This window comes from Rhineura floridana, chromosome 4 (assembly GCF_030035675.1).
Source record: "Rhineura floridana isolate rRhiFlo1 chromosome 4, rRhiFlo1.hap2, whole genome shotgun sequence".
NCBI lineage: Eukaryota > Metazoa > Chordata > Lepidosauria > Squamata > Rhineuridae > Rhineura > Rhineura floridana.
In genome coordinates this window covers 150,524,875-150,669,053 of record NC_084483.1, presented here as the reverse complement: position 1 = coordinate 150,669,053, position 144,179 = coordinate 150,524,875, and the positions used below count along the sequence as shown (strand labels likewise).

Below are 144,179 nucleotides of genomic sequence, written 5' to 3'. Positions count from 1 at the left end.
GTAGCCTCTTGTTCAGAGTATAGGTTGTGCATCAGGACAATCAGATGCTGTGGCACCCCCATTTCTTTTAAAGCATTCCATAGATTTTCATGATCTACACAATCAAAGGCTTTGCTGTAATTTATAAAGCACAGGGTGATTTCCTTCAGAAATTCCTTGGTCCGTTCCATTATCCAACATATGTTTGCGATATGATCTCTGGTACCTCTTCCCTTTCTAAATCCAGCTTGAACGTCTGGCATTTCTCATTCCATATATGGTGAGAGCTTTTGTTGTAGAATACTGAGCATTACTTTACTTGCATGGAATATGAAGGCAATAGTTCGATAATTACTGCATTCCCTGGGATCCCCTTTCTTTGGAATTGGGATGTATATGGAACTCTTCCAGCGATATATGGGAATTACGATTTATGAGTAACATTAGTACAAAAAACATTACTAAGGATTCTGTATGGTTTGGTATGGGAGGAGGTCCATGGGGGTGACACCATGAGTTACCGCACCGGGTGACACCAATCCTAGTGACGCCACTGACTCCGGACTCCTTTTGCATCTGTGTGCATCAGCCTCTGGGCTTCCTTTCGGCTTTGACCCAGCTGCGTCATTAGTCACAGTGCTACTTGTCCTTTGTTCTTCCCCAGTAGCTCGGTGAGTGCCTTCTGACTTGGGGGTCTCATCTTCCAGCACTATCTTGTGTTGCATTTTGGATACTCTGTTCATAGGGTTTTCTTGGTAAGAGGTATTCAGAGGTAGTTTACCATTGCCTTCCTCTGAGTTTGGATGCATCTTAGTCTGGTGTCTCAGCTTGGACCATTCTGCCTTGGGTGCTGTTGAGCCTCGGCTCTCCCTGAAGGAGCAAGGAGGGGAGAGGCATGAGTTTCAGGCGCCTCAGCTGCCAGAAGGTGTGGAAGACCAGGGAGTTGTTGAGTCTGCTCGGGATCTCAAAGGGGTCAGTGAACTTGAATTCCAGCCAGTTCCCATGGGTGATGCGAGCTCTGTAGAGGAGAGGGCGCCGTCTCCAGTTGCTCCCGAGGGCTCGTCGGGGGACCCCCCAGAGGTTGTGCCAGCTCCTCCTTTGCCAAGCAGTTCCCAGGACGTTTCCAGCGTGACGCCGCCTCCTGACCTCGAGGCTGCAGTCCAAGAGCAGGTGTCTTCCGACGAGCCGTTGGAGATGTGCCCCCCCCTCGCCCCGTGCCCGCCGTCGAGAGAAGCGGACAGAGCAGAGACAGGACTTATGAAGGAGTCAGAGATTACGATAGAGGACGTTCCCTACATAAGCTGGCCTCTCACAGAGGGGAGTCGCTGAGTCAACTTCCTTCACACGCCGCAGAGCATGTCTAGAGTGCAGTTAGGGGTTTCTAGTGAGTAAGGCAGGTTCTATATGAAGCGTAATGTTCTTGATGTATCCATTACTTTAATAAAGCAAGATTTAATTGCACCAGCATCTCAGTCTCATGGTTCCAGCTCTGGACAGGACAGGTGACCCTGCTAGGAGTCTAGCCTCTTGGTCTAGACTCCTGACGGCATTGCTCTCAGCTTCTTCAACAAATAATTAGGGTGAGCTCAATATATTTTGTTGCCTGAGGCAAAGAACAAAATGATGCCCCCTCCCCTTTACAAAACCTGACTGGACTAACAGTTGAATCTTACCTCAACAGTGGTGGCAGGATAGAATCCTCCACAATATGTGAAGGCGTTACACTATTTTAGGAGGTGCCAGACAAGACAAGTGGCACATATTGCCCTGTCCGTCAGCACCTCACAATCACTCCCCACACCCTCAGCATCTGCTGCCTGAGGGGATCAACTCACTCCGCCTAATGGCAGGACCTGCTCTGCAAATTATGACATATTAGGAAAGGCCTTTAGGGAGCAAAACCACTTCCAAAAAGAAGTAGGAAAGTTATTTCTATGCTCCCCTACATAGGTATCAACATCATATTGGTCCGGAAGCTGCAGCTGCTGCAAAATGCGGTGGCAAGACTGCTCACTGGGGCAGGGTATCGCCAACATGTCACCCTGCTGCTGAAAGAATTGCACTGGCTGCCCATTTGCTACTGGGCCAAGTTCAAGGTTCTAATTTTGGCGTACAAAGACCTATACAGATCGGGACCAGGATACCTGAAAGACCGTCTTATCCCTTATATGCCCAGTCGATCACTGCACTCTGCAGGTGACGGCCTCCTGCAGATACCATCTTATCTGGAGGTTCGTTCTGCACAATATAGGAAACGGACCTTTAGTGTGGCGGCACCTACCCTGTGGAATTCCCTCCCTTTGAATATTAGACAGGCGCCATCTCTGCTATCTTTTTGGCGCCTTTTGAAGACCTTCCTCTTTCAACAAGCCTTTTAAGTTGAGACCTATCCCAGTCTGCATCTGTGTCAGAATTGTTTAATATGTTTTTTAAATAATGTTTTAAACCCTTTTTTAAGGTTGTTTTTTTAAAATGTTTTTAATGCTGTTTTGTTTTAATATATTTTAAGATCTGTTTTGATGATGTTTTAAAGTTTTTTAGTGCTTTGTTTGCCGCCCTGGGCTCCTGCTGGGAGGAAGGGTGGGATACAAATTAAATAAATAAATAAATATAGAGAAAGGCACCTTCCCCCTAGAGCTCCATGTGGCACTGTTGGGAAGCGAAAGTTCAGCACCCTTTTTCCTGGCTCAGTCATCATGACATACATTTTAAAAAATGGAACTAGGTGGAATCAGTAAGGAGCCTGCACTCTCCTTACTTACAGGAGAGGCCTCCTCTTTTCACAATGATGGTTCTTTTGCACCTGCATAATAAGTACCCATGAAGGCTTACTACCACCATCACAAAACCCAGCTGTCCTCAGCAAGAAGAGGTGTGCTGAGTTTGTGTATTCTTCCAGATCCCTCCCTTACCCACTCCCCCAAGCAGAAGTATTCTTATTTCCATCAGTGACTTTGCAGTTGACATCTGTCCTCCTGAGGCTGATAATGGTGTAACGTGGTGGAGAGATTATCACCCCTTCCCACGGACAACGTCAGGGAACTCTCTCTGTTTTGCTGTCAGATCAGAAAGCTAACTGACCCATTACTCAACCAACAGGCTAATATTTTGTAAGCAGTGAAGGTTTCGACTTCATTCAGGATTATTTAAGAGAGCCAGTGTGGTGTAGTGGTTAGTGTTGGACTTGAACCTGGGAGTTGTGGGTTCAAGCCTCCACTCATCCATGAAGTCACTATCTCTTAGCCTAACCTACCTCACAAGATTCTTGTGTGGATAAAATGGAGGAGGAGAGAGCCACATACACCACTTGAAGTTCCTTGGAGGAAAGGTGGGATATAAAGGCATTGCCTCCCTTACTGACCTGCCCCCACAGTCTTCTCAATTGTGCTGGGAGTCTCACAAGTACAGCCAGCTCCATGCTGTAGATGCGCAGCACCAATTAGGGATTGAAAGAGCTGACAGTTTTGGTTCTCTGAGTTTCTAATCTTTCCAATCTTAAATTCAATTCTCGACATTTCTGCAGCAATTTGTGGATTTTTTTGGGGGGGGGGAAATCCCCATGAAAATTCTCCAGCATTTTAGTGCGAATTTCTCCTAATAAATACATTTTATAGGCAGTTTTGACTAATATATACATTTTTGCATTATCATATAATGCATTTTTATATGTTATGTTCACTCATATATTCACATTTATGTGCACTTTCCCGTAATATATGCATTTTTCTAAACATTGGTTGGTTGGTGAACTACATCACAAAATTCAGGTAAGTGCGAATTTCAAAGGATGGCTGTATTTTGGATCTTATATTGTTTCAGAAGGTGCAAATTTGATACATTCAGATTGAAATGTGAACTGAATTGAATTTCTCCCCCATCCCTACTCCCAATGTATGGGGCGTGATGGGGCCAGGCCATTAGGAATGCAAGTGGTGGGTGCAGGGGAGGGGGCATAGAATGGGAAATGTGCGAGGGGGGGCGCCTGAATAGGACGTTAGAATTGTCATATCATCATCATTGTTATGATTATGATTATTAGCAGCATTTATTGCCCATCCTTCACCCAGAGTTCCCAGAGTAGGTTACAACACAGCTTGGAAGTAATTAGCTACAAAAAATGAATTACTTGTGGAGAGCAAGCCAGTAGTGGAATGGAGAAAACAATTATTAGAACAATAGACGGTGGTGGAGAAGAATGGAGTGGAGGGAGAAAGGAGCTGGAGGGCAAGGATGTGGATGAAGGCAGAGAAGGAGAGAGCAGCTAAATGGACATAAAGAACTGTGGAGGAGAGAGACGATGACGTATGTGTGTGTTAATACTGTGTTTGCACTTGGCACACAAAGTGGCCTCTGCCACCCTCCCTGTCTACTTTGCTGCATTTGCAGTGTTTTAACTTTTTTGCACTCTAAGGGAAAATGTTTGCTTGGGTGGGTGTCCCTTAGTTGGTGGCAGGGCAGGGTCTGGGAGGTGGCTGAGTGAGAGAGATGACATTTGCTGGCTGAGAGTGTGGGGGGGTTGCACTTAGTTTGACGCGCAAAGATCCTAGTGGTGGGCTCTGCCCTCTCCCCACCTCTCTTACCAGCAGAGAGACCAACACTGCAATCTTATGGATAAAAAGAAGTATTATACTACCTCTGTGTGTGTTTATTTTTAATGTTGTTTTAGCTACTTAGGTGTGCAGCAGCCAAGGCCAGCACCTTGTAGGCACAGGGGTTTTTTTTTTTTAGTATTGTTACTGTAATTGTAGTGATTACTTTTAAGTAATGGTAAAGTAATCAATTCCTTTCAGAGCAATTGTAATTGTAATGGTAATTTATTCCTTTTTGGAGCCATGTAACAGTAGCTGTAATTTATTCCTTTTTAAAAGTAATCTTCCAAGCTCTGCATAAATGCAATATTAAAAACAAAAACAACTTTCATAATCCTTGGCCCCTCTGTTAACATTTTTCTTCCTGTTCTTGTGAATATGCACTCTGCTATATCTACTGTATCCACACTCATCTGTTTCTGCTAACTGGAAGCACCTCGTGTCTCTGATGAAAGCATATGCCGCATAAATCTGTTAGCCTTTAAGGTCCTGCAAGACATTTGCTTTTCTATGACTGCCTAATAGAGCAGTCCCTCTGAAAGTTGTAATATAAGAATAGTTATGTTACTGTGCATTCTCCCCTGACAAACATATCTATCTGTAGAGAGAGAGAGAGAGAGAGAGATACAGATATATAGAAAAAAGGTGGACTCAAAATGAGTGGACTCAAAATGTACACTTATGTGGCCATTCGTAAATATGCACATATTTGTACATGAGCATGGGCCATTATGAGCCAAAATGTAATGAAAGAATCAGTCCTCTGAGGGTACAGATAGTGAAGGGATGTGCGCTTGCTGAACCTGAGATGAGGCAGACATGCGCTCCAGAAGATGTTCATATGCCTCCCACAAGCCTTGTAACTATAAACTCGGCTTCCACAAGGCAGTATTTCACAAGGCTACCCATGGAGAAACTGCCTTTCCTCCCATCACAAAATCACTTTGCTGTAGATCACTTGCTTGTTTCACAGCTGGATGAATTTTGAACATAAGGCTGACAGGAACCCTGCAAACATTTACAAAAATTAAAAAATGAAGGATCATAACAGTTATATGATGACAAGCTTTAAAAAAAACTTCATTATTTAAAAAGGAAAGTGAAGAGATTGGAAATGCCAAACTATTGATAAAGTAAGCCAGGAAGTTGTTGAAGAAGCATAAACAGAAGCAGGATCTCCTTCCCCAGGCTGGTCGTTGACATTGCAAAATTACCCTCATTTTCCTCCTCCAACTGGCTGGCTGCTTTGAGTTCAAGGCCCTCAGTTTCCAGAGCAAAAAGAAAAACAGACCCCATCATTAATCCTTACAGAAAAAAACTCCAGAGTCTTTGAACCCAGAATTTTGCTAAGAGAGTTTTGAAAGGATACACGTTTTTCCAAAGTGGATCATTGTAACTACTGAGTGGCTTGGAAAGTGGCCACTGTAATGCAACATGCTCTCTATACAAAGGACAGAGTCAGCCAGTCTACTGATTTCACTGGACTCCATCATATAGTGAGTGAAACTGTAAATTGTGCATCATTCATGACCCAGAAGAGACCTTTAATGGCAAGGAACCAAAGAAGGCTTTGAGTCTGGAGCTGGAGACTTCATGCTTGTCAATAATCTTGCCATTTTTTTCCTCTTTCTTACTGGCCACTCCTCTACTCTTCTGTACTGTTCAGCACATCTGTCAATCACCTCACAAGTCAAGAAATAATAATGTACACCTACAGAACTTGAACTTAGCCCTGATGCTGTCCCCAGCAGTTGGTATTTATCATGAGTTCCCTCCCCCTCCCCAGCTTTCTTTCGCTGAGACAACATGTTTCTGTACTTTGCTGGATGCTTCTGAAATGCACGCTTTGTCCTGAACAAACTTCTGACAGTGTTTCCCTCCTATTCAATGTCCACCATCTTGCTTTGTGGACCAGCCCCCAATTATTCTGTTTCCATAATTGCCTTACTCCAAGCATAGGGAATCTGTGGCCCTCCAGATGTTGTTGGACTAAAATTCCCATCAGTTTCCAACCTTTCCTCAATAATTTGTTAAAACTTATAAACAAAGCAACTGAGCCATTCCTCAGTCTTTTTCCTAAACTCTGGTTGTGTTAAACTCCAGGAGAGATCCTAGTGGAAAGTCTTTCTCAGGGTGAAGGGTCTGCTTTCCTTCAGAGACAAACTTGGGAAGGAAAAAACAACAACCAAAGCCAGTCAATTAGAGTCTGAGGCTTAGGCTACCATTTATCTCATGAAAAAGGGGATTAAAGCCCGCTGATAATTTATAAAGCGCTTAAAAGTTTAAAGGGGAACTGAGCTTTTATCTGAGCTATCAGACAACAGAAAGCATGAAAAGGCCATGCACAAGGCAGCTTGGAATTGTCGAGTATTTCTGCTAATAACCCGAGGCTCCAACCCTGCTCCAAGAAATTCCACTGCAGGGATTCTCGGAATTATCCTGTACCTGGGGTATGCTCAGCTGACACGGTCCAGTAGTCCATCATCTCTGTTGGGCTCCACTTGAACTTTTGGTGACACTTTGAACTGTGTCAGTTAGAAGATTCTTGCTCAGTTAGAGTCCTGGTGAAGAAAACAAGTGGGGAGCTAAGAAGCCCCTGCTTCAAATCTCATGTCAAAAATGAAGCCAACAAGATGGGCCAAGGGACAAACTACACATAACGCTAAGGCTGCATTCCTAAGACTATGTGGGGGGCAGGGTGGCAAAGGCTGTTCACCCACCTCATTCAATACTCTGTTGACTCTTGCCAGCAGGACAGAAATGAGATCAGAGGAGTGCTGTTGCTTTCTGCCATCCTTTTCTAGTTTTTTAAAAAATATATAAACTATTTCCCTCCCATTGGAAACCAGCTCTTAGGCTGGCTTAGTTTAATCCCCACAATTTCTGAGCATGTTGAGGGACTAGCAAGGCATTGAATCTTTCCAATCCAATCCTTCCAGTCCTTCCCAAACCCTTGCTTTGCCCCCTTTTCTGCCCTACCCACCATCATAGTTCCAACATTCATGGGGCAACAGCCACAGACATTTCCACAGCAACAGGAAGGGTGACTTCAGATTTCCTTCTCTGAGATTGGTGGTCTCCCTCTGCCCTTAGAGAGGGAGATCCCATGCTTCCCAGGGACCATAGAATTGCAGGGCCCATGTGTTGTTGGAAACTGTCAGTAGTTTTTAAAACATTATTAATAAGCATGGAGAGAATCAAGTTTTCCTGTCACTCTTCTCCCCCCAGTCATGATCCCAACCAAAAAAATCCCCGTGTTGCCATTATCCTTAGGGAAAAACAGTTGCCATTGGTACCAATCGGAGGAGGGGATTTTCATCAGGGGGGACTTTCATTGGCACTAGTTTCTAACAACACATTTAGCCTCACATTATGTCTGATCCTCAGGCAAACGACTTTCACACAGTCTCTATTCCTATATGGAGACAGATGACAAAGAAAAGGCAGACGCCCTCACTTCCTACTTTGGCTCAGTCTTCTCCCAAAAAAGGGTCTGTGACCCTCACGGGAAACATGAAGTGGATGGAGGCAGGATTGGTGCTTGAGATTGATAGACAATTGTCAAGGAATACCTAATCACTTTGAACAAGTTCAAATTGGCAGGGCCCGATAAACTGCATCCTAAAGTATTGAAGGAACTGGCTGAAGAACTCTCAGAACCGCTGTCTATTATCTTTGCGAAATCATGGAGGACTGGTGAAGTGCCGGATGACTGGAGGAGATCCAATGTTGTCCCTATCTTCAAAAAAGGCAAAACGGAGGTACCAGGGAACTACAGACCAGTCAGCCTAACATCAATCCCTGGAAAACTTCTGGAGCAGATTATAAAGCAGTCAATCTGTAAGCATCTTGAAAACAATGCAGTGATTACTAGGAGCCAACATGGATTTATGAAGAACAAATCCTGCCAAACTAATCTTATCTCATTTTTTGACCACGTAACCTCCCTTGTAGACTGTGAGAATGCTGTGGACATAATATACCTTGACTTCAGCAAAGCTTTTCACAAAGTGCCCCATGATATTCTAATTAGCAAGCTAGCTAAATGTAGGCTGGATGGAACAACTATCAGGTGGATCCACAGTTGGCTCCAGAATCGTACTCAAAGAGTTTCTTCTCAAGAGTTCCTTATCAACGGTTCCTTCTCAAACTGGGTAGAAGTGACAAATGGGGTACCACAGGGCTCAGTCCTGGACCCAGTGCTCTTCAACATTTTTATTAACAACTTGGAGGAGGTACAGAGCATGCTTATCAAATTTGCAGATGATACAAAATTGGGGGGCATAGCTAATACCATGGAAGACAGAAACAAAATTCAAAGGGACCTTGATAGGCTGGAGCATTGGGTTGAAAACAACAGAATGTAATTCAACAGGGATAAATGCAAAGTTCTACATTTAGGAAAAAGAAACCAAATGCACAGTTATAAGATTGGGGATACTTGGCTTAGCAATACGACATGTGAGAAGGATCCTGGAATTGTCGTTGATCACAAGCTGAATATGAGCCAACAGTGCGATGTGGCTGCAAAAAAGGCAAATGCTATATTAGGCTGCATTAAACAGAACTATAGTTCCCAAATTGCATGAAGTATTAGTTCCTCTCTATTCAGCATTGGTTAGGCCTCATCTTGAGTACTGTGTTCAGTTCTGGTCTCCGCACTTCAAGAAGGATGCAGACAAACTGGAACAGGTTCAGAGGAGGGCAACAAGGATGATCAGGGGACTGGAAACAAAGCCCTGTGAGGACAGATTGAAAGAACTGGGCATGTTTACCCTGGAGAAGAGGAGACTGAGGGGAGATATGATAGCACTTTTCAAGTACATGAAAGGTTGTCACATAGAGGAGGGCCGGGATCTCTTCACTATCGTCCCAGAGTGCAGGACACGGAATAATGGGCTCAAGTTGCAGGAAGCCAGATTTCAACTGGACATCAGGAAAAACTTCCTAACTGTTAGAGCCATATGACAATGGAATCAATTACCTAGAGAGGTAATTGGCTCGCCGAAACTGGAGGCATTCAAGAGGCAGCTGGACAGCCATCTGTCAGGAATGCTTTGATTTGGATAGCTGCATTGCGCAGGGGGTTGAACTTGATGGCCTTATAGGCCCCTTCCAACTCTACTATTCTATGATTCTGTAATTCTATGAGACAACCTAATTGACTTTTTGTGTGGAAGACCAAAAAAAGGAAAAAAAACTGTATAAAAGTGCTTTGAGCACTTCGGTGTTGAGGTCATGCCAGGGTGATAGGCAGCAAATCCCAAATCCACCTCAAGAATGTATGCCCCCTATCCAAAAAACAAAACAAAACAAAACAGGGTTTCTGGAATCCATTGCTAGAAGTGGAGCCTGAAGTGGAACAGCTAGAAGAATATAGTGGTCTGTTGACCAGGTACGGGAAAAAGACAAGGCTGCCAGCATTTATACCAGGCCTGACCAATCCAGATATTTCATACTATCTGCCAAACACAGGAGCTGATGTTGCATATACAGTTCTCTTCTGTGTCTGAGTAGGATTCTGAGGCTTGAGCAACTCTGCTTCCTGATTGAAGCCCTGGTTTCTGATATTAGGAACAGTACTACATAGATACTAAGTATTATTTCACTACTAGTGTCTCCATTCATTTACAAGTTTTTGTGTACTCTGGGTAATCACAATAATCATGGGCTTGATACCACATGTCAAGGTCATTATCAGACTTTTCAATATGTGTGTGTGTGTTCTGAATGAGGTAATGAAAAACATCTTGTTCAACCTGTTCTTCTTTGCTTAGTGCCACATTTGGCCAGATTTTTAAGGAGTCTTTAATGCCTCCTTTCCAGGCTAGCTGTCTGTCCGGTAAAGATGGGTCTTAAGTTCAATTCTAAACATTTCCACATCAGTTTGTAATTTAAGGGGGGGGAAAGGCCTCAGGATTTTAGTGCAGATTTCTCCTGATGTTAAGGATGTTGGGCTGGTGACCAGTAGGCATTACTGTCTCTAGTAGTTTTCCATGAAGCCTGCAAGTTTGAAGACGTAACTGTGGTTAAGGGGGAGTTATGTCTATGCCCTGTCTGGGAATAGACTGCCAGGGTCGTTACTATGGTAGCCATCTGATAGCGACTGGGAAAGTTCTAACAGAGTCTATGTGTTCTTTTCTTCTGAATTATGCCTCTGAGCTGAGAGGCTGTCTTTTGCGTTTTATCTATGGAGAGAGATGTACCAGAAGGGGGGTGACTGAAGAATCTCTACATGTATTTACTCTTAAGCCTCTGGCCTTAATGTCTTTCAATAAAAAAAGACTCTTAACATGCTCTGAAGAAGTTTCTTGCTCAACTTAACTCCAACGTAATGTATGCTGTTTCACACAACAACGCACACAAGCCAACAAAGGATATGCTAGAATTCCGCCCAATTCGGATTTGGTATCAAATTTTCCATTATTTTTTTCTGAAAAAAAACACCATGGATCTGTAAAAGCAGTGGCTACCAGATACAGTATGAACTCGAATCGATGACAGCCTGTTTGATTGATGGAATGTTTTTGAACCGGCATCCGCCAACGAATCCCATCCCTACCTGATGTACACATTTTGTATGCATTTTTGCCTAGTATACACATTTTTGCAAAACACATTCCCTCTAATATTTCCATTTTCCTGAACATAATGCATTTTATCGGTTATTTTCACTCATATATGCATTTTTATGCATACATTACCTTAGTGTATACATTTTTGTACACATAACTTGGCTAGAGTCAAAGTGAAGACAAAGGGCCCCTCCAGACATGGTTTCTTTATTTCTTATCTTTTTTTTGGGGGGGGGGTAAATTCTGCTGCATGTTATTGATGCAACAATTGTATATTAGTGGTAGATTTATACTGGACTGTCCACACATCATTTCACTTTATTAGTTGTTCTCCAATGATTCCCCAGTGTTAACATATTTTTGACATCTGGAGAAGCACACTTGCACTATAGAACCACAAAATCAGGACCAAAAAAATTTGGTATGAAAAGTTGCAGGATTTCAGCAGGAAGTTGCAACGAATGCACTGACTGGAAATCAAGCAGTATGTCTGCCCCAAAACTTTTGTAGGCACAAATAGTATTGAAAGTGGAATTGTTCATAACCACCCCATTATCATCAAGAGCACATACGATCAGAAAAGCAGAATAAAAAATGTCTGGGGAGGGGAATCAAGTGCTCATTATGAAACTGGAAGTGATGTTGCTTCGAGAGTACTAACTCCACATCCACACTACATATTTAAAGCACTATTTTATGAGTTATGGTTTCCCACAAAGGATCTTGGGAACTGTAGTTTGTCAAGGGTGCTTAGAGTTGTTAGGAGATCCCCTATGCCCCTCACAGAGCTACAATTCCCAGAGTTCTCTGGGTAGAGGGGTTGACTCTTGAACCACTCTGAGAATTGCAGCTGGGAAGTGGTATAGTAGCACTTTAAGTGTCCAATGTGGATGTGGCCTAAGACAGGGATGTGGAACCTGGAGCACTCCAGTCCAGATATTGTTGGACTGCTACTCCCATAATCTTTGACCATTGGCTGTGGTGGCTGGTGCTGATGGGAACTGGAGTCCAATAATATCTGGAGGGCCACAGATTCCCTATCCCTGGTATAAAAGAAGTGGATAAAATGCTTCATAGATATCAAACAGGATGAGGGTAAGATGATCAACATTAAGGCTTTAGTGCTGTCATTATACTCTGTGGCATCTATAAATATTTGCCATCTACAGTTTGACTTCACTGTGAGGGTACCTGGATTATACATGACCTGTGGCAAACTACATATTGAAAATACTATGCTATGTATCAAAAAAGAAACCATCAGAGATGCAAGCATCCTACTAGATATATAAATGGGGTATTAGTGTTTGTTTGTTTAATGGCACTAGCACCAAGAGCATTGGCTGGGAAGTTTGGAACAGTTATGTAGATCATATATATTCTTGGAAATATGATCACAAAAACAATTTGAAGTATTTAGTCATCTCAATGCCATATGCAAATTGAAAGATATTATATACAAGTTGATTTACTCAGATCTTTGACACTTCAGTTAGGTTGTGAATACCTTTTTTATTTGAGCCATGGTTAATTGCTGGGCATCCAAGTATCTGTAAGCTCTCTGATATGTGTATGAGAGTTCTTACAGGGGTTTTATGATGTGTTGACTGGATATAGAACATAGCTAGCTTTGTGGCATAGTTTCCAGGGTTATTTGGGTTCCAAACATCCTTAGTATTTGCAATGTGTGCATTAAGGCTTAGGATACTGCCAGAGCTGTTTAAAAATAATTCAGTACGACTTCTGTTTCACATGACCTTCATGCAAACATCCTCATTCTTGCTTTGCCTAGCTGTGACTGAAGACTTGTGACTGACTGAATTTCAGCATATCTTGTTCAATAATCATTGATCCAACTCAACCAGAGGGCATGTAAAAGGCTGGATTGGTTCTCATGCATTACCACCTGAAAGATATAAGATAAAACAGGGAATTCAGTTCAACCACATTCACACCCATGTGAAGTATGCCTTCCTGTCTGAAACAACTCTTGGGAATGAACTCCCTACCACTACCAAGTCTACTTATGAAAACATCAAAGGGAGTGCTGGAGCTTATCTGGAAAAAAAATCAGTAGTGACATAAACTGACTTATACCAAGTCAAGCCATGGATCCATCTAGTTCAGTACACTAATTATGCTGACTGGCAGTGACTCTCTAGGGCAGGGATGGGGAACCTGTGGTTCTCCAGATGTTGGTGGACTCCAACTCCCATCAGCCCCAATCAACATGGGCAAATGTTCGGGAATGATGGGAGTTATACCTGAGTATAATTAGCGTCCCTACTCCTACTCTAGGGTTTCAGACCGGGGTCTTTCACAGCCCTAGCTGGAGATGCCAGGGGCAGAATCTAGGACCACTGACATGCACAGCATGTGCTCGACCACTGAACTATGGCCTTTCCCCATTGCATTTTCCCCGTTACTTTACTACATGCTAAACTATGAGCTGAGGAAAGCACAATGGCATCAGGCAACCACTTTGCCACACAACTAACTTCAGTAAGACTTCAATTCACCTACAGTGGTCAGGACATAACAGAGATTGTGTGGATTGGTTCTGAGCCTGTGGCAGCAAAAGACAAAACATGATACAGCACCTTGGAGGCCAGTTGGTTAATTGCGACACAAACTTTTAAATGCAGCATATGATGCCGCCAGATGCATGAAACAGGATGAGAAAGAAAGAGCATATTGACATAGTGGCTTATAGTACTCTTGATGATAAACCAGGTTAACATAGTTGGTGCAATTGACAAGGTTAACATAGCTCAAATTAAGATTAGCAGAAATATAAACCACATCTTTAATACTAGTAGCTTATTAATTTTTAAACATACACATTGAATACAATTTATTTTTTGTGTGTGTCTGAGCTACACTAATGAGAGCCAGTTAGAAGAGGGGTAGCCAACATGATGCCCTTCAACTGGGGCTGGTGGGAGTTGTAGTCCACAACATCTGGAGGACACTGTGGTTAGAGGACTGGACTAGGACTCAGGAAATCCCTGATCAAATCCCCACTTAGCCACAAGGCATTTTGGGTGACCTTGGGCTAATTACTGTCTCTCAGTATCCTACATCACAGGATTGTTGGGAGGATAAAATTGGTGTGGGGGGGTACACTGCTCCAGGTTTCTTGAAGGAAAGTGTGCTAGAAATGTAATAAATAATCTCTATCAGGGACGAGGAACCTGTGTCTCTCTAGAAGTTGCTGATGGTGGTCAGGGATGATGAGAACTGTAGCCCAACATCTTGAAGGTTATAGGTTCTTCATCCTGATCCTTGATGAAGTCCTGATAACTTTGATATGCATTTAGTTAGGAATTGTTCTTTGAAACTGCTTTCGTAAAGTCCAGAGACCTGAACGTAAAAGACAGAATGTGCAATCCAAAGGCCCTTAGGTTCCCATAAAAATCAATAGAGCTCAACTGCACTTTTAAATTCTTAACCCAAACTTAATCTAGACTTCCGTTAGATTGATCCTGGAATGTCTGGAGAGACGAAATCTTTCCCTTACTGGATTCTATAAGTTGCCATTTGTAATGCCAGTATTATAACCATTTATTTGTTTGTTTTCTTGTTTTCTTATATTTATACAGTATTCCAACTTTCTTCCATCATGGAACCCCTGCATGTGGGTACATGTAGTTCCCAGGCTGCCTGTAGGACTAGAATAACATGCACATATTCACATACAATATAGGTTGGGTTACCAACCGGTACTCTTTTAAGAGTGCATGTACTCTTTTTGAGATCGTGCAACAGCATACTCTTACTTTTCACTTATCGAAGCCAAATGTACTCTTTTTGAAATGACAAAATGATGGTAACCCTAAATATAGGGTATATGTCATGGCCCCGTCAGAGGACTCATCAGACGAGGATGACTCGGGAGTAACAGCAGCAGACCCTGAAGGAGAAATGGAGGAAACTCCTGAGAACACAGCTCCTTCTCCCCCTCAGCTGCAGAGCACCCCAGACACAGCTGAAGCCCTTCAGCCAGATGCAGATAGTGAATAGGATACTCCCCCCTCACCTGCAGAACGTAGACAACAGAAGGTCAGGCAGAAGAGGGGCAGGCCTGTCCACTTAAGGCCAAAATGCTGAGGGTTCACACCTGCTGACAAACCTGCTCCTTAAAAGTCAAACCTTGGCTTCAGCTTGTGGCTGACTACAACGTCAGGCATGACCACTGTGTGTCTTCCTATCCCCTGAACCTTGACTTGGACTGATCTCTCAGCAAACTAGACCCGGACCTTCACTGATGTCTCTTCTGGATTTCTGGCTTGGCACGTAAGCTTTGAACGGCCTCTGCCCTTATCTTGCTTCCTCCTTGCTACCCTGGCAGATTTATAGCCAAGCTGCCGGCTGAGGACTTACGGCCTGGCAATTACTAAGGAATCTCCAGCCCTGCCTGCACCCCCACCGACACTGCTGTCTCGGTGAAGAGCTGACAGTATAAAACAAAATCCAGGTTAACACAAAATTATGGCTAGAAGCAACTAGAACACACAAAATTAGCAAAAATGACTTTTAATACCGAAGTGATTATGTTTGGGCAAGATTTTTAAATATAGATTTGATGAACACATGTTCTCAGCATCACATATGCTTATATCAAGATTTTAATTAAAGATGGAAATAAAAATGAGTCCACAGGGTATGCTCGTACTGTGTTTGGAGACCAAATTTGCTTAGAAGAGAAGGGCAAAAAAACTGGGTGAGAGATTGTCACTGTGGAGAAGATAAAAATCTAGGGAGCCAATCAGAAAGAGACATCCCAATTATTATTGTTTATTAATCACTTTCCACATATGTCTCAAGGCAATATACAAAATATAACAATAACTGCTAATTAGAATGATGAATGTGGATAAAATGGTCTAATGGATCAGAGAGCCTGTGGATGGTGTGATGGACCGGAGAGACTGGGGTAGGTGGGAGGGGACCTTTACTCAGGCTGGACTTGGACAATGGAGGTCACCCATGCCAGCTAGTTAAGACACCGTTAGGTGTATGAATGAACCAATATATTTATATTTGTTGATTATCCTTTGTTGTAGTTTTAGTGTAATTAAAACTTTAGAATAGTTTGAACTTGTCTGATCTATCACTGCTTGGTTCAGAAGTTTGGGGGGAGGTGGTCTAGGAGAGACCATTTTCTGTGGCAGCCCCTAAGCTGTAGAATTCCCTCCCCAGAGAGTTGCACCCGGCACCTTAATTATGCAATTTTCATCATATGCTGGAGATGCACTGCTTTACCTTGGCTGGAGGTAGGATCCCTGCTGAAGGATGCTGAGGCCACAATTTAAAATATCTCAGACAAAAATCCTACAAGCCTCCAGTGAGGCACAGACCAGATGCATACCTACTTAGCTTCAGCAAGTTGGTGGCCCCGTGTGTTTCTATAGTGAAGGAATGTTCATTTTGTAATCATATCTGCATAGTCCTACATTTATTTATGTTTCCCTTTCAACATCCCATTTGTGTCCAGGCTCCACCCACTTATTCCTACTCCTTTGGCTCTCTCGCCCAGAGAGAAGTCCTCTTTTGCCCCAACATGTTGATTTGGCAAATCATTTTTAAATGGTGAATACTTTGAAGGGAAAGTGTGAGCACACTCAAAAACAGAGAATGTGTTATCTTTTGGGCATTCACCTGATTCTGATTCTTTGTCTGCCAGCTCACACAGATGGCAGAAATATAACCAAAACTGAGGCGCCTAACAGCACCCTCATTTCTGCATCTTCCCCTTTTGTTTAGCAGTTCTGTAGGGAAGGTGGTTTATAATGGCTTGTTTGTGATGAAACCGCTCAGCTTTAACTCTTGCCAAAATCCCTCTTCGCTCCAGGGGAAAGTATCTTTAATTAGAAGAAAAAAGTGCAGCTTAGTTTGACTTTTTATCTCACGACTGACCTGCACTCCGTGCCATAGCCTATGCTTCTCAGATCAGAATTCTCTTCCCTTGCCTCCCAAAACTGCTACTATCCCTCCCAGGTTAATCACATTCCACAAGGAGTGGAAAATTTTGAGAGGGAATTGAGCTGCAGGGAACTTTTACAGACCTTCAGGACCTTCAAAATCCCCCAGTTGCCTGAGTTACAAGAAAAACATTGCTGGCACAGGGACAGCAGATAAGTTCAGATAACCTGACAGAACTTAAACTTTACCATGCACAGTACACACACTATGACACTTGTTAGCCATTACCACCTTGTTGTTAACATATCCACATCCCTAGGTGCTGCAACAGAATGCCAAATTGAGGGGGATATTATGTTATACCTTTACAATATCCTCTCTTGTCCTTGGTCTAATAATGCACAGGAGGATCTATTGTCCACAAGACATAATAAAAGCCTTGTGCTATGGATGCTGCAATGGATTGTTTAAAATGTAAATAGCAGAGCTTTGCGCAGAGGACAAATGGCTTTATGATGCAACACCAATGGCTACATGCTGCAGGTAGAAAGCCACAAAAGAGATCGAACTGTAATAGGGGAGCTATGCTTAAGATTGCGTTTGGATGTCAAGCTGAACCATGGTTTAGCACAAGTTGAATGAGTCTAGCCCCTTCCCAGGCTCATACACTCCGCTCCTCCTCCCACGTGGCTAGAAGGAGGAGTTTGCTTTCCCATTTTTGTTTCCCACTGCAGTTTGTCATGAGGAAATATAATCAGTAGCAGTCGGCAGGGTGGACTGGCATTGCTCACCTGACTTCCCAATGCAGACGTCACTGCCAGTAACCAAGAGGGAGAGGAGAGAGGCAGCAGGGAGGGCAGTGCAGGGAGGGTGCAGCATCAGGAGCATAGGATTGGCTCCACCTCTGGGCCTGCAACATGCCAGTTTCCCCTCTCCCTCTCGGTTACCAGCAGCGGCCTCCACATTGGGAAGCCAGGAGAGCAACATCAACCCATACCACCCTCCCCTGCCAACTGCTACTGGTTATCAGTCGGTTCCAGCTGGACTTTCCCTTCCCGCCCCCCACAAGGCCAACTTCCATCAACCGTCCTGCGAGAGAGATTCTAGGAGAGACAGGGAGACGGTGAAGACCAGTTTAGAGCCTTCTGCAGCTGAACTATCCTCTCCACCTAAGGCTCATGTACCATTCACTGTCCTGTGGGAAGGATTTCAGGAGAGAAGGGAGATGCCAAAAACTGCCTCAGCGCCTACCCCAACGGGACTACCTTCTCCCTTTGGAGAAGCCACCTTGGAAGAATTTGGATCTTGAAAGGCATGACAGAAATAATTGTAAAAAAGAATAATAAAGAATGTAATCCAAACTGTGGTTAACATTAAATATGGTTCTTTTAAAAAGGGGGCAGCGGACTTCAAAGCATTGTTTCTGAAGCTGGTCTTTTAAAACTAACCATAGTTAGTTTTAAAACTAACCATAAATTCAGCAGTGAAAGTTTCTGAACTCCTCGTTTCGGCTACATGGGAGGAAGAGGGGGGAGGGGAAGCATGTGAGGGGGAGGCCAAGTTAGTTCATGTCATTGGTCAACTATGGTTTAGTGTGATGTCCAAACATGCCAGTTCTGGCTGTGCTAACATCTGAAACATTTAGTATCATAAAAAGGAAACTGTTAAACGGTGCTGAATGGCTGCTACCTGGAGAGATAACCAGGAAATACAGATACAAACAACTCTTCATCCACTAAGGTATTCATGATACCAAATGCGAGTTGAATTTTAGCCATTTGTGAGATTAGGAGCATTTTGTAAACAAATAAATGTTTCACCTCCTTATTTCTTTTATGGGAGTAACTACTCCATATTCTATTCCCAGAATAGCTCCAACATTAACTTCTTTGCTTCTTTTTAAACTTCAGTGGTTATGCAAAAAGTTTAGTGTTCTGTCAGCCATACCATTTACTGCCAACTCTAGACAGAAAAGTCTGTAAATGTAGCAGAAGAGCATAGTGACGTTTTCCGAAATGCTGCACGACATTGCCAAATAAAGAGCCTCAAATTTATCACATTTGCCAAACTGTATGCCACAGTGATGAAGTCAATATGTGTAATATATTACCTTGTGATTGTAATATGTCTTGCAAAATACAATTCCATTAACGTGTCAAGGGTCCTGAAGACTTAAAGTGGGTTCCCTATTTTCTGGGAGGTGGGGATTGGGCTGGGTTAGGTAGGGAATGCTATTTCATTCTTTTTTTTTTTTTTCAATAATTTTTATTCAGGTTTTCATAAAACATACAAGACAAAATCATAAAACATTCAAAGACAAAAAACAAAATCAAAAATAGTTAAACAAAAAGAAAAAAAAGAAAAAAAAAAAAACAAAAATAAAAAATAAAGAGTAAAATATTGACTTCCCATTTGTCAAAGATCAAATCAGTTATAAGTCTATAATATATAACAATCCTGTCTCTTAAGTCATATTATAAAATCACTTTCCTCCAGTAGTTATCTTACTTAATCATCAAATCTCATAAACATTACTTTATTCTTTCCACAAAAAGTCAAAGAGAGGTTTCAATTCTTTAAGAAATATATCTATCAAATTTTTTTTTTCCAGATAAGCATATCGATTAATCCATCTCATTACTAATTATGATAATCTTGTTGTCATAACCATAGTCAAAATAAACATTTCAATTAATCCATCACATCAGAATCTGTTAGGTTCAGTAATTTCAGTAGCCATTGTTCTATTATCCCTATTAGTTCCATTTTCCATCTTCCATCTTCAGTAGTCTTGTTAAGTCCAGTAATTTCAGTATCCAATCTTCCATTATCAGTATTCCATAATAATCTTGCTGTCAAAGCCATAGTCATATAGTAAGAGTCTGATGGGAATTACCTCTATCCCAAATATTTTCTTGCCATCCATTCTGAATAGGTTGCTGAAATACTGCTGTAAAATCATATCTCTGTTCTTTTTTTCAAAATACACTGGGTCATCTCTTGAAAGTTTTTCCATTGTCACATGGCTGCAGTTAATTCCATAGATTTTCTCTATATTGGGCTCCATCACATCATTCCAGTCCAGAAGATTATCCATGCCATTGATAACTTTATCTCTAGAATCTTCATTAATTTCTTCAGAGATAACATTGAGTTCCAAACAGTAGATTTTATTTCTAAAGTCCATAGACTCCAAATCTTGTTCCTGTTCCACGTTTGTTCCAATCTCCGGGATCTCCTCTCTCACAGGGACCCCTGTTCCAGTCTCCAGGGTCTCCTCTCTCACAGGGACCCCTGTTCCAGTCTCCAGGGTCTCCTCTCTCACAAGGACCCCTATGTCTTTAATCTCCTGTGTCTCCAAACAATAAATTTTGTTTCTAAAGTCCATAGACTCCAAATCTTTTTCCTGTTCCACGTTTGTTCCAATCTCCGGGGTCTCCTCTCTCACAGGGACCCCTTCCAGGGTCACCTCTCTCACAGGGACCCCTATATCTTTAATCTCCTGCTTCATTTTACTCAATTCAATTTTCAGCTCCTTACAACCCTGTCGCAGGTTTTGTTTCGTTATCTCAATCTCATCCATTATTTTCTGAAACATAGTTATTTCCAGCTTCTCAGCCACTTTCTTAATTGCCATTTTAAAAGAAAAATATAGGAAAACCACTTCTTATTTCAGCAACAATTGGGTTAATACTCCAAACTTGGTGACATCACAGTATAAACAGAGCAGACAGCCTTATCTCTCCATGTTTAAGTAAACAAAATGCAGTTCCCAGGATCGAAACAATTAATGGCGGTCGTCAGAAAACAGATTCGTCAAAATAAAATAGACCAAAAAGAGAGTAGTCTCAGACAATATAATATTCTTCAAAATAAAAATCTGGAATAGAAATCCCTCTTCTGTGTATATCTTTAGAATGCAAATCCAGGACAGCTTTTTGCAACAAAAACAGAGATAAGCTATTAATTAGTGAGTAGCAGAGAGAAGTTATGGCTCCCCAGTGAGATGTCAAAAACCGATCAATCTGGCAAATCTCTTTTAAACAGCAACAATTTAAGTCAAGTAAAAGAAAAATATAGAAAGAAGGGTGCTTGCCTGTTAGTGCGTTCTCTCTTAAAAGATAAGATGAACGTTCGCTTTTCCAGATAGAGCTTGTTGTTAAAAATCCGTCCCACCTTCGTCGGCTGGACCTCGTCCCATAAATTAATGAGATCTGGTCGTCCCAACAAAAATAGGCTTTGAGGTTAATCTCTTCGTTTCTCCCTACCCGGGAGAAGTTTAATCAGTCAAAAAAAGAAAAAATCTGACTGATATATCTGAATAAGCTTCTTTTGAGGCAGGAGCCCGTCTCAAGAGCAGGCACAGGCTAAGTCACCCTTCCCGGAAGTCCGGAATGCTATTTCATTCTGACATTCAAGAATCAGAAAAGCAAACATGCCTTTAGTATTTCACAAGGAACCACAAACTGGACAAAGCTTGATAATGACTTCAATTACCCTGATATCTGTTGGGAAACAAATTCTGCCAAATTTCTGACTTGTGTTGGAGATAACTTTCTCCTACAGAAAGTGGAGGAAGCAATTAGAGGATCAACTGTCCTTGACTTGAATCTAACCAATAGAGATGACTTGGTGGATGAATTGGTAGTTACAGGAATTCCAAGGGAAAGTGACCATGCTCTACTAGAGTTCTTGATTTTAAAGGAAGCAAAAGCTGAGGGTAGCCATACACGTACCCTGGACTTCAGGAAAGATGGTTTGAATAAACTCAGAACAATGATAAGTAAGGTTCTGTGGAAAGCGACCCGAATGAGAAAAGGAGTCCAAGATGGGTGGGAGCTTCTAAAAGAGGAAACTTTAAGGGCACAATGGCAAATAATTCCATCAAGGAAAAAAGGGGAAGACAGCAGAAGAAGCCAATGCAGCTTCACAGAAAGCTTAGAGATGAGAAAGTGGAAGGAAGGCCAAACAAAGGAAGAGTACAGAAAAGTAGCACGGAATTGCAGGGGTGGCGTCAGGAAGGCTAAAGCTGAGAATCAGCTGAGGTTAGCAAGAGATGTTAAAAGCAACAAAAAAGCTTTCTTCAGGTATATCCATAGTAAAAGACCGAAAAGAAATGGTGGCACAGCTACTCAATAAGGATGGCAAAATGATAACAGATGACAAAGAAAAGGCAGAAGTGCTCAATTCCTAATTTGGCTCAGTCTTCTCCCAACAGAGGGTCTATGACCCTCATGGGAAACATGAAGTTGGGCAGGATTGCAGCTTGAGATTGATAGACGAAAGGTCAAGGAATACCTAATCACTCTGAATGAGTTCAAATCTCCAGGGCCCAATTAACTGCATCCTTGAAGGAACTGGCTGAAGAACTCTTGGAACCACTGTCTATTATCTTTGCAAAATCATGGAGGATGGGTGAAGTGCCAGACAATTGGAAGAGGGCTAATGTTGTCCCAATCTTCAAAAAGGGCAAAAAGGAGGAACCTGGGAGCTACAGACCAGTCACCTTGACATTGATCCCTGGGAAAATTCTGGAGCAGATTATAAAGCATTCAGTCTGTAAGCACCTTGAAAACAATGCAGTCATTACTAAAAGCCAACATGGATTTATCACGAACAAATCCTGCCAAACTAATCTTATTTCATTTTTTGATCGGGTAACCTCCCTTGTAGACTGTGGGAATGCTGTAGACATAATATATCTCGACTTCAGCCAAGCTTTTGACAAAGTGCCCCATGATATTCTGATTAGCAAGCTAGCTAAATGTGGGCTGGATGGAACAACTATCAGGTGGCTCCACAGCTGGCTACAGAATCTTACTCAAAGAGTGCTTATCAATGGTTCCTTCTCAAACTGGAGGAAGGTAACATTTTCATTAATGACTTGAATGAAGGAATGCTTATCAAATTTGCAGATTATACAAAATTGGAAGGGATAGCTAATACCTTGGAAGACAGAAACAAAATTGAAAGTGATATAGGCTGGAGCATTGGGCTGAAAACAACAGTAGCAGATTATTTACTTATTTTTATGAACTAAAGTGACTTGTAGCCCATCTTTCATCTTGAAAGATACCGGGACTTTGTTGTTGTTATGTGCCTTCAAGTCAATTATAACTTATGGCGACCCTATGAATCAGCAACCTCCAAGAGCATCTGTCATGAACCATCCTGTTCAGATCTTGTAAGCTCAGGTCTGTGGCTTCCTTTATGGAATCAATCCATTTCTTGTTTGGCCTTCCTCTTTTTCTATTCCCTGCTGTTTTTCCCAGCATTATTGTCTTTTCTAGTGAATCATGTCTTCTCATGATGTGTCTAAAGTATGATAACCTCAGTTTCATCATTTTAGCTTCTAGTGACAGTTCTGGTTTAATTTGTTCTAACACACAATTATTTGTCTTTTTTGCAGTCCATGGTATGCGCAAAGCTCTCCTCCAACACCACATTTCAAATTAGTTGATTTTTCTCTTATCTGCCTTTTCACTGTCCAACTTTCACATCCATACATAGAGATCAGGAATACCATGGTCTGAATGATTCTGACTTTGGTGTTCAGTGATACATCTTTGCATTTGAGGACCTTTTCTAGTTCTCTCACAGCTGCCCTACCCAGTCCTAGCCTTCTTCCGATTTCTTGACTATTGTCTCCATTTTGGTTAATGACTGTGCCGAGGTATTGATAATCCTTGACAAGTTCAATGTCCTCATTGTCAACTTTAAAGTTACATAAATCTTCTGTTGTCATTACTTTAGTCTTTTTGACATTCAGCTGTAGTCCTGCTTTTGTGCTTTCCTCTTTAATTTTCATCAGCATTCATTTCAAATCATTACTGGTTTCTGCTAAGAGTATGGCATCGTCTGCATTTCTTAAATTACAGACTAAAATGTATACAGTTGTATAAAACATCATAAAACACAAAGGATGATATTCAATGAACATTTTGAGCAAGTGCAAGGATTAGAAAGGGGGAAGGGGAAGAGTGCAGGGGAAGAAGAGGGGGATATTGTTCCATCGTGCAAGAAGAAATCCTTGTGCTGCTGATGGAAACCTAGCCTTAGTGCTACACTGAATACAACCCAAAGTCAACAAAACACATTAAAACCAGAGGAGCAGCTTGACCATTGTTAACATAACAAAGCAGCCTCTTTATTACCACTATATTAACCCCTTATAAATGTCTGGGCACACAGATATGTTTTCATTTGGTGCCAAAATGGCAAAAGCATTTGCACCAAGCGTACCTCTAAGGGAGGGCATTCCGCAATGAGGGTGCCACTGCAGAGAAGGCTTTCTCTTGGATCACCATGCAATGAATCTCCCCCCAAAGATGATACATAGAGAAGAGTCTCCTCCGAAACCTCTAGGGTACGGGTAGGATGATCTGGGAAGAGGCACTCCCTGAGGTATTTGGACCCCAAGACTTTGTTAAGAGCTCCTCTCTAGTCCCACCACCAGCATGTTTCATATTTAACTCCCAAAATATATAGGAGAACTAGATTGCACCAGGCAGGCTGGGCCAGGAAACCACAATGAATTGTGTCCACACCACTGAATGGCTCATCTACATCAATGCTAAAGATAGATTCACGCTTCACAAAATTATAAGTGACCAACTGTACCTAGGAAGTTGCCTTACACCAGGTCAAATTATTTTTCCATATAGCCTAGTATTGTCTACTCCTACACTCAGAAGCAAGGTCTCAGGCACAAGTTTCCCATCACTTACTTCCTGATCATTTCTACCTGGAAATGCCAGGAATTTAACCTGGGGCTCTCTGCATGCAATCCATGTGCTCAGCCTTTGAACTAGGATTTCCCACCACTCCTTTCTCCTGATAGACCATAGGCTAATTTACCCCACAAAGCTATTTCATTTTTGTTCCTTTTATTCTACAGAATTTGAATCATGGTATTGTTAAAATGAAAGTGTTGTCCATAGTTTCCCTAGTAAGAAAAAGGCAATGGGCAGTATCCAACTTGGTTGTTCTCGCAGTGCAAGGATTTCTACTTGCGCATGGAACTTTTCCCCCTCTTCTCCTCCCCTGATGCACCTCATGCCCTCTCCAAATCTGCTCTGGAGGTTCAGGGGAAACCCCAGAATATATTTAGAGGGCACACAGGGGAGGAGAGGGGGAGGTTCCATTGCACAAGTGGAAGACTGTGCACTGTCTGAACAAGGGAGTTAACACTACAGTGGATTCCACCCAATTCTTTCCGAGTGTGTGTTTGAGAGAGACAGACAGAGAGACAGAGAGACAGAGAGACAGACAGAGATCACTTGTTTATGTATTTATGAATGTATTAGTTGTTTTGACATATAAAAATTATGTCCTAAAAGTGACTTGAATGTAACATCTCTATTTGGATTTTGTGTGCAATGCTCCAACGATACACTGTAAACATGAAACCCTTGTTGTTAGGTGACATTGACTTTATCATATAGGGATGGAGAAACTGTGGTCCTTCGGATGTTGCTGGATTCCAGCTCCCACCATCCCTGACCTTGGGCTGATGAAAATGGAATCCAACAGCATCTAAAGGGCTACAGGTTTCCCATCCCTGACATAGAGCCTGGACAGACACTGGTGAAGAGGGTCAGGTTGTGGCCACCTCTGCCACAGGTCAGCATCACACTGCATCACTAGCTCTGTCTTGTGTAACAATTATCAGAATGAATTAAGTATGGATAATGATATAAATGATGCTGGCTTGAGAGGGAACCATGTCACTCACTCAGTCCATGCAGTTCCTATTTACAAAGGTGGCTGGAGCAACGTGAGGTCCAGCGGGTTTCACACTACTCAGCTAAGGCAAGAAATGCACATCCTCCCACTCACATATTGGCCTCCATTTTAATTTCTCTGCCTTCTGGCATGCCTCAAACATCCATCCCCCTTCCCACCTCTGTTCATCAAATACCTCCTAACCTCCTGAATGCTGGTCTTGCAGTTGCTTGCTTTCTGTTCTTGTAGGACATGTTGCCCCTTAATGTCCAACACCATTTCTGTTTGGTTTTACAGGCCCCTTTGGGCAATGCAGGCATTGGGTTACCATTCAAATATGTGCATATTAATAACACAGCGTTTCCAAGCAGCCGTGTCCAGAGGGGGAAATAAACTCTGCGTGAGTCCTCTTATTCTCTCTTGTTCTTGACACAGAAATCAGAGGGCACAACAGCTGGCATATGGAGTAGACTGACTCTAGCGTTACTTTCTAACAACCAGAACGAACCAGTCTGGAAACCTGGGCAGCGGGGCAGGGAGAGGTACCACTGCAGGTGTCTTCCTGTCTGCAAGCAAAGAGAGCAGAGAGCCAGTTCTTTGAGGCAATGTTTGCATCACATGACTCTTGGGAAGGAAAACCACTAGAGTCATCCCCAAGCCAAAACAAGAGCCAAGAGAAGGAATTCATTACAATGGGGGCAGGATGGGGGGACACACAGAGTTGTTTGTATAAGATCAGAGCCTGCAGCAGACTGTCACTTAGTGAGAGGAACTGCAGAGGGCTTGGCCTGGAAGCTTGCCTGCTGCTTTCCTTTGCTTTCCTTTGCTCTGGTTGTCTCCCTCGGTGCCTGTTTGGCTTCATCCGAATGCAAGCCCTGTTTTCTCTTTTCTTCCTGACTAAAGGACTGAGGCAAGGCTTAATTTGAGCAAAAACATCCAGAGGGGATTTGCAAAAATAAGGAAGCAAGTATCCATGGGGCATGTGCAAAGTGCCTGATTGTGATGATCAAAACCGATATACCTGGGATTGACAGGGTGGGGAGGTTGTTTTTAAGTCAAAGGGCACCTCTCACTGTAGACACTAAGCACCAGCCTGAGAGCCTCTGTATATTCCTTTGTGCATTATCACTCAGTATATCAGCCCATGCAGCTTGGATTATCTAACCACTGGCTTTTAGCCTTCCAGTTCAAGCCCTTAAATGTCACTTTCCTGCTGGAGCCACAGTCCAAGCACCCTTCTTGGCAGATGAACTCTTGAATTGCCACAGCTGGCGCCCTGCTGTGGGACTCTTTCCTTGTACAGCTGTGTTTATCACCCTCCCCACTAACCGCAGGCACTAAAGAAGACCCACTTATTTATCCAGGGTGAATGTGGCCAATGACCTGTTATTCTTTGGCTGCTGTGCTGGGAATTCTGTACGCCACCAATTCTGTACGCCACCAATTATGCCGCCCCACAAGATCAGCCACACAGGGCCTTCTCTCAGTCCCGCCAACTAAAACAGCTAAGTTGGTGGGGACGAGAGAGAGGGCATTCTCAGTGGTGGCCCCCACTCTCTGGAACTCCCTCCCATATGATCTTCGGCATGCCCCTTCCCTGAATGTATTCTGCCAGGCCTTGAAGACCTGGCTTTTCAGACAGGCCTTCGGGACTTCCGGGGAGGGTTAATCTCTATGACAAATTGCCTATTACTCTTAACTGTCATTGTTTATAGTTTTATCATTGTATTGTATTATTATGATGTATTTTATTGTAACAGAGATGTATGTCGCCTAGAGTGGCCATTGGCCAGATAGGCGACACATAAATTAAATTATTATTATTATTATTATTATTATATTAGATTGTTTTACATATTATTTTGATTGTTTCCAGGGTGTTACTTTGTGTTTGTACCCTTTATTGGTATGCCACCGTGGGTTCCTAAGGGAGGAAGGGTGGGGTAGAAATATTTAGTAGTAGCAATAGTAGTAGTAGTAGTAGTAGTAGTAGTAGTAGTAGTATTTCCAAGAGCTGGAACTGACTTCAAAAGGATTGAAAGGGAGTAACCTTTTTATCTCTTGATCTTCTTAGCCATACACAGGATTAAGAGAGGACTGAAGCTTAGAGGTCTTAGCTGCACACAGTATGGGGGGGGGTCACTCCCAATGGGACAAACGTATATGAAGCAATGAGCAAAATGTGGATCATACCAATGGCTGCCTCTCCAAATGCTGCCTCCCTCATGTTTAGCAATCCAGGTTATGCACATCCTATCTGTACAAGGACATCCCACTTTTTACAAGTTTTAAATGCAATAAACACAGAGATCTAAATGCTTTATAAAGGTGACTCAGCCATCTTGTGATCTTATGATCAGCCATCTCTTTATGTGCAGTTTTACCCACCTTTTCTTTGTACTAAGGCATGCTGTCATTCTAGACAAAATAAAATGAATACTTTGTCAGGGTAACCAGTAATACCACTGAATGTTGCATATCACTGAGTGAGATTGTGTGATCTATATAGAACATAAAGGATATTGTTGATTTTTATAACTCTACCAACTCTTTTATCTTGAAGAATGTTGTTTAACGTGCTACTTACTAAGCCTTTAGTTCATTCTTGTCTAGTGGCCCTAGCCTATGAATATTCTGTTACAACAGAGGATCTCAACTACTCCTGCCCTTGTTCTGATGCTACAACTATGCTACATAAGCTTCTGTCACCTACATAAAAGCTATGTTGGTCTGTAGGGAATATCATGTGGGTGGGGTGTGTAGGAAGGTTTCTGCCCAGTTCCTGATATGGCAAAACCCTGTAGCATATGCATGGGTCAGCATCAATACATGCTAACCCTTCATTGGAGTCATGCAGGGATTGCATAGATGTCACCCGAAATGCTGATCTGGCCCTTCCCATATTAGTTACTCATGATATAACCCAAGACACTGGTTGGACTGCTACTGCTAAAGCCACTCCATAGGACTGGGCTGCCTGCCAGCCTGCCGTTCTCGAATACTGTGACTCATTGCTTGCAATCAGGGAAATCTTCTGCACCTCAGTTTACCACTACATACAATGCGGAAAGTGAAAAGTGAATGACCCAATTCATTTGGATGGCATTAAGTTATCAAGGCACTTGGGGTGCTCCCAGATGGGGACATAATATTTAAATAGTTGTTGAAATATTGCAAATGGGTCACTGGCAACAGGAGAGGATTTTTTTTTTTTTACTTATCAGATTTTCCTTGGAGATGGTAAATCTGAATCAGATGGAGAAAAATATGGGCTGTCATTTTGATGACCACATTTTGATGTGGATGCTGCAAAAAACTTGCATGCATGAGGAGTATTGATCTCACAATAAACACCTGTTTGGAAGCACTCCCAGAGAGTCTGTTATTCAAGGGGGGGGGACATAATCAGTAATCAAGAGGAGAGACAGATTTATGGAAAAAGACTTTTTAAAAAAAAAGTGTATGTGTTTTGAATGGTCTATGTGGCTTTCTGAATCAGGGACAGTGTAAATACTCAACAAGAACATAGAGATCAATTGCCCTTATCTTTTGTAAAACATCAGCCTATGCACTCAATTGCTGATTATGTTTTCTGTGTCATGTAGATCAAGGTGTGAGACTATAATTAAAGGGAAAAGAAGAATAGACTCCGAGAGGCTAGGGGGAGCAGGCAGGGGGAGCATTTTCTGGTAGAACACAGATGAATAAGGGTTTAAAGGGTTCAGGACCAGCCGTACGTTTCCAGAAGTGCTGCTGCTATTGGCGCAGAGAGATTCCCTGGCACGGTTACTGCCACTGCGTCACTGACTGTGTATGTTTGTGTTTTACTTAATCCCCACCAGGCAGCATCTCTGTCATGATTAAGATGATAAAACGTTGCTGTCACAAGCATGTAATTATGGGTTTCCTGTGTCACTCCCTGATGGGAGGTCAGTGACTCTCCCTCCTTCTGTCAGCAGAAGGGGAGTGGGGGAAGGATCTGACAGGTTCTCCCTCTAACCTCTATGCCAGCCCTTAAGCCTTCAGTGCTGGATGCAGGAGATGGAAGGGCCAATTGTTCAGATATGAAAGGAGAAAGGCAACCAAAGTTGGAAAAGTTTTATTTAACAGTGAGAGGAGGGAAACCAGTAAATGAAAGGGGAAAGGGGGAGTCAAATAAGTGAGTCAAGGAGAGAGGGGAAGGTGAAGAACAAGGCACCATTGTGGTTCATTTGCTTGAGGACTGTGCCTATGAATGACACCGTAGCTTGGGTTATTGACTAGAGGGGCCCTGTCTAAAAATCCTGGCCAGCAGAAGCAAGGTAATGCCTGCTCTTGTAAGGCTGAATACTGCAGACCTAATGCTGCAAAATTAGGTGGTAGAATGGACTGAATGATTTCAGACTGTAGATGGTGGGGGATGTTATCCCAAATGTTCCTCAAATTAAAAACTCCCTGTAAACTTCCTTTCCTTCATCTTTTTTCGTCCCCCCTTTTTTTCTTCCTGCTTTTTTCTTTTTTTATTCTTTCTTCCATGCCAAATCATCCCATTGGTTTGTTAATTTTGCTAGTCGTGCCTTATGTGATTTGGGCATCTTGAGTTTGGGATATTAAGAAGAATAATCGAGGGGGCTATAGTTATTTTAGAAGGGTTGGATGGGTTGGGAAAGGGAAGGGTTAAATTTAATATAGACCAGGTGTTTTTGACTAAAGTTATTTTAGTGTACTGTTACACTTCAAAATAAGAAGTTGTTTGTTGTTGTTGTTAATAACAACAACAACAATAATACTTTCCTGGCAAATGCCAGGTTGTTTGCAATACTAGCAGCCCTACTTTGTGAATGGACACTGTGCTTCTTTTACGTACATCTAGCTTTAATATAATTGCTACACTCTATATTTGTTTGCATTTCATTTCTCTTTGACCTCACTGTTTACATATGAACACTGCTTGCATTGTTTTAATTGTTTTAAATTGGTCTTCTAGGAGTAGTCGGCTGGTCTTCTAGGAGTACTAGGCTGGTCTTTACAGCTGTTTTAGTTTCCTGCTGTAATGAAATATTCTTCATTTTTTATGTTTTCTGTTTTTGTGTGTAAGCTGCCTTGGGAGGACTTTGTTCTGCAAGGCGGAAAAGAAATACCTGAGATAAAGAAAATGAAAAATCTGATGAAGGGGACTCATGTCCAGGAAATCTTATGCCATAAGAAATCCTGTCTTTCAAGGTATCACAAGATCCTTTGTTGTTTTAGCTGCAACAGACACCACACAGCGACAGCTACTCCTGAGGAAATCCCTGCAACCAAAAGTCAGAATAGCAGGTAAAAAGCTAGGCTAGAACCTTCCTCAACGATTAACTAGGTTTCTAAAACCTTTTTGGCTTTTTTGTGTATTTGTTTGATTTAAATTTTATTTACAAATACATTTTACAAATAGAAACTGTCACATTTGTGTTTCATTCTCGATTACAACATTAATATAGAAACATATGAAAACAAATAAGCAAACAAAACAACAAAAATTAGTTAAACAAATGATGATATAGTCTCATATTTTGATAAGCGTTCCAGTAATTAATAAAAAGAAGCCAGCATTTTCTCCTCCAAACCAAATTGGTTAATTTATCCACTGCAGCTATATCTAAACATTTCAAGGAACATGGGTGATGCCACCCCAATTTCAGTGATCACAGGTAGAGGGAAATGTAGCCATGGGGATGTGGTGAATTGCCATAGAAGACGAGGGCAAGGCTATTTGCACCTTGTTCCTTGCTGCCACTCTTCTCATGGATGGGTTCCTTGTTGCTCATCTGCTGTGCCCACTGGCCTGTGTGTGTTGCTGTTTAATGCCAGTTCAGTACACAATAAGACCACTGTCATCCATTATTTGATTGTGGATGAAGGTGCTGATTTGTTGTGCATTACTGAGACCTGGGTGGGTGAGCTGGGAGGAGTTGATCTGACCCAGCTTTGCCCACCTGGATACTCGGTACAATACCAGCACAGGATGCAGGGACAGGGGAGAGGAGTTGCTGTGGTCTGCAGAACTTCCATCTCTGTCACCAGGAAACCACTCTGTCTTGGAGCTGGCTGTGAGGGCCTGCACCTGGTGTCTGGCCAAGGAGACAGTAAACTAGGGTTGCTGCTGGTGTACCATCCATCCTGCTGCCCAGCAGCTTCTCTGACCGAGCTGGCGGAGGCCATCTCAGCTGTGGTGTTGGAAGAGCCCAGAACGATAGTGCTGGGTGATTTCAATGTCCATGCGGAGACTGCCTCTAGTGTTCCGGCTCAGGACTTCATGACCTCCATGACAACCATGGGGCTGTCTCAAGTTGTCACTGGCTCAACACATAGGGCAGGGCACACCCTCGATTTGGTTTTTCCTCCAGATGGAGGAAGGGGTGGTCTGGAGATAGGGGAGGTGGATGTCACCCCATTGTCATGGTCAGATCACTTCCTCGTGAAGTTTAGACTTATGGCAGGGTGGTGGACAAATTAATGGAATCCACAGGATTCCTGAATGCCCTGGCGGAGTTCCCAGTAGATAGAGCAGGTGACCCTGTTGAAGCCCTTGTCACGCTGTGGAACACGGCTGCCCCTGAGTGCCCTCCAGCATTGTGGAGCCCAGTTTGCACCTTGGTACACCAGTGAGCTAAGAGCAATGAAACAGGGTGGACGACGGCTAGAGCGCAAGTGGCGAAAGACGTGCTGTGAGGCTGATCCGGCATGAGTAAAACATCAAAACCATGCCTACAGTGTGGTGGTGAGGGTGGCAAAGAAGGCCCACTTCTCTGCCTCCATCGTATCCTCAAGTAGTTGTCCAGCTGAGCTTTTCTGTATTGTCAGGGGTCCGTTGATATCATCTCCAGGAAATGGAGTTTTAGACCCTTCGGAGGCCCACTGTGAATTGTTTGCAAGGCACTTTAAGGGTAAAATTGCTCGCCTCCGTAGCAGTCTTGATGCCCCATCTACATCTACTGTAGTCCCCAATGAGGTGTCCAGTGCAACGTCTACTGCAACTTCTTGGGAACGGTTTCAGTTGGTGCAGCCTAATGGCGTTAACAAGGTGCTTGCGATGATGCGGCCAGCAACATGTCCTCTCCATCATTGCCCTTCTTGGCTGATTAAAGCTTGCCGAGGGGGTTTGACCAAGTGGATCCAGGGTGTGGTCAACGCGTCATTGCAGGAGGGAGTGGTCCCAGTTGCCTTGAAAGAGGTGGTGATCCGACCACTCCTGAAAAAGCCCACCCTGGACCCATTGGTTTGTGACAACTACCAACCGGTTGCAAATACCCCCTTTTTAGGGAAGGTGATTGAGAGGGTTGTGGTGCAGCAGTTGCAAGTACTCTTGGATGAAACAGATTATCTTGACCCATCCCAGTCTGGGTTCAGGCTGGTTAGGGGACTGAATCGGCCTTGGTCGCCCTGATGGATGATGTTTATCAGGAGAAGGACAGGGGATATGTGACCCTGTTATTCTTACTTGATCTCTCAGCGGCTTTTGATATCATTGACCATGGTATCCTTCTGGGCCGACTTGGTGAGATGGATATTGGAGGCACTGTTTTACAGTGGTTCCAAGCCTATCTCCAGGGTCGCTCTCAGAGAATAGCATTGGGTGACTGTCTTTCGGCCCCCTCGCAGTTGTGCTGTGGGGTGCCGCAGGGTACCATCTTGTCCCCCATGCTGTTGAACATCTACATGAAGCCCTTGGGAGCAGCCATCAGGAGCTTTGGGGTGAGGTGTCAGCAGTATGCTGATGATACCCAGCTCTATTTCTCCCTAACATCTGAATCAGGAGAGGCCATCACTTGACCGCTGCCTGGACTCAGTGGTGGGCTGGATGAGGGCCAATAAACTGAGTCTGAATCCTAGCAAGACGGAGATGCTGTGGGTTGGTGGTTTCCGAGTTCTGATAATTGGTCAGTTGCCTACTTTGGATGGGGCCGTACTCCCTCTGAAAGAGCAGGTCCATAGTCTGGGGGTGCTCCTGGATCCATCTTTGTCGCTAGAGACCCAGGTGACCTCAGTGGCTTGGACTGCCTTTTACCAGCTTTGGCTGGTAAGACAGCTGCAGCTGTTTCTGGAGCGGGATAACCTGACCACTGTTGTCCATGCACTGGTAACCTCCAGGCTGGATTACTGTAATGCGCTGTATGTGGGGCTGCCCTTGAGGTTGGTCTGGAAGCTGCAGCTGGTTGAAAAATGTGGCAGTGAAACTGCTTACTGGGGCAGGGTATCGCCAACATGTCACCCCGCTGCTGAAAGAATTGCACTAGCTGCCCATTTGCTACCCAGCTAAGTTCAAGGTTGTAGTTTTGGTGTACAAAGCCCTATACAGTTTGGGACCAGGATACCTGAAAGACCGTCTTATCCCTTAAATACCCAGTCGATCACTGTGCTCTGCAGGTGAGGGCCTCCTGCAGATACCATCTTATCAGGAGGTCCGTTCTGCACAACATAGGAAACAGACCTTTAGTGTGGCAGCACCTACACTGTGGAATTCTCTCCCCTTAAATATTAGTCTGTTATCTTTTTGGCGCCTTTTGAAGACTTTCCTCTTTCAACAATCCTTTTAAGTTGAGACCTATCCCAGTCTGTGTCTGTGTTGGAATTGCTTTTAATATATATATTTTATTTTAAACAATATGCTTTTAATCCTTGTTTAAAGATGTTTTTAAAGCTTTTTTAAAAAAATATTTTTAAAGTTGTTTTGTTTTAATGTATTTTAAGGTCTGTTTTTATGATGTTTAGATGTGTTTTTAGTGCTTTTGTTTTCCACCCTGGGCTCCTGCTGGGAGGAAGGGCGGGATATAAATCAAATAATAAATAAATAAATTTCCATCCCCATATAGTGGGCCCATTTGGATGTTTCCATCTCCTTACCCAGATGATCTTTGCAGTGAGAAGGTTGCATATTAATAGCTTCAGGTTATCAATTAGATCCAAATGTGTGTTGTTATGTTCCTTCAAGTCGATTTTGACTTATGGCGACCCTATGAATCAGCGAGTTCCAATAGCATCTGTTATAAACCACCCTGTTCAGATCTTGTAAGTTCAGGTCTGTTTAAGAGGACTAATAATGGGGTTGGCCTTATTACCCTACCACATAGTACAGATACACAATAAAAGACCTGGGGCCAGAATGCTTTGGCAAAGGTACAATTCCACCACATATGTAGCAAGCTGGCATTCAATTCTTTACATTTCCAACATGTATGATAATTCTGAATACATTGTATTCAGTCTGGCTGGTGTAAGATACCATTTCAGTGATATTTATATTGTGCTTCCCTGTTATTTCCAAACACATTTCTCTTTCCCAGTGTTGTTTAGATCTTAAATTGGCTGGTTTCATCTCTAGCAATAATTTATTACTAATAGATAACAGCCCTTTAGTTTTTAAAAGAGTTGATTTTTCCCATGAAGTGTCCAGTTGTAGCTGAAATCTGCGACCTAATTGTGTTGACAAAGGCTTCTTTCACACTGCACTTTATTCCGTTGTTCCGATGATTTCTTATCTGGTAATTTGCATGTTAAATTTGACCTTTCCATGACGTAAAAGCTAGTTCCAGAAATCTGGTGGAATATAGTTGAAGTTTAGCGTTAATTTCATGATAAATAATACCAAAATAATTAGTTTGCAAGCCTGGAAACCCGGAAGTTCACAGGAGCTTTCCACTAGTTGCAGCCGTTCATGTGACAGGCATCCTGGCATGCAATGCATTCCTGCCCTTTAGGCATGCACCAATTTTTTTTTGCCCAACAAAAATTGTACCAGTATTCCGGCATAGGTGCAGGTAGTAGCATTCCCTTCCTCCTTTTCCCACACACACCCTTGTGTCCAGACACTAACTCAAGCAGTGAATTATGGGGGAACTACAGTGAGCATGCATATAATGAGTGAGGGACAGAAACAAGGAACTGCTTGTTGCAGCAGTGTGAAAGACAGTTGCGCGAAATGCCGGTATATCAGCCAAAAAAAGCTACAGTTCCTTAATGCAACAGATACTGCAGTGTGAAAGGAATTTCAAAATTGGGACAGAAGTGCTACCATTTTAATCTCTGAAACTAATCCAATAAGCCCCATGTCTGAATGCAGCAAAAAGTGCCTGATCTAAAACATCTGATACCATGGAGGGTGCCATCCATTGGCAGATCTTGCTATGTCTTCATAAGAGATCATTTGACTATTTTGGACCAATTGACTAAATTTACATACTCCCTTCCTCTCCAAGTACATATAGTCCATCAATTGTCTTCCCCTCTGAAAGTCCCTATGCCTTGTAACATATGAAAATTTAGAAATATTTGGGCTTAGTTTTTGTTTGTATTTATCCCATGTTTCAAGTAAACTATAAGGCACAATGCCGTTGGACAAAGATTGATCTCTCTCATTTTTTGTTGACCATAACATATTAGCCAATGGGTAAGATATATCCCATTGTTCCAATGCATATAGATCTTCAAAGTTCTTCTGATCAAGCCAAAGGGCATGCCATAGCAGTTGGGCTGCCTCATAATATAGTTGTAGGTTTAGAAGAGCTAATCCACCATACTTCCTAGTAGTCTGCATAGTGGAAAAATCTATTGTGGGCCTTTTATCCAATTAGACAAAATCATTCAACAGCTTTTGCCAGCTTTTTGTCTCTCTGGTGTCAATCATTAGAGACAGCGATATAAACAAAACCAAAAGCCTAGGCAGAATCACAATTTTTATTGCATTAATTCTAGCCAGCCAAGAGAGTTTAATCTTTCAACACCTGTTTAGATCTTGTTTTACCTGCGCTATCAAGACTTCATAATTAACTTTAGATATTTGATTGATATTCTCCATTAACTTTACTCCTAAATATTGAAATGGCTTCCCCATGTCCTTAACCTGAAAGCAATATCCAGTTTCTCAAGATCTGTCAAATTTAATGGCAGGATTTCAATTTTTTGTTTATTAATTTGGTATCTGGATATATTTCTTTTTTTTTTAATCACAAATGTGGTCTGACCCATCTGTAATCTGAATTATCTGGTCTACCACTTCATTTAGCTGTTTGGGTAGAATAGGGATGGGCAAATCTAATGGCTGTGTTTTGGTTCATGTATTGTTTTGGAAAGTGCAAATTAGATAGGTTTTTCTTTAAATGCAAACTGCCTAAGATTTCTCCCCCATTCCTAGTGTAAAGCAGTATAATTGTCACATGCTTAGCTGTGGAATGTTACAGGCAAGTAAAGGAATCTGTTGTTTTATCGAAGCAGCTTTTGTGAAGACAGGCACTTTTTGAACAAAGGCTTTATTTGTAGCTTGAAAATTACAATATCTATACAGGTTGCTCTTTACGTATGATATTTCTTCTAACCTATTCGTGTTTGGGACTCTCAATGAGTTCCGTTATTTAAAGGTGTACTATATCATCACAGAGCTTAAATGGAGGGCATGTGGGCAGCGGTAAAGGGAAGAAAGGGCAAGTGGACATTGAGAAGGAATGGATATCATTGTCTGAGCACCCAAACAACCACAAAAAAATAGTATCCCTCAGTATCTTTTAACCGTCACATGAACCTATAGGCCTGGTGAAGGAACACTCAGTGCAATTCTGTGTAATGTTTCCATAGATTAGCATTAAGTAATCAAAACTGTCTAATGTAAAGGAACTAGCATTGTTGGGTGTGTTCATACATATTTTTGTTTTGTTTACAGATGTTAGTTGCTTTTGCTTTGGGTCACAGAGAGCTGTGACTGAGTGTTCCCTGTAGAATCAAAACAGATTGCCCATCTGCTTCTCGTCACATGTCTAACCAAATGTTACTGCGTGTCCTCCTTTACATGCCTTTGATTACACATATACAGGATGAACACATGTTTGGATCCAGAACCAAGAGTCATGGTACACCACAGGGATCACTGGGCTTCTCTAGTATGTAAAAATAGAAGGACCAATGTCAGAGTAATCAAACAAAAGGTTTATTACACTAATAGAAAGATTATTTAAACTTTTTGTTTCTTCTGACTCTTTAAAGAGTCAGCATTCAGATTGGACCTATACCTATTTGGTTAAATCTCACTGGGACAGATAGAATGAGAAGGAGCAATATGCTGGTGCTATGAAAAGGGTGATACCAAATAATGATAGGGGAGAGAATAGATACCAGAAAGACACACAGGAGACCCAGTTAGCTTCGAACAGGGGAGGGGTCCCTCCACTGTTGTTGAACTCCAACTCCCATCAGTCTCTGTCAGCATTGCCAGTGGTGAGGGATGATGGGAGTTGCAGTCAAGCAACAGTTGGAGCATGGATGAATCCACTGAAAATGAACTAACAAGCAGATTTCCATCTGCCCATTTGACGACACCACCATGGCATGGACTTCTGCTAGGAATCCTTTTCATCTTGGTCCTCTAAACAAAAGTATTTTTAAAACATTATCACATTGTACATAAATAGATACATAAATTAGTTTGCAATTTACATATTCATTGATGTATAATTGCCATTGTCCCAACAGGTCCTTCATTGCTTTTCTTTTTTCTGTAGTGTCACTTGTTGACTCTGTGTAAGTTGTTCATTGCTAGAAGCAGCCTACCTGCACAAAAGCTTCAATTCTATCCCGGTTGACTCAGAAGTAAGTCCCACTGAAATCAATGGGGGCTTACTCCCAGGTAAATTGGGTTAGGATTGCAGTCTTAATCCACTTCCTACTGTGAATTTTAAATACCAGTGGAATGCATTGCTCATTATTATTCTTTTCTCATGGAAAATAGTGATCTCTTTTGCTACCTGTAGACTTTATCAGTGCTCCTCAGTTTCTTTGTCAAAGTGGGAAGACCCATGTAGATTTTATTTATTTATTTATTTGCCTACCTACCTACCTACCTACCACTTGATTGTAAAAAACCTGTAAGCGGTTTACAAAAGACATTAAAATTGATAAAACAGTTAAAAACAAGGAATAAAAACATCTTCAAAACAAATTAAAAACAGCAACAGAGAAAACCCCCACACATCAGCATTTTTGCCTACACAAAAAAGATTTAAGCAGGCACCGAATACAGCTAAGGCTGTATGTCAGTAGGTAGGGACTTCCAAAGAACTAGTGCTACCACACCAAAAGAACGATTTCTTACAAGTATGTGGCACCTGTAACAGTGTCTGTTCTGCAGATCGAAGTGCTTGAGTAGGCACATATGGGATAAGGCGGTCTGGCAAGTAAACTGGTTGCATGCTGTTAAGGGCTTTATAGACCAATAACAACACCTTAACCTTGGCCAGGTAGCAAATGGGCAACCAGTGCAGATCCCTGAGTGGAGGTGTTACATGCTGGCAAGGTCTCACTCCTGTCAGCAATCTGCCTGCAGCATTCTGTACTAACTGCAGTTTCTGCATCAAGCGCAAGGGAAGCACCAAATAGAGTGCATTGTAATCCAGTCTTGAAGTCACCAGTGCCTGAACTACTGTAGTTAGCCTCTCCTGGTCCAGGAATAGTAACAGTTGTCTTAGTAAGTGAAGCTGATAAAAGGCACTTCTAGCCACTGAAACTACCTGGGCCTTCAGTGACAGATCTGGATCCAGAAACACCCCCAGACTGCATACCAGCTCCTTGGAGTACAACCCCGTCCTGGACAGGCAATTGACCAGTTTCTCAGTTTTGACTATCCATCCCCTAAATCTTTCTTTTTAAAATTTTTGTTGAAAAATGCCCTTCACTTAGAACCACTTAATGCAATACACAGGGAGGCTTGATACAAAATGTAGAGTTTGAAATGGTACTAGGTGCATCTTATCGGGTCTGAGACTGTATAATAAAAGTTGTATTGTATTGTAGGTGTATGTTTTTATAAAATGAGCAGAGAATCAAATTATATTTAGAAATTAAATTTCTAGGCTTCACTAGAACATTGCCCTTAACACAAAATCATGTTTACTACAGACATTTTAAACATACTAGCTTTAGCATTATGTTTCAGCAAACACACACGGCCATTTTCTGAATATAATAACATTTATTAAATCAAATGTTGCAATAAAAAAGGACTTATAGGTGGATCATCCAGGACACAAACGGAAAATATTAACAGTGCTAAACTGTCCCTTCCTGATCCTTGCGTGAGGGAAACAAGACAGGATGACAAGTTTAAACTGAACTGTGATATCAAGACAGTGAGGTAGGCCACAATCTTAACTTCACTTTCCTGGGAGTAAGCCCCACTGGATTCAGTGGTAGTTAGCAGACTTAGTTCGAATTGCAGCTGTATATGACTTTGTGATGAGCCACTTAATTTGTCTTTAAGGTGACTCAATACTCTGTTAATTTAGTGCAAAAGACTAAGAGGGCTACCACTCTGGAAATTCATTAACTTTGAAAGGGAACAAACAAGGAGGGTGATTGATCTGCAAATATCTGTTGATGACTGAGATATGTGTGCCTATTATGTGCCATGATTTAAGATTTTTAAAAGAATATTTCTGCATCAGCAGACGACAAAACAGAATAAATACTGGTACACAATAAAATAAACAAATTACAGCAGAATGGAAAATACCAGAACAAAGTGTAAATTTGGAGGGCCACAAGTTTCCCTTCTACTGGCTTAGGAGAATGAGGTAGGAGGAAAATAATATGTTGTTGAGCGATGGTGTGGCTCACTAGCTTGAGAGTTTAAAGAAAAGAGACAGAATTAGAGAAGGAAGAGAAACCAAAGTACAGATGTTACCTATCTGTCTATCTAGTTCAGCCTTTCCCAACCAGTGTGCCTTCAGATGTTGTTAGACCACAACTCCCATCAGCCTCAGCCAGCATTGCCAATGGCTGAGGCTGATGGGAGTTGTGGTCCAACAACATCTGGAGGCACACCAGTTGGGAAAGGCTGATCTAGTTAGTCAGTCAATTAATTAATTATTAATTAGATTTAAATTCTGCCCTTCCTCCCAATACAAGTCCAGGGTGGCAATTTAACACAGTTAGGGAGGGGTCTCTTCTTCATCTGATGAATGGTGTGAATTAGGAGATCATCTCTGAGGCCAGGTCACTGGGGTTGTCCTTTCCAGTCTGCAGTAGGGGAACTGGGGACAAATGAAATTCTTCCAGATCCTTTCAGTCTTGTTCATTATGAGGTTTTCTTGCACTAAGGCTTAGAGGGGGAACACAAGGCTGTGCATTCCCCTAGAGTCCTGACTAGACCAAATAGAAAATAATTGAGGGGAAGGGGGGGAGGGTAGGAGGGTGAATGACGCTAAGTGAACATGGGTTGATCTCAACCACACTGAACACTTTACTCTAGCAACTACTTCTCTTTTTCTTGTTGTAGGGGTGGGGAACATTTTTCAGCCAACTGCATACCCTCATGGACAAACTTTCAGGGGCCATATACCAGTGGTCCATCGGGAGCTAGAAGGAAAAGTGGGTGGAACAATGGATGTGGTTCTTCCTTTGCACAGTAGGTTGCTTATCAACCACCAAAAGTCAGAACAGGGTTCTAATCTCTCTCTCTCTCTCTCCCCTCTAATCAGGCAAGAAACAGGCACTATCACAGTTCAAAGAAACATTCCAGTCAGGCAAAAACTGTTAAGGAGCATATGGGGGCAGGGCTGGTGAGAGGGGCAACCCTGAAGAGAGTCCTAAGAGCCAGATCATGTGAACTACCTTGGGAGGCTTGCCCTGAAAGGCAGCATACAAATGTTGAAAGAACTAAGCCCCTTTTCTTTAAAAGGCCCATGAATTAATACAATCACAGCTAAATAAAATCTCAAAAGAATCGTGTTTCTTTCCTCTCAGAACCTGTCACCAAGCAGCCACTACTAAGCAGGCTTGTAACAACATAACAATACAAGCTCTCATGACAGTCACGAAGGTCACAGAATATATTTTTTCTTCAGCATTTTTCCATAGGCACCAATAAGAGTTGACACATCTTGAGGAAAAACAATAGTTTTCTCTCTTGATTTTGCATTTATGCAGTAAGCCTTCCTTGTGGTCTATGAGGCACTCTGGGTAAGGCAAATCCTTATCTCTACATGTTGAATGGCTGCCTGGTTGCCTATGGAAAGACAAGGCAGAGATATGGGGAGGTAATGAGTCATGAGCAGCAGCTGCAACAGATAGTTTCAGTGACTAGGTTCTCATTAGGAGTTGATGAGTGAGTATGCTACAAATGGTGCCACTTTGTGAGTGTTCCTCCATTCTGCTTGGTTCAACCTAACTCCCCACTCTCCCATCGGTGCTTCCTCTGTCTATATTTTGGAGACATTATATTGATGGAGACAATGTACTAACAGAGGGAAATACTCTGGAACTCTTTCTCCAGTTTTTGTTTATTCTGTTTTGTGTGCCCTGGCTCTGATCCTCCAGCCAAAACTGAGTCATGAGTGTTTGGCCAGCAGTGGCAATAGGTGGAGTGGAGTCGGAGGTGATAATAAACAAAGGCTGCTAAACTCCCCATTGCCGTCACCATGGTGAGAGCTTGTCTGCACTTGGAAGGCAGTGGCATAGTGCATATTTACTTTGCGCCTTCTCTATAGGGGACACTGCTACCACCTATTGAATTAGGGAGGTTGGTTTAGCCATTACACAGTCATCTTTAAGTTCAGGAGGGAGAGGGGGAGACACTCTATGGCTGCTGGTGCTCCTTTTCTTGGGGAGAGGAACGGAGGAGGAGGAGGTGTAGGAGTCCTCTTTTGAGGCATAGCCCCCCATTTCCTGAAGAGAACTCCTCCCAGGTTACCTGTACAGGCTGCCTTGTGCTCATAGCCCCAGCTGAAATGAATTTCTCATAGGAGTTTGTAGCTGGAGTTCCTGCAGTCCTCCTCTCATTGCATGCTGTGAACCCCACCCACCAGTCCAAAACTCTTCCCCAGGAATAGCAATAAGGCTTTAAATAAGTTTCCTCTGCTCATATGCTGTCCCCCCACCAAAAAATCACACATCCCCATGCTTCAATCCTCATGGAAAGGGGAGAGTGAGGAATAGAAAGAAAAAGAGGGAATCAGTGGTTGTAGGAAGTCATTTGGCCCTGCCCACTGCTGGCATGAGGTGTTTGGAAGGTTCCCCATGAAAGAATGCAGCCCTTGGACTGCAAAAGATTCCCCACTTCTGTAGTAAGGTTTCTGAGAAGACAAGTGTTATTCATCTGCCCATTATCCTCCCCCCCCCCAAGGTATTGGGTGTTTGTCTACACTAAAGCGCTACATGATTAAATTCCCACTTGAAAGATTCCAGTTCTATAGAGGTGATATAGCCTGGCACACACACACTGTGTTTGTGCATGCATGCTGTATGTTCCCTTGTTGGGGCTTCTGCACTCTTTGTACTGTGCCATGACAGGCTTCTAGCATAGTTGGGATGCCGTCCTCCAGTATGGCTTGGGGCAGGGTGAAGGAAGGGTCAGCTGTTGGGCTCTCCATCCATTGAAACGACTGTGTATTTAGCTACAGCACAGCTATTTTATAGGTGTAACTTTACACTGGTGGGGGATATGGTACCTAGCCCTGGGGGAGGATAGGAGCTGAAGTAAGCTGACCACTCCTCTCTCGTCATCACACCCTTAACTCTGTCTATGTTCCTCCCTTAACACTGTCATGATTCAAACAATAAAGCACTCAGCCTAACTTAATGCTACGATGGTGAAGTGCAGCCTTCTCTAACCTGCTACCCACCAGATGTTTTGGGCTACAATTTCCAGTCCCATCATCCTTGGCCATTGTCCATGTTGGCTGGGGCTGGTATTTATTATTTATTTATTTATTAAATTTATATACCGCCCGACCAGCAATAGCTCTCTGGGCGGTGAACATAAAATAGCATAAAAATACAATGAATAACAAAATAATACTAAAATACAATCAACAATCCAATACAATAAACATTTTTAAAAGTAAATCAGTAGCAGTTGTAGTTCAAAACATCTGGAAGGCTTGTTTTAATATTATCAGAATATCACTGTAATTACACCGGCATAGTGTGATGTTTCATCAGCACAAGGTATTTAGTAGCAACACTATTATAACGTGGTTTCCAAATGAGATCAGGTACTGCTGTCTATGTCCAATTTGCAACCCACAGCAGTACCTAGAGAGCCAATATGAATTTTAGATAGGTGACTGGTTTTGGATTATTAGGTCCCTTGCTGTGGCAAACAGATGGAGATGGTTTACCCAGATGCTCTCCAGTTCACCTTCCTGTGAACTCGATCTTGTAAGGCTGCTGTCTTATTTGTTCTCCACAGGCATCAATGAGATGTTTTCCCTCTTTGGGTCAAGGTCACTAAATCATCCTGATTTCATTTGAAGCTTTTCCTTCCAGGTCACAGGACAACTGTACTAGCACTGACCTTCCCCAAAGCTAGGTCAACATGTTGCCCACCCTGGAATCATGACTCATATTAACTGATAGTCTAGACTGTAGGAGTTTGAAAGAGATAATTTAAATGGTGGAATCCAACAGAACATAAACTGGGTGTCTCACCTTATTTCTCACATAAATATGTAACAGGACAGAACATAAGATCATAAGAACATAAGAAGAGCTGCTGGATCAGGCCAAAGGCCCATCTAATCCAGCATTCGGTTCTCACAGTGGCCAGCCAAATATCTATATAATGCCTGCAAGCAGGAACAAAATGCAACAGCCCTCTCCCCACTTGGGATTTCCAGCAGCTGGCATTCAAAGGTGTACTGCTTGCAATAGTGGAGGGAGAACACGGGCATTGTGGCTAGTAGCTATTGAAAGGTTTATTCTCCATGAATTTGTCTAATCCTCTTTCAAAGCCCCTGAAGCTGGTGGCCATCACTCCCTCTTGTGGGAGTGAATTCCATAATTTAACTATGCATTATGTGGAATGCTTCCTTTTGTTTATCCTGAATCTTCCAACATTCAGAAATTGACATTGCAATCATGGATTTGGAATGGAAATTGCAACTAGTATCCAAAAATGTGTTGTAACACATTGGTCTCCAGTTTGGGTATGTGTGTGGTCAATACTCACAATCAGGTTGCAGGGAGGGGTACAGCTGCAGGAACAATACTATCACCATTTTATTCTTTAAAAAAAAATGGGAGAGGGCAAATAAGAGATGCAATGAAATAAATCCCATTTGGCCTAAAGGTGGCTCCCATCCCAGGTCTGAAAAGATTAAAGATTACTGATGTAGAAAATATAGTACTGAACCAGTAATGTAGCTGCAAATTCAGAAGTGCAGGGTCCCTTCATGATAGTCACAGCCATATCCCCCCCTTATTTTCTTTTTCCTGGTGGGTTAAGAACGGCATTCCTAGGTGCCAGCCAGCATGAAAAGAGAGAGTGTTAGTTGCTGAAAAGAGTCTTGTCAGTGGCTGATCCACCTCTTTTTACTCTGATTGGCTCCTATGAGCAGAAAAGGACAAGGAAGTATGTCAGAAGACTCTTCTCAATGGCTAACAGACTCTCTTTTCATGCTGATTGGTTTGTAGGATGCTGGAGGCATAGGGACCCTGCTCCCAAAAAGGGATGAGGTCTAAGATCCTCCGAGACCCCAGATGACTACACCCCTGTACTGAACATGGACCCAGAAAATCATGATTCAAACTCTTGCTCTACCATAGAACTCACTTACTGCACAGAGTTGTTGTGAAGATAACCAAATGTACACTGCCCGGACAATAGTAGGATACCATTGTGATAAATAAACCTGGTTTGAATTTGTACATGGTTGTGTGTGTGGGTTCACCTGCAGCGCCATTATGAGTTTGTGCGTCCATCAATCTGACAAATGGTCAAATGGAGAGACCCTCAGATGAAATGTTAAATGGGTCTGTCACCCAAAAATCTAATGCTTTTCAACATTGTGTTGAATGAAAACAGGAATGAAAATATCCAGAGTATATATAATGCAGTACAAATGGTTTTTGATCAGTTGGAACACCAACCTGAAAACAATGAAGTGTATAGCATAGCCTTTGCAAAGATAAAAAAGCTACAGCTCTGTAGTATGGATCTGCATTAGGGTGAAGCTAGAGGTCTATTTTTGGAGCAGGGTTGGGGAACCTGTTGCCCTCCAGATATTGTTGGATTCCAGCCCCAATCAGCCCCAGCCAGTATGGCCAACAGTCAGGAATGATGGGACTTGGAGTGTAACAACATCTGGAAGGTCACAGACTCCCCATCCCTGTTTTCAAACAATGGAGCCATTCTAGGGATAGAAAAAAACCATCGTGTCCTAAGAACAGAGGTTTCCTTCCCGGGCTAGAAAGAAAAATGGTTCTGGAAGTTTGACGGAGAAGTAGGCTGTGTATGCTGCTGGTAGGCTGGACCTCTGATGATGTCACCAAGAAACCTCCCTCCCCAATCCCCAAGCAGTTTTGCATTTTGAAATAGTTTCCTTTTTGAATTAGTAACCCTCAATAGCAGTGGTGGCTGGTGCCCCTTGGGACTGGTGGAGTGGAAGGCAGGGAACCCCACAGGAGCTGGAGCCAAAGGCAATGACAGGCAGAGCCAACTAAATTGAGCTTTGTCCCCACCCTCCTCCTCCATTCTGAGTTCCACAAGGGCAACACTGAGAATGAGGAGGAGGAGAAAGCTGACAGCCAAGGCCACCCCTGGACTGGTTATAAATAAGAAGGCAGGCAGGTGTGCAGGCTGGCTGTGGGCAAGCTATGATTGGGGGGGCAGTGCCCCACTACCCCAATGGACCAGCCTCCTCTGATAAATAGTGCACCACAAGCATGGGCAAGGTTTACCGTTGAGACAATATTTGACTTGGTGGCCTGTGCACTGTCATCTCAGTTGCCAAGGCAGGAGGAAGCAGTTGAAAACCTTGGATAGTTTTTTAAAAAGGATAAGACAAATTCATGAAGGATATCAGTGGCTAGTAGCCATGATGGTTAGGGTCTACTTCTGCTGTTAGAGGCAGTAAGTCTCTAAATGCCAGTTACTGGGAATCACAAGTGCAGAGAGTGCTATTGCACTCAGATCCTGCTTTTGGGCTTCCCATGGGCATCTGGTTGGCCACTGTGAGAACAGGATGCTAGACATAGGCTGCATTCACACTGTACATTTATTCCACTATTATTCCACTTTAAACAGTCATGACTTCCCCCAAAGAATCTTGGGAAGTGCAGTTTGTGAAGGGTGCTGAGAGTTGTTAGGAGACTCCTAATTCCCTCACAGAGCTGCAATTCCCAGAATCCCCTGGGAAGAGGGATTGATTGTTAAACTACTCAGGGAATTGTAGCCCTCTGAGGAAAACAGAAGCCTCCTAACAACTCTCAGCCCTCTTCACAAACCATACTTCCCAGGATTCTTTGGGGAAAGCCATGAGTATTTAAAGTGGAATAGAGGAATAAATGGCTTGTGTGAATGTGGCCTGGATGGGCTACTGGCCTGATCCAGCAGGGCTCACCTTGTGTTCTTACGTTCTAGTATAAGCTCTGTATCAAATAGATGAGGTTCGTTTTTGCCATTCATTGCCCAAGCAGCAACTTGTGCTACTGCAGCTGAAGTCCAAGCTTAGGCCCAGCTAGCAGGGCAGCGTAGGCTGGCTGTCCCCCACTTGGCAGGGGACCCTCAATGTCATCCTTATTACCTGGCAGAGATTTGCATTGGTCGATCTAATTCTTTAGTGGGACAGAAAATGTGATCCAGTTTAAGTAATACTGAGAAGGATCTGAAGTTTAGAACAGATCACAATATAAGGATGTAAGAACATATACATATGAGGCAGTCATATGAGGCAGTCAGAAAAGAAAACACGGGTGGCATTTTGAAGTATATTTACAAAACATTATGTGCAAGAAACAAAACAAAACTATTACTTGTCTTGAAGTGACAATGAACTATAGGGACTGTCCGCTAGGGCCCAGTTCATATGTTACACTAACAGTTTGGTAAGCAATAGAAAATGGAAGTGCATGGATGCAGTTCCACTTGGGAAGCTCCATGTGCAAAGTGTTTTTTCACACATTTTGTTTGACTTCAAGCATGCCAGTTCAGATCGATAGTCTTTTTATATTATTAAAATTTGATATGTTATGTTTTCTAGAGGTGACAGTACCCCTAATATAATGTATGAAGCAGGCCTTATATACATTGCATAGTGCGGTGCCAAAGTGATACACCGCAGTAAGAAAGAACTGGCACTGAGTAGTCATATTCTCTTATGTAAAAGTTTCATGCAAACAATCTCTTACGTCCATCAATAGTTTACCCCGTCAAACAGTACATTACTAATTGAAAGGGATGGAGCTACTACATGATCCTTCATGTACCTCCAATTAAATGATTTATGCTTCCACTGGTACTGGAGGCCCTAGGGACATTACACACCCAGCTTTATGACTGCAGTTCTTACACTTTTCACAATATTTGTTCATAGAAACCTTACATAATAGTGTCCCTCATCTCTCCAAGTCTGTCTGTCTTTTGCTCCATTGTGCTGGCATAGGCAGGAGAGGTGCTATTGGAAAATGATGAAGAATGTAAAGTCTTTCAGAATTCCTATGTCAAAATGCCCCTTCTCTCTAGGAATGTCATAGGAAAATAGCACTAGAGGGATCAAGACCTTTGTGACATCAGCAGCCGTTATGTAGGGAACTGCATTATACCAAGCCAGATCATCAGCCAATCTAAGCAAATGTTGTCTACATTTTCCAGGGTTTCAGACAGGAGTCTGTCCCAGTGGGAGATGGTGAGACATTGAACTGGGGACCATCTTGCGTGCAAAGCAGGTGCTCAGCCACTTTATCTCCCCAATCTTCACTCTCATCTCAGACCTATTTGTGTGCTTCAACCTCAAAACACCACATGCTAAGGAAAAGGGCAAAGTTTAGTGCTTAACAGGCCTGGAAGTATATAGTCAAGGAAGAATTAGCCACTGTCTGGAAACATAGTGGGGAAGACTTGGGGAAAGAGGGACCGAGGCTCCCAAGGGATGGAAAAAGAGGGGAAGCAGAGTCCAGGGGAAATAAAGGTGTGAAAAATCTATCTGGAAAGGAAAGTTGTGTCTGTTACTCATCATCTAGAGGCCCTCCTTATGGCTGTATTTCCATACACATTTCCACCATTTAATGGACATCTTGCTGTTAAAAGAATATGCCTTGCATTCAACTCTGCATTCAATGCTAAATTTCCTGAATTATTTTTTGTCTTGGGGGGGCTGCTTTGTTACCAAGAATAGTGTTTGGCCTATTAAAGTTTATAGCCAGTTTTCCCCCCTGCTTATCTCAGTAAAGCGTCTATCTTACCCGCCACCCAGAACAGTTTCCAGTTACAAAGGCATAATAGAGAGAAAGCACCTCATACAATTCCATCTCTAAAGCTAAGCAGACCTGAGTGAGCCAAGCCTGGATGATACACTGTCTGGGAACTCCATAAACTGTGGTAACAATAGCGCACACATACAAATGATACTAATTTATATGGGGAAAAAATGGGCTGCCTTCAAGTCGATTCCGACTTATGGCAACCCTATGAACAGGGTTTTCATGGTAAGCAGTATTCAGAGGTGGTTTACCATTGTCTTCCTCTACTGATTTATATAGAAGCCTACAATTTAATCCACTATGCTGGTATAGCACTTTTAAGATGCAGTATGCTTTATATTCCTCATATCGTCATTATAAATCTTTTATGGAATTGTAATATGATTCAAAGATATTGGGAACGCATGTTGGAGGTAACTGATCAAAAATCAGCAGCCAATCTTATTATGAATCCTATAATTGTTTATCTTAATAATTTGGATAATTCCCTGCATCTTTCTGTAGGCCTTTTGATTTTGAATCTGTTAGCAGCAAAAATTGTTCTAGCCAGTCACTGAAAAGCTTTAACAGTTCCAGACTGGCGGATTAAAGCTTTAGAAACTGCAGAAATGAACTGATAATGTTTGGAAGAAAAAGGGCTTTGAAATTATTAGCAGCTAAGTGGGCATCTTTGTTAATTATTGCAACATAATTGGAATGTCACTGTCATTTGGTTTTGTAGAAAAATGGTTAGTTAAATTTTAACTAAAAAAAACACCCAGTGCTCCAAAGTGTCCCATGCAAAAATATTTGTGCATGTATCTGCATTTATTTGTGCATTATTAACACATCCCGTCAGCGCAATAATTTCCACCTGCACAACAGGACTTTCCCACCCTCTCCTCCCCCCATGTGTACCTCCCCAGATCGGCTCTGGAGGGTTGGTGGAACTCCTGGATTTAAGGGAAGTGCAGAGGGAGGAGGTGGGAAGTTCCGTTGGGCAAGTGGAAATCCTTGCACTCACGGGACCGTGACTTACCCCTATGTTGGCATGCAGGTCCCTGATTATTTATTAGAATAGTGCCATATACATACATGGTGCTTTATAAAGAACAGATACAACAAGACCCTGCCCCAAGGGGCTTATACAGTGAAACAACAGAGGAGGCGAGTAATGGAGGCAGGGGTAGGTAAGAGAAAGAAAAGTCCCATGTCAGCCCTGTGAACTCAGTGAACAGTTTTCCCATTTTATGAATTTATGGCCAGTATGATGATAAAATGCCGAGGTGAAGTCAGTCACTCACCTTCTGAACATGTATTGGACAAAGCCGTATTTCTTCCTCTCTTTTTTGTGTTTTTTTTTCTTGTCTTACTTTGTTGAGATGTCAGTGGAATGTTGCTTTATTTTTTTCTCCCTATGCATTTGCCTCCAAACACTCTTGCCAACTGGATGAATGTCACAAGTGTAATTAAAAGGCCCAGTTGGACCAGGGTCTAATGTGTATCCAGCAACACATCTCTCTCTGTCTGTCTGTCTCTCTTTTTGTACGCATGCCATATTCTCAGGTTCATTCATTGTTTTATTTTAACATCAGGGTTCTTGCTTTATGTAACAATAGGTTGGCTTTGCTGGCAAAATCCACAAATAGTGCATAAATTGTGTACTGAGCTGTCATTCAAAAGCACCTGCTGCTACAAGAGGAACTTCCCTTTGCCCAGCACCACGGGCTCTGCTTGTCACAGACATTTCTTCCCCAGCTTTTTCCCTTTGCACAGTCTCTTTGGGATCTGTTCTGCTCTGTTTTCTGGGAATTTACTTTGCTTGGAGATGTTATAAGTAAATTTTATAAATGAATACATTAGTTTAATAGGGCTTATTCCCAGATAAGTAGATAGAGGACAGCAGTCTCCTCAAAGTACATGTCTTAGCAATCGAAAATGAAAGGTGGTGCCTCATTTTAGCAACCTTGTTGTTATGGCAGGTGACACAGCTGGTTTCAGTAACTGACTAGATTAATGACCATCAGTGGAGAAAAAATAGTGGAAGCAGAGATTTAAAAAGAAAAACTTGAAAACTAGGAAGGAGAAAGCCATCAGGAAAAAAAAAAGTAGGGGGACTGCCCTGAAATGCATATCTACAACTAGGGATGGGAGATAAATTCAGTTCAATTTGCATTTAAAGCTGAATCTATCAAATTCACACTTTATGAAAAAATATGAGAACCCAGCCATCCTTTGAAATTCGCACTTATCCAAATTTTGTGATGCAGTTCTCCAACCAAACAATGTTTACATATTAGGGGAAAGTATGCATTAAAAATGAACATATTAGTAAAAATAACATACAGAAATGCATTCTTTTAGGAGAAATTGCTTGCAAAAATGTGTACATTAGTCAAAACTGCATAGAAAAATGTGTTCATAAGGTGAAATTCGCACTCACATGCTGAAGAATTTTCATGAGGATTTTTTGGAAAACACACAAACGCACACAAATTGCTGCACAAAGGTGGAAAACTGAATTTAAGATTGGAAAAAAATAGAAAATGAGAGAACCAAATACGTCCATCCCTACCTACAGCATTCCCAAATGGTAATACTATCATATTGTCCCTTTGCTCTCTTTAATTATAAATCCTAGTCTGAAACAAATGAACCAGTCATGTTTAGTACTACAAATGGTCTGCATAGTCATTATTCTCTCTTTTCTTGTATAGCTATTTTTTAAAGAGTCAGTGAATGAAATGATTTTTTTTAAAAAAACTCACAATGAGTTGAGAAAAGTCCCTTCAAAGAAAAGAACACAAGAGCATGTCAGAACTCCTTGACAGCTAAGAAACCACACTAGAGCAGGAGGAAGAAATACATCCACTGTACATCCTATTCAAGGGGCAGAACATTCTCTGGGAACTGGCTGGTATTTTCAAACACTGAAGCAAGCAAGATACAACCCCCCCACACACACATATCAGCTGGTATGTGAGGAGTTCAATCCTGCTTAGGCAGCATCTCCCCCTACCCTTGTGGACCATTTCTGGCAGGTGAGCAGAACAAGTCAGCTGTCAATCATCTGACATCACTATGACATCAGATGACTGAAAGGTGGTATGTGGAGGAGATAAAGATCTAGTCTACCAGGCCAAAAAGGTTCTCTACTCCTGCCATAGGATATGTTGTGGCTTCTCTGCAAACCAGGGGTGGGAAACTGGCTTAGTTTTAATGTGTTTTAAAAGAGGTTTTGTTTTAATATGTTTTAAAGTCTTTTGTTTTCAAGATGTTTTAGAGTGCTTTTAGTATTTTTGTTTGCTACCCTGGGCTCCTTCTGGGAGGAAGGATGGGATATAAATTTAATAATAAATAAATAAATAAAGCAGCCCACCAAGCCTTCCACAGTGGCCTACCAGACTCCTACTGAATGTACTGGTTTGTTTGCATATACAAACAGTCTATGTTGTTGTATCCTCTTTGGACTTGACTTGCTACCTTTGTAAGAAGATCACCTGCATTACAAAACAAAAGCATTAAATGTTAATTACGCCCACTCTGTTCTCCTAACCTGTGTGCACACTTCTTCTAAAGGTGAACTGCAGACCTGTTCATCAGGAGTGAATCACATGTGTGACAAAGAAGCATGCAGAGAAATGGGAAGGCCTCCCCGTTCTACATATTCTTGGCTGCCTTTCCACGGAAGTATGGAAATCCACTCAAATTGTTGCATCATGACGGTCAGTATCAAAGGAAAAATATTCACACATCAAGCCATGCATCCAGCGATCCTTCGTAGTCAGACTTTTTTTAGTTGTTCTAAGGTGAGTCACAAGTTCAAGAACTGTCAAGAACCTGAGCTTTCATCATCTTCTCCTCCCACTTGCTCTTTAGAAGGCACAGATACTTGGCTCCTGCTTAAGTCAAACTGAGCAGCACTGGCAGTGCCTAGGATCAGATTAACCACAGGAAGGAAGGGAAAGGTTAATTATATGTGCAGTAACACAAACAGAATTCCTCTACAAACTGACAAAGAGATGTCAAAGTCAATGATGATGATTTGAAAGAAGAGTCTATTCTTCCACATGCTGTTCAAATATGTCTTAGGGCCAGTTCACCCAACCATCAGCCACATGATGCCCACATGTCAACCACTGAAAAAGCCAGAGATTGTTGTATTTTGTCTCTGAACAGCTGCTAGTGCAGAGCTGCTGCCATGATCAGGATTCAGTGCTGGATATGCCATGGCAAATGCCATCTTTCAAAGCAAGTGCAAAACACATGTCTAACGAGGAATCCTGTGGTGGTGGCTCCACATGCTCACTGTGAAAGGGCCCTTGCCAACTCCTCTGCCTGAAATCCTCTTCTATGGCCTTGCTCTAGCAATAAGAGAGGGTGAACTCATCATGAACCTTCTTTTAATAGTCTTATCACTGCTGACACAGGCTGGGTCCAAGAATTTATCCTTGGCCTTCCCCACCAGTTTTATGAAGGGCATATCTTAAGATACATACACTGGATGGTTGTGGAGCCTCACCTCATTTGAAGTCTCATGAAAGTTTAGTGGTTTGGCTGCTGGTTGGAAGTGACCAGTGGCTGTGCAACATGAGCTGTCTCTTTAGCAACTCTGCCTCCAACTCTGTTGAGTCTTGGTATGCATACATCTCCTGCGCACACACAGATAGCCAAAGTGAGCAGGATTTTCAAGTGGCTACCACATATCTAGATGCTCATGTTAGGAATGCCGTACAGATATGGCAGCAAGCTTTCAGGAGGATGCTAACCACTGGTTAACTAGCTAGACAATGTCTCTATTCCTCCCTGGTGCTTTGAATGCTGTGATAAAAACATTCCAGGGAACCTGGCAGACAAAATTTTCCTAGGGTGCCTAAGCATAGGCTGGAAACTACTAGATCCCAGGACTCCTTTCACCTAGTACACCACTGAGCAAAGTGGCATACCAATAGCCAGGCCAACAGTCTCTCTGTCTCTGTACTGTCACAGCAGTTCTTCAGGGTCTTAGGAAGAGGCTTTCTCAGTCCTGCTGACTGTAATGCTTTTAATTATAGATTCCAAGAATTGTATCTGAGGTCTTTTATTTGCAAAACATGTGCTAAATAGGATTATAAGGTGTGTGTCCCTTGTAGACACAGGCTGAAAAAGGAATTATCTGTCACTTCTGAGTATTTCAGAGGAAGATATACCTAGTATTACATGAATGTGCCCCTTATAAGTGGCACAGCATGAATTGTCCATAAGCTTAAAAGCCTGATTTTTACCCCCCCAAAAAATCTCAAAGAGACTTAACAAACATATTAGAACAGGGTTATGCAGGCCCCAGAGCAAGATATTCAGGGGCATGGGGGGTTGCGCACTTGGCCATCTATTCCAGCCATAACCATGGCACTCTCAGCACCTAACAGATTAGTCTTTCAGTATCATGTATACTATTACAGCATCCCTTAAGCAGAAAGGAGAAGGGTTTCCTGCAGGGGTGGGACACCTGTAACCTCCAAATGTTGCTGGACTACAACTCCTATCACCCCGACGAATTGGCCAGACTGGCTGAGGTGGATGGGAGTTGAAGTCCAACAACATCTAGAGAGCCACCAGGTCCCTGCTCCTGATTTACAACACAAGCCTATGCATATTTACTCAGAACTAAGTCTCATTGGTGTTTACTCCCAAGTAAGCCAAAGTGTCTAAAGACAAAGTATAACGGGTTGTCTGAACTGTAGTCTCCCCCCATGTAGTTTAGCACCATAAAAACAGGAAATGGTGGGATGAGGCACTGCCAAAGACAGACAGACAGGAAAGAAAGGAAGAAAGATCTGATGCTCGCTGGGATGATCTATTTTTTTCACATTCACAAGACTCTACAATAGGAAAGGGATTCACAAGTCACAACTAAAATCCATTAGAAATCCTGGGGTTTGAGGAAGTTCCCTTAATATATGGCTGCATTTTGCTTACTTTGTGCCTGAGAACTTAGCCTTTCCCCCTTTGTGAGCAAGAAATTCATTCAGCCATTTAAAACTCAAGAATAATTATAAGGAAGCTATGGTGCCTTGGGCGATGTTGCAGGCCAACCACACTGGCTTCCCTCATGTGTATACATGTGCTCCGTAAAAGAAGGACCCAGGCAATTCAACTTTAAACTTTCTGGACATGTTGCATCAGGTTATGCAAAGTTCAGTTGCATCACCTACTTTATAACAATTGCACAATTTTATCCCAAGTCTGATGCAATGCCAAAATATACATTAATCCGTAAAATCTTTATAAAGTGAGAACTATAGTATGGGAAACCTTGCCACATGCAGCCGAGAGGAATCCTAGGTCCCACAATAATACATCTCAAGGACAGTGACCTCCGTGGGTCATGGGTGGGGAACTTTTTTCAGCCTGAGGGCCGCATTCCCTTCTAGGCAACCTTACAAGGGCCACATGCTAGCAATGGGTGGGGCCAGAAGCAAAAGTGGCTGAGAAAAATATGTATAGTTTACCCTTGTAGATTTATTATTATTATTATTATTATTATTATTATTATAGTTCGTTTCTATCCCACCTTTTGGCCAAAAGGCCCTCAGGTAGGGTAGTTTCTACACACACAATCAAACACACCTCTCTATCCTCCCTCTAGGCAAGCAAGAGGCATTATCAGAGTTCACAGACACATTCAGACAAGCAAAAACACTTGAAAACCATCTGTCCCAGTTGCCTTCAGCATAGGTTACTCTGCCTTAAGTCACATCCTCATCCTACATTTAAAGTATGGCTTCCCCCTCAAAGATCTGGGGAAGTGTAGCTTATCCCTCACAGAGCTACATTTCCTAGCACTCTTAACAAACTACAGTTCCCAGGATTCATAGAATCATAGAATAGTAGAGTTGGAAGGGGTCTATAAGGCCATCAAGTCCAACCCCCTGCGCAATGCAGGAATCCAGATCAAAACATTCCCAACAGATGGCTGTCCAGCTGCCTCTTGAATGCCTCCAGTGTCGGAGAGCCCACTACTTCTCTAGGTAATTGGTTCCATTGTTGTATGGAAGTTTTTCCTGATGTTTAGTCGAAATTTGGCTTCCTGCAACTTGAGCCCATTACTCCATGTTCTGCATTCTTTGGGAGAAACCATGTGCTTTAAATGAGCTTTAAATGTATGGTGTGGTTGTATCTGGAGCAAATGATCCATTGGTTCCATTCTATATTATGGTGTGATTTTATAAAAAACAGCCTTTACCTATTAACAAGCTTACTGGTTTCACTTCACACCAGTTCCTTCTCAGCAGCCTTCTCTCTGTAGATTAGAAGATATAACTTCAGAAAGTGGGTCCAGAATATCACCCTTAACATCTCAGTTTTAAAGAAGCTAACTCCAATCCAGTGGGATTGTTTCCTCTTGCACAGAGGATCCGGATTATACAGTGAGTCTGTCCCATCAGATGCTGCTTCTCACTCCGCTTGCCTTATTTCAGAAGCAATTTCCGGTAGGTTGCAGGACAGTTGCAGTTTGAAGCAAAAAGTTAAAACCTCTAATAGGTGTGTAGCTGGGTTCTGAGCATCTCCAGAGCCCAGGATGAAGCCATGATGCAGATTTAAGCATTGTCAATTTCATTTTAAAAAACCATCCATTTCACTGAGAGGGAGTGTAGCTTAGTGGCTACAGTGCAGGTTACAGATCCTAGAAGAAAACCCACATTCAAGTTCCTACTTGGCTAAAGCTTCCCAAATTACCTTGGATAAATTCCTGTCTGTCATAGCTAAACTTCACATGACACAAACAATGACAGAAGACTGAACGCTGAACCACATGTGACATGGTGAGATTTATGATCTCTGAACTTAAAAAAAAACTTCAAAAATTTAACAGGGGCACAGGTGGCTCCAAATTTTGATCTGAGCAGGAGTACTAAAGAAGAAGACGTTTAACTCTTCTCCCTGCATGGTTCCCCAATTTAACTTGCCCGTCCTGAGGCTGCTGTTAGCCTTGTGAGAGAAAATTACAACTTCCTTGTCCTCTGTTCGGTCTGGCCCTCAGTGTACATGCCGCTGACCCTCCTAGAGTGGCATGTTTATTTCTTTGATCCAAGTTTGCACATCTGTTGCTACAATCAACGTAGCCTTTCCTCAGTGGAATGGCAGGGATATTCCTCATAATGCCATCCTTGTCAATAGTTAAAGGAAGTGATTACTGTGAGCCCTAGGAAGGACACCCATTTTCTTCAGCTTTTTCCTAATATGTTCATGGTACTTTACACTGGTTTTGGAACTCACATAATAGTGTACCACTGCTCTTAGGTCCAGTTTGTACATGAAGATGGCCCCAAATAGCTTCAGGAATTCTTAAGGAGCCCAGCTGTGCTTTCAGTGGAGGTCCAGTTTTTGTGAAAAAATGACTCCCCATGCGTACTGTAGTGTGTACACTCACAATGATTTGTATAACTGCAGCAGCTCCACATAATGAAATATTAGCAGGTGCCAGTGCAGCACCCACATGGGCGTGCTGGCTCACACAAATGGAGCTTTGACATAACCATGGCCTAGCCATGAGTCCAACAGCAGCCCTGCATGCTTGTGAGCCTATTGTGTGGAGGGCACTGCCATGTGTAATTTGGCCCTACATTTAGTGACGAATATGGGTGAAATAGTCTGTTCCTGGTCCCTTGTACCGCTTGTGCACACACACTCATGTTAACAGGATCTTTTTGTTGCTGTTTTCCCTATCGTGGCTTCTTTGGTTTTTTCATTTTATTTATATCTCTTATATATTGTACTGATCCAAAATGGGTGCCATGTTCAATCCACACTATTTTTCTTCCAGTAGCAGATACTGAAGTCTGCCATTCCTGGTAGCTACTTTCATTTTTGACAGTGATACTTCCCTTCTCCAATCATCTATAACTTCCTTGGGTTCTCAATATTAATTAAAATCTCTGAAATTGCATCAGCTAATCCCTTAAGCACCTTGGGGTGTATGTCATCAGCTGCCACTGGCTCCAAGGTGGCATGTCATCAGCTGCCACTTACTCCTGATTTATTCACATAAATTACATCATATCCTTTTTTTGTTTGTACTAATTATGGTTAACAATGTGGTCACCATTCATTGCCTGAAGAATGAGGCACTGAGAGATTCCACCTTCATGGGTTTTCTGTTGGGATATCTTAAGGGGTATCACATATATGATGGAACAAATTTGTTTCCTATTGTAGAGTAGCCAATGTGGTGATCTCCTGATGTTTTGAACTACACACCTCCCATCATTCCTGACCATTGACCATGCTGGCTGGGGCTGATGGGAGCTGTGGTACAGCAGCACCAGAAGGGCACCAGATTGGATGCCCCAGAGAGTAGGACCTGAATCAATAGATTCAAATTACACAAAAGGGAAATTTGCAAAAACATTAGGAAGAACTTCCTGATGATATGAGCTGTTCAATAGTAGAACAGATTATCTCAGCAGGTGGGTAGAGGTGCTTGAGGCTGGATGGCCACCTACCAGGGATGCTGCAGTAGTGGGTTTCCTACATTAGTAGGGAGGTAAACTAGATGACCTCTGAAGTTGCTACCAAATTTATGGTTCTTCCAGGAATTCATCTCTTCTATTGAGTGTAGGACCTGTAGGTATAGGATAATTCTCTTACATTCAACGTATTTGTAAAGCCCTTTGTCAAACCTGGCACCTTTTCTAAAACCCAAAACATGGAGATCAGCTTCCTTCCCCTGCTCTTGATGCCACCACCTCACTACTTCTCCCATAAACATTTCTGATTTTCAAAATGGAAAATATGCACTTTTAAGGATTGCAAGAACAACAGTCTTAAGTGAACATCTTATAATTTGCTTGGCGATAGCGCATGCCACTAAAACATCTGGTTAAAGTAGGACTCTTGCCATTCAATCAGCCCCCTCCCCCGGGCATATGAACATATGAAGATGCTGATTTAGACCACTGGGCCATCTAGTCAAGTGTTGTCTACTCCAGAGGCGGGCCTTCTAGATATTGTTGGACTCTAACTCCCATCAGCCTCAACTAGCACAGTCAATGGCCAGAGATCATGGGAGTTGGAGTCCCCCAACATCTGGAGGGCCACCAATTCCCCAGCCCAGGTCTACTCCAACTGGCAGTGGCTCTCCAAGGTTTCAAGCAGAAGCTTTTCCATCACCTATTACCAGATCCTTTTAGATGGAGATGCTGGGGTCGAACCCGAGACTTTCTGTATATGCTCTACTATTGATCTATGGCTATGGTTCCTCGCTTTGCTCACTTGGGGTAAAACAAGTAGGTCTATTTGTTTATGTCAAGTGGGGGAAGCTATGCTTGACATGTATTCATGAAATACTACAGCTCCTACACGTTTTATGTTTTACCTAACATAAGGAAAGAACCTAAAAATCTGTACTGTTATATTCAGAGCTTGGAAGTAACTAGTTACAAAAACCGAATTACTTGTACTTTATTACTTTTTTGAGGAAAGAGTGTGATTTCTTTAAATTTTGATTGCAATAGAATGAGGAGTAGTTTTATTACTTTCGAGGAGTATGTTTCCAGCATTACTTTTAGGTGCTACTTTTAGGAGCAGGGGATGTCTTCTGCTTCTCTGATTTATGTGTCTCAAACTGGGCTTCTGTGTTGCTCTTCCCTTGTGCTCTGTGGGTGTTTAGGAACCGACGAGGGAGAAGGTGGAGAGCAAGATGGGAGAGGAGTGGAGAAAACAATTGTTAGAAAAATTGACAGTGGTGGAGAAGAATAGAGTGGAGGGAGAAAGGAGCTGGAGAGCAGAGACATAGATGAAGACGGTGAAGGAGGCAGCAGCAGAATGGAGATAAAGAACTGCGGAGGTGAGAGACGACGATCACGATGACGACATGTGTGTGTGTGAATACTGTGTTTGCACTTGGCGTGCAGAGTGGCCTCTGTCACCCTCCCTGTCTACTTTGCTGCATTTGCAGTGTTTTAACAGTTTTGCACCCCAGGGGAAAATGTTTGCTTGGATGTGTGTGCCTTAGTTGGTTGCAGAGCAGGGTCCAGGAGGTGTTTGAGTGAGAGAGATGACGCTTGCTGGCTGAGTGTGTGTGTGTGGGGAGTTGCACTTGGTTTGATGAGCAAAGCTCTGAGTAGTGGCCTCTGCCTCCCTCCCCACCTCCCTTATCAGCGGAGAGACCACCACTGCTATCTTATGGATAAAAAGAATTATTTTACCACCTGTGTCTGTGTGTGTTTATTTTTAATGATGTTTTAGACTACTTAGGTGTGCAGCAGCCAAGGTCAGCACCTTGTAGGCACCTAGGGTTTTTTTAAAGTAACGTAACTTTAATTGTGGTGATTAGTTTTGAGTAACAGTAATGTAATCAATTCCTTTCAGAACAATTGTAATAGTAATGCCCATGTAACAGTAATTGTAATTTTTTTAAAAAAGTAATCTTCCAAGCTCTGGTTACATTTGCATCATAATGTATAAAAGGGCTTCCCAAATTTTTGGGGGGATGCTATGGGCACATTTGCAAAATGGAGAAATGGTTGTGGGCCCCACACAAACACTGCAACCAAGTACAGATTGCAACCTTATTCTATCAACTATAACAGAAAGGTTGCTTCATGCCTATTTTTTGGGGGGGTGGGGCGGGCTGTGGATGCCAAGGAAGGCTTCTGCAGGAATTTATCTTTGCAGTCGTAAGACCTGTATTTTTCTTTTTTTAAAAAAAACCAAAATGCAAACTCATATTGTCTGGATTCTGAATTCCATGCTCAAACCAAACTCCTCTTTTGTTTGATTTCATTGCAGAATCTGAAGATGCATACAACTATGCCTAATTTCCCCTCTCCCCATCTCTCTCCTTCAGAAAATCCAATTTCTGAAAAAAAGAAACCTTATTGGAACAAATTATGAAAATGTGGCATTACTATTCTTACTGTAGAAAGAAAGGCTTTCTGGTCTCAAATGGTATGATCTGATGAAGTCCCTCTGTCTAATTGCAGAGCAGCTGCTTAACAGCAACCGTAACCAGGCCTTAAATCAGTTGCGCTAAAACATTCACAACTCTTCACTTTCACTCTCTCTCTCTCTCTCACACACACACACACACTAGGAAGTGATTTGGAAGCCAAACAGTAGCAAGATATTTGGCATCTGAGGGTAGCCTAGGTTGCAAAGATGGCACAGGATTGTCATGACCTCTACTGGCTGACTGAAAAGTGCTGTTATCAGCCATTTCTTCTACTAGTTCCTTTGAGCTTCCTACAAGGAAAAGAGATGCTGTAGTACTTCCAAGAATGCCCCAAGTGTATTCTGTAACATGTATTTGTGAAGGGCTTGCTACCTTAAGTGCAGATGTCATTTTCATTTGAGAAAACGAGGCTATGAAATGCATCCACATCTTCTTTTCCCATCCATTTTGACCAACAAAGGCTCCTCTAAGGCTCCAATATCTCTCAAACATCGTAGCAAAGCACCCACATGACAGGAGGGGAGTGAAGCAGACTTTTCTTTTCTTTTCTTTTTGCATTTTCTATGGGTTTCCTTCATTTGGATTTTAAGGGAACAGCAGCGGGATGCCCTCAGTTTGCCTCCTACATCATGTAAATGGTGCGAATTAAACGGGGGTGCAGGCGTTGCCCCACTCGCTTTATATCTCCATGTGAACCAGCCCACAGAGACACTCAATGTAATGATAATGTCCCCCATGATCAGAGCTTGGAAAACTTACTTTTTTGAACTACAACTCCCATCAGCCCAATCCAGTGGCCATGCTGGCTGGGGCTGATGGAAGTTGTCGTTCAAAAAAGTAACTTTTCCAAGCTTTGCCCATGATAAACGCTGACTCAGGGGAGGCTGTTTTTGTCAGCATCTCTATGAAGGGTATAATTATAATACATGCAACACTTTCAACTCCAAGATAAATGGAGAGGAAACTCAACTAGGATCAGTCTGGTTCCATGACAATCCTTCACATGTGGGCTTTGTAAATCAGGGGTAGCCAATATGGTGCCCCCCATGTTGTTTGACTACAACTCCCATCAGCCCTAGCCATCCTGGCAAATCATCAGGGATGATGGTAGCTATAGTCGAGAAATGTTTGGAGTATACAATGTTGGCTCCTGCTACTCTAAAGAAATATGAGCTGTCTGGATGCATCCTAAGATTGTATGATTATTTTATAAGAATCTGGACTAAAATAAGAGAAAAGCCTGGAGAAAGGGAGTGAGAGGGAGATTATGACAAAGATAGATTATGACACTAAGAAAACAAATCAATAGTGCTCTCTATGTTACAAATGGAAAGCCCCAAGAGTGGGAAAGAAACATGAAAGAACCAGGTTCAAGGGCAAATTGAAGAGAAACAGAACAAGGAAAGTAGCCATTGCCTTTAGAAAGGCCTGCATGACTGATTCCCCAGGGCCTCTGATCCTGGCTGGAAGTGACACATTGGTGTCCCAATAAATATTTGGAAACTTATTTTTAAACCTGTGCTTTTCTACTCGAAATATATTTAGCCTTGGCTGATGAAAGTGTGGCTTATACAAACGGAGGCTGGAGAAGTTTCCCACACCAAGAAGTCTGCTATGCTGTTCTGCAAAGGGTATCTGTAGGGCTGCTTTCTCTGATCTGAGCCTGCTAGCCTCCCAACAGAGCTTTCCCCTTCTCCAGGTGTCCCTGTGACTTCCCAGGACAGGACTTTTTCTCTGGTTGCACCCCATTATAAGGAACTCCCTAATGGGGTGGCTACATAGTGAAGACACACAAGATCACACACACTAGCCTAAACACATCACAAGCCTCGCTTCCAAATTAGGTGAGCCAATAGTGTTACACCAGAAAGGATTGTGCCACAATTGTGATAGAATCTCCAAAAATCATCACTTTAAAAAAAAAGTGACCATAGAATCATAGAGTTGGAAGGGGCCTATAAGGCCATCAAGTCCAACCCCCTGTTCAATGCAGGAATCCAAATCAAAGCATTCCCGACAGATGGCTGTCCAGCTGCCTCTTGAATGCCTCCAGTGTTGGAGAGCCCACTACCTCTCTAGGTAATTGGTTCCATTGTCATATGGCTCTAACAGTTAGGAAGTTTGGGGGAAGTGATGGGGAAAGAAAACTGGCATTCAACAAAATGGAAGGCTGGAATAGTAATTCATCTGGAGAAACCATCACAGAAATAAATGAATGAGGGGGGGATGGTGTCCATTTCAGAAGACAAGGTTAAGGCCCCTCCAGACTGGTGCTTTATTATGGGTGTATCCTGCAATATGTTCTTGATGCAATAACAGTGCATTAGTGGTAGATTTATTCTGCTTCACTTTGTTCTACAATGCTACCACATTATTGCTGTCTGGAGGGGCTATAGTGCAACAAAAGTGGAACCAAGAATAAACCAGAACATTGGTGTTATAAAAAGCTATGAGATTTCAGCAGGACATTGCGGGTTACACACTGACTGGAAACGAAGCGGTGCGACTGCCTCACAAGCACAAACAGTAGTGAAAGTGGGATTGTGTGTGATCAGCCCGATAGCATTGTGAGCACAAATCATTATGAATCTTCAATAAAAACGATGTCTGGAGGAGCCCCTGGCGGGGAAGGAGCCAAAACTGAGAAGGGAGTAATCCTTACCCCATGCATGGCAGTCTCACCAGAAATACCTCCCCCAAAACTGTTATTAGCCCCAGGCAGGGGAAAGTGCAAACACTTCTTCCTATACAACATGATCCCTACTATCACACACTCTCTCACTCTCTCTCACACACATAGAGAGAGCAGCTGCTATTTTAAAAATAAAAAAGCATGGATGTTGAAATGCCTACACTCATTCAGCATCACATGGCTCTCACTCCACCCAATATCTTTATTTTTCTAATCCTGCTAGCAGCTCTTTGTGGCTAATTACAAAACAGAAGACTAGTAGCAGTGTTATATTCTCATTCTGAATAAAGTTCCTGGAAATGATGCTGTACCGCAGTAATAATGACAATTCATAAATCCTAGATTCTAATGCCAGAAGGCATGATTTTCATCATCTTATCTCTTACATAGCCCAAGCCAATCGGCTTCAGTTAATATTATTTACTGATATGTCCTTGAAGCAAAGTTTCCCGTTCCCTTTGGGATTTAGCTTGTTGGAGAGGTTTGTGGAAGGATTTTTGAAGCCTTTCCACTGCTGTTGGAGTAGCTGAATTGATTTTCTGTTCAGTTCTCAGAAAAGGGTATCTGCCCACATATGCTTTTTTATTATGATATATTGTATTTTATCTTGTTTGTTCACCGCCCTGAGAGCTATTCTGCTAAGGGCGGTATATAAATTGAAATAATAAATAAATAAATAAATAAATAAATCCCTTTCCAGGTCGCTGAATGTGTGTGTTCCAACTCCTCCCTCACTTTCACAGATACTCTGGCTGGATCCACAGAACTGTGTATGTTCGTTTAGAAATATGAACCTAGCTCCCTTGATCCTCACTGTCCGCATATGAGTTCTCAGAGGGTCTGAAGTTAGTTTAAGATGCCAGCAGGACATCTAAAAGAGTGGCTTTAAGAAGACACTCTTGTAGGAAGGAAAACATTTTTTAGCTGCTATTAAATTAAAAGGGGAGAAATGTGAAAGATAATATGGCTTAAAATGCATCTTCAGTTTCTCAGGGAAACGAATGGGAGCTGCGTCCCCTATGACCCTGTCTGCATCATCGACTGAAGCCTCCTGCAGAGGACAACCAAAAGAGTTTGGGGAAATTGTTTTTGTATTTATAAGACAATGTTGGACGGGCAAATAAATAAATAAATGCAGCATGCAGAAAAGTCCATGTTGAGCTGTGATTGCTTCACGGTACATGCACACTGGGTTGCCATATTGCCCGGTTAGCCGGGTTTTACCCGGATTCTATGCATGCCACCCGGCACCCGGCTAGCCCTTTAGTTGGCCCGGATTCTCAGCTTTAATTTAAAAAAAAAATTAAGTTTCTAGGTGGTCCGGTTCTCGAGATATACATAAAAACATCAGCCGCCCCCCGACTGTTAAATCTTTCTTTAAACAGTACTGTATAGCACTTCGTAGCTTTAACCCCGCCCGTTCAGGATTGCAGCCAATCAGGGATTGTGTTTCAGTTTCATTGACCTGAGGCAGTGTCTCGAAAACAAAATGGTGGTTTCACCCCCTGTTTATCTGAAAATCTCATAAATTGGGTAAGTATATACATTTCAGTTTTTTCCCCTCTTGTGTGCAGGAGTCAGATCTTGGACAGTGTTGAAAACCTTCCCAATACTTGCTTTTTGTAAAAGCAATGCTAATCCCATATGCCCAGAGTAAATCCCATTGAATTCAATAGGACTTACTTTTGAGTAGACATGGTTATGAATGTGCTCAAAATCAATGGGACTTTGGAGTGAATGTAAAAAAGAATTGTGTTTGTGCCCTCCAGTCCTATTTTAAAGCAAGTAGGCAGGGCTTACTTAGGTATTACAGTTTTTATTCTGTAGGAAAGTAATACTGATTTTTTAAAAACTAATACTGATTTTTCTGCAATGACCAACTGGTTTGACAATAAACTATTATATGGGCTGTATGTATTTATACATCTGCAGTGTGTGCGTGTGCGTGTATGGAGTCTTTCCAACACCCCTGTGAGGTAGGGTTGGAAACCAAGGCAGCTCACAACAAGAAATAAAGCCATTTAAAATCCAATAACCATAAAAACAAGTATAAACAGTTGCAAAACAGCGTAAAGTGGCATGATTCGGAATTTTGGGTTGTGTGAATGAAGTTGCTTATCACTTGAAGTTGCATTTCTGTCCCTGTTTGAGTAAGCCCCACTGAATACGCTGGGACTTGCTTCTGAATAAATAAACCTAGGATTGCACTATAAATATCTTTACAGTTTGTGTAAATAATAAATATATTTGATAGTCATGCTTTTATATAAATATTTCTTCATGTATCATATTTTTGGTTTTTGGTTAGGAATCCTGACTGCTTGTGAGATGCTTAGTTTTCTGCCTTACTCGTAGGAATCTTGTTGTGGTTGGTATGGTATTACATTTAGGAAAGTGTTACTGCCTTTTGTGTTGTTTTTTTCCTATTTGCATTTCACTTATCTTTAACCTCACTCCGTTACAGCCATAGAAGCAACAGCAGCATATGCAAGATAATTAACTCCCATTAGTGATAAGAACAAGAATTTATAATTATTATTTCAATTAAAACAAGAGGCTTATCAATACTTTGAAGAGGACCAGATATTTATTTTCTTTCTGAGCCCAGGACTGGGTCTTTCATGATGCCCGGGGGGGCGGGGGGCGGAGCAGGAGAGTAGTCGATAAAACAGACATCCTGGCATTGGTAATCTAATTAGCAAGGTATGTGTGGGGTTGTTGCACACTTCCAGGCCCAGTTTCATTTTGAGTATGGAGGTGGAACCTGTGTAGATGTGGTTGATCAAAGGGAAAAGAAATTTTGAGTTAAGCAAAGCTCTGCTTTTATAAAACCTAAGAAAGATACAGATACTTTGAATGTCTGAGTGCCTGCACCAGTGGAATACTGGAGGAACTTGTAAAGCTTACTGCAACGGTATTTACAACTGAGCATGTTGTGTGAAAGACTCCTTTTCCTAACATTTTGGCTTCTTGTTTTTCCCCACCCACCACAACTTTGAAATATATCGTATATGGTTAACCGTACTGCTGCCCTGACTTACTTTATGTTTGTTGCGATTTTGTGTTTTTATTATGTTTTTATATTGATTGTGTATTTTTATTGTTTTTATTATATTTGTAAGCTGTGCTGAGCTCTGTTTTTAACAGCAAAAGGGCAGGATATAAATTCTCTTAATCAATCAATAAATACTCCATAGTGTTGGAAACTAGAGTCTAGGCATTTAAGGCTAAAAATGTTGCTTTTAAAAAAAAGATTTCTCACATCTTTCCCCAGTTTTTGGTGGTAATTCCTAGGCACAAAAACAAAACAACTGGACAATCCAAATATTAATATGCAAATATTTGCATAATATGCAAATACTTTACATAATATGCAAATTAACCTGCCCGGATTTGTGGAACTGGAATATGGCAACCCTATGGCACTCTTCAGAAGTGACCCTGAATGTGTATAGAGGAGGGAGTGGGATTGCACCCACTCATACCCACTGAATGCCCACACATTCAGAAAGAGTCTTCAAGATGGTACAAATTGCACTAATATAAGCTCTGTTTGCAGAATGAAGGATCCTTGAGTAGACTGGGCAGTATTCAACTAAACTCTTGCACTAGCGGAATGTCTTTAACTAGCACAGGAAATTTCCCCACTATTCTGCCTCCGCATGTGCCCCATGCCATCCCCCAATCTGCTCCAGAGGATTGGGGGAACCCTAGAACAGATTTAGGGAGGATGCAGGGGGAAAAGAAGGGCTGAACATTCTGTTCCACAAGGAAAAATCCTTGCACTGACAGAACGATCAACTTGGTGCTATGTTGAATACAACCTATTGAACCAGGTAATCAGGGACCCTTGCATGTTAGCCAATAGCTTCCATGGAAGGCCAATCCAGATTGTGATCATGGGTGCTGGGAAGGATGTGAACCCTTTTCCCCCAGATAATGATCTAACACCAACATCACTGCTGACGTTTGCCCTGTTAAGATTTATGGGCAAAGCTTGTACGTCCATAGATTTTCTTTAATAATACAAATACCAGCTTTGCAAGAGGTATTTTCACTATGGCAAAGGGAACCTATAGTCCTCCAGTTGCTGTTCGACTCCAGCCTCAGCCCCAACAAACATGGCCAATCAAGAGGGATGATGGGAGTTGCAGTCTAGCAACATCTGCAGGGCAATAGGTTCCCCACCCACCATAGGAGAAACCCTGCTGCAGGCCTAGGTCAGGAGCCCTGCCACAGAGCAGTACATAATCTTGCAAATAAGTAAGTTAAGTTTCCAACAACTCTGTAGAGCCTGGATTTAGTGGCTAAAGTTTAACAAGATCAAACCTGGACCAATCCACATGGAATTGCAGCAGGTTATCTTGACAATCCTCAAAGGGCAAGGACATGATTATGATCATACAAGCAAAGGTTTGGGCTGTGTCTGCACCAGTGATTTTGTGTGGGTTGGTTTAACAGTGACTACACATTGCTGTACAACCTCACCTATGTTGTGATGGTACAGTTCCATTCAAAACTAGCAGCGAAGCCATCGATTTACTTTTAGCCTGATCTGATCACTGTTTGGAGGTTTAGATTACTTCCAAAATGGTCATACTTTTAGTAGGGATGGGGGAGAAATTCAATTCAGTTGGCATTTAAAGGCAACCCTACCAAAGCAATGCACAAACCAACACATAGCCATCCTTCAAAATTCACACTTATCCTAAGTTTGCAATGCAATTCTCCAGTCAACTAATGTGGTACAAAAATGCTTATACTAGGACAAAGTTTGCCCCCACCCTATGGAACTCCTATCCAAATGATCTCCGCCAGGCTCCCTCTACAATGAGTTTCCGCCACACCGTGAAGACCTGGCTCTTCAGGCAGGCCTTTGGGGTGGGCTAGATTTTAACATCATTGCTTTTAGATTTTAATGTTATTGTATTGATGTGTCATTTTATGCTATTTTGCTTATTTTGTACGTCACCCAGAGTGACTGGTTAGCCAGCCAGAGGGGCGACTAAGAAATCCAATAAATAAATAAATGTGTTAATGAAAAAAACATACAAAATGCATTCTATTTGGCAAAACTGCAAAAATGTGTACATTAGGAAAGTTTTGCGCTAAAATACTGATAAAAGTTTCATGAGGACTTAAAAAAATTGCAAACTGTTATGGAAATGTGGAGAATGCAACTTAAGATTGAAAATTGAGAAACAGAGAAAATGAAATTAACAAATGTGCCGATTCCTAACTTTTAGAGTTCTAAAGTAAGCTTAGGAGTCACAGAATAAGAGGAGAGGTCCTTTTGTGGATCAGTATTATATTACATTTGGTTAACAAGCAGGAAGCAGAGAGCAGAAAAAAATTGACAGTTCTAATGGAGAGATGTAGAATAGAGTTCCCCAAGGATAAGTATTGGGACCTCTGCTTTTTAACATGATCAATCAATCAATCAATTATTATGGTCAATGACCAGCACTATTTAACATGTTTGTAAATGACCAGAGTTAGGGGTGAGCAGTGAGATGGCCAAGTTCACTGATGATACCAAATTGTTCAGGGCGATTAAAACAAAAAGGGATTGCAAAGAGCTCCAAAAGGATCTCTCCAAACTGGGCAGTAAAATGGCAAATGCAATTCTATGTAAGCAAATGTAAAGTGATGTACATTGGGGCAACCCCCCCCCCATTTCACATATATGGTCATGGGATCTGTACTGGTGGTGACTGACCAGGAACAAGACTTTGGGGGCATAGTGGCTGGCTTGATAACAATGTCAACCCATTGTGTGGCAGCTGTGAAAAAGACAAATTCCATGCTAGGGATAATTATGAAAAGGAGTGAACATAAAACTGTCAATATCACAATGCTATTAAACAGACTTATGGTGTGGCTGCACTTGGAATACTGTGTATAATTCTGTTTGCCCCACTTCAAAAAAGATATTGTAGAGCTGGAAAGGGTTCAGAAAAGAGTAACCAAAATTATCAAGGGGATGGACCAACTCCTCTATGAGGAAAAGTTACAACATTTTTGACTTTTTAGTTTAGAGAAAAGGTTAGTAAGAGGGCACAGGGTAGATGTGTATAAAATTATGCACGGTGTGGAGAAAGTGGGTAGGGAAACGTTTTTCTTCCTTTCTCATAATACTAGAACCAGGGGGCATCCAATGCAGCTGAATATTGGAAGATTCAGATATGAGAAAGCACTTCTCAACATATCACATGGTTAAACTATGGAATTCACTCCCACAGGAGGCAGTGATGGCCACCAACTGTGATGGCTTTAAAAGAGGATTAGTAAAATTACTGGAGGAAAAGGCTATCAATGGCTACTAGCCACAATGACTAGACTTTACCTCCACTGTCCAAGGCAGTATGCCTCTTAATACCAGTTGACAGGAACTAATGGCAGAGAGAATGCTGTTGCACTCAGACTGTGCTTGTGGGTTTCCCTTGGGCAGCTGGTTGGCCGCTGTGAAAACAGGATGTTGGATAAGACGGGCCTTTTGGCCCTTTTGGCAGGGCTCTCCTTATGGTCACACCACATTGTCCGTAATTTTCAAGATACAACCTATTTTGTGTAAGCCTCCTTTCTACTTCTGAGCAATGGCCACATGAGGGGCAAAACCAACTTTACTTAATTTGCCTCATGTTGTTTAAAAGTTTAAGAGCTAAACTGAGGCAATTAACTGCTGTGAAGAGAAGGTGCTGTTAACAGCTTGCAGTCTATGGAGGACAGCTTGTATATGCTTCTATCTGCCATCTCATCCTCCCGTCCTTGCCTGTCTCGCTGTCTCTTTCTAATAGCTGCCTTTGTTCCCTCCACCTCGAAAGTCACTCCCATTCAAAGCAAATATTTCTCTAATCCCTAATGAGATCCTCCATAGCCCCCACTCTTTTATTGGGGAGTCATCACGGCAAGCCAGGCAAACATTACCTCAGGAATCCTTTGAATGAGGGCTGGGGCGTGAATAGATCCCATGCATTCTCCCCAGCTTCTGCCCTTTCCTATAGCAACCCTGTTGGGAGCGAGTGTGCCACACAGACCCTCCGTTGTACAGCAGACCTTATCACCTGTCTTTGTTGGGAATGGGGGAGGAGAAGCAAGTCATTGCTTTCCTGTCACCCAGGGACATGGGTAATTGCTCAGGGCAGGCAGAACTGAGGAAGACTGTATTGTTGTGTGCTCTCCACTTCCCCCGGGGAAGTGTGGAGTGCTAGAGCTCAGTGCTTACTCACCCAGATTTGGTTTCCTTTAAGATGTGTGTTTATATACAAATATCCAAGCTGAGCACAGGATGATGCGGACAGGCATGCCATCAGCAAATCAACTGCCCCTCATCTGATCTCTAGAAAGAGGCATCCCTACACCCACAGATGCCGAGAGTAACGGTGTGCTCAGGTCCTCCTTGCAAGCTTCCCTGGTGCAACATCTGGTGAGAACAGGATGCTGGACCAGATGGGCTTTTAGTGTGATCCAGCAGGGTTCTTCTTATGCTTTTAGTTTACCAAATCTCAAGCTCAGCTCAGCCTGCTCTCTAACTTAAAAACTGCAGTTTCCCTTTGTTCTTTTCACAAACAGAGCTGGATTACATCATCCTCAGCTGGAGTGTGGGGGAGAAAGGTATACCCCATTCAGAACAGTCCAGGACCTGCCAGATGTCTACCTTATTGTGAGAGCAAGGCCATTTAGCCAGCAATCTTCTTAACAAACGGAAGATATTGTTAGACCTGGCCAGCAGGTCCGACCAACCTTAAGCAGTCCTTTTGCGTAGTGGTTAAGGCGTTGGACTACAACCTGGGAGACCAGGGTTTGAATCCCCACATAGCCATGAAGCTCACTGGGTGACCTTGGGCCAGTCACTGCCTCTCAGACTCAGAGGAAGGCAATGGTAACCCCCCTCTGAATACCGCTTACCATGAAAGCCCTATTTGTAGGGTCACCATAAGTCGGGATCGACTTGAAGGCAGTCCATTTCCATTTTTCATCCCAATCCTGTCCAAACCCCAAAATGTGACCCAGCATTGCTTCAAGTTAAAACCAGCAGTCAACTGGCACACCCATAACAAAATGGCTAATGGGTACCATTAATTAATCACCTCCTATGAAGCATCTCAAAGCAATTTCACAATATAATTAAAAACATATATAATAATAATAATAATAATAATAATAATAATAATAATAAAATTTAATTTATGTGTCGCCTATCTGGCCGGTGGCCACTCTAGGCGACGTACATACAATAAATTACAACAAAATAGAATACAAAAATACAGTGTAACAGTATAAATTATGCTAACAAACAATATATGGTAGGCAGTATTTAAATCATAAGGACATTAAACCTCCCCAGAAGTTCCAAAAGCCTGTTGGAAAAGCCAGGTCTTTAAGGCCTTGCGGAACATATTCAGGGAAGAGATGTGCCAAAGATCTTGTGGGAGGGAGTTCCAGAGGGTGGGGGCCGCCACTGAGAAGGCCCTCTCCCTAGTTCCCGCCAATCTAGCTGCTTTGGTTGGCGGGATTGAGGGAAGGCCTTGAGTGGCCGATCTTGTCAGGCGGCATAATTGGTGGCGTTGTAGGCGCTCCTTTAGATAAACTGGGCCGAGACCGTATAGGGATTTATAGGTTAGTACCAACACCTTGAATTGGGCCCTGAAAACAACTGGAAGCCAGTGTAGATCGAACAGCACTGGCGTGATATGGTCCCGGCGACGACTGTTTGTAAGTAGCCGAGCCGCCGCATGTTGTATAAGTTGTAATTTCTGGACCGTTTTCAAGGGTAACCCCACGTAGAGCGCATTACAGTAATCTAATCGAGAGGTGACCAGGGCATGTACCACCAGTGGGAGCTGATGAACAGGAAGGTAGGGTTGCAGCCTATGTATAAGGTGTAGTTGATACCAAAACAATTGCATACATTAAAACAGTTAAAACAACTGCATATATTTAAAAAAATTAAACCCAATATAGACACCAACAATATGGTTAATTCAAGGTGTTTGCACTTGTGTTTAAAGTCCTGAATAGCCTAGGGCCCAAATATCTATGAGAATGCCTTCTCAAATACCAGCCTGCCTATGCCTAAAGATCCTTCTGACAGTTGTTAGGAAACCTTTATTGCTATCACAGACCTACTATTTCCAAAGTGTTTTATCAATCAATCCCTCTTCCCAGGGAACTTTGGGAATTGTAGCTCTGTGAGGGGAGTAGGGGTCTCCTCTCAGTACCCTTTAGAACCTACAGGTCCCAGGATTCTTTGGGGAAAGCCATGACAGTTTAAAATGGTATAATACTGCTTTAAATGTGCAGTGCACATGGGCCCCAGGTTGGATTAGCCTGTTCTAGATGGTGCCTCCAAATGAACTAGCCACTGTGGTGTGCCACTGTATTAGGGAAGTGTGTGTTGTGTGTAAGAGAGAAGTTCCTTTCAAAACAGGTACTAGTTAGAACAGGCACATGGCCCAAGTGGCTGTTCAAGTGCTAGCATAAGGGATTGTGCTATCTGACTCAGAGCCACCATTGCCTCCCCATATGTATCTACCTCATGTCACTCTGAGAAAGGGCCAAGGGGAAGGCCTTCTGGGCAAGAGGGCCAGGAGAATGCCTGGGCCACCATGGTTTGCTGGAGCAGTTAGAAAGGCTGTTTAAAACTTAGATTTTTTTAAAAAAAGTTACTTATAAATATGTTGGATATGTTGGATTTAGGCTCCACTCTCTACTCATATATGGGTGTTGCTTATTACTAGGTTGTTAAAAGGCTATCTTTCGATTTTTAAGAGACTTTTATATTTTATTGTTGCTTGAGATTTTGTTGTTTTTTCCTAGTATTTTTCAGATTTATGACTGCTTGAGTTTCTGGAGAAAGAGTTGATTTCAAAGCAAAGTTTGGGTATAAAAATCTAAATACATTCATTTCCAGGAGAGGCACAGCATCCTGTTTATTTCAATCAGCACACGTGAGTGCTGACATCCCCTGCAGTGCTCTAATGACCACAGCGGCCAGAGGAGGCCTGGTTTCCTTGCCTTCTGTGACAGCACCCTTCGCTTCTGTTTTAAAAGGTGAAGGAGCATGATTTCACCAAAATCTGGGGGAATCAAGGAGTAGGCTTGTAGATTTCATTAAGAACTCCCTGCATTTTCCCGTTATACTGAACATTGATCACAGACATTCAATATGCTAAAGTAAAGGAACTGTAGTCTTCATACATGAATGCAAGCTGTAGGAGAACTTGACTCAAAGGAATTTCAGGAATTGTACCAGAAACAGGGTCCCTGAATTATCTACAGCAGGCTCAGGCATAACTTGCAAGGCTCATCAGATATGCCAGCTGTCCTCTGATCTGATTGGTTGCCACTCTCAACTATATATAATATTTGTGATAAACCAGCAGCTGTTGCCCAGATCCCAAACCTTTCTATGCTGCCGCCCTGGGCTCCTTTTGGGAGGAAGAGCAGGATATAAATTTAATTAATAAACAAACAAACTTTCTTTACTAATTTGCTCACAGTGCAATCCCATGCACACTTACTTGGGAGTAAGTCCCATTGCACTTCTCAATGAGACTTACATCTAAGACTCTGAGTAGATATAGATGGGATTACATGGCTGGTTTCTGTGCTTTACTTCTCCCTTCTTTGAGTGCAATTGAGAGCCAAACTGTGTGTGTGTGTGTGTACTGCCTTCAAGTCGATTCCGACTTATGGCAACCCTATGAATAGGGTTTTCATGAGGCTGAGAGGCAGTGAGTGGCCCAAGGTCATCTAATGAGCTTCATGGCTATGTGGGGATTCGAACCCTGGTCTCCCAGGCCGTAGTCCAACACCTTAACCACTACACCACACTGGGAGAGCCAAACTAGATGTTGCTTTAATTGTGTGGCTAGGAGCCAGTTGTTTTTTTAAAAAATACTAAACTGGGGAAGATTTTCATTAGGACCACAACACACGGGGGCGGGGGTTTCACCCTTCCCTACAGTCCCTATGAGAAATGGGAGCTTTTTTCTAATACTAGTTGGCATATGGGGAGTGATCTTTGTTGGTATCATTGCTGGAAAAAGAAGAGTTAAACCTCCCCCCCCCGCACCCATTGTGGTCCTGATGAAAATCACCCCAAAGCTTAGTTTTTGTTTCTAACCTCAGGCCATGTTCCTAACCATGCCATTAACAACATCTAGTCTGTCCCTAAGTGGCAAGAGAAATCCAGCTGAAGATGTGGTCTGAATGTGTTCTTCAGTATGGATAGTCTTTGCGTTTACAGGCCCAATTGCCTCCTTACCGCATATTCATTTGAACAAGCCTGTTATTGCTTCAACATCACTGGAGGAAGTCCACACACTGCTGTGTTTCCTGAGTAGATTTTGTCTCCCAGAAAGCAAACAAATTAGTAAGCTAATATTACATTGTAGCCATGCACATATATTATAAAAAGGAGATGAGCTACAGCTCCAGAGTTCTGAAATATGGAGCAGTTTTGGAAAACATTTTCCTTACAATACAAGTTATTTGGCAACTGTAGACACAGATACTGAAGAATCAGGAAAGCTTTTACTGGAAGGGCTAGTCAAAGGATCATTAAGCCTAAAGGCTTCTCCAGATTATTTATTTATTGAGCATTCATCCTGATTTGCTTGCACTGAGGTAGGATTGTATCTGGTCTTTAATGAACATTCATGCTGATTTGTTTGCTGGGAGGTTATACAAAATGAGCCTGCATTCATTCTGATTTGCTTGTGGGAAGTTTATATATGTGGTTCGTTCCACGCTTTTCAACATATTTCTCAATCTCTTTCTTAACCACAAAAAGTCAGGTTCTTCTTTAAAATTGCACTAGGGCAAATGAGTGCTTTAATCCATTTTAATTGTGCAGACATTTCCCAGAATGTGCTTGAATCCCTCCCCCAAAATAGTGACAGTATGGAGGCATCCCCCTAACTACAGGAATTGTAGAAACACAGGTGAGGTTCCAATTGCCTTTTAGACAGTGTTGTCCACTACTTGTGAATTGAGGAAGATTTTAAGCAAGCATATTTCTGAGGAAAGGGTACATGGGATGCTTATACCCTATGTCTGAACTAACCAGCATACAGGTAATGAAGCAGAGAAGCACAAGGTTCTCAATCTGAAATCATCATCATCTCCTACCCTTCTTCCAAAGGAATGGATGCAGAGGGCAAGGGAGTGCCAAGGAGTGCAAAGGATAAGACCATGTTAAAAGTCAACCATTGAATTCTTAAGGTACAAAGAAACAGTCGTAAGAACACTTATAAGACAAATGGTTTTGTAACCCAGCACTGTGTATCCGACTGTGGTGAATTCTAGTTGTGTCTGAGGAAGTGCATGAGGGCACAGGGTATTAAATCTTTGGCCCTGGGTGCCAAAATAATTACAAGAAGTATTTGAAGAATGGACTCTTTCTGAATTCCTAAATCTTTGCTGAGGTTTCTGCCTCATTTCTTTGGCATTTGTTAGGCCTGGTGAAAGCTGTTCCTTAAGTTTGGGAAGGCTTTGTGGTGTTAACATCTCTAACTGAAGATTCCCCTTCCAAGACAAACCCTGGCTCTCAAGGATTAACTTAATCATGAATTCTCTGTCCAAACTGGGGTTTCCCCCCCCCCCCATGCAAAATGCTGGCTGGAGAGATTTCCTTCCCAAGCTAGCAGGAGATCACTGTCTGCAAATGTGGGCTGTAGATACACATAAATGTTAGCAGGTAACATGGCAGTATGACAGAATAAGAACAATAAGAGCAAAGGATAGATCTTGTCATGACAAAGGTTCTACAGTATAATGAATCCTTCAACAGAGAGAGCTTCACATAACTCTCTGTAGAGTGATTGAAATGGTTGGTTTTTTTAAGCTTGAAAATGTGTGGACTGTTCTTGGTAGATTCTCAGAAAAGCAAGTGGAGAAAGGCAGAACTTCCAGTGGCCAACAATCCCATAGTTCAGTCAGTGTCCTGCACAGTTCCTTGTTGAGTAATTATGCAAAATAATCCAGTTGCCTAACTTGCTCAAGATGAGGAATTTTCTTTACTATGGCGCAGAAGTTTGAAATTTAGTATCGGGTACACACATAATGTGTCCTGCCTCTCAGAAGCTCTAATTTTTCTGGGAAGAATTTGAGGGTTTTTCCTGGTGCCTTGAGCAGACCATTTCCATCCTCTCTAATGAAACAGAAGATATATTCCTCATACTTTTTATTTTTAGGTGTTATTAGGTAGGATGGATAAAAGAACAAAGAGTAGGCTTGTTTTTATTTCTCTCTTGTTTCCTCCCAGGTCTTTGGATAACAGTCTTATCCAAAGATATGCTTGCGAGTTATCAAAGTTTGACTGCTCCAATTTGGACCATTCATCCAGTTTGTCTGGACAAAAAAACCATTGATAGCTGCCTTCTGGGCAACTGGTTTGTGTCTTGTGAAAGTCGTCCTCTTACCTAATTGGATGCTTCTTTGCATATAACAAGATATTAAACACGTCAAAGAGAATTGGTGTCATATAGTTTCTAGGTCACCATCGTAAGACAGGGTGGGCTCTAGGTGATATGCGGTAGATCACCAAGGATTTCCAACTCCCAATTTTGTAACAATAGCAACAACAAAAAGTGTTTTGAAAATGTCTTCTAAAAATTAAGCTGCTGAGATGAAGAACATGGGTGGGAGGGAGCAGGAATGGATTTTTGCATGTGACAGGACTTTGGGCTCAGTTCTGGTACTACAAACCAGAGCATTAAATTCCTGACCATTAATTCAAATAGTATATCATCCCCTGTTTATTTTGCACCAGGCTGTCATTGGTGGGCCTTGGCATTCTAATTAACAAAAAGAACCTGCAAGTCTAAAGTCTGCCCGTTCCTGTTGTAAGATTTACTCTCATAGTAACACAGATTAGTTACACCCTTTTAACCATCCCGCTGAGTTGTATTGTCAACTGGAGCTCAAGTAGTTAGAGGACAGATATTTTTGAACTTTTCCATTAAGGCATATGGCTGAAGTGACTGTGAAACAGGAAGGTTTAAGTCAGGGATCAAGAATCTGTTGTTGGACTTCCAACTCCCATCAGCCCAGAATGGCCAGTGGTCAAGGATGATGGAAGCTGGAAGGATAACAACAACTGGAAGGCCACAGCCGGGTTCCCCAGATCTGGTTTAAGTTATTCTGTTTTATCTACCACAGGGTAGAAGGGTGTGATCTTTTGCATGCAGCGTAGGATCCACTGTCATAGTTAGCCTAGTTGAAAACCACCTGCCCGTTTGAGACGAGAAATATAAAGGCATGAATGTCAGCCTTCACTCTCAATTGCCTTCTAGAGATGGGCTTGGTTGCCCTTTCAGTATGTATAAGGGGCAGACCCCTTTCCCATCAATCTAAGAGGGTGGGAGGCAGTGAGAGATTTCACTGCCTAGCAACCGGCCATATAAGTTGCCTTTAGGCTTTTAGCCAAGATGGCTGACTCTGCATGTTTGCCATGCAGCACTTTACAATGCTCATGTTAACAGAATAACTTTACAATCATGCTCCTGATCTGCTTTATACTCACCAGTGAAAAGGTCAGGGTAAAAAGAAAAAAGAAAGAATATGGGAATGACATTCAAAGAGCAACTAGCCTTGTCCTGCCCATCCAAGTCACTAGGGACTCACTGTAGCAGGACATCTTTAACCACCAAGCTCAAAGCTCTGGGCATTAAAAGCAGCCAAGAGTTCTTTACTTGATATCAGTCTTCCACTACCCCAGTATGCAGCCAGAGAGCACTCAGATCTTGAATGATGCTCTGGTAAAGCTTCCCATGTTTTTTACCAGGAAGCTTTATACTCCACCTTTCAGTCACATGATTCTCAGGGTGACTTACACAATCAATAGGTCATAATATAAAAACCAAACCACACATTTAGACACACCCAACCCAACAACCCAGAGTTATTTAGAAGGGATATATCCCTAAGGGTGCCTCCAGACTGTCACTATTCTGCAAGAGAGTTTCAAGTGCATACCGTTACTTTAGGTTTGCACAGTTAAAATCAACCAAAGCACTCTTGTCACCCTAGCACAACAGATCCACTTTAAAACAGAAATTGACTTTTTGCAGTTAGGAAAGTGATGGAGCAATACACTGAGAAGTGTGAAATGAATGAATTATTAACTAGAAGATGTATAAACACTCCACAAGCAAATCAGGATGAATGCTTATTATTATATAACCACCCACAAACAAACTGAAATGAATGCTCAATAAAGACCAGATATAGGATAGAGACACACTTACTGTTGTGCTGGTTCCAGTGCATCTCCACCTCTCTTTTCTGAAAACGGGAGCACACAACACTAATCAAACTCCACCCTTTTTTACCCTAAAACCTGGTCAGATCAGTTCGGATGCTGTTTTTTAAAATTCCGCTTCAGGCAGATTTTGAGCTGATTGGTAAATCAACCCATTTGCCTACCAGGTGTGGCCAATGGAAACGCTTTACTGCAGGCTCAAGCAGAGACAGCGATTGGCCCAACACTGCTGTAGGCACTCCTGAAAGGTCTGCAGTCAGCAGTGGGGAAGGGAGATGTGGCCAGTAGAGGGCAGAGTCACTTCAAAATGCAGAAATGTGTCACAGGTACTGCTGACTGACATCTGTAATAATCAGGTTCACACATTACAGCTGCCCATGTCACTCTGCCAAGGCTGCTTGCATATACAAGATAAAGTTCACAGCTAAATAGCAGCCACAGTTAATGGAAGTGCTGAACTAGGGTTGCCAGGCTCAGGGCCTGAGACTGATCCTGTATCTTTAGGAGAAGAGAAAGTCAGCAAAGTGCAGGTGTTCTTGCAATCCTGTAATGGGAAAAACCACAAGGTAGAATTAATTGTGCAGGGGGAAGGGAGAATCTCTTTGCATGAATAAAATAAGAAAAACATTTTCCATAATGGTCAGTGATCTTCTGTAATAGTTTGTTTTATTTTTTGTGTGGTTTTTATTGTTATAAAACTGCTTTGATTTTTTCTATGAAATTGCAGTATACAAATATTTTAATAAATAAAATAAAAACATTTTCTGTAATAGCTGGTTTTCATGTGTTTTACTGTATTGTAATTTTGATATTTTTATGAAATTGCAGTATACAAATATTTTTATAAATTAATAAATAAAGAGTATAGGTGACTGGTTACCACAGACATTACTAGCTAGAGAAGCTTCCAGAAAGTGGGGTAGGTGGGCCTTTCCTCCCCAGAGGTGATACCACATTGAGTGTAAGAGAATAATAGATCTGTCTCCTCCTGAACTGGGCCAGGAAGAGACAAAGAGGCTTGACTTGCTCTTTGTGCTTAATCCAACATTATTGCTTTGGGAGGGTGTTGCTAGAAACCTAATGTGGGAGCAAGATCTTAACTCAGCTGGGACTGAGTCCTTCCATCTTATCCTCAGTCTGTATATAAGTGCACATAAAACCATATTTCACAAAGACACCACAGTCTCCAGCACCTTTATTCTAAGGAAACCAAATGCAAGGCATGCATTGACACCTCTGAAATGTCTCGCTGCTCAGAGATTGGGGTGCGCATAACAATGTGTTTACCTTTCAAAATGTAACTGTTAGCTTATCTAGTAAGGTAACGGCAGCTTGGAATCCTGAGTTTAATTACCAAGAAGGCAGAATCGTCTGCCTTTTTTTACTGATCTGTGGACTCCTGACCATCAGCCTTGGGCTCAGCATTAGGAGCCTGACTTGGTTTCCCAGTTGGTGGAACAGCCCCGGATTTAGCTAGCTGATCCTCCTCTGACTCTGAACTTGAGGCCAAGGCCATGCTTCAATGCATGGCAAATTAATTTTGCCTTGTCCCCCCGCAACCTCCTTTCCAATACTTTCCCATTATTAAAATTTTCCCCTTGAATAGGGAATGATAGACTTAGGTAATAAAAGGAATAAATGCATGGAGATTTAGGATGGGACACAGCACACCCCTTCAAGAAATAGAAGGAGCCTCTCTGCAAACAGTAGAGCCTGCAATCCAGCCAATAAAAAGGATGGTGTCTTTTATTGGTCCCCCTGCAGCACTCAGCATCAAAGGCTCCCTCAACTCTCAGGAGTGAATTTTCAGAGGTGCAAAGAGCTGCGGGGGGGGGAAGAGGAAGGGAAAATTCGTGGTCCATTAACAGGACCATTCCATGAGTAGAGCTCAGCTCACAGCAAATGTTCTACAATTTGTTTTCTAAATCTGTGACAGTGCACCAGATTCAATACAGAACTGTAGTAATCTCTTCCTTTCCGCTGTGCCCAAAGGAAGGAATGAGTATTATTTGGGAATTGGTATCTTGGAGTTCCTGCAATGTATCTATTTTGATGTTAATAAATACTATTTTAAATTTTTGTATGTTGCTATTGATGAAAAGAATTGAAGAATACACTGGGTCATTTAATTAAATTAAACTCCATGTAGGAGAATGATAAGGGCACCTTTGTTAAAGGGTCACTTTCTCTGTGGCTTCCTATGCCAAGTTTGAGTTCCAAGCAACATACCTCTTAAAGAAGACAACCTGCTTATTGTACTGTGGTTTGAAACCCGGTCATTTCAAATAGTTTCCGGCCCTAGGCACCATTATTATTGTATCTGTGAAGCAAAGCAATCCCATCTCCCCTTTAAGACCTGTTACTATATTTTTAAGACTCAAAGATTTCTGTTCATACTAACCTAGAGGTCCATGCATGTGTCTTGGGAAGACAGAGATCACCCAGTCCTCCAGGGATTTTAGTCTCCAACTTCTGCCATCCATTCACTCCCAGCATTAGTAAAAACGAGGAATTTCCTAACATCTTCCATCCCAGTAGGATGAGTCCTGTGATCTATCAGTGAAGTCTCATTTTAACCTTCTTGCCCTTGATGAGATCTAGGTCTTATTTTGAAGTGCTTTATATCCAGTATCTCAAGCGCAGTGGATATCCTAGTAAAAATTACTAATCCTTGCATCCTACATAGGATGGCTGATTCCAAATGACACAATTGACTTGGCCTTTGTGTTCATCTTGGTTTCCGTTTATCGTTGGAAGTGTCTTTCCAGATTGGATTCTCTTTCAACTTATTGGTGAAGTCAAGGAGGCAACTTAGGAGAGAGCTAAAGCAATCCAGTACTAGTCAAAAGCAGGTCATAATAAAATTAGTGTTAGGGTCTTTTTCAAACATGAAATCAGAACAATCCTATGTTTACTCAGTAGAAAGTTCTCCCTCTACCATGGCAGATTTGAAGTATATAATTGGTGGAGCAGGAAAAGAGAGCCAGCCTCTATGTCTGTCTGTGGTCTGAATAATACAGTGTGTTGATCAAAGAAACCCAGACCCCAGAATATACCTTTGCAGAGGGCCCCCCATTCTTTAATCCAGCCTGGCTGGTGTCCTGACCCTAACCGCCTCTCCTGAGAAGTGGCTTTTAGTTCCCTTCTGTCCTTTTGCAGATCCGAGTGGTTTTGGAATTCACTCAGAATGACAGAGAAGAGGAAATGAATTCCCAGACCCCTCAGACTACACAAAGCCTTAAAAGCTAATGAGGAAACTTTATTAAAAAATAATAATGTTGATAAAAAGAAACACTTGGAGCCTGTTCAAACTGTGTGTGTGATGCGGCCGCAGGAGACCCTTTCAAAAGCAAATGAGAATAAGCCTCATCTGAAGTCCGGCTCACAATGCCTCAGGCAGGCAGCAGGTCACATTAACCATGACTGCTAGCATTGAGAACCAGGCCCAGATAATTTCTGAACAAAGCCAGCCACGATCTTCTCAGTCCCTCAGCCTACAAAGAGTTCTCTCTTTCTCTCTCTCTCTCTCTCTCTCTCTCTCTCTCTCTCTCTCACACACACACACACACACACACACACACACACACACAAAACATCCTCCTTCCTCATCAGGATTGGTTCCTCCCTAGATGAAAATGAAAGTTTTGTAGAACTTGGCCTCTCTTTCCAGCAGCTCCCATTCAGCCCAGGGGGATTCCTTCATGCTATAATTATGGTTTTTCCTTAACCTGTTGCACCATCCTACACAGATACAAAAACAAATACTCTATCCTAGTCACATACCAATGAGTGTACATTTGGCTCCAGGGGATTAGAGTCTGTGCTTGTCCTTAAACCAAGCATGGGGATCCTGTGGTCCTCCAGTTGATATTGGACTGCACTTTCCATCGTCCCTGGCCATTGACCATGCTGGCTGAGACTGTTGGAAGTTGAAGTCCAACAATATCTGGAGGGCTACAAGCAGGCTCTGTCCTTGCCAAACTATGCACTTTCTGCCCAACCCACCACTTCTTCTTCTACATTCCCCTTCTGTATTCACTGCATGGGGCTGCAGATTGAGAACATTCTCTCTGAACTTTCTACCCATCTACTAATATCATCTGTCTACTTTTAAATGTTTTGAGCTGTGACCTTGCTAGCATTCCTTTGTGTAAGGATAAAATGAAAGCTTATGCCATAATAAATGTATTAGCCTTTAAGGTGCCACAGGACTCTTTGTTGTTTTTGCGGCAAGAAACTAACACAGCTCCCCCTTTGGAAATGGATATAGTCCTTTTATTAAAGAAAGATTGTGTGCCTCATATAACGGAAACTACGTACACAACCCTAAGGTAATAAAATCTGTAGCTGCATTGGATTTTCTGGCATCCTGCCAGGAGCAAGAAAAATAAAATAAAAAATCCAGCTGAGTTCCCTGGTATTGAGGGTTTATTGGTCTTCTAGTGAAATGTCCATCATTGTGACAGAGGGAGGAAAGATCTGTATATTGTAGGGACCCCAAACAGATGCAATACATCTTTATGTACTTTGCACATAGAAATGCATTGCATCCAAGCCTCTGTTGGGTCTTTGTCAACAGAAGCAAGACCTACATCCCAGCCATCTCCCTGAGTGTTGCTCTTTTGTATCCCGCATACATGAATTGCTCCCTATATTGTCTGGGTGCGTCTGTGAAAGTCAGAGGAAAATGTCTGGCTTCTCTGTCTGTCTGCTGCTTTGTTTACCATGTCTAGTCCCATTATCGTGATGCTGCCTTACCTTAATGAAGCAAAAATATCCATTCTTTTTCTGTAGGGTACATTGCACCTACAATCAGTGCTACCAACTTGGTACATCCCAGAGTTCAGGGGAAGGCATTTGCACTAATGCTTGTTCAACCAGTGCTTTGGGTTTCTAGCCTTCAAACTAGAACAATTATCTACCTGTCCCCCCAACCCTTGACTTTCTTAGAATCAAACGTTTCCACATCCATTTGCAATTTTTAAAAAAGTTATCTTGAAAATTCATCAGCATTTGAACGCAAATTTCTCCTAATATACACAATGTATGCAATTTTGCCTAGTATACAAATTTTTCCACATTTCCCCCTAACATAATTAGTAGGTAACCTTTTAAAATGAACTAAATTGAATTTCTCCCCCATCCCTAGCTGTAGGATCAGTTACTAGGAAAACCAATGCAAGCAAGGAAACAAATTGGAGCCCAACACCTCAGGCCCTCCCAGTATGATAGTATACCGTGCTGCAACTGAATGACATGAAAGAGAAAGGCACCATTTCCCTCAGATATGTAAACTGGCCCTAATGAGAACCTTAATGAAGTCAGCTCTCTCCATCTGTGTGGCATATTTGTTTAGTATCAGAGCTGCTAATATTAGTATGACAAAAGAATTACTGATTATTCTGAGGCTTTCTCACTAGTTTTTTAAGTGTCGCTTCAATGTAGTGCTAGGTTAAAAGAGATGAAAATCCTGTGCTGAATCACTTGGGAGGGTAGGGCGCATACCTCTATTTTATATTTTAAATGATTCCATTTTGCCCTTCAGGGCCAGCCTGAGGTGGAGCAGCAAGTGAACCTTCACCACCTACTCACTCAAATCAAGCTGCATAAGACCCAAGGCTGGCACCTGGGGCAGAAAATTCCACAAGCACCTCTCCCACTCCCTGGCAGTAAAAACACAACACTAATCAATTAAAATAACTGAATAATTTGCTGCCCTTTCATGACATCTAAAATCAGTTGCCTGAGGTTAAGCTGCCTCTCTCTGCTTAATAGTAGGGCCGGCCCTGTTGCCTGTACAGAGGCCACACACTATCAGGGTGGCAGCCTTCTAGTGTCCTGCTAATCCCACACCAAGAATCTGTTGCAACAAAAAAAGGGTGCAATTGTTCTGCTTTTCATGCTCAGCAGGCAACCAGTGTTCTAAATTTCCACATAGCTAGGAACAGGGCTATTGATCCTCTTATAATGTAAATGAGAACATTGTCATTATGTCCTCAGCTGTGATCACAGGCAGAGCAGGGGGCTCCCCTCTGAGATAATTATCCAAAGGCATGGCATAGTGTGCACCAAGACTAGCCGAGGAAGGTATTCTGCAGCAGACTTGCCAGAATGGTTCATTCCCTCTGGAGAGGATGAAAACAATCTATTCTGCAGCTTGTCTACAGTAATCTTTTCACCCAAACATTCCAATTTTTGCTACCTCGTCTGGTACAAGCTCTAATAGACATATGAGTGGCCAGCACTGAAGCTCTGCACTGTGTAAACCTACATTGTATCCACAACAAGATATAGAGTACACAAAAGGGTCTCCCCCCAATTTTACACAATGACACCACACTGGGTGCCCCCCCCAGACTGGTTCTTTTTGTGGGAGCTTGTATTCTGAAACATCATAGGTACAATAGTAGTGCATTAGTGGTGGATTTCTACTGGATTATCCATATATTGTTCCAGTATTGAAAGTAGGATCGTGTATAAATGGCCCAGTACCATCTATCTTCTGTGGAAGACAGAATTATGTCAGTACCTGCCAGCTTTCTATCCCTGTAAAACCTGTCTACATTTCCCTGCAAGCAGCCGATGTCGATTTTTTTTATCATGTTCTTCTCTTTCACAATTATTCATGCATGCACTACAGCTTGCTTCATCATGTTCCGTGAGAAAAGGATGATATATGAGAGTCTTCCTAGTCAGAAGACCATTTTATTTTGAGCTGAAACAGATTTTTATAAATGTTTGAAGGCTTTCAAAATAAGGAGTGACTTCTCCCACACCAATGTGTTGTTGTTGTTGTTAAATTTATTACCTGCCCTTCACCAGTAGGTTCCAGAACAGGTCACAACAACATAAAATACATTATTAAAAACAGTTTAAAGGAAATTTAAACGCATCTGCTGAGGCCTTTCTCTAAGTCCTATCCTTATCAGCTTTGAAGTGGGCAGCGAGGGCAAGGCTGACCCTAGACATTTTTCTGCCTGAGGCAATGGGCAAGATGGCATCCCCGTTTCAGATACAGAAGCTGATTAAATTAGCAGCTGAATTTTATTTTGACACTGGTGATGAGACAGCATCCACCTGGGGAATGGCAGGCTACCTTAGCAGGAATAGGTAAGCTGTCTTCTAACATCTTGCCACCTGACTCTCTGCCTGAATGAGGGAAAGGGTATCTGCAAAATACTGCCAGATGCTAAAATCCATTGCATGTCAGCTATCAAATACTACAACTATATCTTATAAAACTGACGTCAAAGTCAAATACAGAAGTCACGTATCTGCAGATATCACATGGTTGGTGAATACATGTGACAAATGTAAATACTGAGAGAAATAGCTGATGAATCGTCAGCATAAAGTTTTGTAGAAGAGAATACAGGGGAGAAAAACTGCTTCAGCTAATGTATAATAGTAAGTGCGGAGCTGTTGTTCAGTTGTTGGCAGAGATTCAAATGCCTTTCCTCCACTGCAGTATCTATTGTGGTGAATCTGCATTTTTCCAGCATAAAAGAAACAATCCTCTGGTGCTAGAAAAATGTGGATTCCCTCACCTAGACAGTGTGCAAGTTCCAGTCCTTACTGATGTACGGAATGTGATTGTTGAGTGTCACAGGCACCTACTGGATTACTGCAATGCACTCTGTGTGGGACTGCTCTTAAGACTGACCCGGAAGCTGAAGCTAGTGCAAAATGCAGCAGCTCAACTGCTTACTGGGGTGAAATAATGCCATCTTATTACGCCACTGCTGAAAGAATTGCCCTCTCCACCCATTAGCTACTGGGCTAGGTTCAAGGTGCTGGTATTATACAGCCACAAGAGTGGCTGTACACTATAGCCAGCATGGATTTTTCACATTCTGCCATGATAAATTGAAAATACCCCCATGCCATTCTGTTGCTTCCCAAAAGCTCATTTTCAACACAAAATCTTACAAAACTTATAGTCCTAAACTCAGAAAGGCTTGCTTAACAACCCTATACATTTTCATGGTGATACACAAAACAGTCAGAGAGAATCCAGAGTTCAAAGACTGTAAAATAACCCAGATCCATGTTGGACATTTTTGTCAGTGGTCTCATAATTTGTTCACAGAGTACATGTAATTCTATTACTAACCATGCCCCATACTCTGACCTTCATCTTCTGCAGTTTAAAAGTTAAAAAAAATGATGGCTTATTTTTAATTAATTTAAGAAAATTAACATTGGAGTCTATGATAAATGCAGACATACTCAGTAAGAACCAACTGTCAGTGTTCTAAAAGCCAGACTCACAGCTGTTTGGCTTGGCTAATCAGGGGGCCACACCCACACCAGACATTTATTTCACTTGAGACAGTCATAGCTTCCCCCAAAGAATCCTGGGAAATGTAGTTTGTGAAGGGTGCTGAGAGTTGTTAGCAGACTTCTATTCCCCTGACAGAGCTCTAGTGCCAAAGTGGTTTAACAGTTAGCCCCTCTTCTGGAGATTGTTTAAAGTGGAATAAATGCCTGATGTGGATGTAGCCAGGGACAGCTTTGCTTTAAAGGTAGGTGCTAGACTACATCTGTCTGCTGTAGAAAAAAAAAGTAAGGGAGCCCCCCCCCCTGCAAAATGATGCTGTTACCAAAGTTTTCCTTTTGGAAAGGAAAGGGGCTTTCCCTCTTCCCAGTACCCACCCACCCTATCTCCTCCCCCCCATCTCCCCTCTCTCCACCTCTCCCACCTTCCTCCCTACCCCACCCTTCCTGCCCTCCTTCCTACTCCCCATGGTCAGTTTCACCTATCCTAAGCATGATTGCACAGGAGTAAATCCCACTGAACTCAATAAGCATGCAAATGATCAATCCATTCGCAGCAAACTTGCACAGGATCCAATCGAAATTCGCTATTAGGCAAAAAACCTTGTGGTTTAAGAACATACCTATAGCCAACAAATATTTCTATCAAACTTTAAAAAGCAGGGAATTTGGGCAGCTATAGTGAATGCACCAGGGGAGGAGGAGACCTGACCTCCTTTTTGAGATATTGTACTGCCCTACAAATTTGTAAAAATGCAAACACAATATGTTCAGAGACACATGTTACCAAATCCTTCCAAGCTACACAGGAAGTGGATTGGACTGTGAAAGACCATCCCAAATTGTGTTTGCATTTTACAAATTTGTAGGGCAGTACAATATCTCAGAGAGGAGGTCAGGTCTCCTGCTCCCCTGGTGCATAGCTACACAATTTCCCTGCTTTTAAAAGTTTGATAGAAATATCTGTTGGCTATAGGTACATTCTTAAACTGCAAGGTTTTTTGCCTATTAGTGAATTGCACTATCGGTACTGGATGTGAACTAGCACTACTTTATCATTAAAAAAGAAATCTTGGAGGTTGTTTATGTATCATTGTCTGGAATGGCCCTGACTCTGCCATTGATAGATGACAGGATGAAAACTGGACTGAGCCTGTCCCTGCATCGCTGCTGCTGATAACAGACTGGGGTATGATTCGCTGGCAGATCGATGATGGTGGTACCACGATGCTTAGTCAATGGTGTTCTGAGAACCAGAACCAGGTGAAATTTGTACTTGGATGTATCAGTCTGAGTCACATCCTGGATTGATCTACCAGTATTTTGTCATCCTCTCTGGTCCAATCAGCCCATAAGTGGAGATTGAGTCAAAGAACCAGTAAAATACAAGAGATTTGTATCTACATCCCACTGATATCTGAGTAGGGCAGGAAGGATATTGGGTGAATGCTGTGCTGCTTCATTCTGTTCTTTCTCTGTATTTCTCCCTTTCTCGTGTGTTTTGATTATTGGTACTCAATAACCACAATGACATCACCAGCCCCACCTTCCTTTATGTGTGTTTGCTCTCCACCTTCCACAGCCTGCAGTCTTTACATGCAAGCAAACAGCCTGTCAAGTCAGGCTCGGCTGTTTGCTCCAATCTTCGTCTGACTGGAGCAGCTCATGCCAGGCGGGGTTAGCCTCTCCCTCTTCTGACTGGAGTGCAGGAAAAATAGCTACGGACTTTCTTACAATCAGGGATTATTATATTTTACACTTAATAAATAATATTCACTAATAGGCAAAAAAAAACCCTTGCGGTTTAACAACATACCTATGTGTGTGTGTGTGTTATGTGCCTTCAAGTCAATTTCAACTTACGGTGACCCTATGAATCAGCAACCTCCAACAGCATCTGTTGTAAACCACCTTGTTCAGAACTTGTAAGTTCAGGTCCGTGGCCTCCTTTATGGAATCAATCCATCTCTTGTTTGGCCTTCCTCTTTTTCTACTCCCTTCTGTGAAAGTTGGACAGTGAAAAAAGTGGATAAGAGAAGAATCAACTCATTTGAAATGTGGTGTTGGAGAAGAGTTTTGCAGATACCATGGACCGCGAAAAAGACAAATAATTGGGTGTTAGAACAAATTAAACCAGAACTATCACTAGAAGCTAAAAAGATGAAACTGAGGTTATCCTACTTTGGACACATAATGAGAAGACATGATTCACCAGAAAAGACAATAATGCTGGGGAAAACACAAGTCAATTCAAGTCAATCCTGACTTATGACTACCCTATGAATAGGATTTTCATGGTAAGCGGTATTCAGAGGGGGTTTACCATTGCCCCCCTCTGAGGCTAGTCCTCCCCAGCTGGGTAGGGCCTGCAGCTTGCCACAGCTGCACAAGCCAGCCGCTTCCTTGTCCGCAACTGCCAGCTGGGGGGCAACTGGGCTCCTTGGGACTATGCAGCTTGCCCACGGCTGCACAGGTGGCAGGGCATGTAACCCCAGAGCCACTCACTGTGGAAGTGATCTTTAGCTGGTCCTTCACATCCAGGAGACACGAGCAGGGATTTGAACTCAGAGACTCTGGACTCCCAGCCAGGCTCTCCTCCCCATAGCCAACAGATATTTCTATCAAATTTTAAAAAGCAGGGCGATTGGGCAGCTATAGTGAATGCACCAGGGGAGCAGGAGACCTGACCTCCTCACCAAGATATTGTACTGCCCTACAAATTTATAAAGATGCAAACACAATTTGGGTTGGTTTACTTCCTGTGTAGCTTGGAAGAATTTGGTAACATGTGCCTCTGAACATATGGGGAGTGGTAGCAACACCTGCCATCTCCAAAGATGGAGAATTACATTTTTGTACATTTGTTGGTGTTCTTCTTACTTTGCTTCTTTACTGTGTTATTATTGTTTCCACAGAGAATTTAACCTAGAAAATTATATTTCTCTCATCCTAGAAATCTGTGTCAAATTTATTGTTATTAATTTAAAGCCTTTTTACTGGTCAATGTCATATGATGGTGAAGACAGTCTTTTGTGTTTCAAACTGGAGGTTATGTTCTATTTTGGGTTCATTAATAGTTGAATCTGAAACTGCAGTTTGATGTAAAATCAGACGGAATATGTTGCTACTTAAGCAATTGCTCTAGCTGTTGGAAAAAACAAACTTGGCCTGCCCAAAATGCATGTTTTCAGCCTGCTATGCTTAAACCACTTCACTTAAGGAAAGGTGTGCATGATCAATTAAAAACATAGAGCACACCTAGAAATTTGCTGGGATATATTTCACCTCCCACTGTTTTACCTTGTGCAAACTGAGACACTCCTCATGTCCATTGGAAACTATTGTGCAGAATAGTCAGTGTCATTCCAGAATTGTTTTTGGAGCTTTTTTTTTTAGTATTGCAAAGTGTTGCTATATTCACAGAAACAGAAGCAAAAGAAAATGATTTACTATAAGAAACTTCACTAAAATTGCAAAGTAAATCAAACATATTTAAAGTGACTCTGAACTTTACAAACTGTCTTAATATTGTTGCTTCCTCCCTGCTAAAACAAGATCAGCACAGCACGTGTCTTGTTTCTGTTATTTGGGCTGATGGCCAGTGTTGCCACCACTCACCATATGCTCAGAGGCACATATTACCAAATTCTTCCAAGCTACACAGGAAGTGGATTGGACTGTGAAAGACCAACCCAAATTGTGTTTGCTTTTTTACAAATTTGTAGGGCAGTACAATATCTCAAAAAGGAGGTCAGGTCTCCTGCTCCCCTGGTGCATTCACTATAGCTACCCAAATTCCCTGCTTTTTAAAGTTTGATAGAAATATTTGTGGGCTATAGGTACGTTCTTAAACTGCAAGGTTTTTTGCCTATCAGTGAATTTCTCTGCTTTTTAATCCGGGAGGTAAGAAATAAGATCCTGTACAAGTTTACTGAGAATGGATTGATCGTTTGCATGCTCATTGAGTTCAGTGGGATTTACTCCCCTGCAATCATGCTTAGAATAGGTGAAACAGACCACAGGGTGATGGGGAGGGGTGGAGACGAAAGCGAAAGGGGAGGGCAGGAGAAGGAAGGACAGAGGAGAGGAGGGGGAGGGGAGCAGGGGGAGGAGGAGGGCAGGTTTGATCATTTGCATGCTTATTGAGTTCAGTGGGATTTACTCCCGTGCAATCATGCTTAGGATAGGTGAAACTGACCATGGGGGAGGAGAAAGGAGGGCAGGAAGGGTGGGGTAGAGAGGAAGGTGGGAGAGGGGAAGAGGGAAGAGGAGGGGGAGGGGGAGATTGGGCGGGTGGGTACTGGGAAGATGGAAAGCCCCTTTCCTTTCCAAAAGGAAAACATTGGTAACAGCATCATTTGGAGGGAGGAGGGCTCCCTTACTTTTTTTTTCTACAGCAGACAGATGTAGTCTAGCACCTACCTTTAAAGCAAAGCTGTGCCTGGCTACATCCATATCAGGCATTTATTCCACTTTAAACAATCTCCAGAAGAGGGGCTGACTGTTAAACCACTCTGGCACTGGAGCTCTGTCAGGGGAATAGGAGTCGGCTAACAACTCTCAGCACCCTTCACAAACTACATTTCCCAGGATTCTTTGGGGGAAGCCATGACTGTCCCAAGTGAAATAAATGTCTGGTGTGGGTGTGGCCCCCTGATTAGCGAAGCCAAGCAGCTGTGAGTCTGGCTTTTAGAACATTGACAGTTGGTTCTTATTGAGCACGCGCAACGTTATAATAAACTTCAATGTAAAATTCTTAAGTAAATTAAAAATCAGCCATGCATTTTTTTAACTTTTAAACTGCAGGGGATGAAGGTCAGAGTATGGAGCAAGGTCAATAATAGGATTACATGTACTCTGTGAACATGGCTGATTTTTAATTAATTTCAACAAATTATGAGACCACTGACAAAAAGCCCAACAGGGGTCTGGATTTTTTTCTCTTGTTTTACTCTTTGAACTCTCGATTCTCTCTGACTGTTGTGTGTATCACCATGAAAAGTCAGAGGGTTGTTAAGCAAGCTTTTCTGAGTTCAGGACTATACGTTTTGTAAGGTTTTGTTTTGAAATGTGCTTATGGAAACAGCAGAATGGCATGGGAGTTATTTTCAATTTTCAATTTAACATTGCAGAATGCAAAAAATCCATGCTGGCTATAGTATACAGCCACTCTCATGGCTGTATAATTAAGCAAGAAGACTATGAGGCCTGGGTAGCAATCCCCTTCAAAAAAAACCCCACTATGATCTCAAACAGCGTTAGGAAACTGCTTTGTATTGAGTCAGGCCATCTGGTCCATCTAACTCAGTATTTGATCTACAGCCCTTCCCTTAAGTGTTATTACAAGAGTTAGATATGAGCATTAAGAAAACCCAAGAAATGGAGCCACCTGGCAAAACATGGGTGAGTGAGTGAGTAGACCAGCTCCATCAAGCCTCCTCCCCTCAACTGTCATCTGGAAGCAGCCGTTCCATCAGACTGCCTCAGTGGGAGTAGGCATGGGATCCGCTGCATGTTGCCAATCCAGTCCTATTCTGGTGGAAATTTAAAGGTTTAATACCACAGAGATCAAAAACCAAGCCTAGAGAGTCTAATCCACTTGGCCACTGTCTGACTCAATGCCCATGTTATATACTAGTTGTCTCCAAATCTCAACAGTACTAACCCTTAAATGCCCTCCAGCAGAAGGATGGAAGGAAAAAGTGGGAGCTGCAGCAGCAGCTCTGTGCTGGGCTATACCACGAAGGAAGAGGAGGTGTCCTTGCATGGTGCTCTCTGCTGCGGGGCAAGTGGCAGCGGCTCAGTGGCAGCAGTGGGGGGTTCTGGAGCCATGGCAGGAATGTCCCCAATGTGCTCACAGGCCTGCAAGCAGAGGTTGTCTCTTTTTTGCCTCTCTCTCCTTCCTCTGTCGCCCCAGTCTTTCTGTTCAGCTGCATCAGGTGCCACTTGGGGCTTTGAAAAGTACATAGTGCTCCTTCAGCTCTGCATTTCAAGGGAGGGGAAAGGTAACTCACCTCACCATATCAAGGGGGCAGCCGGTGAGGGAGAGTTAAGTAGAATTCTCACCCAATGGATTCTGGAAAAGCTGCTGAGTTTGCAGCAAGCATGCTCAGTCCACAAACAGGGTGACTATGTGAATTATTATACAATCTGGTTTCAAAACCTATTAAAGCAGAATTCTCATCTATCCCTAAGCGTGAGTGATGGAAAGCAGGGCTCAGTCCATGGAAGACCAGCTCCATCAAGCCTCCTTCCCCTCAGCTGTTACCCAGCAGTGGCCATTCCAACAGGCTGTCTCAGGAGGAGAGATGGGAAGTATAGCTCATCCCACCAGCTTTGTCAAAAGACCAGCTCTGTTAGGCACCTCCTATCCCTAAACTGTTTCTATGACAGCTGGTCATAATAAGAGCTACTGTTTAAGATCCGGTGCCTACATTTGCTTTTTCCCCTCTTCCATCCCTGAACATCTTGTTTTAATTGATTGTTTGTAAGCCACTCCTGGAGCCTTTTTTGGTTGAGGAGCGGGATGTTGTTGTTGTTATGCGCCTTCATGTCGAGTATGACTTATGGCGACCCTATGAATCAGTGACCTCCAACAGCATCTGTTGTGAACCACGCTGTTCAGATCTTGTAAGTTCAGGTGGGTGGCTTCCTTTATGGAGCAGGATACAGTAGGGCCCCACTTTATGGCGCTTCGCTTTACGGCACTTCGCTAATGCGGTGGTTTCAATTAGGCGCAATTAGACTAAAGCCTCACTCATACGGCGCTTGTTCTGCTTTTATGGCGGTTTTCGGGCATTGCACTATTAAATGAGTTCTGCTTGTCAATGGTTTTCGCTTTTTGGCGGGGGTCCGGAATGTAACCCGCCGTATGAGTTGGGCCCTACTGTACAAATATTTTAAATAAAAGTTAAAAAGGAGATGAACAGTGGAACAGTGCGGCTGCTTCTCTGCATACAGTTAAAGCACATGATTTCCCCTAACTGTAGAAACTGTCGTTTTTTAAGGTTGCTGGGAACTGTCGCTCTGTGAGGGGTCCAGTTCTCAGATTTCTTTGGGGGAAGTCATGTGCTTTGAATATGCTTTAAACGGATGGTGTATAAGCAGCCTGAGTGAGGAAATGTTTCATGGAGATATCTAAAAGATATCAGGTGATAAGTCTAAAAATGGGTCATAACGACCTTCAAACATTATTCAATCATCTCCAGGTGGAACAACGCAGCTCCTATTTATTTATTTATTTGTGTGCTTATTTGAAGCATTTTTACTCTCCTCTTCATTCTGTTCTTTCTCTGCATTTCTCCCTTTCTCGTGTATTTTGATTATTGGTGCTCAGTGACCACAATGACATCACCAGCCCCACCACCTTCCTTTACACGTGTTTGCTCTCCACCTTCCACAGCCTGCAGTCTTAAACACAGACTCCGAGAAGGCCTGACAAGAGAGTTTCTTTACTTCAGGGGTGGGCAAACTGTGATCCAGGGTCACATGCTGCCCTTGGACTAATTTCAGGGGCGGGGGCAAGCCCAGAGGTATAGAAAGAGGATGGGGGAATCGTCGGGAAGCTAAAATAGTTGCCCTTTTCTGAAACTTTTGACTAATGTACATATTTTTACAAGCCATTTCTCATCACATAATGCTTTTTTGTATGTCATTTTCACTCATACATTGATTTTTATGCGCACTTTCCCCTAACATATGCATTTTTGCAAACATTGGTCGGTTGATGAACTGCACTGCAAAATTCGAACAAGTGTGAGTTTTAAAACATGGCTGTGTTTTGGTTCTCAGATTGTTTCAGAAAGTGCACATTTTATAGATTCGGCTTTAAAGCGAACTGAATCAAATTTCTTGTCCATCCCTACGGCAAACGCACACTTGTATAAGAAAGGAATGTTACAGACAAACTGGCAACCATTATGCAACCTTCATTTGCAGAAATTGGCTTGAAAAGAATAAAGGTATTCATGGGTTTTAACAGGTTGCTGAGAGAAGAAACAGGTAGGCAAGTCAACTTCTGCCAGCCTCCTTATAGACTTTTCTCAGAATTCCCTTTTCAAAGAGGCCCACCTGGCATCAACATTTTATTTTTTTCAGCAAAGACTTTTCTTTTTCCCTGTCCATCCCCCAACGTTTTTATTATAATCATGTTAAATAAATTCTACATTATACAAAACACAACTTTCAATCATTATCAGATACATTCCTCTCAACAAGTCATGAACTTCCATAGTGTTTGTTCCAATACTTGGCAAAACATTTCCACTTTTCAACCATCTTTATTGTTTGATTGCTGCCCTACCTTCTATGTATCATTCATATCAGTTAACTTGACCATATTTGCAAGATGAAGGCATTTCAGTAACTATTCCCACACTGATGGGAATTGTGGGCTTTCTCACTTCCACACCTACACAGTTTTTACCACTTTTTATGTATTTTAATGTATAATGGATTTTTTAAATGTTGCATTTGTTTTAGTTTTATTTTATCTTGTTTTGTAAGCTGCCCTGGAAGCTCTGCTGAAGGGTGATAAAGGAATATTTTAAATAAATAAAATAAGCACTTGCAGCAATTTGCTACTTATAGAAAGTGATCTGCTGTGCTAAGACAGGCTTTCAGAGCAGACTTGCCAGATTCCCACATGGTGTTCATTTCTTACAGATCCCTGTACTGTGTGTTGAGGTCTATTTAAATAGACACCCCCTCCCCAAGTTCCTGCTTTGAAAAGGCCTCTCTGCCCTTATTTTCTTCCTCTGTTAATACACATTCCTGTTGCCTCCCTCTTGAGTGGGAGTCCTTTTGCAGTCTTTTTATTTGTATTAATCTTGTCTCCTCATAAGCTATATTTGCAGCATGAACATGTCACTGTTTAAGTTCTTTCCAGTCCACAATCCTAGTTATTACACAGCTGGACATCCTAATGATAAAAGCATTTCCTGCAGATAAATTGAATATACTGTCACATAGCTTCATTAAGCTTTACACTTTTCATATTGAGAACTAGAAGAGAATTTCTACCATCTGAATTGTGAAATGGCAGCTCATTTTCTTTATTTGGAGCATTTTTTTGGTCTTTCCTAGCGTTACTCACCTGGACTGTCACAGCAGCTAAAGAAAATAATCTCTTTGGGAGGGAGCATGAAAAATTACTACTTTACTAAATATGCAGACAAAACGTGCCTCTGAACAGGAACACACTATTCTAATGCAAAACTGAAAGCAAGAAAGAAGAAGAAGCATGATATGATCTGAGAGAAGAGGTGTAGGTCTCGTATCACTCTGGCTAGACATGCAGACAGTTCCGCAGTATCCACACCCTTGTGCTGCTAACACCAGAATTTCCTACATCTGGAAGCTTCCTCTGTAATGTGTGCCATGTGATTTGCTTGATTGTGTACTCTGTACTTTAAAAAAAAAATAGGCTCAGTTGTGAACACAAAAACAGCCTGCTGGATCAGGCCAGTGGCCCATCTTAGTCCAGTATCCAGTTCTCACAGTGGCCAACCAGATGCCTATGGGAAGCCCACGCGCAGGACCTAAGCACAAGAGCACTCTGCCCTCCTGTGGTTTCCAGCAACTGGTATTCAGAAGCATACTGCCTCCAACAGTGGAGGTAGAGCATAGCCATCATACCTAGTAGACATTGTTAACCTTATCCTCCATGAATTTGGCTAATCCTCTTTTAAAGCCCTCCATCACTGCCTCTTGTGGAAGCGAATTCCATAGTTTAACTATGCGCTATATGAAGAAGTATTTTCTTTTGTCTGTCCTAAATCCTCCAACATTCAGCTTCATTGGATGTCCACAAGTTCTAGGGTTATGAGAAAAGGAGAAAAACTTTTGTGTCCACTTTCTTCACATCATGCATAATTTTATGCACTTCTATCATGTCACCAGTCATTTGCCTTTTCTCTAAACAAAAAGCCCTAAGTGGGTCAGCCTCATAGGGGAGTTGTTCCATCCCCTTGATCATTCCAGTTGCCCTTTTCTGAAACTTTTCTAGCTCCGCAATATCCTTTTTGTGGTGAGGTGACCAGAACTGTGGGCTATGTTCAGTGCCCAGTGATGCTAACCTCTGCTGCCAGCCCTGCCTCTGCGTTTTATATATGGATCTCCAGCCATACCTATTTTATACCTGCCTTCCCTTGCTTGGGAGTACACCTTTTCTCACAAGCAGGCTGTTACTATTACCTTCCCCATCAATCATGGGCCTTGCTCCTGCGTTTTATGGCTTTGGCAAGGTGTTCTCCAATACACCATACTGGAGCACAAAATGTAATCGGAGGGGGAGCTAAACAAAAAGAATTTTTTGAATCTGGGAGAGAAGACCAAGTTGCTTCACAAGAAAGACTCTGTCCTTTCCACATATGGTTTTGATGGTGGTGGTGGGACAGTATAGTAAGCTGTGGTGGGGAACTGTTGCCTTTCTTCAAGCCAGTACAATGTGAGTATTGGAAAGGCTAGCCCCATGGATTCTGTGAGGACAGAATATCATGTCAGTGGTGCTCAGCTAGTACTAACCAAGTATAATGCTAAGATTAAAAACTAGAGTGTGGGAAGAATTTTGTCTAGAAAGGCCCCAATACTGCACCTAAACCAATTTCTATAAGCTGCCAGTGAGAACAATACAAGGCAAAATGGCACTACAATGCAGATGAAATAAGTGGAAGGCGTGTTGCAGAAGCCTCCATGCTTGCATTAATCAGGGTTCACCTGGCCAGTCTTGCATTACCTGTGTTTTTTCCCCCATCCTTTTCTATTAGACTCCCCATGGATCCCTGGGTGTGTTAAAATTTACAGAGCATAAGTGTATATAAGTTAGCATCTCTTAACAGCAATGCCTTAATTCATTCACACACACTGTGTCCAGCCGACAGCTTCCATTTGCCAGAGCGAACATAGCATGTTCCAAGGGGAAGCAGGAAACAGCAGGCTGAATCAGTGCTAGCTAGAGGCAGGCAGGGGGTCAGCATGGAAGGCAATCATCTGGCAGTAGCAGCAAAATCAAAGGTAAAATCAGTGGTAGCAGGGGGCATTCAGGAGAGGGTCTAATGACTGCATGCAACTGTCAGACCACCTATCGGTTATTTAAGGCATAACTAATATCCTCCGTGGCGCAGAGTGGTAAGCAGCGGTAACGCAGCCGATGCTCTGCTCACGGCCGGAGTTCGATTCCAACAGAAGGAGGAAGTCGTATCTCCGGTAAAAGGGGTCAAGGTCCACTCAGCCTTCCATCCATCCGTGGTCGATAAAATGAGTACCCGGCATACGCTGGGGGGTAAAGAAAGGCCGGGGAAGGAACTGGCAATCCCACCCCATATATACGGTCTGCCTAGTAAACGTCGCAAGACGTCACCCTAAGAGTCGGAAACGACTCGCACTACAAGTGCGGGGACACCTTTACCTTTACCTAATATGTACTCAAACTTACAAGAACTGAACAGGGTGGTTCACGACAGATGCTATTGGACAGATGCTGATTCATAGGGTTGCCATAAGTCGTAATCGACTTGAAGGCACATAACAACAACAAATATATACTCAATGATCCGGAGTGTGTTCTCTTGCTTTAGGAGATAAGAAGTGCCTGAATGGATCAGACCAAAGCCCACCTAATCCAGCTTTGTTTTCAAGAAACTCAGCAATGAGCAAGTACTAGCTGGTCACCAGAAACTGGCCAGTGGTCCAGCAATAGACCATGGTGGTTCCTTCAGTAAACTCCTACAATAATACAACAGGGATATGTCTTTACTAAACTTTACTGGTGCACCAGGATCCTTCGCCTTCACCACTTGTAACATGCTATATCTGTAGTAATAACAGTTCTGTATTCTTCTCTTACATGGATAAATCTATTAGTCTTGATATTCTGGCTGTGTTGAATGGATTCAGTCTAGCCTGAATGGCTCTTAGGTTCCCTTCCAACCCTGCAATTCCATGCTTGATCATTTTACTTTTGCATGCAATTATCCACAAGAGTATTAGAATAACCTCTTTTTTCCCCCACTCCTCCCTTTCCTCTCATTGTTTGACCTTCATATGGCTGAGATTGTAAACTTGGGTCTGTTTAATTTATTGTTTTTAAAGCACTGTGTACAGTCATGGTCCTACATAAATAATGATAAAAATGTCCTGATCTTTTTCTCCCACCACAACCATGCAAGATGAAGTGGATTTGCTACCTTTCACAGCTGCTTGTCAGGCAGAAATTCAACAGCTAGAGCTTTAGTCTGTCATACTATTTTCATGCACAAAAAAACTACCTCTCCTAAATTTCCCTCAATGACAGGGGTTCTTAAGCTGTGGTCCATGGACGCCCCCCTAGGGTGTCTGTGAACCAAGTGCAAAAACAAATCAATTCCCAATACAATAAAATAAATTTTATTTATTTATTTATTTGAGTCCATAGTTTTCATCAGATTCTCAAAGAGGTCCGTGACCCAGGAAAGATTAAGAAATACTGCTCTATGGCAACCCTGTGTTCTGAGACCCCTGCCATCACATCACTCTCTTATAACAAGGCCCACAGAAAGATAAAGACTGGACCCATTATGCCTGAAATGCGATATAGATAATATGGCTGTCCACACTGAGAAAGCCACTGGGATTTTAAATGTCCTCGCATCCAGGGAATGTGGTCACTATGTGCCTATCCCCAGTGATGATGAAAAAGCTACCATGTCCTGTGGCGTGTGCCTAATTGCAGAGAGGGAAAGACAGACATGATATTGGGCACAATGGATCTCAGGCCTTTTTTACCACAGCATCTCGCTATAGGCTTATTTAATTCATTCAGTAGTAAGCCCCAATGACTTCAGTAAAACCTACTTCTGTGACAGCATATGCTAGTCACAACCAAACCCTTATGCACTAATTAAGCTTCCTTCCTTACTCGTGGCAGCAGCTATAGTTAACTCAGCCCAAGGGAAAACAGACAGTCAGATAGACCTCCCCCAGTGAATCACCAAACTGTAATAGTCGAATCTGACATTGACAGCAGTTTCAAGACAGTGGATGTCATTTATCCATCTGTAAGTCCATCCTGAGGGAATCCTCCATTAACACCACATGTATGAAACTCTAGCATGTGACCCCACATCTGGAACACATTAGATGATGAGAATGCTTCCAGCTGTTTTGGCCTTATTCTGTTTTAGAAGGACCAAATGAAATGGATAGTGTACAAAGTTTCACTAACTGAAATGAAGCAGGGATTTCCTTCGAGTGTTTCCACGCAGGGTGGTTCACCCAGTATATTTCGACTCATTAGCAACTAGGACATTGACTATGTGCGGTTAAATGGCTATGCCTGCGGTGCACCCATACATATATATATTTAGTAGACACATGTGGCTTTGTGGCTAATTTTCTTCATGTCAGAACATGGCGGTATCAAACTGTGATGCAGCATGATGAGGGAAGCAAGTTAATGTGATGTCTGCAACAGGGGTAAGATTGGCAGCCTCCAGTTCTTTCTTTATAATTAGCTCCCAATGAGAATAGGAGACAAACGTACAGAGAAACGAACAAAACAGAATATTAGATTAAATTTTAATCTGAACTGGTGTTCGCAACTAAAGCACAGCAAAATTACACTCCTTAATGGTGTGCTAGCAAGGGATAAATGACACTCTCCAATGTATCCTGTCTCTAGATCAGACTTCCCCAGGCCTCCAGATGTTTTGGTCTATGGCCGTGACCCCCAGGGGGAGCGCGAAGTAATCTGGGGGGCCATGAACAGTAAAGAAATGATTTCTTTTAAAGTCTTCCCTCCCTGGATACTGTCTGCTCCCCACTGCCACTGCAGATGGCACCTCCCCTTGCTCCAAACCAGAGGGGAGGACTTTTGCTGAAGCAGCAAAGTGTCTTTCAGGTACTCCGAGGGCAGGTGCCTATAAAACACATGGCAGATGCTGAAGGAGGCTGAGGGCGGAGCTACAAGGAAACAGAGGGGATTACTATTGCTGACTCCTATCTCCTCGCACTGCCGCTGCTGACAACGCCCTTGCTCAGAACAAGAGGAGAGGGCTTTTTGTGAAGCAAAAAGAAGCAAGGCTGAAAGGAAAGGCTACTTTCCCCCTTCCTTCCTAGCAGCCGGCCTGCCTGCCTTTCTTAGCTCCTGCTTCGCTCCCATCTCCTTTTAAAAATTATTCTTATTTGCAAGGCCGCCCAGATCTCGCCTTCAGCCCAGACAAAGCCAAGAAGCAGTGAGGAAGCTCAGGACTTGCTCACCTTTTATTTTCGAGGCTAAGTGTTTGTGCCAGCATCCCTCCTTTCTTCTACCTACACTCCACCCCTCCAATCTCTCTCTCCAAGACACTGCAACAGTTGAGGGCTTCCCCCCTCCCATGTGCCCAAATGCATGCACACCTACAGATGCTTGCAGGAGGGGCAGGTGCGTTTGTGTGTGTGTGTGCTCTGTCTTCTGTGTGATCTGTCTTCTGCTCTGCTTTCATTCTCCAAGTGCATGCTAACCAAGTCACCAGTTCTATCATCCCAAGGCCTAAAAGCACTAATCCCCCTCCTCAATCTGTGCACCTTGTTGTCTGCAGTGCACAATCTAGCCTCCCCATCATAAACACATTGCTGGTTCTTGATTATTATTAAAGAAAAGGGGGGAAATCCCAGCAAGTTGGCTGAGGCTGGAATCCTGGTATTGCAGCAGAAATGTATTTATTTATTTATTATTGTATTTATATCCCACCTTTCTTCCATCATGGAACCAAAAGTGGTGTAGATGTGACTCCCAGGAAGTCAGTCATCCAGGCATTGACTAGACCCAGACCTCCTTAGCTTCAGCCGCATGTGCCTTCAGACTATACCCTTTATCTATGCTTTAATAGATCCAGCTGTATGATCCAATACCCACTTACCTAGGAGTAAGTCCAACAGAACTCAGTGGGATTTATGTCTAATAAATATATGGCAATGAGTTTGGGGTTGGACTAAGGTTTTTGGGGTCCCTCCCCTAACGCTGTGACTCTGGTTGTAGAAAGAGATTGCTAAAGAGATCAGACTAGGTAGACAAGCTTATTTTCTTCATTTATTTATTTAATTTATTTATTTATTGCACTTGTATACCGCCCCATAGCTGAAGCTCTCTGGGCAGTTTACAGCAATCAAAAACATTAAAACAAATACACAATTTAAAAACATATTTTAAAAACAATTTAAAACACAATTTTAAAATTCAAAACAATATAAAAACAATTTAAAAACACATGCTAAAATGCTTGTGGAAGAGGAAAGTCTTGATCTGGCACCGAAAAGATAACAGTGTTGGCGCCAGGCACACCTCGTCAGGCACATCATTCCATAATTTGGGGGCCACCACTGAGAAGGCCCTTTCCCTTGTTGCCACCCTCTGAGTTTCCCTTGGAGTAGGCACCCGGAGGAGGGCCTTTGATCTTGAACGTAGTGTACGGGTGAGTTCGTATCAGGAGAGGCGTTCCATCAGGTATTGTGGTCCCAAGCTTTGCCTGGTAGATTTCGTTTTGTTGAGAGAATGAGCCTTTGAATAACTAAAGAGATTGCCAACTATAAGGCTGTAAACACACTAGTTGTCAGATCAAAGCATTTCCATTAGCCATACCTGGGAGGACAGGTTGATCTGCCGATCAGTTGCAAAATCTCTTAGAAGTGATTTTTTTTTAAAAATGCACTCAAGCTGCTCCCACCAAGTTTTACAGTAAAAAGGGGCAGGGTTTGAATAGCATCGTGTGCCCCTGTTTTCAGAAGAGAGAGGTGGAGACGCACTGGAACCGGCAGAACAGTGAGTGTGTTTCTACTCTAAGTGATGTGTTCCCACAAAAACCAAATAGCTGGAGATCCTTCTGAAAGGGGGAACGTCTTTCTTTCTCACCCCCCTGGGTCATATAGGTGATGTCATCAAGGTATGTGCGTGTGAAAAAGAGAACAATATACTGGCAATATTGGAACTGGATATGAAAGACAAACAGAGACCTGACTTGCTCTCTATGATAAATCTAGTGCTATGGCACTGGGGACTCTCCTAGAAACTGAATGGGGAAGCAGGATCGGTTGGAGTGTTAATGCTGTGAGCCTTCCATCTGTACATATGTGTAAATAAATCATATCATAGATATGCCATCAGTATTCAGTGACCTTCTTTCCCATGAAACCAAACCCAAGGTACATGCTGGGACCCCAAAAGCTTTTCACTGCTTGGAGATTAGGGTGTGTGTAGCAATGCACAGACTTTCCCTGTAAGGCTGCAATCCCAAGCACTTGTTCTGGGGAGCAAATTCTATTCAGCCCAATGGGACTCACTTCCAAGAAAGGTGGAGCAGGATTGCACTGCAATAGGTTGATGGAAAGTTGTCAAGCGATCTTGATGAGAACAAACCTGAAGTGTAAAGTAGTGATTTTATGCGGCTAGCCATTGTTAAAACAAAAGTGGTAGATGGTAATTATTTATTCTGGATAAATTCTTCTAAAACAGAAAATAATAATATTGTGAATAATCTACAGAATGATTCTTTCCTGCCCTCCCCCAGCCCCAAGATTAAGTCCTTTCTGTTTTTGTCACCACTGTTGTGTACTTTGCAGTATCATAAAGAATTAAAGACAGAAATCAGCCGAGTGTCATTTTCAAACTTCCATTAGTTGAAACAACCAAAGTATTCCTGGGGTTTCTCTTTTGCCTGCTCTGTTTGTATTTATTCCCATCCCTTTATTTTTTCCACCCTTTCTTTTTTTATTCTCCCAACCTCCACCGCTCACCCACTGATACACCTTGGCAAAGCCTTTTCATAAACTGATATTTATGTGCAATTCAGTGCATCCCCTCTCAGAAATAAGTCCCAAGTAAATGTGCATAAGATTGCAGCCTTAGCTTCCTCATGAAGCTAAGTGAGGTTTGGTGAGTGTGTAAAGTGCTTGGGGGGGGGAGGGGGGAAGTCACAGCTTCTGCTCCCAAGAACTCACTTTTCATGATTCAAAGCACTGGCTGTGTGGCTAAAAGGCACGTTTACATGCAGCTTACATCGAACCGGAGCATGGCCGTTTTTCATGTACATTCCCAGACAGCTCATGACTCAGCTCTACCTCACCCATTGTGGAACGGTTATTACAGCAAAAGGAAGATCTAGTTTGTGACACTGCAGCTTTTGGAAATAGCAGGGTGTCTGGCCAAACCACACAGGAGAGCATAAAGAACTCAAGGGATCCAAGATGCACCACAACCAACTCAGTAGACTTCCATCACCTGTCATGATCATTAACTTAAAAAAAACACAACTCCACAAATGTTTGAAAGAAGCAACAGGTAAAGAGGCACCACAGCTGTAAAAGCAAGAGAGTCTAGATTCTTCCAACAAACATTCCAATTAAGCAATTATCATAAACAAGCAGGATCCACAACAAAATGTTGCAGAGGACCTGAGCATTATATAACGGAAATGAGAAACTACTGGAGAGAAGAAAAGGGAAAAAATATCGTATTCACTTTTCTTCTTCCTGGAGTATCCACTCCTGGTGCAGAGAAGAGAGTATTTAATCTCACAGTATGTATCTCCTTAACCCTAATCTCCCATCCATGGTAGTTACTATAAACTGTTAGGGACTTGAGCAGGCCAATTATCCCTCCAGCCCTGCCCTCCATGTTCCTTTTGGGAGTGGTTGTTTTTCAATTGATATCCTGTCATTCTGTTTCACTGGATTTTAACTGCTCTCAACCATAAAACTAGAATTCATGCAGTCCTATTCAGGCATCGTCTTTACAAGTTCAGTAAATATGTGAGGGAGGCTGGTGGGGAATAGTCCCTCCGCCCCATCAATATTCTGATCTTCCAATCGGTTTGGAAGGCAATCTTTTGAAACTGGGAGCCTCCTGTACTCACAAAGGCTCCCAACATAGTTCAAAAACACCCAGAGAGCTACCTTGTGTACAGGAAGCTCCCCACTTCAGAAGATCTAACTTGTGGAGGGTGATCAGAATTGGGGGTGGAGTTAGCATGCTCATCTATGCAGCCCCCTCCCTTTTGCACATTTACTGAGCTTGTCAAGAGAACCCCTGAAAAGGGATACACTCTGCCTGTCTTTTGGGGTTTTTAGAAGTTTTTTCCTTTTTGTCTCTCTCTAGACAAAACTGCCACCAGCATTCTATAAGCTCACACTGTCCATACTATGACCCTCTGCCTAACTCTAAGCGTGTTCTTTGCACAACATAGAATGGAGCTGGAAATGTCATCATTGGCTTAATTTGAATGCATCATAGTTCTCAAAATGGCTCACACTTGATTCACTGACAGAATCATCCTGTGTTGTTTTTGGCAGTCAGAAGGCTGGGAAATATTGCATTTGAGAAATCCGAGAACTTTAATCACTGCAGTTACATCCTCTTTCCACTCAAGCTGCACGATCAAGCCCTCACATAAGTACTCATGAGTTAAATGTGTCTTCCATGACCTTCCAGGCTTTATAGAGCACTGGCTGGCTGGCAATTTCGCATCAAAAAGAGTGGACAAAAGTTGAAGTTTAAAAAGATGAAACAAACCTTTAAACTTTTTTTAAAAAAAGATGTTACTACTACTGTATTTAAAGACTTCTTGTTGTTGGTCTTTGTTTTTAGGAATGTGCTCCTTAAATTCTTTTTTAGCATCTCTTCTTGTCTGCTTGCATTTCTTTTGCCAAAGTTTGTGTTTCATTTTGTTCTTCTCATTTGGATAAGACTTCCATTTTCTAAGGGAATTCTTGCCTGTGATAGCTTCTTTGACTCTGCTTGTTAACTACACTGGCATCGTCTTGGCTCTGGTCTGATATCCATTCTAGCTCAGCTTCTAATATTGTGGATCTAAACAACTCCCAAGTGTTCTGAAGAGATTTGACCCTGTTGACTTTGCCTTTACATTTCCTTTTTACTAATCTCATTTTGAGGAAGTTTCCTCTGTTGAAGTTAACTCTGACTGTGCTGGATTTTCTTGGCAATTGTCCATTTATATATATGTTGAACTCGATAACACTGTGGTCACTATTCCTATTACTATTTTCCTATTTTTGATGCTTCTTTGATTTCATTCTTCATCTCAAGATCTCCCTGAACATTTTGATAAGGGGGACAATAGGACATCCCCAGTACTAAATTGCTCTTGGTGCCCAATATGACCCACAATGATTTTGTGGAAGAGTCCGTCCCTTTTGGGATTGCTAACATGTTGGACTCTTTGACGTACAAAGTGACACCACCTCTATATGCCCTCCCCTTTCTTTCTTATGGAATATGCATCCAGACATAACCATGCCCCACTGGTTCTTTCCATTCTACCAGGTTTCCGTTGTTGCTGTTATGTGCCTTCAAGTCGATTACGACTTATGGCGACCCTATGAATCAGCGACCTCCAACAGCATCTGTCGTGAACCACCCTATTCAGATCTTGTAAGTTCAGGTCTGTGGCTTCCTTTATGGAATCAATCCATCTCTTGTTTGGCCTTCATCTCCGTTTACTCCCTTCTGTTTTTCCCAGCATTATTGTCTTTTCTAGTGAATCATGTCTTCTCATTATGTGTCCAAAGTATGATAACCTCAGTTTCATCATAGAATCATAGAACAGTAGAGTTGGAAGGGGCCTATAAGGCCATCTAGTCCAACCCCCTGGTCAATGCAGGAATCCAAATCAAAACATTCCTGACAGATGGCTGTCCAGCTGCCTCTTGAATGCCTCCAGTGGCGGATAGCCTACTACCTCTCCAGGTAATTGGTTCCATACTCCTATGGCTCTAACACTTAGGAAGTTTTTTCTGATGTCCAGGCGAAATCTGGCTTCCTGCAACTTGAGCCCATTATTCTGTGTCCTGCACTCTGGGACAATCGAGAAGAGATCCCGGGCCTCCTCTATGTGACAACCTTTCATGTACTTGAAAAGTGCTATCATATCTCCCCTCAGTCTTCTCTTCTCCAGGCTAAACATGCCCAGTTCTTTCAGTCTCTCCTCACAGGGCTTTGTTTCCAGTCCTCTGATCATCTTTGTTGCCCTCCTCTGAACCTGTTCCAGTTTGTCTGCATCCTCCTTGAAGTGCGGAGACCAGAACTGGACGCAGTATTCAGGATGAGACCTAACCAGTGCTGAATAGAGGGGAACTAGTACTTCACGCGATTTGGAAACTATACTTCTGTTAATGCAGTCTAATATAGCACACTGTTGGCTCATATTCAGCTTGTGATCAATGACAATTCCAAGATCCTTCTCACATGTCGTATTGCTGAGCCAAGTATCCCCATCTTATAACTGTGTATTTGTTTTCTTTTTCCTAAGTGTAGAACTTTGCATGTATCCCTGTTGAATTTCATTCTGTTGTTTTCAGCCCAATGCTCCAGCCTATAAAGGTCCCTTTGAAGTTTGTTTCTGTCTTCCACAGTATTAGCTATGCCCCCAATTTTGTATCATCTGCAAATTTGATAAACATGCTCTGTACCTCCTCATCCGAGTCGTTAATAAAAATGTTGAAGAGCACTGGGCCCAGGACCGAGCCCTGTGGTACCCCACTCATGAGCACTCTTTGATTATGATTCTGGAGCCAACTGTGGATCCACCTGATAGTTGTTCCATCCAGCTCACATTTAGCTAGCTTGCTAATCAGAATATCATGGAGCTAATCATTTTAGCTTCTAGTGATAGTTCTGGTTTAATTTGTTCTAACACCCAATTGTTTGTCTTTTTCGCAGTCCATGGTATGCGCAAAGCTGTCCTCCAACACCATAGTTCAAATGAGTTGGTTTTTCTCTTATCTGCTTTTTTCACTGTCCAACTTTCACATTCATACATAGAGATCAGGAATATCATGGTCTGAATGATCCTGACTTTAGTGTTCAGTGATACATCTTTGCATTTGAGGACCTTTTCTAGTTCTCTCATAGTTGTCCTCCCCAGTCCTAGCCTTCTTGTGATTTCTTGACTATGTTGTTCTCTAAGAGCAAGGACTCCACCTTGACCATCTTGACTCAGAGGCTTATATACAATGTCTCTCTCTAAATGCCTTTGGCACCTGCATTTAATCTATGGTGCTTTGGCCTCTCTGAATTGCTGTCATGTGGCCCTGCACTCTCAGTGTCTAGCCCCACCTCTCGCCTATTTAAATCATCATAATTTTTCTCACTTTCATCTTCATCCCAGAAGGAAGATTTGTTCTGAGCTGGACCCTCCTCCTCTCCTGTCAGCTCCCTCCCCCCCCTTAATCAATGCCACCTTTTTTATTTTAAGCACCAAGAGTCTGTTTCTACCTTGGTTTAAGTGACGCCCATCCTTTTGTATGGACCTGGTGTGTGCATTTAAAGGCAAACCTACCTAATTAGCACATTCCGAAAGAATACTGAGCACAAAAAACCAGCCACCCTTTGAAATTCACACTTCTCCAAATTTTGTATTGCAATTCTCCAACCAAATAATATGTACAAAAATGCATATATTAGGGTAAAATGTGCATAAAATACATATATTAGTGAAAATAGCATGCAAAATGAACAATACTAGGGGAAATTATTTGCAAAAATGTGTATATTAGGGGAAATTGCACACAAAATTTGTATATTAGGAGAAATTCGCACTAAAGTGCTGGTCAATTTTCATGAGGACTTTTAAAAAGAAATTTGCAAACTGATGTGGAAATGTGGAGCACTGACCTTAAGATTGGAAAAACGAGAGACAGAGAGAAACAGATTGACAGTCACCCATCCCTGCCAACAACTCCATAATATCTGACTACTGGCCATGCTGGTTGGGGCTCATGGGAGTCAAAGTCCAACAACTGGCTCATGATCCCTTGACTTAAATCTTCCATTTTCATATTCACAGTAGGGTTGCCAGGTTCAGGGCCTGAGACTGATTCTGTATCTTTAGGAGAAGAGAAAGTCATCCAAGCGCAGGTATTCTTGCAACATTGTGATGGGAAAAACCACAAGGTGGAATTCGCCCTTCCCCCTGCACAACTTTTAAAGATACAGAAGACCTTGTGGAGGCCAGGCCTGGCAACCAAGAGGTCTTCTGATCTTTAAAAGTTGTGCAGGGGGAAGGGAGAATTCCACCTTGTGGTTTTTCAGTTATAGGGTTGCAAGAACACCTGCACGTGGCTGACTTTCTCTTCTCCTAAAGATACAGGATCAGTCTCAGGCCCTGAACCTGGCAACCCTAATTCACAGTAGCTTGAGCCATATGCCTTTATACTAGGATTTAACCGTAGCAGCTATCAACATGAACACAATCATATCTTTATGCACTAATTCCCCTTTTTGTGATTCCAAAAGCCGTTCCAGAAAATTCTAAGTACTAATCCTTCAAGAAAATGCTCTTGCTTAGTGTCCTTGCATGTGTACATACAGCCAAACAAAAATCCTTGATTTCATAATTGTTCTCTTGTCTCTGAGGACATATAAATTCTGTAGTGCAAAAGGCATGGAAGTTGCATGACCAAAGTTTTTGAATCACACTCCTTGATAGTATAAAGGTTTTATTTAGTTGCAAACTAATATGAATTCATTGTTATAACAATCAATTTGTTCAGGACATACAGTGCCTTGCAAAAGTAATCAGACCCCTGTGCTGTGGAAGCTCCCAGTTTAGACAGACGAAAGAAATTATCATTGGTCAGGCTGTGGATCTGAAGGAAAATGAAGACCAAAAAGCATTCTACAGAGACAATGTAATACAAATGCACAGATTAGGGGAAAAAGTACAAAACAATATCTAAGTGTTTGGATATCCCAGTGAGCACAGCTGGATCAATAATCAGGAAGTGGAAGCTGCATCACACCACCCAGGCACTACCAAGAAAAGACTATCTCTCAAAACTCAACACTCGAACAAGTAGGAGATTTGTGAGAAAAGCCACAGAGAGGCCAGCAATCATTTTGAAGGAGCTACAGAGTTCAGTGGCTGGGAGTGGAGTAATGGTGCACCAGTCAATCGTATCAAGAGCTCTACATAACCCTGGCCTGTATGGGAGGGTGGCAAGAAAGAAGCCGTTACTCAAAAAGTACCATCTCAAAGCATGTCTGGAGTTTGCCAGAAAGCATGAGAATGCCCCAGCTGCAATGTGGGAAAAGGTTTTGTGGTCAGATGAGACCAAGATAGAGATTTCTGGCCAAAATTCAAAACCGCTATATGTGGTGCAAACCTAACACTGCCCATACCTCAAGACACATCATCCCTACAGTGAAGTATGGTGGTAGCAGCATCTTGCTGTGGGGATGCTTCTCATCAGCAGGGACTGGGCATCTTGTTAAAATTTAAGGAAGAATGGATAGAGCAAAACACAGGGAAATACTGCAAGAGAACCTGCTTCAGTCCACTAAAAAACTGAAGCTTGGGAGGAAATTAACTGTTCAGCAGGATAATGATCCCAAGCACAACGCAACACTGGAGTGTCTCAAGAACAAAAACATGAATGTCCTACAGTGATCCAGTCAAAGTCCTGATCTCAATCCCATTGAAAATCTGTGGCGCTCTTTGAAAATTGCAGTCCACAACAAGCAATGTCCAACCAACCTGAATGACCTGGAGCGAATCTGCCAAAAAGAATGGGCCAAAATCTCTCCAACACTGTGTGCAAAGCTGGTGCATACCTACCCCAAAATACTTAAAACTGTTATTGCAGCAAAAGGTGGCTCTACCAAATATTAATGCGTGGGGGTTGAATAGTTATGCAAGCAACATATTTCTGTTTTTTATGTTCCTTACAAACATCTCCCAATGTAAAACCACTGTCACCTTAAAATAATTGATTTTGAGTTTCAGTGTTTCAAAATAAAATATCATACGGAACGAAATTACAATGTACCATTTGTAATTCAGTAATATGACAGCATTGGTCAGGGGTCTGATAACTTTTGCAAGGCACTGTATATAAATTGGAAATTTTATTTAAAACAGTGATCTAACTGGCCCCTTTTCTTGGTTCTTTGAATTACCTTCAATATAGGAAGCTCCCTTATACTGAGTCAGACTACTGACCTATTTAGCTGAGTATTATCTGACTGGCAGTGCCTCTCCAGGATTTCAGACAGGGGACATTCCCAGTCCTAACTGATGACTCTGGGGAATGAATCTAGGACCTTCTGCATGCAAAGCAGATTCTCTACCACTAAGCTATGGCCCTTCCCCCAAATCAATCCATCCTGCCTTCATCAACCCAAACTTTTTTTAAAAACACTAACTTTTTAAAAAATAGTGGACATCAAAATGGCCCAATATTTTCCAGAATATTTTCTGTATCAACAGTTTCAGATATTGTTTTGACCTTATGAAGATGAAAATCAGCAGTACTATCCAAACATGATTACCACACAGTTCAGTTCTGGGACAGTTTTGTTTTGTTTGTTTGTTTTTACAAGTGGGTGTTTTATTTTTGACTGCCATGGTATCTCACCCTTGTGCATCCTGAATCTATCCATGCTTGCTTGGAAGTACCATTTTGCTTAATGAGTATTACTCCCAAGTAAGTGGATTGCAGCCTTAATGCATCAGACCTGGTGTCTGAGAATAGATACATTTTCCCATCTCTTATGCACATCCCTTATTTCTGCCAAAGGGAAGGGGGAAAATATTTGTGCCTTTCATTAACTGAACAAAAGCTCATAGAATAAAAGCCAAATGAACAGGCTGCTTTCATGAGGCTTGGTGGCATGCCCAGTCAAAGATCATTTCAAAATATACATGTCTCTAGGCTCACAAAACAGGTTTTCTCTTTCTTTAGGCCACATGAATTTGTACATTTTAAATGCAATAAATAATACATTGCTAAACTACCATGTTTCAGAATACAATAGACAGTACCAAGATTGAGAGATCCAGCAAGGTAAAGTGAGGGTGACAGTATTGTGGCTGCCAAAGGTGGTGAGCTGAGTGGTAAGCTTCAGTATTAGGTACACAATGAGAATGCATCCACAACCAGAACACACTGGGAGAAATAAGTACTATTCTATCTGAGTACTTAACTGAAGGGCTGGAAAACACAGAAGAATTTGAAGGTTAAAGAGTCAAGACATTAAAACAATATCCCCAAAGACCTCCATCTACTTGCCTTGTGTGGAACATCAACATAAGCCTCAATACAAAGAGCTTGCTAAGCACAGGGTGGTCACTTGCCAAAATGGAGGAAATGCATCACAAAAAAAAGAGGACAAGGGTGGACAGAGATTTGCCTAAAACTCCATATGCTGATTTATATGCATATATGTGAGGTTAGAAATAACTACTGTTATTTAAATAGAAATACAATACATCTCACCATAGTGGGGAAGACTGTGACCATGTGACCTGTGTGCCTCCTAACCTAGCTAAGGAGAACTTAGGAGACACCTTCTCCTAAACCGCACCACACACACACACCCTTATTGCAGTTTCCAAAACATCCTCTGACACCATACAAAGAGCAGCCACTAGCGGTTGGGAGCAAGATGCTCTTTTCAGTGCCTGGAAAATGGAAATGGACTGCGTTCAAGTCAATCGCAACTTATGGCCACCCTATGAATAGGGTTTTCATGGCAAACAGTATTCAGAGGTGGTTTACCATTGCCTTCCTCTGAGGCTGAGAGGCAGTGACTGGCCCAAGGTCACCTAGTGAGCTTCATGGCTGTGTGGGGATTCAAACCCTGGTCTCCCAGGTCATAGTCCAACACCTTAACCCAGCCTTTCCCAACCAGTGTGCCTCCAGATGTTGTTGGACCATAACTCCCATCAGCCTCAGCCAGTATTGCCAATGGTCAGGAAAGATGGGAATTGTGGTCCAACAACATCTGGAGGCACACTGGTTGGGAAAGGCTGCCTTAACCACTGCACCACACTGGCTCTCTTTCAATGCCTATAGATGCTCTTTGGATCACAGACGCAAACAGCAATATGGTCCAGTGTCTACCAGAACTATTCCCACAACATAGTTGAAATGGTGCTACCTTGGCTGGATTAGGTAATATGTTGAGCAAGGCCTAGTAGCTGGAAGTGCAAGTACAGCTGGAATATTTAACAGACCTAAAGGCTGTCTGGGAAAGCTGCATAAAACCAATCTGGGTTATAGCTCAACCAGACAAGTGGGAGAGGAAGGAGGCTGTCTGGAGACATGATGTGTTTGTAAGCAAAGGTTGGTCATGAATAGAGTTTCCAGGACAGCAAGATCAATCTCCAGCCCTACACAGGATGGAGAGTCATAGCTGCTCACATTTTACACAGCATTTGTGTTAGCTGTAGGTATACTGCAGCTGAAGTGACAGTCAATTCTTTCCTGAGAATTTTAGTTTTGGGCTGCCCCTGAACTGCCTAAGTATTCCACCTCACCACAGAATTTCACAGCCTGCAGATTGGATGGGGAATTTCCAGTGCAACTGTGGCTGCAATCCAGTTTAGTATTGCTGAAGGGACCAGTGTGCTTGGGCCTTACTCCTTCAAGCCCTCCTTGCTCAGCCTATTGTCTCCTTCATCCAGTATGAACTAACAATATAGTTTCATTCAGTATTAACTGAGCTGAAATTGATCAGAAGAGAATTTTCTGAGAAATTTCTAGAGATTTTTTTTACAGAACTTCCAGAAAATGTATATCTCCCAGAGGATATTGGGCAAAATTACAGCCGCCATCCCCACTCCCCAAGCACGATATTTCCATCAACAAATAGAGCAATGAATTTTAGCAGGCTGTTTTTACTCAGCCCTATAGAGGAACAGTTAAGCCAGGATTTGACCAAATCATGCACTTGACGTGGACGTGCAGTTATAATGCCTAAACAGTTCCTGATATGGATCCACCCTCGCATCTATTCTTGTTTTGAAATAAATTAGTTTTAATGTTTACACTCTTTGGTTATAAACAAATATTCTCTGCATCAAAAATGTTTCCCCAATGATAAAGGTAAGGTCCCAAAAGAATGATTACAAATATAAATGGATGTACAATGAACACAAAACAAGGGGTGTTCATGTTCAGAAAGTAATGTGAAACCATATACATAACTTTAAATACATATACAAAAAAATAAACATACATAAAAATAATTCACTAGAAAAAATGTTTTATATTTTATATTCTTTCCTGATCAAATATTAACACCAAGTATTCATGGAAATGGACTGCCTTCAAGTCGATCCCAACTTATGGTGACCCTATGAATAGGGTTTTCATGGTAAGCAGTATTCAGAGGGGGTTTACCATTGCCTCCCCCTGAGGCTAATCCTCCCCAGCTGGCTAGGGCCTGCTCAGCTTGCCACAGCTGCACAAGCCAGCCCCTACTTTGTCCTCAACTTCCAGCTGGGGGGCAACTGGGCTCCTTGGGACTATGCAGCTTGCCCACGGCTGCACAGGTGGTAGGGCACGTAACCCCTGAGCCGCTCACTGTGGGGGTGATCTTTAGCTGGCCTTTTATACCCAGGAGACACAAATGGTGATTTGAACTCACTGGACTCCCAGCCAGGCTCTCCTCCCCACGGTGCTATACCTGCCTATCCCAAATATTCATAACCCCCACAAAAAAAATTGCAAACTTCTTGGGTATATGTGCAAATTGGTACTATATTATGGGCAGCAGCAGAATATGAGGGTGGGGAGGAATGGCAGTGGTGCTTTCCCTTGCCACAGCACTACGCTTGCTTTGACCAGCATGTGGTGGGGCAGTGGCAAAGTTTGGGAGAGCTCTGGATTGGCGGCAGCAGCCAACATAAATATGATCTTAGTCATGTACCTATTAGATCAACAGGAAGCCTAGAAACTGTTCTGTTTATGGCATATGTTCACTTTAATTAAATATGACTATTATTATTCAAGCTGAATTACTCTGAAAACAATTTCCTTCACAGTGGCAAAGAGCAGTGCAGTGAAGGTTGGCCCTGTAGAACTTGCACAGGCCTATGCATGCCCTTCTTACAGTTAGAGAGTATCAGTTCATGTCACATTTCTTTGGCCGAGAATTGCCCACTTTGGGTGCCACTGAAACCTACCTTTCCTCTTCCAACCACAATCGGCAGAACTTTGCAACTCTGGATTTGTTTGAAAGACCTTTTGTCATATGCAGTATGTCCTCCCTGACAGACTGGACACATTGTATGCTGTTTGAGAGCTGTCGGTGGAATATTCTCCAGGGATCATGACCTTCTTGAAAACAGATGCTGCCTTACCTCATTGATTTTACACAGTCCACTTGTTCTATCATACAGAAGTACTGAAAACATTTCAAGTAGAACCATTATATTGGCAGAGATACATGTTGGGGCTTCTTCAAGTGTCAGAAATGTATCAGTGACATCTGGAAATATGTTCCACATGACTCAAGTTGACTTTTTGCCTTTCCCAGCAAAAAACAAGGTCCCAAGTCAATACCTTTGCTTTCCTTAGGTCCAAAGCTGCTGCAATTTTCTGTGCAGACTTTGCCAGCCCGGTGCTGCCCAGCCCAATCCCAGTCATTCCCATCCAGCATGTTGTTTTGTGTGCCACAAACTGTCCAGAGTAAAAACTCTTGGTCTGCAGACCACACTTACCTTCTTCAGTAACCACAGCCTGGCATTAACTCAAAATTCCCAATGCAACACTTTCCACAGTCCTATACCTCTTCTTTTACAGTGTGTTGAGCACAAGGGCTGTTGGGAAGGGTAGGAAGTGGTGGTGAAAAGAACACTGGTTGTTAAGAGCAGAAGTGGGTGATTCTTACCAGGCTGGAGGCTGCAATGTGAAGATAGCAGCAGCATCTGCAGGTCTGGAGGTTATTGCAGGCTCCTTGAATCATACAGCAATCACAAAACTTTAGGAAAGAAGTACAGATCTATCGTTACCCGCAAGGGGACATTGCTTATTGGGATCCATATAAAAATATGTTAAGTATTAATCAATGTATTAATGTGCCAAGTTTCATACTTTTAACCCAGAGTGCACAACTTTAGACTTAGCCACTCCACTACCAGGAAATACTGATGTTATACTGATGTTTTCCACAGCAAATAAATAAACTGAAGGTGGGTAACACACACATGTACCATTAAACATTTATGGGAAGTCAAATTAGGTCAGAGTTCCTAAAATCATGTCTACAGTAATGAAAGAATGTGTGAACACGGATGTATGGGGCATTGTCACCATGTGTTTGCAGTGTAAAACACTGGGGTAACAATAATGGAAACTATAATGTGCGGAGCTCCCCATCATTATCAAGGCAAAGCCTGGAGAAGGCTTTCTCAGCCAGTAGTTGATTTCAGCTACTGTACATTTGCTGTGGAGGGAAAAATTAACAAGGAGTTCCACCAAAGTTTGCCTGAAGTCCTACAGAGAAGTGCACCACATTGGGACTGTGGAGTGCCAGGAAAGAGGATTAATCCATTCCTTCCCCCATCCCACAAACCTAATGAAAATCATCCAGCCCACCATCCCTCCAAAGTTTTTTGCCACAGGAAGGAAACAGCTATTGGTGCCAGTAGCACATTGACGCAATTGGATCAAGCCCTGTGGCATAGCCGTTGCTAAGATATGAAAGGTGAAAATCTGCATTTCTGTCTTGTACCACACAAAACCTAAAACCCCACTAGTCCTTCCAAACTGCGTTACATCCTTCCAGACTCAAACTATAAATGAGACTATAAAATTAATACAGCCCTGGACTATCAAGGTCATTTCACCAATGGAGAAATGTAAAAGATCTCAAAACATGGGAGGCTTGGGTATACCCAACTTAAAACTGTACTTCAATGCTTTCCAACTCAAACAACTTCTACGTATAATTAGGAATTCTAAAGAGATAGTATGGGTAGCCATGGAATTAGAGAAATTGGGGCCATCAGTTGGGGGGAGGCCCTTCTTATCTGCATCATGGCCACAGCTTAAAGAGCTCAATCATTTCTTCAGGCAACGCTTCTAGTATGGAAGCACTGGGGAAAAAATACTAGTCCCTAGCCTTTCTCCTCTGACACCTTTTCTAGATCTTCCTGAATTTAGAGATGAAGATAAATATGCTCAATTTCAGGGATGGGGGAATAAAGGTGTATATAGGATTCAGGACTTGTTTGTCAGGGACCAGTGTATATCTGAAGATTCTTTATGGGACAAATTGGAGTGGACAACCTATAACTACCTACATATAGCTCAAGTACATTCGTTAGCACACAAGCTAGAGAACTAAGTTGACACCCAGTGCTCCCTTACAACATCTGAGAATTTGTGCACAAGTTCATATCTAGAGTCAAAGGGACAGGCAGTGTTACTATATAGAATGCTTATAGAGGCCATGATAGATAACACCACACATCTCAGAATGAAATGGGAGGAGGAGCTAGGAATTGTAATAGATGCACAGCAATGGAACCAGCTTTGGATTAAACCCCCTTTAAAAACAGCTTCAACCACAATTCAAGAAGCAGCATTGAAAGTTATTTTTCTTTGGCATTGGACACCTCTATTATTGATACTCTATCAATAATTCTCTATCTCCATTGTGCTGGAGGGGATGCGATGGTGTGGGCTCATTTCACCACATGTGGTGGGACTGTAAACCAATCAAATGATTTTGAAATATGGTCTTTGGAAAACTTTCAGACATCACAGGGCAACTGCTGATCCCAAATACTGCTCTGGCCCTATTGTCTTACACAGGGCACCTAGACATTGCCTATAATACATAAAGAGCTGGTCACATTATTAACGGCAGCCCACATGGAAATTTCATTTAAGTGAAAACTAGCAGATAATCTTTCAGCTGAAAGGTAGATAGACAGAGTGTGGAAAATAGCGCTATCTGAAAAATTGATGAGGCATTTTAGAAAAGTTCATGGTATCGCAAAAAAAAGACAAATGTGATGATGTAGGTTATTCAGTTAACAGGCCTCTACCAGTCCCCTCCCCCGCTATCTCATGTTTTGCTGTGGCAAGGGTTGATCTTCCAAATTGCTCCTGAGAACCATGCAGTTAGGCAAGGAGAGTAGAGACATCTATTCTAATTGTTAGGACTCAGTTGATGACATATTTTCTTGATGTCATTTTTATGTACATTGTACTCCATCATGCTTTGTTGGTTTCTTATTTGATTGTTTTCTTGTACATTCTGAAAAATCAAATATAAAGTTAAAAAAAGTGAAATGTAAAAGGTAACATATAATGCAGCTTTAGGTAAAGTTCTTTGTAAATAGATAAAAGGGGGGTTGTCCAGATCTTAGGTGCAGTTTCTATACTAAGTCATTGAGCATGTGAGGCTTCTAGAGGCCTAGGAGGAAAGGGATGAACTTGCTTTGCAACAGAAGTGCAATAAAGTTGACAGCCACAAAGGGTGTCATCTGACTATTGTGAGTGCATCTCCCCTGCAATGGCCACTTTTGTCTTGTGCCCTATGATTCCACTCCAAAGTGGTGCTTCTAAAGATGTATTATCTGCTCATGGGGGACCTCGAAGCAAAAATGGCTACATCTGCAGTAGGTTTTTAAAACTTCTAGGAATATTTTGGGTGGAATTGTTATTTTTCCAGTGACCATTACCTTATCTCTAGTGAGTCAATTGTGAATATCTGGGATTTATGACTTTTCTGCATCTACTCACGCACGTCTCTAGGAGTAATCTGTTAAAGGTCATAGAATGACCTCATTGGAACATTGGCACCACCACAGTCTCATTCTGCATTTGCTGGTTCATCAGAAGCATATTTCAAACACTAGCCCAGAAACCACAAGAGAGCTAATGCTTACTAGTCTCAAGTAGAGGACAGATCCTGTCTGAAGTGGCACATGAACTTCACCCAGAAATTGTCATTCCTGCTTTAACAGGAAGCCTGGTGCAAAGCAGATCAAATGAAGACTTGGGGTGACATTTATTTACTTATTCCATAAAGGAAAACAGTATTTAAAAAAAATTAAGCTAAGTTTGCATATCGGGGAACATGGACTCAGAGAAGTGCCTTAAACGGCTCTGAACCGAGAGGTACATTATATTGATTAGACTTAGACTGACTCCCTTGTGACCTTGTTTTGGAAGCCTAGGGATAGAAACATAGAAACCACTGCCATCCTCCTCCTGAGAAAAATGTGTATGGCCGCATTATTGGGGGAGGATCCTTCCAATCAGAGTGTTCAAAATCATCGTAGGAAGTCAATTTCTCCACCCATCTTTTACCATTTTGATATTTGATATTTCTGGTCCCTGGAACAGAGCGCCAGATATCCCAACTAGCCCTGCAGACCGCTATTCCCCAATGTTTGCAACCAAGGAAATCATTTTCGAGGCTCAACTCTCCTCCCATATCAACTACCTGGCCAGATGCAAAGTGCTAGCAAATGCCAGCATGAATTAATCATGTTTCTCTCTGTGGGCTTCAGCTACACATTTCTTCCTTTATCCTAGAGCCAGCAGTGCAGCTGCCTCCTCCCTACAGATGAGCACACTTGGCTCTTTTCTCTTCCTTGCCTCACTGAGTCTTGCATACAGCTGATCTAACTATTTAGATGCTGAAGATGACAGATAAGGAGTTTGCCTTCCCTACCACCACCACCTGTCTAAGGTAATGATGCACTCTACAGATCACAGAATCTTTGAAATGTCAGGCAGTCCCTCTGTGGTGCACTTACTCTGCTCTTTCACACTGGGTTTCCCTTCAGACACTTTCTTGCTTTGTTTCCACTTTTTAGTTTGGCTCTGGGCATCTTTAGAACTAAACTGATTCACCTACCACAGCCTTCATCATATCACAGGGAGAGATCAGTAAGGCAATGAAGTAGCTCTCACTTCCATCTGTAATGGAAAGTAGAGGGAAAAGAGCAGGTTAAAATTCATCCCAGGCAAGACCATTAAGCACAGTGAGTTCAGTTTGATCAAGATGAAACATATCCCCTTGGGTGGATTTTCCAAATCACTGTGTCACTTTACCGAGACGTTTTCTGGCTTTGTAGTAAGAATAACGGTATCACATTGCTTCTTTTATCAAAGATCTCCTTGCAAAGTACAGTCAAATCTATCTATCAAATACAATACACCCAGAAAGGATATACTACAGGCTATATAATATAAAACTACATGTTACACACAAGCACTTATAATTGTAATCTGACAGGCATTTTCAAAGATGCATGTCAAAATATGCATTCAAAAGGTATTGGGGGGGGGAGGCAGCAGCCTGAAGTGGAGAAATAGCTGGTGGAAATGGTTAAGCACTCCCACTCTCTCTATCCCTTCTCTGCTCCCAGTCACCCTTTCAGAAGTGGCTTTCATCTTCAAAAAGGACCATCAGGATAGAGTTACACACATACTCTTATTATTGTTTGACATATTCTTGGACTGAGCCATTGTTAGCCCGTCTCAAATTAAGCCATAGGTAACTCTTAACAGTACCATATTGGTGTTACAAGCTTGGACTGACTTGATTACTGTGAACACATTTGCCAAACGTGTTGTCTGATGGGGTCAGGAGTTTTACAAAGAAATACTGATGTTGCTGGATAGCTTCTTCAGGTTTTGGAATGCAATATCCATCTCTCAGGAGCTGATAGGACTGGAAACCCACAGCTCTGTGTAAAGGGGCTACTTTATTTTGGATTTTTTCTAAGAAATAAAGAGATCGTGAATACTGGAGTGCCTCTGTCCAGCCAGGCTAGTCATTGGCTGTTCTCACCCAGAAGGGCTGAGCAAGCTTCCTGTTCAGACTTGAAGGCTGCCTGGGCAATAACAATTGTTACTGGCTCTGTCTCAGCTTGTTCTATGGCTTGACTCAAACCTCCCATTTCATGGCTGCCTTTGGCTCTGCTCTAACCCAATCAGAGCCCAAGGAAGGCGATACTGAGGCAGGAGTGGGGAAACAGGTCCAGGAGCCAAATGTGGTTCTCTGGGCCGCTCTATCTGACCCTCAGGACTCTTCCCAGGCCACACCCCTCCTCCTTCTCCACACCCTCCTCCAGTTCTGTTAGTTTTGCCTGGCTGGAATGAGTCTTTGAACAATAATAATGGAGAGGTGTATGCATAGAAGCCTCTACCTTTTGTATGACTGGGCTGCACTCTAGCATCTGTTGCACTACCCCCGGCTGCTATGTGGCCCCCTGAAGGTTGCCCACGACAGTTGAGAACCAGAGTGAATATTAGCCATGATAGGCAAACCTAAGTTGTTTCCCAAAAGACTGGGAAACAGCTAGTTCATTTCAAGGGAATCCTCCTCCAACTCTCCCCATAAGCCCGCAAACCCCACCTCACCCTCCAAGCTTACTTCTCCTGCCAGCCTACCTCATTTCCCTTGTCTCCACATTTCCCTTGTTTCTTCTGCTTTCTTCTTCTTTCCTTGTTTCTGCCTGTGGTTACTCTACCTACTCTCCCTGCTACAGCAGTGTGTCATGTGCCAGGAACATTCTGGCTCCTGAAATCCATCAGAAACACTGATAAAATTTAATGTGCCAGTGGTCCTGGTGCCTAGTTCTCAGCCATAGCTGTACCAAGGCAGAAGCACCAAGGGAAGGGGCGAAAGAAATCTCTCCTTTTCTCCTTCCTGCCACCCCCAGTGGTAGAACAGCAGCAGCATGTGAGAAGGGGATTGGAAGATCCAAAGAGGAGTTCAGGAGACTTTGGGGGAGCAAAAAAATCCAAACCAGAGAAGAATTCACAAGGATGTAATGATATTTTATGCAGGCATTGCAAGTCACCAAGGTTTGTGTTCTGAGCCGAAGAATTGTTAAGCTGTGCAACATCTCTTGTGTGTTAGAAGCAGCTAGACCTTTCTAGCTGGAGTTAGGTGAAACTGAATTGCATCGTGCACAAATTACTGCATGATAATCAGATTCAAGCTTAGTAGGTATGCTGCCTGCTGAAGAAGTGCATTTACCTCCACTATACTCTGCTTGTGGTTTCGCAAATGTCAACTATTACAAAAATGCCCTAAGTCATCAGTGCGCTCTCTCTTCCAAAAGTAATTAAATCCAGGAATACTACCCCATAACGCTATGCTCTAGTATCTTTCTCTTCAGATCCATTAATGGACAATTGCAGTCTCAACCTGAATATCCTATGCACACCCCAAGTCCAGAACAATGCCTCCGGTTCCTTCCTGATTTTTATGGGGTGGATCTAGTGGTGATTAAACTTCCAGATCTAGGACCCCAGCAAAATGGGGAAGTGGGCTCTAAGGCATCACAAGCATGGTGCAAGTTGAGGGAAGAGCCTGCAGTCTAGATTAAGGCCTTTCTTCATTACAGCAATATTAAATCACACTTATTTCAAAGGGAATTATTCCTCTGGTATGTCACCATATGTATAACAGTATGACATGAGAGCACAATTAGTTGTACAAAGGAAAGATAACAATATTAATTCATTCAGCATAACTGATGCTGAGCACAGAATGTGTGCTTCCTAGCCTCTGAAATCAAAGAATTTGAATGTCAGACAAGAAACTTTAAATTACATTATTTAATGTGGTGTGCCGGCAGAGAGCCCTGAGCAGCAGCAGCAGCAACACGTTACTAAGCACACAATGAAGCCATTTCATTTTCTTTTGGCTTTTTTCCAGCTGTAGAATTGCAATATGCAAGCCTGGAGGACATGATTTCACAGATTGCATTCAGAGATCTATGCCTGACAAAGTGAGGTCAAAGCCTGATCCTTAAGATTGTCATGCCCAGTGTGGTCTAGAAAGATCTCACTAACTTTGTCCTTGCGTGTGTCAGTGCTCTTTAGAACCTGAGCAAGCAATTGAACCTGACTTCATTCTCCATATACAACTTGGCAGAAGGGCCCAGGGTGAGGTCTGGAGCAGCTTTTGGGCTGAGGATAAACAGCCCTTGGAGAGTCTTTAGGCTTCTGCATCATTTATCTGCTGGACGTGCTCTCTGATCTGCTGTGGGAAAATCTCATATTTACACTGATCTGTTCAATCAGATCAATCCAAGTGCTCTATGGTAAGCATCACTTAAATTCCATGGCAAAGAAAGTGGTATTCTTCAGGACTTTGGAGCAACCTCTTAAAAGTCTATCACTGCATCAGATAAAATATTTGACATGATGATCCTTATGCTTTAAGTGCTTAATTAGTCATTGAAGTAGCTGCGTTTTAGGAACCTTCCAGCTGTCAGCTTTCTCCAGCAAGCGCACTGCTTTTTTGGTTATTTTATTTATTTATTTATTATTTGATTTATATCCCGTCCATTCTGGTTACCAGAATAGTGATGTGTTGGCATGCTCAGCACCCACAATTGTTAGTCATGCCAGCTCCATGTTTTTATTTAATATTTATATTTGTCTGTCTGTTTGTTTGTTTTAAGTTTCAAAAGCTCTTAATCACACAGAATAAAAAATCAACAAATTGAACACAGAAACACCCCCCTTTGCCCCCCAGGTTAGTAAAGGTAGTGTCTTTCAGTATCATTAGTTGCACTACCTTCTGGACAAAATAGTCAAATGAATCAATGTTCCCATTCTTTATGTTCTTATCCTAACAGGTTTGTCCGCCAACATCAGTGTGTAGCTGGTGGCTGCAGGGTGTGTTCTCTCCTTATTGCATTTTGGATAAAACAGTTTCAGCTGGCAACGAAGTCAACATTCTTATGCTGTTTTTAATTGTTTAGAGCTTTTTCCATCAAAGCCATATTCCACACCCTTTGTAAGTAAGCCTCCAAATTATTAAAGTTTTTCCAGTTGTATGCTATCACTTGACGCACTGCCACCAATGAAAATGTGATTAATTCTTTGTACTTCAGATCTTCCATTTCTTCTTGAAACAATGATAATAAAGCTATTTTATTAACTCTGTTCTATTGCTCTGTAACAGAACTTTGTTTGTTGTTGTTATGTGCCTTCAAGTCAATTACGACTTATGGCGACTGTATGAATCAGCGACCTCCAATAGCATCTGTTGTAAGTGAACCAACCTGTTCAGATCTTGTAAGTTCAGGTCTGTGGTTTCCTTTATGGAATCAATCCATCTCTTGTTTGGCCTTTCTCTTTTTCTATTCCCTTCTGTTTTTCCCAGCGTTCTTGTCTTTTCTAGTGAATCATGTCTTCTCATGATGTGTCCAAAGTATAACTGTAACAGAACTAATTTCATCAAAAATTAATCTCTACAAATTAGCAACCTTGCCATAGTCCCACCACATACGGTAAAGCAATTGTATCTTATCTTCAACCTCTTCAGTGGGTAGGACTGACCTGTGGAGTTCCATATTGATTGCAGCTAATCCAATCAAACAAGTAGCATTGCCGTGTGTCACAAAAAGCCTGTAATGGTAGCAGCGCTTGGAAAAGTTCCTTTTTTTGAACTACAACTCCCATCATCCCCAGCCAGCGACATGCTGGCTGGGGCTGATGGGAGCTGTAGTTCAAAAAAGTAACTTTTCCAAGCTCTGAATGGTAGTACCAAATCCTCTGATAAGTTCTGCCGTGAGACACTTCCTGTTTCACCTCCAAGTTTGTTGCAATCATCAGTGGTCAAACACATGTCTGGAAGATAAACTGTCAACCTGTGAAGAGCAGAGTAAAAAAAATGTACTCACTTTGTCAAGATCGATCAGGCATTTTGGCTGGTGTTATAATCAGATAACTGTTTAACCACAATCTGGTAAGCCTGCATACTATTATCAGCTCTTAAAGAGAAACAACAAATGCAATGGCATTATTTAGGGCCAGCATTTATTTAAGGAGTGATATTGAAGGGGCTAAGTATTTGATTGAGAAATCATGGCATATTGGATGAACTTTTAAGATGGAAGATATTTTTGAGCATTGCACTTCATAAGGAACAAATTCTGCTATGCTGCAACGTATTACTCCCTAAGATATATACAATGTTTATATTCTTTTTTTGTAGGTGCTGCATTGAGGATCAAAGTGATTCAAGGGAATGAAAACAGACCCAATTTTAGAGAATTAATGGTAAATCTCACATACAATTAAAACTATAGAAGGGAAGCAATTAAAATAAAAGTTGGCCAGGTTCCATACAGCTCTGTCTAAACACTACTGGGAGTTTTACCATTAAACAAAAAGAGAGTAACTGCAATTCGCCCCATTCAGAAGATGGTACCTCTTGTACTTGAGTGCCCCCTATCTTGTTATAAATCTAGATGAACTCAGCAAGGAAAAGTACAAACTGTTGAATCATTAACTTCTTGTAACATGGAATCTTACTTCAAAAATGATTCAGAGCAAAGGCTTCTTGGTTGATGCCCCTCTGACATCCCTTCTTTCAACATCTCACTTTCTCCTAAAAAAGGTTAATTGACCAAGTCAATTTCTCAGTAATTCCATAAAATTTTGTGGGTTTTATGGAATTATAAAATAATAGAAATAATTATCTTCCTGTAATCTGAATAACTGCTCCAGAGTTCAAACTTGGTGTTTCCAGACTTGCATTCATTTGGTTGGGAAACTCCCCAAATCCCCATCACGGAAATAGGAATTACATACGGCATTCACATTAGTGAATTTCTAAACTGTCTTCACTGTCTTCTGTCAGAAATCTGACATGATATATAATTAGGATGAAACAGAAATCCCCAAATCAACATTTATACAAAAACCTACAGTTACTATAGAGATAGGGCTTCTGACTTTTCATGTAAAGCCAGAAGAGTAAAAAAATAACAGCATTGCCCCTTCTCCTTTATATTTTCTCTCTATCCCCTTTCCTTAGAATACAAAACATCTATGTTCTTTTAGTTATTATTTTAGGTACAGTATTTTTAGGATGCTTCCAGGCTACCACTAGTCAAACGTTGCTATTCGACTGTAAGCTACATGTAGAATGGTAACTGACTTTTCACACTCTGTAACATACAGAATTTTTTGGGAATGCACATCCCGCTAAGTTCTGTCCATAGTAGTGGGTATGACATGGCAGTATAGGCAGGGAAGGGTCAATACTAAGCATATAATTTCTTAGTCAAGTTCAATTTTTATCATAAATTATTTAATTTGCACTAAACTGCTTTTTTATTTAAGTGCTATTGGAAGAATACTTTCTCGTGTGTGTGTGTGTGTGTTTTAAAAGTAAACTAATATCAAAACAAAAAAGGGCACATACAGGAAGTGGGAAGAAGGCCAGGCCACAAAGGAAGGGTACAGGCAGGTACCACGGAATTGCAGGGATGGTGTCAGGAAAGCTAAAGCTGAGAATGAGCTGAGGTTTACGAGGGATGCTAAAAGCAAGAAAAAAGCTTTCTTCAGGTACATCTATAGTAAAAGATAGAGAAAATAAATGGTGGCACAGCTACTCAATGAGGATGGCAAAATGATAACAGATGACAAAGAAAAGGCAGAAGTGCTCAATTCCTACTTTGGCTCAGTCTTCTCCCCAAAAAGGGTCTGTGATCCTCACGGGAAACATGAAGTGGAGGCAGGATTGGAGTTTGAGATTGATAGACAAACGGTCAAGGAATATCTAATCACTTTGAACGAGTTCAAATCTCCAGGGGCCGATAAACTGCATCCTAGAGTATTGAAGGAACTGGCTGAAGAACTCTCAAAACCTCTGTCTATTATATTTGTGAAATCATGGAGGACTGGTGAAGTGCCGGATGACTGGAGGAGAGCTAATGTTGTCCCTATATTCAAAAAGGGCAAAAAGGAGGAACCAGGGAACTACAGACTAGTCAGACTAACATCAATCCCTGGAAAAAGTCTGGAACAGATTATAAAGAAGTCAGTCTGTAAGCACCTTGAAAACAATGCAGTGATTACTAGGAGCCAACATGGATTTATGAAGAACAAATCCTGCCAAACTAATCTTATCCCATTTTTTGATTGGGTAACCTCCCTTGTAGACTGTGGGAATGCTGTGAACATAATATATCTTGACTTCAGCAAAGCTTTTGACAAAGTGTCCCATGATATTCTGATTAGCAAGCTAGCTAAATGTGGGCTGGACGGAACAACTATTAGGTGGATTCACAGTTGGCTCCAGAATCACAAATAATAATAATAATAATAAAATTTTATTTTTAGGCCGCCTATCTGGCTGAATGAACAGCCACTCTAGGTGGCGTACATAATTAAAATATAAAATACACATATAAATACAATTATAACATATTCAATTTACCCACATCTGTACACTATAGAATTAAGATTAACCAGGGATTCTGTATGCCCGCTGAAACAGCCATGTTTTTAGTCCTTGGCGAAAGCCTACCAAGGAGGGTACATGGCGTAGGTCATATGGCAGAGAGTTCCAGAGGGTGGGGGCCACAACCGAGAATGCCCTCCCTCTGGTCCACACCAGTCTAGCTGTTTTAACTAGTGGGACCGAGAGAAGGTCTTGAGAGGTTGATCTCGTCAGGCGGCATACTTGGTGATGCTGGAGGCGTTCCTTTAGATACACTGGACCGAAACCGTGTAGGGCTTTAAAGCTTAACACCAACACCTTGAATTGGGCTCGGTAAACAACTGGTAACCAGTGCAGATCTTCAAACACTGGGGTGATGTGATCCCGCCGGCGGCTATTCTTAATCAACCGTGCCGCCGCATTCTGTACCAGCTGTAATTTCCGGACCGTCTTCAAGGGTAGCCCAATGTAGAGCGCATTACAGTAGTCTAAGCGAGAGGAGACCAGGGCATGCACTACCTGCGGGAGCAGATGAACCGGAAGATAGGGTCGCAGCCTCTGTATCAGATGCAATTGATACCAAGCTGCCCGGCTCACTGCTGATACCTGAGCCTCCATGGACAGCTGGGAGTCAAGAATGACCCCGAGGCTGCGAACCTGGTCCTTCAGCGGCAAACTAACCCCATTCAGCACCAGGTCAATATCTCCTAATCTTCTCTTGTCTCCCACAAGCAATACCTCGGTCTTGTCAGGGTTCAGTTTCAGCCTGTTACCTCCCATCCATTCACTTACGGACTCCAGGCACTTGAGGACTTAAGTCCGGTGAGGACTTAAATGAGAGATAGAGCTGAGTGTCATCCACGTATTGGTGGCACTGCAGCCCAAATCTCCTGATGATGGCCCCCAGCGGCTTTACATAGATGTTAAATAGCATGGGAGAGAGGATAGAACCCTGTGGCACACCACAATTAAGAGGCCAAGGGTCTGAAACCTCCTCCCCCAATGCTACTCGTTGGTGCCTGTCAGAGAGATAGGATCGGAACCACTTTAGCACAGTGCCCCCAATTCCCATTCTCTCCAGGCGATCCAAAAGGATACCGTGGTCAACGGTATCAAAAGCCGCAGAGAGATCCAGGAGGACGAGGAATGAGTATTCACCCCTATCGAACGCCCTCCTCAAATCATCCACAAGAGCGACCAAGGCTGTTTCAGTTCCATATCCAGTCCTGAAGCCCGATTGGAACGGATCTAAGTAATCTGCTTCCGCCAAGTGTGTCTGTAGCTGTTTGGCCACCACGCATTCGATCACCTTGCCCAAAAATGGTAAATTGGAGACTGGGCAGAAGTTATTCAAATCTTGGGGATCCAAGGAGGGCTTTTTAAGATGGGCTTTATTACTGCCTCCTTGAGGGCAGATGGCAGTGCCACCTCTTCCAAGGAGGCATTTACCACCGCCTTGATCCCTTCTCTCAGTCTCTCTTTACAGCTCACAATGAGCCATGTGGGGCAAGGATCAAACAAACAGGTGGTCGGTCTCACAGTAGAGAGCACCTTGTCCATTTCCTCAGAGGGAAGAGGCTGAAACCGATCCCACCGGACCGGATCACAACTGATCGTCTCTGGCCCGCTTCCTGTGTCCACGGCGTACGGAATCAAACTCTTCAGACGATTGATTTTATCAGCAAAATGTTTCACAAATGCGTCACAGGAGGCTTTAGAGTGCTCCAGGGGTTCCTGCGCAACTGGACCGACCAGGCTTCGGACCACCTGGAACAACCTCCTGGGACAACATTCTGCAGATGCAATAGAGGCAGCAAAGAAACCCCTCTTTGCTGCCTTTGTTGCCACTTGGTAGGCCGCACTTGCTGCTCTAACCCGTGTCCGATCGTCTTCTGAGCGAGATTTCCGCCACCGGCGTTCTAGTCGTCTCACCTCCTGCCTCAAACCTCGCAACTGTGGTGTGTACCATGGCACGGTTTGAGCTCTATTCAGGGGGAGAGGATGTTTCGGAGCCACCCGGTCTATTGCCCCAGTGATCTCCCTATTCCACTCTGTCACCAGGGTTTCGACCGGGCGGTCTTCAGTCAGCTCCAAATCTCCCAGCGCATTCAGGAATCCTAATGGTTCCATCAGGCGTCTGGGGTGGACCATCCTAATAGGTCCCTGTCCCCTGCGGAGGGTGTGCGGCAATAGGAGGTCCATTTTCACCAAATAGTGATCTGACCATGACACAGGGTCTGAAGAAATAACCCCCATTTTCAGAGCACTACCTCCCCCTCCCGAGACAAATACAAGGTCAAGAGCATGACCGGCTACATGGGTGGGCCCAAAATTACTAAGGTGCAGTTCCCAGGAAGTCATGGTTTCCATGAAATCCCGAGGGGCTCCTATGAGAGCCGCCTCGGCATGCAGGTTGAAATCCCCCAAAACCAAAAGGTTGGGGGAAAGAACCCGCACAGCCAAGATGACCTCCAGCACCTCAGTCAGGGAGTCAGCTGTGCAGCGGGGTGGGCGGTACACAAGGAGAATCCCTAAACTGCCCTTAGGGCCCAACCTCCAGTACATGCAATCAACAAACTTGGTCTCGGGGAGAGGGGGTCTGGTAAAAATCAAGGACCTCCGATAAATAACTGCCACTCCCCCTCCCCGCCTACCAATCCTCGGCTGCTGCGTGTACTGGAAACCGGCTGGACACATGGCCTCAAGCACAGGAGCTGAGGCCTCATCCAGCCAGGTCTCCGTAATGCACATCAGGTCTGCGTTCTCATCCATGATCATGTCATGGATGAGAGATGTTTTCTGTACCACAGACCTGACATTACACAGCAGCAGTCGAAGATTGGTTGGAGCTGCACCTCCCCCAATAATCGCGCTCAAAGAGTGCTTATCAATGGTTCCTGAGCAGGAGGTTGGACTTGATGGCCTTATAGGCCCCTTCTAACTCTACTATTCTATGATTCTATGATCAATAAAATGTACTTAAATGCAGAGCTTGGAAGTAACTCGTTATTTTTAACGAGTTACTTGTAATTTGTTACAATTTTAAATAACGAGTGGGTAATTCCATTACATTTGGCAAGTAACGGAACGACTAGTAATTTCCCTACTTTTCAGCTGCAACTTTAATGTTTCCACGTTAGGTTGCACGTTACTTGGGGGCGGGAACAAGGGGAAGACAGCTCCTGGCTGTGATTGGTTAACACAAGACATGTGCCTCACACTGATTGGACCTCTGCGCAGACTCTCTCTTCCCTCGTGATCTGTATTAGGATGCACGAGGAAAGAGGTGAATAGGCAGGGCCTGCTAGTGTCTGAGAGGACAAAATGGACGCCGGAGGAAAAAGCCAGGGCAAGGACAACGGAGGAGAAAAGGCAGCAGCAGAATGGCGAAGAGCTGTGGAGGTGAGTGACGATGATTTGTGTGTGTGTGTGTGTGTGCCCCCCCGTGGCACCGTTCTGCCCCCCCGCCCCCGTGGCACTGTTCTGCCCCCCCCCACTGCCTCTCCTTGCCTCTGCCGCCCCCTCCATCAATCACAAGGCACTTCCGAAACTTCGGCCTACTCAGAGCTTGGAAAAGTTACTTTTTTGAACTACAACTCCCATCAGCCCTAGGCAACATGGCCACTGGATTAGGCTGATGGGAGCTGTAGTTCAAAAAAGTAACTTTTCCAAGCTCTGGCCTACTTCTCTTCCTTCTCCCCCTTTTTGAACTCTCCCCCTTGTTCCCATGCATACATACCTGTGTGCTGTATTTATCCAGACAGAGCACTCCTGCCTTTTAAAATGCCGGCTAGCTTTTTATTGTATATTTATTTGAACTCCACCTTTCTTTTTATTTGTATTTTTGTCCTGTTTAATCACAAGACTGAATTGTATGTGGGACAAAAACTGTCTCAGTAATAATAATAATAATAATAATAATAATAAAAATAAAAAATCCTTAGGCGTATAATAAATGGCTTAAGGCTGATTTTTTTGTTCTTGGCAGAGATGAGGTGAGAAGTAGGGTCCTTGCAGCTCCTCCTCTCAGTCCCCCAGCTCTCAAACTCATGTTCTGTGAGAAAGAGAGAGATTCCCAGTCCCAGAGAGAGATAGACTGTTGACAATCTCTGCTAATATCTATACAAATGTACATAACATGCATCACCTGAACTCACATGATCTAGAGTTACCTTAGATCTTGCAAGATTTGCAAATGAGAAGCAATAGGGTTTTATTAGTTCTGATTGTCTATTGGGCTATCATAGGTTATATGTTTTTTTAATTTTCTATGGCAAAAACTCCAACTTCAGTGGAATTTATGTGATGTGTTCTAATCATTTGAATTTGGCTAATGAATGCTTTATTCTTTCATCAGAACTTTAGCAGTAGTACTAAAATATTAATAAAAAAGAAAAGGGAAAGAAAAAAATACTTTACATACATCATTCAGCTGTATTGCTAATGATAGATATAGATATAAAAGATAAACGGCATTTTGTCAAAAGTATTTTTGTCTACATTTTATACCTCATCCTTGGTTTTCCAAGCTTGGCATGGAATGCTTCTCATACAGAATTAATTTGAAATGCTGCATATTTATTATCATAATCATCATATTCAAAATAAAAAATATATGTACCGCCTTCAAGTTGATTCCAACTTATGGTGACCCTATGAATAGGGTTTTCATGAGGCTGAGAGGCAGTGACTGGCCCAAGGTCACTCAGTGAGCTTCATGGCTATGTGGGGATTTGAACCCTAGTCTCATTTTGTTCTCACAACAACCCTGTGAGATAGTAGGTTAGACTGGCCCAGGCAGGGTTATTTAGTGAGCAAAAATGATGCAAATAGGATCTCTTTTAATTGTGCTATCGACCTGCTTACTTCCACTCTGACTGGGGGATCTTGCAGCATGGGGAAGAGATGGGGGCACATCACAGCTGAAGTTCACCCATATAGGAGCATTATCACTTGTTTATTACATAGACGCCTGTTGCAGGTTTTGCTGCTGAGAGCAGCAGTCAGTTAGTGCGGCCACTTGAGTCACAGCTTGTTGATCCTGAGGAGGCAAAACTAGAAAGTGAGGTTCAGAAAGGAGGCCCTGTGCATGAGGAGGAGGAGGGCATGAAGCAGTGCCAGTTGCCCACAGCCACATCTGCAGAACAGCAAGTACCATGGTTTGGCTTTGAGAAAGCTTGTACATTTGTGAGCCAGAGTGGGAAAAATGTTGTTGTACGATGCAATTACTGCCTTCCAAGGATCAAAAATCTGAGATCAGCTGTTTCCTCCTCATCCAATGTGAAGAAACATTTTGAGGTAAGCCTTTGTCATGCTGGTCCTCAAAGAGTGTCCATTGTCTATTTATGTTTAAATTGTGAAGTTCCTCTTCCATTTTTTCTTGGGTTCATGCTTTGTTCTTCTTCCTCAGAGGGCACACCCTGAGAAGCTGAGAGCAATTGAAGAAGCAATAAAGGCAAGGAGACGTGGCCTTCCTGAACCAATGCATGACACCCCTCCTCCCAAAATGCTGAAGCAGCAGCAGACAACCCTTGAGAGGTGGGGCTCTGGCAGGGAGCCTGTCACCCAGAGCAATCTCGACAGGAGAATCATTGATTTCATTGTAGAGGAGACATTACCACTTCAGACTGTGGACAAACCATCATTCATTAATCTGGTTCGCATTGGATTCCCCAAAGATCTCACCATCATATGTGCCAAGACTCTGAGAGACAGAATTGAGAAGAGAGCATGCCACATGAGAGAAACTCTTGCAAACCGAATGGGTGCTGTGGCATATATAGCAACCACTGCAGATTGTTGGACCAATGGCAAGAAGAGTTACTTTGGGGAAACAGCCCACTGGATCAACCCAACTACCCTGAAACGTGAGGTCGGGGCCTTGGCTTGTAAGCGTCTGAAGGGGCGCCATACATACGATGTCCTTTCAAAAGCACTGCATGATGTACATGTGCAGTACAGGATCCACAACAAAGTTATGTGCACTACTACAGACAATGGCTCCAACTTTGTGAAAGCGTTCAGAGTTTTCATGGCCAAAGAACCAGTGGAAGCTGCAGGCACCAGTGACGATGATGGTGATAACCAGGAGGAGGAGGAGGCTGAGGTGGAGTTTGTGCCTATCTATGAGATCCTGGACACAGGACCTGAGGCAGAGGAAGAAGCTGCAGACTCAGGAGAGGATTTTGTTTTACCACCACACCAGAGATGTGCTAGCCACACCCTCAACCTTGTGGCAACACAAGACATAGAGGCCATGCTTTCTGACTCCTCCAAAAGTAGTCTTCTTGGTCCTTTCAAGAAACAGTTCCGTTCCTTGATGGGAAAGTGTAGCAAGTTGTGGTCCAAGCAGAACCAGTCAGCACAGATTGCTGAGTATATCCATGTGCAATGTGGTGTGTATCTGAAGTTACCGAATAAGACCAGGTGGAATTCCACCTTTGATGCGTTGAAGCAACTACATGAGCTCCTGTCAACTGTGCCTTTAAAAATGCATGCCATAATGGACCACTGCTCCTTGTCCAGGATCACAGCTGCTGAGATTGAAGTGGTACAGGAATACACAGAGATTGTGGAGCCACTAGCCCAGTCCCTAGATATCCTGCAACGGGAGAACGGCATGTTCATGGGGTATTTGCTACCAACGCTCTGCAATCTGGACCGCAAGTTAGAAGGACTGGAAAACAAACCTGAGAGGTACACATACTGTTTTCAGCTGCTGAGAGGTGTGCGCGAAGCCCTAAGAAAGCGGTTTGCAGCTATCTGGGAGGACAAGAGGCTTCTTCTGGCAGCCTGCCTACACCCTCGCTTCAAACTAGAGGTCCTTTCCTGTTTTCCCCATCTGAAGTACAATAGGTGACTACCACGGAAAAGGACTTTTCAGTAGTGGCTCTCTAGGTTTGGGATGCTCTCCCCAGAGAGTTCACCTGACAAATACCCCAATGTCTTTCCAGCATCAGGCAAATATTTTTGTATTTTCCCATGTTTTAAAAAGTTTTTTTAAAAATGTTTTACTTGGATTAGTTTGGTATTATTCTTAGTCTGCTTTTATAGTTTTGTTGTTTTTAGCTTATTTTAATTGTTTAGTTATTTTGTGGTACCTTTAATATTTTATAGAAAGCTACCCTGATAATGTATTTGAAGGGCAGGGCATAATCTAAATGAGTACATTAGGCAATCCCTGGAGATTGTGGCTGCAATCCAAACCTCTTTTGTGGCAAACTTGGGGGCCAGGAGTGAATTGGGTGGAGGTGTCCTTTGAAAAACCACAACAACTCAGAGCAGACAATATTGGGCTATGACTGTATAAAGGTAGCTTCATAAAACAACTTACAGATAACTACCATATATAGCTGCATGTGAACAGAATGGAAACTGGACAGAACAGTCACCTGCTTCACAGCCCTCATATGAAAAATAAAATACTAGAGATGAAGCATACTTCCACAAGCCCAGCACAGAGGTGATTCTAAACCACTTCTGTTTTCTGATTTCTCAACCACCGCTTCTGTTTCACTTCTGATTCTAAACCACTACAAACCATATGATTCTCCCCCCTTTTTAAAAACAACAAAATGTATCCCATCAATTTTCAAAGAAGCTTGTGGCAGTTTTCTATACAATGATCAGTGAAATATTTATCTGCACAATCTAGACCAGGGATTGCTAAACTGGTACCTGTGAGCTAGTGACACCCATCACAACCACAAAAGGTCTCACTAAATTGCCCCTCAAAAATCCATAATGCATAAGAAACTGCTGGCTTTTCCTCCTCAGTTCCTGTTTGCACTGTCTTGGCATCTCCTACACCAAGCATACATCCTTAAACATGCCCACATTTCACTGGATGCCAGGACTGGATGCCCACCCTCACATCTGCTCTGAAAAGAGGAATGGTGCAAAGAGAGAGCATGGCAATGGCTGAAGTAGGTGCATTTTTGTCCTAATGATGAGGTGGCTGATGAGGAGCATCATTTTGTGGTCCTGTCTCTTTTTCTGTTCTTTTAGATTGGTATCCATTATACCATTCACCTCACAGCAACCATTTTGTGACTAGTGCCCACAGCACTTTCTCAAAATTCCAAATGTTCCTTCCCACTGCCCAAAAAGGTCAGTGCCCCAATTCAGAATAAATGACATCATGCTATCCACCCTTTTAGTGGCCATTCCCACCAGTGACTACATCTAAAGCTGCAATCCTAAATCCTAAAGTAAATTCAGTAAAACCCAGTGTTACTTATCTCTGAGCAGACGTGCAGTGGATTGCAACCTAAACATTGGGTTTGTAGAGTAAGCAGTTACAATATGTTCAGCAGCAGCAAAATATTTTTTGTTTGAGAACCATCCATCTTTCCCAATCCTGATCTAGAAATGAAAACCATTTTGTTGCTTAAGCTGCATGTCACTACAACAACCATTCTTTATTTCCTGACAACGTGTCCATAATGTTCTTTGATGTACTGATATTCCCAAATAAAAGGCTGGGAATTAAGTGAACTGTCAAAGACTTGCAGCTAGATGCGTCTCCCTACAAATCTGCCCTGTGACCAGTCTGAACCCCCAAGAGTCTGAAAAATTAGAATGAACGGAGAGAATAAGAACCACACAACAGTTGTTTGGTCTTTGTTAAGCAGAATCACAGTGAGCCCCAAGCCACATCCTTTTATTTTAGTTTCAGGGACTCTGGCAGGATCGTCATGTGTGTTCTGCCATAGATGGAAAAGAATATCAGTACAATGCTGACACCACTAGACATGGCACTGCCAACACATACAGATATTTAAACTGGCAAAAGGAAAGCTCACTAGTCAGGCCTAAACCTTTCTGTTGCATGTGTTCCTGTCATGCCATGTGCAAATTGAAACCCACATGTGATTTATATTTGTCTGTTTTGCCACATATGTACATGGCGGAACCCCATGATGGCAAGTTTCTTCTCACACGACTGTGGAAAAGTGATAGTATAGGAAGTTTGCCACACAGTAAAGCAGTCCTTAACTTTTTGTTTTTAATAATTTATTCATGTTACACTGACTGTTCAGAGAACACTGTGTCCAGAGTACAGGACGCAAGCTGTGTTCCACTTGGTACTAGTCAGGGTTCTGCTGAAGTTTTGTGTTTTCTTGTGGGCACCACAATCTAAGAATAATATGGATAATTCAAAGGAGGATAACCAACACAATACAGAGTGCAAAACATATATAAATACATATGAAAAGGTAAAAATAACAGATATTATTGTATTATTATTTCTAGGGGCTTTGCTCACCAACCCCTCCTACCGTCACCAACTCACCTTGCCCCCTGGGTCACCAAAGCCCCCCTCCCTCACACAGTTTGCCATAGCTCTCTCCCCTCAGGTGCTGCCAGAGCTCCCCTCTCCCTTCTCCCCACCACCACCCCAAGGGTTGCCAGAGCTCCCCTCCCATTCCCCACCACCACCCCAGAGGGTGCCAGAACTTCCCTCCCCTGGCCGGCTTCCCACTTATTTGGTGAGACCAAGCTCCGGGCCTCATTATGCGGGCCTGCCATCTCTCCCCCAACTCCCAGGCAGCTCCCGAAACTGCCTGCCTCCATCATTTACCTTCTTGCTGTCGCCCCTCTTGTTGCAGCAGTTTGCCTCACTTTGTCTGCCTCACCTGTAAGCGTCACACCACTCATGAATGCTTCTGTGCAGGCACACATCTGTGCAGAAGCATTCACGGGTAGTGTGACACTTACAAAAATATAATATAGGTAGAAAAGAGTTTATATACCACCTTCCATTTCAAGAAGAATTACCAAGGTGGTTTGCAAATAAATGTATATCTAATGCAGAGAGAAAGAGCTAGGCATGACATGAGTGATCGGCTTTCAAACAAATAAAAGTGTAACAATCACAGGCAGGAAAAGAGAGAAAGAAGATTGGATTTTGATATGTTAGATGTTAAATGTTAAACAACAACAACAACAACAACAACAAAACAACAACAACAACAACAACAACAACAATAATAATAATAATAATAATAATAATAATAATAATAATAATAATAATAATAATAAAAAGATTCCTGATAGTAAGAAGCTGAACAATGGAAGAAGCTTCCTAAGAGATTTTGGAATATCCTTCACTGGAGCATATACTCTGAGCAGGTTTTGATCAGTACATAACAAAGGAGTTAATTCCACTTCTCTAGCTGTAAGAGCCTGTAGTCCTTATTTGGAAGTGTCAGCATTTCTCCTGCAGCTAAATAACCCATTGGTGGCAGTTATGTATTACCTGAACAACCCCACCTTAGAGTTTAGCTATTGAATCAAATTGTGCTGTTTATAATGTAAACTGAAAGAATAATTTATGATTTCCCCATTTTAACAGGCATATAGTGCGCCATATTGCCGGGCTAGTCAGGTCACAGTAACCTTGTTTCACTGCTGTTAAACTCCAAAGTAGCCCCACCTCTCTTGACTTACAGAGACACAAGGGAGGAGGTTAAAAGGGCAAGTTGTCTATGGGGAGTAGTTTTCACCACATCTGCCACTTTCAGCCAACCCAGATCCAACTCAAAATGTAACTCTGGCAAATTGCCCTGGGGCTGCAAAAAAATCCCCTTGGGTCTACTCCTAATTGGTGGTTTCCTTCCAGTTTAACTTGATTGCTTCATCTTGTTTCTTCACTCTTGTTTTACAGGGCTGGTTTTTATGGGCTCTTGAGGATGTTGGGCTTGCCCCCATATCTTCCATTTATTGGGGGAAGGGAGACACTCCATAGTGCAGGTTCTGATTATGTTTTTTCCCCATTTTCTCCACCTTAGTTGGCATCCAGAGAATGGGAGCAACATAAACACAATTATTAAAAAGGATGTAAAGAGGAAATTGCAGAGCCTATAGCTTGGGGTTGTATTCAACGTAGCAATAAGGAAATTGTTCCATCAACACAAGCATTTCTGCTTGCCCAGTAGAACAATCTACCCTCCCCTCTACCCTACCCTCCCCCCCGTTCTGGGGGGTTCTCCCAACCCTCTGGAGCAGATTTGGGAGGGCATGGGGGAAGTCCTATTGCGCTAGTGGAAATCCTTGTGCTGGCTTCCACTTGTGCAACAAGTTAGTCGAATACGACCTTTAATGTCTGTCCCAGGCAAATTGGTGGGAAACACTGTCAAACCTAAAATTATTAAATATACCAAATAACGGGCTTTCTGGGAAGGAAATCAGCATGGCTTCTGAAAAGAAAGTCCAGCTTCCTTAACTGCTCTGCCTCCAACTGGGCATTGTGTTATTTGCTATATTGTCCACCAAGCTTTTGTATTTAGAAGTGCTTTAATTTTCCCATTGTTGATCTGTTAGCAAGTAATCAAGGCTTAGCATCCAATATCATGCAATGACTGGTTGTTCCTACTAAAATATCTACTCCTGTTTAGGCCTCAGAGTTGCAACTTGGAGGGCCTGGCCTTTTCACCTCATCCATAACCATCTCTTTTATTTCAAATTCAACCATCCATTAATCCTTCTTCTACAGCTAAATATTTTTTCATTTGCATTCTTCTGACTTGCTTGCTGTTCAAGTTGTGTTCAGGCTGTCAGTAAAGTTGAAAATTGTTTTACCTGAAAGTGTGGATCGGATGCAAGTTTAGCTGACTGGATAAATAGATACACAGTTTAACGTGTATTGAGGGAGGCCAGAACACTCACCTTTTAGAATTCTTCGAGAATATCAAGAAACATGTAGAAAGGGTTGCCTCACCCTTTGCATTGGAGGACATCAGTGGGCTCTGCTGGATAGTAGGCAGAGACTAAAGTACAGCACCAGGAAGAATCAAGGATTAGGGCAGGAAGTCTCACTTGAATAATCCTGGCGCCTGTTTCTGAAACCAAGCTTCAATGTGATTTTTTTGTGAGAAGTTTGCAATCTGCTTTGAGAGTCTCTTTGGGCTGTAAAGTGGGTTGTAAATATTCTATAAGAATAATTTAAACACAATCTGGAGGACACTAGGTTGGGGAAGGCTGTCCTAGGTATTATGTCTAACGGTGCCTATTAGCCATTATAACTATTTGGTGCCTTCATGTTCAGAGGGAATACATCTTTTAATGCCAGCTGCTAGGGCAGGGATGGGGATCTGTGGCCCTACAGATGTTGTTGGCCATAGTCATGCTTAATGGTACTCCAAGAACATCTGGAGGGCCACAGGTTACCATCCCTATGCCAGCTGAAGGGCAAACAATGGAGAGAGACGTTGATTTCAAGTCCTGCTTGTGAACTTCCCAGAAGTATCTGGCTGGTCACTGTTAGAAACAGAATGCTGAACCAGATGGGCATTGCTCTGATCCAGCAGGTCTCATCTCTTATATATTGTTCTCATTTTAAAGCTTGAAATTAAATCATGATGGCTAGAAGAGATAGCCCAGTTGCAAGTATTCTATTGCACATTTTTAGGGTGATGGGAACAAAATGAAAAATGGCAAGAGTTGGAATGTAACGTTTTGGACACCATCTTTCTATTTCTCACTTGTTAAATCCAACCTAACCAAAAAGAGGAGGTAATTACAAGTGCTGGTTATGACCTATAAAGCCCTATATGGCTCAGGTCCAGGCTATCTGATTCACCATATCTTCCCATATGAGCCTGACCGAGCCCTGAGATCATTGGGGGAGGTCCTTATTTCGGTCTTACCACCCTCACAGGCACATCTGGTGGGAACACGGGAAACAGCCTTCTCGGTGGCTGCCCCCAGACTCTGGAACTCTCTTCCTAGGGTGGTTAGACTGGCTCTCTCCCTGCTGTCCTGCCATCGACAGGTGAAGACTCCTGTTCCAACAGAGTTTTGGGAACTGGCTGCAAGGGTTATTAAACAGGGTGCTGTTTTTACTGATTTGTTTTTTGTGGGTTTTTAAATCACTATGTTTTAACTGGTTTTAATTTTATAGTTAAATTACATTTCAAATAACTTCTGTATGTTTTATTTAAGTTTTTAACTATATTTGTTTTAATTTTTGTAAGCTCCAGTTCTGGGGAAAAGGCGGCATATAAATGAATAAATTAACAACAACAACAACAATAATAATAATTCCAAACACCAACTTCCTTGCCAGATGATAAAGCAGACTGCTAGAATACCAAGATCTGCGTTTATCTGAGATCAAAATGACAAGCAACAAAAAACCATAATTCTATCACTATAGTTTGTCTCTTTCTTCTACTTGAAATCAGCAGGTTTGTTGGGTGTGGACAGATGATGATATCAAAACAGACACTCAGCACCCAGAGATTGCGGAAAACAATTGGGAGAGAAATCTGGAAATTTGTGGTAATGGAAATGGAGTCATCTCCAAGCTTTTTCTGGGAAGGTCCTCAAACCTCACACTTCTCTAGGAGGCCGCCAAACTATTCCCCTAACCATGAGGCAAGCAAGCATGCACAAGGCTGGCAGGAGCTAATCTGGATTCTTGGTTAACCAGAATTTGTTGGGAGCACTGAGTAAACTCTGCGGTCTCAGCAGCAGTCTCAGTTCCTGGAAGCAATTTGTAGTAGGGAGGAAGATGAAGCCTCAAAGAAAGATAAGAAATGTTTCCACACTGCCTCTGTTTTTCTAAGAACCTAGCCAAACTACCATCACCTCTTTTTCACCTTGATTGGTCTCCATCACTTTAAACCTTTTTTAAAAAAAGATGTTTTAAAGCTTTTAAAAAATGTTTTGTTTCAATGTATTTTAGGGTCTCTCTTTATGATGTTTTGAAGTTTTTAGTGCTTTCGTTTGCCACCCTGGGCTCCTACTGGGAGGAAGGGTGGGATATAAATCAAATACTAAATAAGTAAATAAATAAATAAATATCTAGGTATGATCGAGGATTTCATTCAGTTCTCACTTTAAAGCAAATGCAATTTTTGCAGCATCCACACAACATCATTGGCATCATATTCCCCCTCCCAATTTATTCCAGATTTACCCTTTCTGGAGGGATCCAAGAATTATTTTAAAAGCCTGTTGCTAATTACCCATTTGCAATATCTGAACAACTTATTTAAAATATTAAGCCCACGTGTGGAACCATCCTATATCAACTAACTAGAGAGATGGCAGTATTTTCAGAGTGAAAAATACCCTCTGATAATCAGGAGTTTTGTCTATGGGAAACCCACAAAATCTATTTTGCCAAAGGTACCAATGGAACAAAATGTACTAATCAGACAAAATGTTTGGAAACAAACTGTTGTTGGAAACAACTTTATCAAATTAACTTCAGTTCTTCTATAATGTCTATCCCTAAAGGACCTGTACTGCTCCTGGCACAAATCAAACATTTCTTGTTTGCTGTAGCTACAAGCAAAAGTGCAATGGACTTTCCACATTCAAGGATATTGCACTTTTTCTGTATGTTCAACTTGTTCTGCTCCATTTTCATCACTGAGCATGACATAGCTGCTGTGGGTGGGGAAAGGGAAGGTCCGATTCACCTAAGTGGCATTTAAAATAAAAATATTCAGGGCAATCCTTAATTTTTTTAAAAATAAATTATTTATTTAGTGCTAAGCTCTTATTTGTTTAAACATGGTTGCCTGTTTAGATGGCAAAACCCCCCAAAGCATTTATATTTTTGGTTTGGTTTGGGAGTATTTAATTAGACTACATTACTAAAATGGCATCGACCAGAAAGGTTTTTATTATTGTTGTTTAATTAGTATTATAGTGCTATAACACTCTCATTTATTTATTCAGCTAAATAAATTATAGCCAAAAAGGAATTTTAGTACTAATTAAAAGACTTTTTTAAAAAAATTAACAGGATTATAAATGGTTTCCACCACCAAGGCTATTGTTATGAGCCTTCAAGTCGATTACGATTTATGGCGACCCTATGAATCAGTGACCTCCAATAGCATCTATCGTGAGTGAACCAACCTGTTCAGATCTTGTAAGTTCAGGTCTGTGGCCTCCTTTTTGGAATCAATGCATCTCTTGTTTGGTCTTCCTCTTTTTCTACTCCCTTCTGTTTTTCCCAGCATTATTGTCTTTTCTAGTGATTCATGTCTTCTCATTATGTGTCCAAAGTATGATAACTTCAGTTTCATCATTCTAGCTTCTAGTGATAGTTCTGGTTTAATTTGATCTAACACCCAATTATTTGTCTTTTTCACAGTCCATGGTATGCGCAAAGCTCTCCTCAAACACCACATTTCAAATGAGTTGATATTTCTCTCATCCACTTTTTTCACTGTCCAACTTTCACATCCATACATAGAGATCGGGAATACCATTGTCTGAATGATCCTGACTTTAGTGTTCAGTGATACATCTTTGCATTTGAGGACCTTTTCTAGTTCTCTCATAGCTGCCCTCCCCAGTCCTAGCCTTCTTCTGATTTCTTGACTATTGTCTCCATTTTGGTTAATGACCATGCCAAGGTATTGATAATCCTTGACAAGTTCAATGTCCTCATTGTCAACTTTAAAATTACAGAAATCTTCTGTTGTCATTGCTTTCATCTTTTTGACGTTCAGCTGTAGTCCTGCTTTTGTGCTTTCTTCTTTAAATTTCATCAGCATTCGTTTCAAATTGTTACTGGTTTTTGCAAGTAGTATGGTATCGTCTGCATATCTTAAATCATTGATATTTCTCCCTCCAATTTTCACACCTCCTTCATCTTGGTCCAGTCCCGCTTGCTGTATGATATGTTCTGTGTACAGATTAAATAAATGGGGTGATAAAATACACCCCTGTCTCACACCATTTCCAATTTTACTTATTTATTTGTTTATTGCACTTGTATACCGCCCAATAGTCAAAGCTCTCTGGGTGGTTTACAGCCATCAAAAACATTAAAACATACAATTTAAAACACATATTTTAAAAACAATTTAAAACACAATTTTAAAATTTAAAACAATATAAAAACAATTAGGAACCAATCGGTTTCTCTATATTCTGTCCTTACAGTAGTCTTCTGTCCAGAGTATGGGTTGCGCATCAGGACAATCAGATGCTGTGGCACCCCCATTGCTTTTAAAGCATTCCATAGTTTTTCATGATCTACACAGTCAAAGGCTTTGCTGTAATCTATAAAGCACAGGGTGATTTTCTTCTGAAATTCCTTGGTCCGTTCCATTATCCAACGTATGTTTGCGATATGATCTCTGGTACCTCTTCCCTTTCTAAATCCAGGTTGGACATCTAGCATTTCTTGCTCCATATATGGTAAGAGCCTTTGTTATAGAATCTTGAGCATTACTTTACTTGTATGGAATATAGCAAGGCTATAGTGAATACATTAGTGCCGACATCAAAACAATGTTTCTTTAAAAAGAAGGAAGAGTAGTGCTAAGAACATCTATACCTGTGCAAATTGTGTGACTTTTCCATTCTCAAATAGACTTTTTGTGGAAAGAAAAGCAACTGGGAACAGCAATCTTGATTAAGAAAATGGGGAAAGTGAAGCGTCCTCTCACTTCCTCACCCCTATCAAATTCATGTGCACACACTGGCAGCAATCAAGTTTAAAAAAAACTATTGGGAGACACATTCATGTCTCCCATGTTATTTATTTATTTGTTTAGAAAAAAAATATAAACTGCTTCATGAAAATAATCTCTGAGCAGTATATATAAAACAGAAAAAAATTCAAAAATACACAGATAAAGCCAGCAAAACTTAAAAGCAAATACTAAATTATGTATCTGGATTTTAAACGCAAATGTTTTTGGCAGTCATCTAGAACAATGTAACAGGGATGCCTGCCTAATGTGAATAGACAGGGAATTCCACAGCATAGATGTGGGGAACCTTTGGCCCTCCATATGTTACTGAACTACACCTCCCATCAGCCTCAACAAGCATGGCCAATGGCCAGGGAGGACAGGAGTTGTACTTCAACAATATCTGGAGGGCCAAAGGTTCTCCACATCTGACACACGTGCTGCTACACTGAAAAATAAATTCCTCATAGATGTGGAACAAACAGTATATGGCATTTGTAAAAGGGCACGGTCCACAGATTGAAGTGGTCAGGTAGGCTCATATGCGGCAAGATAGTTCTTCAAGTAAACTGGTCCCGTGTTTTTACTGACTTTATATACTAATAGTAAGACATTG

The 144,179-nt window shown here is 42.3% G+C and overlaps 1 long non-coding RNA gene across 1 annotated transcript; it reads left to right on the top strand.

Annotated features, from left to right (window-relative positions):
- Positions 1-65,064: 65,064 nt before the first annotated feature.
- Positions 65,065-123,769, top strand: LOC133384472 (uncharacterized). Its single transcript, XR_009762574.1, has 4 exons — positions 65,065-65,130; positions 119,447-119,603; positions 122,589-122,976; positions 123,517-123,769. It is a non-coding gene; the product is annotated as an uncharacterized LOC133384472 (long non-coding RNA).
- The last annotated feature ends 20,410 nt before the right edge of the window (positions 123,770-144,179 follow it).